General features: G+C 33.5%; 13 protein-coding genes and 1 long non-coding RNA gene across 20 annotated transcripts; 6 read left to right on the plus strand and 8 right to left on the minus strand.

Annotated features, from left to right (window-relative positions):
- Positions 1-9545: 9545 nt before the first annotated feature.
- LOC116012122 lies at positions 9546-21025 on the plus strand. Its single transcript, XM_031251591.1, has 5 exons — positions 9546-9657; positions 10720-11870; positions 14988-15108; positions 19220-19276; positions 19374-21025. The coding sequence occupies exons 2-5, from the start codon at positions 10843-10845 to the stop codon at positions 20829-20831; spliced, it is 2664 nt and encodes an 887-aa protein (XP_031107451.1). The 5' UTR covers positions 9546-9657; positions 10720-10842; the 3' UTR covers positions 20832-21025.
- Positions 21026-21481: 456 nt separating this feature from the next.
- LOC116011759 lies at positions 21482-24799 on the minus strand. Its single transcript, XM_031251160.1, has 3 exons — positions 24242-24799; positions 23122-23306; positions 21482-22128 (listed from the first exon to the last, which is right to left on the minus strand). Exons 1-3 carry the CDS (start codon positions 24657-24659, stop codon positions 21679-21681), a joined length of 1053 nt encoding a protein of 350 aa, XP_031107020.1. The 5' UTR covers positions 24660-24799; the 3' UTR covers positions 21482-21678.
- Positions 24800-27189: 2390 nt separating this feature from the next.
- On the minus strand, positions 27190-31628 carry LOC116014080 (putative clathrin assembly protein At5g35200). Of its 4 annotated transcripts, none has more exons than XM_031254073.1 (17): positions 31370-31628; positions 31235-31278; positions 30992-31118; positions 30639-30708; positions 30463-30560; positions 30062-30203; positions 29875-29975; positions 29631-29714; positions 29385-29435; positions 29232-29297; positions 29075-29140; positions 28916-28996; positions 28746-28823; positions 28376-28540; positions 28120-28195; positions 27850-27965; positions 27190-27729 (listed from the first exon to the last, which is right to left on the minus strand). In XM_031254073.1, the coding sequence occupies exons 3-17, from the start codon at positions 31085-31087 to the stop codon at positions 27349-27351; spliced, it is 1671 nt and encodes a 556-aa protein (XP_031109933.1). In that variant the 5' UTR covers positions 31088-31118; positions 31235-31278; positions 31370-31628; the 3' UTR covers positions 27190-27348. The 4 variants fall into 4 exon arrangements, with proteins under 4 accessions (XP_031109933.1, XP_031109929.1, XP_031109931.1 ...); XM_031254069.1 differs by having other exon boundaries at positions 28376-28543; XM_031254071.1 differs by lacking the exon at positions 31235-31278 and having other exon boundaries at positions 28376-28543; positions 31370-31449; positions 31567-31623.
- A 2000-nt stretch (positions 31629-33628) lies between these two features.
- LOC116013035 (receptor-like protein 15) lies at positions 33629-36619 on the minus strand. The gene is made up of 3 exons (XM_031252696.1): positions 36234-36619; positions 36007-36153; positions 33629-35817 (listed from the first exon to the last, which is right to left on the minus strand). Exons 1-3 carry the CDS (start codon positions 36418-36420, stop codon positions 33629-33631), a joined length of 2523 nt encoding a protein of 840 aa, XP_031108556.1. The 5' UTR covers positions 36421-36619.
- Positions 36620-39494: 2875 nt separating this feature from the next.
- Positions 39495-41176, minus strand: LOC116014519 (receptor like protein 21-like). 2 transcript variants are annotated; one of them, XM_031254592.1, is made up of 2 exons: positions 40405-41176; positions 39495-40318 (listed from the first exon to the last, which is right to left on the minus strand). In XM_031254592.1, the coding sequence occupies exons 1-2, from the start codon at positions 41133-41135 to the stop codon at positions 40300-40302; spliced, it is 750 nt and encodes a 249-aa protein (XP_031110452.1). In that variant the 5' UTR covers positions 41136-41176; the 3' UTR covers positions 39495-40299. The 2 variants fall into 2 exon arrangements, with proteins under 2 accessions (XP_031110452.1, XP_031110451.1); XM_031254591.1 differs by having other exon boundaries at positions 39495-40333.
- Positions 41177-41430: 254 nt separating this feature from the next.
- On the minus strand, positions 41431-42958 carry LOC116013036 (receptor-like protein 9a). Its single transcript, XM_031252697.1, has 5 exons — positions 42616-42958; positions 42367-42516; positions 42123-42269; positions 41795-41998; positions 41431-41597 (listed from the first exon to the last, which is right to left on the minus strand). Exons 1-5 carry the CDS (start codon positions 42956-42958, stop codon positions 41431-41433), a joined length of 1011 nt encoding a protein of 336 aa, XP_031108557.1.
- A 2639-nt stretch (positions 42959-45597) lies between these two features.
- On the plus strand, positions 45598-48942 carry LOC116013037 (ATP-dependent DNA helicase PIF1-like). Its single transcript, XM_031252699.1, has 5 exons — positions 45598-46135; positions 46242-46375; positions 46452-46947; positions 47080-47754; positions 48725-48942. The coding sequence occupies exons 1-5, from the start codon at positions 45598-45600 to the stop codon at positions 48940-48942; spliced, it is 2061 nt and encodes a 686-aa protein (XP_031108559.1).
- A 10203-nt stretch (positions 48943-59145) lies between these two features.
- Positions 59146-60648, plus strand: LOC116011681 (cytochrome P450 CYP736A12-like). The gene has a single exon (XM_031251084.1). The coding sequence runs from the start codon at positions 59146-59148 to the stop codon at positions 60646-60648; it is 1503 nt and encodes a 500-aa protein (XP_031106944.1).
- Positions 60649-61219: 571 nt separating this feature from the next.
- On the plus strand, positions 61220-63991 carry LOC116012553. Its single transcript, XM_031252118.1, has 2 exons — positions 61220-61446; positions 61950-63991. The coding sequence occupies exon 2, from the start codon at positions 62087-62089 to the stop codon at positions 62972-62974; it is 888 nt and encodes a 295-aa protein (XP_031107978.1). The 5' UTR covers positions 61220-61446; positions 61950-62086; the 3' UTR covers positions 62975-63991.
- A 1329-nt stretch (positions 63992-65320) lies between these two features.
- LOC116011803 (heptahelical transmembrane protein ADIPOR1-like) lies at positions 65321-68393 on the minus strand. The gene is made up of 4 exons (XM_031251213.1): positions 67883-68393; positions 67703-67795; positions 66339-66396; positions 65321-66214 (listed from the first exon to the last, which is right to left on the minus strand). The coding sequence occupies exons 1-4, from the start codon at positions 68179-68181 to the stop codon at positions 65519-65521; spliced, it is 1146 nt and encodes a 381-aa protein (XP_031107073.1). The 5' UTR covers positions 68182-68393; the 3' UTR covers positions 65321-65518.
- Positions 68394-77852: 9459 nt separating this feature from the next.
- Positions 77853-86383, minus strand: LOC116011867 (probable sucrose-phosphate synthase). Its single transcript, XM_031251283.1, is given in 15 exon segments — positions 77853-78594; positions 78734-78861; positions 79109-79375; positions 79377-79444; positions 79447-80029; positions 80120-80182; positions 80290-80343; positions 80560-80736; positions 80856-80987; positions 81540-81653; positions 82590-83288; positions 83469-83532; positions 83878-84119; positions 86000-86089; positions 86201-86383. Coding segments are annotated over 15 exon segments (3144 nt in total). The 3' UTR covers positions 77853-78314.
- Positions 86384-101203: 14820 nt separating this feature from the next.
- Positions 101204-106355, minus strand: LOC116013997 (putative chloride channel-like protein CLC-g). Of its 2 annotated transcripts, XM_031253977.1 has the most exons (8): positions 106056-106355; positions 105108-105308; positions 104684-104861; positions 103811-104073; positions 103074-103343; positions 102253-102976; positions 101848-102117; positions 101204-101663 (listed from the first exon to the last, which is right to left on the minus strand). In XM_031253977.1, exons 1-8 carry the CDS (start codon positions 106220-106222, stop codon positions 101529-101531), a joined length of 2208 nt encoding a protein of 735 aa, XP_031109837.1. In that variant the 5' UTR covers positions 106223-106355; the 3' UTR covers positions 101204-101528. The 2 variants fall into 2 exon arrangements, with proteins under 2 accessions (XP_031109837.1, XP_031109836.1); XM_031253976.1 differs by having other exon boundaries at positions 101848-102976.
- A 17708-nt stretch (positions 106356-124063) lies between these two features.
- On the plus strand, positions 124064-126159 carry LOC116014259. 2 transcript variants are annotated; one of them, XR_004097373.1, is made up of 4 exons: positions 124064-124300; positions 125465-125587; positions 125694-125736; positions 126079-126159. It is a non-coding gene; the product is annotated as an uncharacterized LOC116014259 (long non-coding RNA). The 2 variants fall into 2 exon arrangements; XR_004097374.1 differs by lacking the exon at positions 124064-124300 and adding an exon at positions 125269-125371.
- A 905-nt stretch (positions 126160-127064) lies between these two features.
- Positions 127065-133365, plus strand: LOC116013945 (synaptotagmin-5-like). The gene is made up of 13 exons (XM_031253917.1): positions 127065-127387; positions 127500-127604; positions 127682-127732; positions 128065-128185; positions 128368-128489; positions 128869-128970; positions 129658-129732; positions 130424-130503; positions 131256-131406; positions 131497-131727; positions 131913-132206; positions 132390-132503; positions 132928-133365. Exons 1-13 carry the CDS (start codon positions 127283-127285, stop codon positions 133072-133074), a joined length of 1698 nt encoding a protein of 565 aa, XP_031109777.1. The 5' UTR covers positions 127065-127282; the 3' UTR covers positions 133075-133365.
- The last annotated feature ends 10814 nt before the right edge of the window (positions 133366-144179 follow it).

Here is a 144179-nt window from a genome sequence, read left to right on the forward strand (position 1 = left end):
AATTTTGAAGACATGCAATAATTTAAATATTTTCCTTTTTTGAAAACAATTATTGCCATCTATGAATTATGATGCACACAAATTTTTAAAAAGTATTTTTGTATTTCAGACACATATCACATACGAAATTCATTACATTGATCTACTCCGTAATAAATAAAAAGTTTTACTTAAGACTTGTTTATTCTTCTTTTGGTAAATAGAGTATATACAATGACATTTTTACCTTTTGTTCTTAAATTTGATTTTTTCTATCTTTAGTTTTTTTTTTTACTTAAAATAAACATTTCACTTTTAGTTCAAAATGCCCTTAAATGTGTTAAGAGTAAAGTTCAACAAAATTTTCATAAAATAAGGGCTTTTTAGGCATTTAAAACTAAAAATAGAAAATGTTTTAATAAATTAATACACAATTTAGTCCTCAACTATAGTGATTTTTCTCGATTTAGTCCTAAATGACCAGTGTGCTTAATTAGGTCATCAAATTCGATAATTTTATCCAATTGAGTCCTCGGCTGTTAGAATCAATGACTAAATCGAGAAAAATCACTATAGTCGAGGATTAAATTATATTGGATAAAATCACTATAGTCGAAGATTAACTTGGATAAAATTACTATAGTCGAGAATTAAATTGGGTATGAATAGAGGTGAAATTACCAAGCTATTTTAACAAATGACTCAATTGAGTAAAATCATCAAAGTCGAGAACCTAATTAAGCACAAAAAGTCATTTAGGACTAAATCGAGAAAAATCATTATAATCAATAACTAAATTGGGTATTAATGTTGAGAATTAAAAGTAGAATGAACAAATAAAAATCAACATTCAAAAATAAATATATTGTTAAAAATTAAATAAGTGTAAAAATTAGACTTCGAGCGATAATGTAATGCCCAAAATAGGTTACAATGTAAACCTATAGATTTTCCGTTGTAAAATTTGACTAAATCATTAAGACTATATAGCTTGAGTTGTTGCAATATAGGTTCAAGTAATAGTACAAGATTAAGCATCCATATCAATATATCATGGATTACTCAACGCAATATATAGAAGTTGGAAGATGATATATTTATTACGTCAGCATATAACAGGAGTTGATTACTGGCAAGACTTTCTATAGCAAGACTTCCGACACGTACAACATGACTTTTAAAGTTGTAGAAGTTTTAGGGCAACACGATTTATCCAAACAGCAAAGCTAGACCAACAGCAGAGGATTGCTAGCATGCAATAGAGGATTCTACAGTAGTAGAGAATCCTAATTAAGTAGCAAAGGTTTTAATAAATAGTACAACTTATTATGAGCAAAGAAGAATGATAAGTAGGCCAGGAGTGATGCATTTGGAAAATGAAACACTTTGCGAATCAAGTTTCTCTTAGCATAGTTAGGGAAGTTGTTTCTGACGATAAGAAATGACTTACCATTCCATTGAACTTTGTTGTAAACGCTTCTATTTATAATTAATTAATGAATTAACTTCTTTCTGCTAGTTTTGGATGTTGACACGTAGGTCAAGGAAGATACTTGCCCCTTGCCCAATCAAGTAAAGTTGCTTTGGAAAGATAGAGAAAATGCTAAATTTTATAAACTTGCACACAATGGCTGGATACAAGTCTACACTTGACAAATTAAAATATTGCAAGTTGCTAAGTTCGAGTTTGTCTCACTCCACCGGAAAAATATGAAATCTAAAATGGGAGTGATGTTGAAGAAGAAAGCATGAGATACATAAGAGATAATGTCAAGGGCATTCAAGCATTAATAGTATTCTTCAAGATCAAGATCTAGTCACTCAAAAACTCAAAAAGCTTCAAGTTGACACAATTTACTTAAAAGAGTCTTTCAGTTGGAGAAAAATCAACTCTAAGTTGATCTTTGTTGTGCGTACATCTTTACACATGGATGTTAGTTGAAAGAGTAAGAGTAGCAAACTCGTGAAATTTAATGTTGCGAAAACCTTATTAGTAAACTGTGCTAACTTTGTGATTAAAGCACAAATTTATTTTTCACTTGTAATTTGTGAGGTGAACAAGATTATATTACTAGTGAAATCCCTACTAGCGCTCCGAGCAATTATATATACTATACTATTTTTCTACCCCTTCAATACTCGATTTATGGTAAATGGATACTTCTGTTTGGGCAAAAAGTAAATCCCACTTTGATTAAAAATATAATAAATAAAAAAATTAACCACTTGCATCACATATGAGCCACACAATAGGTAGGAATTTAATGAGCTTCACTCTAGACCACAAAAAGTTTTTGTGCAAAAGACATAGCACATTAAATAGTTATCTTGTCCTATGTAAATATGGCCTAAAGTAAGAAATTGTGGAGGAAGATGAATGCATGAATGCAGTAAAGTCTAAGCCGGTGGCTCCAATGAATGAAATTGCATGGCTCCAATTCAACAATTGAGATTTACAGGGTCATGTCCCTGTGGCTGCAGTTGCTTCATTTTTACCATGTCAGATCGATCATAAGTGCATCCAACTGCAGCATCTACATACTATGCATATGCATGTTGAGAATAAGAGAATCTCTTATCATAGTACCCTTGGGAATATGCAATGCGACAATGCATGTCACATGGACTTGCAGCAAAAAAATGGAGGAAACAAAGATGTGAGAAAAAAGAAAATGTTTGCAAATGCCAAAAATAATAATTACTATGCAATTATAAATTTATACGAAATAGTGGTATCAATCCTTCAAAAAGGAACCAGAACTGTCACCTTATAAAAAAAATTTAAAAAGTCAATAATGCTTTTATTCACAATTGAAAGATTAGAATCATTATTTGATATAAATATAGGAACATAATATATTATTTCCTCTATAATCTAACAATAAATAATGTCCTAAATTGTGACAAATAATCATAACAAGATCTAAATTAATAAATCATATTCAAAAAGATTTCACTAACATCCTTCACCATCTAACATGGCAATAATACTCTTGTATTCATAGGTCACTGTGAATTCACTAATAGCAATAAGGCTCAAATATACCACCAAATTACATGTGAAACTGCAATTGTTATACCATGGACCAGGGTTTATATTGCATCGTGAACCCTGATACAAAAATTGTGTACCTTCAATTAACACATTTTGTACCTACAGTTAATAGTTTATGTAATGTAAACAAATAACTTGATAATTGCTGACACATAATATGATAGCTACATGTACATATGTTGTCAACTGCATGTACATAATGTGCTAACTACATATACAGAATCTGAATGTTATTTTTGAACTAGAGTCTACAATGCAAAGTAGACCCTAATCCATGGTATAATTTGCTGTAAAACAGGGCAAATTATGTTATGGACCCAGGTTCACCTTGTAAGGTGGACTCGATCTGGTCTATGTTAACAATTTTAGAACTCTATGTTCATAATTTTTGAACTCTATGTATGTTCACGTACAATTGTAAAACTCTATATTTACAATTTTAGATTTCAATATACAAAATTACATTACTTAATATTCACAACTTTTGAATTCTATATTCACAATTTTGTTATATAGATTCAAAAATTGTGTTATGCTGTTGAATATAGAGTTATGAAATTGTGAACATGGAGTTGTGAAATTGTGAACATAAGTTATGAAATTGTGAATATAGAGTTCTAAAATTGTGACCATAGAGCTCTAAAATTGTGAACATATAGTTCTCAAATTGTGAACATAGAGTTTTAAAATTGTAAATATGGACTCGAGTCCACCTTGCAAGGTGGACCCGGATCCATGACATTAAATGGAATAAATATAATCTTTACTTTTAAATCTAATTTATGTAAGATTTTTACATTTGATATCGAAACTAAATTTATATCCATATGCAATATAGCTAACAATATATCTGAAATGGGGTCGTTTACTTCATTTCTATATTTTTCCATTTCCAGTTTTCCATTTCTCCAGTTTTCCTTTTCCATTCCTCTAGTTTTTCATTTCTCCATTCCTCCAATTCTTCATTATTTCTCTAATTTTCTGATTTTATTAAATACAAGCATCCTATTTCTGGATTATTTATGCAATCACATTAACTCCTTCTAGCTGAATCTCATGTGATTCTTCATGCATGTCCGGTGGTGAGTGGAGATTAAACTTTGTACCAACCTTTAGGAAATATGGTGTAGGTGAAACACTCAAGTTGTGACCTTCCTTACTCAGAGCATTGAATATCATGCTTGCAATTAGGTGTGCAGAGCATTTGAGAATTATTTCCTGCAAGATGAATATATAATATATGATTAACGGGGCATACCCTTAGTTTCAATTAAATATGAGATGTCTGGTTAGAAGGTGGGTTCAAAAATTCATATCTTTCTTCCTTGAGACCAACTGCATACTTATTCCTTTGCTATCATTATTGTTATAGGTAGCACGAAGCTTACCATATAACTTAAATGACAACGCGAAGCTTGCCATGTATAATAAGCGACAACGCGGAGCTTGCCATGTAATATAAGTGATAACATGGAGCTTGGCATGTAATATAAGTCACAACATGAAGCTTGCCATGTTAATTATATTGAGTGATAGCGCTGAACTTGCCATGTAATATGGTTGGTAGCGCGGAGCTTATCATATGATATAGGTAGTAGCAACGTGAGATTTGCCATATTATGTGAAGTGTAGAACTTTCTACATTATTAGTTTCATTTGAATAAGTTGGCAGTTGGTCGCATTAAATAATTGATAGAAAGTAACAGAAAAGAAAATTAATAATAATATTAACATAACTTATCTTTTATTTTGTTGATTGTTTAAGCCCTTTCTTTGTCGTGGTATGGTTAAAAATTCCATCATAATATTTCAACAATTGATTCTTACTGTACTCCCATGCTTAGTTGTTCCTTACTTCACAATGATTCTAGCCAACTTTTGCTCCAAATATTATAGCTTAGCCCAACATTTAAATATATGATGTTATTTTGTAGCTATTTTGATCCATTTGACACCTGCTCACTAAATCCAATCTTGATTTTAATCTTACCAATAATGAGATGTCATACATTAACCAAATAAACATGCATATTGCACAATTAACACCCTATAATGCACTATACCCCTTTAGAAAATGCACAACATAATACACATAAAATATATAAACTTGAGTACAATGCACAACCAGACAACTGGTGATGATGCACAACATTAACGTAACTAACCTCATATATAAACACAAGACTCACCGAGTTTAACATATAACAATAGGTTATGCACAATTAACGTACCCATCTTTGATACACAACCAAATAACTAGAAATGCACAACATTAATCAACCTCATATACAAGCACAAGACTCATTAAGTAGAACATACAACAAAACAATATGCACAATTAACCCCAGTGCGATGCACAACCAAAACTGAAAATGCACAATATTAACCAACCTCATATACAAAGCACAAGGCTAATACCATTGCTCAGTAAATCTATGATGGATGCAATAAGAATGCACAATATTCATATCCCTATTGCACAATACACACACCGGATTGCATGACACTTACCACTAGCAAAAAACAACACTCCACAACCCGTAAAAAGAAAGAAAGAAAAAAACTATAATCCAAAACCGTAAAAAAATAAATAAATAATTGAATACATAACAATTGATGAATCTTTGTCTCTCGAATGCAACTCTAAATGGACTATGAAGAACTCAGAATAAATCCATATTGGACAAAATTATATTCAAATGATACACGGTAAAAATATACTTGTTAACAAACCTGATTCCATAGCCGAAGAAGAAAATGATGAAGACGAAACCCTAGGCAAATTCCTGCTCACATTCGACAGTGAAAAAAAAAGGCAAAGAACACCTACAAAACAACTAACAATAATCCTAAACTGTATAACAATACAATTACAAAGCTTGCAAAATTACTACCTACACCCTAGATAAATAATTAAGGAAATGGTAGAATTTAATTTCACTAAAATCACAATTATCATATGGGAAAAAAATGGACAGTTCATATTTGTCCACAATTCTCACAAAGAGATCGACTAGTTCCCACATAAATACATATATGTGTGTGTGATATAAAATTAAAGTCATTGAGGGTGAAGCTAGAGTCTAATGGAAAAAAAAAAAAAGTGTGTATAATTAGATGAAATGTTAACTTGTATATTGTGCTTTTTCTTTTGTACATCAATTTCTTTTTTCAATTTTGTCATTCTTTTTTCTTTTTCTCCTAAGTTGTTAGCATTGTTGGATAACACCATTAAAATATAAAAACTTGTGCATTGTGCATATTTTTTTTTTTTTTTTTTTTGTAAACTTAGACAATATTTTTAATTTTTAATTTTTAATTTTTAATTTTTAATTTTAATTATATAATTTCGCCTCTATTTTTGTTTATTATGCATTTTTTCACGCATTGCGCATACTTGTAATTAGTTGTTATCATAAAAACCAAAATTATTTTAGCACTTCGTACTAACACTTTTTTATTGCAATTGTTGGGATATAGTTATTTAAAAGTTGAACTGTATTTCACATGTGCTGTTTTTCTGATTTTTGTTACGAAACCACGATAATTAGATCGAGAACATGTGAATTCTGACGACAAATCAAAACTGCAGATTTTGTTTTAGTTTATTTTGACACCACTTTTTTTTATTAATCGAAACAAATTAATGAATTCAATAATTTCTATTTATATACTCCGTAATTTACAATTATAAATTTTTAGAGCAAATACCAATTTTGGTCCCACGACTACTACTATAATGATAATTTTGGTCCACATGTTTAATTTCTACCAATTTTGGTCCCACGACTATTGTTTTAGTACCAATTTTCATCCACGACTATTATTTTAGTGCTAAAATTCATTGCGCTGGTCACACATCCGTTTAAAATGTATAAAAATCTAAAATTGTTACGGGTATTTTCGTCATTTTAAACTTAATATCCCAATTTTAGTCTGAATAAATAGATTTAAGTTCTAAGATCGATCAAAATTCGCAGTTTTTCTCCTTATTTTACCTTAATTTGAGGAGGAGATTCTGAATTGTGATCAATCTTAGGGTTTAAATCTCTTTATTCATACTCAAATTAGGATATTGAGTTGAAAAGGACGAAAATACCTTTACAAATTTTAGATTTCAGCACATTTTAAACGGATGGGTGACCGACGCAATGAATTTTGGCATTAAAATAGTAGTCGTGAAGGAAAATTGGTACTACAACAATATTCGTGGAACCAAAATTGTCAAATTGGTAGAAATTAAACATGTGGACCAAAATTGTCATTTTGCTAATAGTCGTAGGACCAAAATTTGTATTTGCTTTAAATTTTTACAATCATGACTTTTATAGATTTTAAAAAAATGATAAATTTTAATAAATTTTTAGTAACTTCCATAAAATCTCTATTAAATTTTGTAAATTTTATATGAATCTATCAAATAGAGATTGTATTAAATTTTATAAGAATCTATAAAATAGAATTTTACAAATTTTAATAGAGATTTTATGAAAGTTACTAAAAATTTATTAAAATTTTATCATTTTATTTATTTTTTAAATCTATAAAAGTCATGATTGTAAAAATTTAAAGCAAATACAAATTTTAATGATGGTGTTGACTCTATTAAATTTTATAAATTTTTAGTAACTTTCATAAAATCACTAGTTATGCATAAAATAAAAACTTTGAAACAAAAAAATATTATAGTAATAATGTAATAATAAAACCATATTTTTTAATTGAATATGTGTTGTGAACCAGCAAAAGAACTGTTGTACGCAATAAAAATTATAGTCCTGAATATTGCGCTCAAAGTTGTACTTTTTTTTCCTTAGATAAGTTTTTTCCCATTGGATTTTTCTTAGTCTAAGGTTTTTTAAGGGGTAACCAGCGAAAATTACACCCCCTATACTTATCTCAGACTCGGGGGCCTCATTATGGACTTTTTAGGCATTCAGAGCATGTTCAAACTTGATATTCATTTTTTACTTTCTTGTGCCATCACTTCATGAGACACAAGAAAGTAGGGGACTAAATGATGGATAGTACACTAGGCTGATCGAACAGACCAATCAACCAAAAGGACTTGGATTACATGGACCGAGCCAAGAAAGAATGAGCAACTTGGACCTATTCATAGTTTAATAAGATTGGACTTATTATTCAATATACAACATACATGCTCTTTTTTCTTACTCTTGCCAACACTATTTCCTTAGTCTTCTCATCTTTCACTACACATTTAGATTCAGAAAACTCTATGCAGTATCCCTTATCACAAAATTGGATAGTAATTAACATATTAAATTTGAGTTAATACTCAATTTAGTCCTAAATGACTTTTTATGCTTAATTAGGTCACTGACTTTGATGATTTTACTAAATTGGGCTATGGACCGAGCAAGGCCAATACTTTTATTCTATGGCCTAACCTGATCAGATTCATATTTGAACCGGATTAGCCCAATCCAGTTTAAATAATAACCATACAAATGGTGGTGAACCAATCTGCACATTTAACATCACTCAAGGGGAGAGGCAGAGAAAGAATTGAGCATGTGATAAAAATTTATTAAATATCTTTCTTATTGAATAGAAATCTCTATCGACACTTTTTTACTAAATGAGTCAATTTTCTTTTGATCAGAATGAATATTTTTTGTGACTAGCCAAACACTAAAAAATTCAAATAATAACTTTCGAAAGATATTGTTTTGAATTTCCATATCCGCGTACCCTTAATACATCACTTTCATTCCTTTCTTTGCATACATTCTACCTAGCATGCAAATACCCAAGTCTAATAATAGTATCAATTACAATTACAAATACAATATATAGGGATTATTATAGTTTTAGAAAGAGTTGAATCAAAGTTGATTTTTTTTTTCTTTAATGAGATGAAACGTTGTGATTTATCAACGGATGTATAACATCTAAAAATTGACAATGCATTAAATATATTTTCTCAATTCAAACCTTACAACTTTCTAAACAACATGGATCTAATGGACTAAATATTTTGTTAGTTATTGAGATAAATATAAACTAATGGAGATTCTATATTATATTATAATAATTTATCTCATGTCCGATTAGATATTAAGTACTCCGTATTAGATAATTATATTACTTATATATGCAATACATGTGGGATGTGTTTTGAATGTTTGAATATGAAGACTTATCGATCTTGTGAAATTCATCGTTCGATCCACCCATATAAGTTAAGATTTGAAAAATGAAGACTCGTGAGTTGGCCCACGAAATTTTCAATTAAAATACAGAATGGATTCACGAAATTTTTGATCCATACAAATTAAGATTTAAAAATATAAACTTGTGAGTCGTCTAACAAAAATTTGGACCTAATATAAAACGGGCCCATGAAATTTTTAATAAGTTACGAATCGACCAGGACTGACACTAGTTAAACCCACATGTGTGTAAAAATTTGTAGCACATTACTCTACACTCCACAGGTACACAGTCGGCACTCTTAAGTTCCATTCCGGTTTGATACTCCCAGTCAGCGAATCACCGGGAGCCGCAGCGATCAGACGGCGGAAGCTTTTCTAAAGGATAAAAAGAAAAGAAACTAATTTATCACAAGCCCTAGACTCCCAAATCTCCCCAATGAGGTTTAATCTTCTTCCGTGTCTAAAATCTACATATATGCTCTGCATGCATTTGTGTATACCTGTGTAAAATCTGTGTCTCTGCCTTTCTGGTTGCCAACTTGCCATTCTTCGTCTTGGTAGTCTTTTTAAAAAATTGAAAAGGGTTCTGCTTTTTTTCCTTTCGGGTTGAATTTATTTGATTGTTTTTCGTTATTAGATTGAAAAACAAAATTGGTTTGATTTGTCGGTGAATGGGACTTAGATGATCGTGGTGATGTAATGATGACAGTCAATGATTTCAACTCAGGAGTGTGCTCGGAGGAATACTTGGGTTTTTGTTTACTTTGTTTATATATATGATTATGCTTGTGCAAAGGCTAGGGGGAGAATGGGCTTGAATTCTTGAACTTTGAAAAATGGTTGTGTTCCTCTGTTCCTAGCACCTTACCAGACACAACTTTTTTTTTTTTCTGAAATTGGGAGACAGAATATGATTTGGATAAGTTTTCTATATATTTCTTCCTCAATTTGATCAACATACCAATAGCAAGAGACTTGTATAAGTTATTATTATATGCTGAGTATTTAACATTATTTTAAATTGAACAACATAACTTACACTTGAAAGGTTAATAAAAAAAAAACAAAAAAAAAGCCATTGTTGGCATCAAATGTACAAACTGATGAAAAAGCTGATATTTTTCCAGGACCTGTACAATCAATAACAATAGTGGAAATTGTAGTTCTCACACCCTTGCTAAGGAAGTTTAAGCTGGATATGTAAAAGTGAAGGCTTTAGAACCATCTTCTTGTATATTTATTATTCTTTGCTCAGAATGCAAGTATGAGAACTTTCTAGAGAACTGCAAAGCTGACTGGTCTCTCTTCCTTTCTCAATCCCACAAGAGGCCCATATTTGAGGAAATTGTGTGCACTTATTTTCTTTCAGAAAACCATTTTGAGAAGAAAATATTTTTATTTAGTTAGCGTTGATGTCTTATGCTTAATGCATACTAGTTATGGGTGGTTTTGGTTAATAATATCATGCTAAGATTGTTTTGATCCTTCTATCTTTGCTTACAGATCTTGCGCCTCTTAGTAATTAAGCACTGCCTGAGGTTTCATTTTCAAGAAATTGTGTAACAAACAGTTTGTTGTAAACTTACCAAACTGAAAAGGGCCTCGGAATAACATAAGGGAGTTTATATGGATAAAAATACAGTCTCTCCTTCAGGAAGTGATACAAGTATTGCTTCTGGAACAATATTGGGTAAAAGGAAATTCACAACAACTGATCTACCAGAATATTCATGGCCTGAGGAGTCACACCTGAAAAACATAAGAAGAAATACTCATGAATTTGCTTCAATTCAAAGAAAGCGTGATGCATATGCTATGCGATATCAATTTCCAGCTGATAAGTTTCATCATAATGATACTACAAAACCTAGATTGACTGGTAATTCTGATTCCCAAAGATATGAAATTGAATATTCAAAGGACATGCCTCTAAGTAATGAGCTGCAGCTTTTAAAACATGAAGAGCAGTTCCGAAAGTTGGAAGTGCAGACTAGAGAGACACCTAAATTACCAAGTTGGATACTTGAGAAGGGAAATGTATGCGCACAATCTGAATCTAAGGGATCATTGTCAATTCCATCCTATACTTCCTATACAGAAAAGTCTCAGAGCGAACCTGTAGTACAAAATACTGCCCTAATAAAGACACTGTTGGCTACATTTTGTAATGATGATTTGTCTGTAACTCGGAGAGCCATGGGAACATTTCAGCAGAGTTCTTCTCAGCCTGACCGCTCCAATATTCTCTCTGATAGAAGAGCAAACATGGATGAAGTCAATGAGTTTGATACTTCTTGTCCTTTTGGACAAAGAGGGCAGGTTTTTCAGAAGATTGAGAGCAATAATGCTCCTAAATCCTGTGCTGAGCAAAAGGACATCCGGACCGAAGGGCAGTCCAATGTGGGGGATTCAGAAGGGTTCAATAAGGAGAACAAAAAAAATTCCTTGGTCGAGGAATTTGCTTCTAGATATGACCAAAATTCTGATAAAAGTTTCAAACATGAAAAGCAGAAGTTGAATCATGGCTCCCATAGATTTGAAGAAAAGAGTATGTCAAAATTACATAAATCATCTGTGGCTGCAGGAAAGATATGGGTTGGATCTCTTCAGCTAAATTCTTCCATTGCTGTGCCTGCAGTTGCCTTCTTTAAAAGGTTTATTTTTCATTTACTAATTTTCTCTTGGTATATGTATGCATTGCCCATGTTTCTTTTCATATTTATAATTCTAGGTAGTCTGCATGCAACCTGCAAATTAATCGTGTGTTTGCCCATCATATTGTTATGTCTGTAAATTTTGATATGCTGATGCAGATAAGATTTTGTCAAATGTTAAGAGTCTGATGAAGCAAGCTTTGTGGAAAATTCATGATTTCAATTGTCTTTAGTTAATTTTATGTTGCCTGTCTGGTTTGTGATCTAGATTGAAGCAGACTTCTATAAACAATTTTCTGCAGCTGTATTGGATCATTTTTATTTGTGGCAAATTAGCTCTAAAAGTTTATAAATTCTGACCTTATTTTTACTTACCCTTCAAGATTTTATTCATTGCACCTAAAAGGAATTCACTTTAGCCTTAATACCAACCATCAGCAAAGCTGAAATGGATCCTTATCATTTATGCTAACAAAATGGAAAAATTATATTGCTTCCTTAGTTTGCATGTTATGCAGTAACACATTCTGCCACAAGGCAATGGAAATCTCGTTCAGAAAAAAATCGTCAAGAGAACTACAAAATAAATAAATAAATAAATAAATAAAATAAAAACGATTTGGTCTTCCAAAAGAAGAGATAGATTTTAGCATCTTGCTGAACCTGAACCTAATCAAAGGATCCAATGAAGATTAGGTAGTGTGATCCATAGCAGGGTAGCAATGAAATCAATAGATTCACGTGCTGTTGCTGCTGTTGTTGTTGTTATTATTATTATTATTATTATTAAAATTATTATTATTTTTCTTTATTGGATCATGAATGCTCTATTAATTTGTTGATTTTCTCTGGGGTTATTTTTCTCTGTGACATTTTCATACCTCCAATTCATTGGGTGGTCTCTACCAATTCATTGGTTTGTTAAAGACTACTATCCTTAGTCTAGCATGAACCTTCCCTTGAATAGTATATCTTTCAAACTAGAACAAGACTTTGAATGACCTTCAAAGCCAAATGAACACCCATGCATGGTTATCAAGGCGTCTCCTAGACGGCGCCTAGGTGTCCGGTCGGTGGAGACCGGACGCCTAATGAGGTCGCCTCGCCCAGCGAGCTCAAGTGTCGTGCTACACCCTTCCACCACCGCCTGACCTTTCTTTTTTCTTTTTGTTTCTGATTTCACTCTTCTTTATTTCAAAGTAGAGAAGAGGGGTTTGCCTTATTCATTACTTAGAATACTCCAGATTATACACCATATATATAGGCCTAAAGAACATTGGAAAGATGCACAATAAATACTAGACTTCTCACTGCTCTAGGAAAAACTAAGCTGAATCAGTTGCAGGCTATAATGTAGAATATGCGCGGGATGCGATCCTTAATAGTTCATGTTGGCGGAAGCCAATGTCCCGGGATCCCGGGGACTCATTCTGACTGAAACAAGGGGCGGGTCATTTTTTCGTATAAAGTTCCTCACCGGCTGGCCAATCATCACGGGAAAGAAGAAGATGAGGATCTACTCTCACTACCATTACTCTCGTCAAGGCAACTTAGAGTAAATAGCGCTGCAAAAGGCTGCCCAAGACAAGATATTTTCAACACATATATATATATATATATATATATATATATTAGACTTCTCACTACTCTAGGAAAAACTATTCATCTCCTCAAGGAAACTTAGAGTAAATAGGGATGCAAAAAGGCTGCCCAAGACAAGATATTTTCTATATATATACTCATCTCCTAGGCGGTCGCCTAGTCGACTAGGCGGTCGGTGGCATCTCGCCTAGAAAGTCCGTCTTGATAACCATGCACCTATGTGTAAGGATCAAAGTAACTTCAACCCTGAATGTCTAATAAATTTTAAGGGTTTCTCTAGTAAATTCTAACTAAGAATAAAAGTAAACAAGAAATAACCCCAACAAAGGTACTAATCTCTTCATTATGGTTCGAGGTGAAGAAAAGGCCTTAAAACTAATACATGATGGGTTGCATAACCTCCCTTTGTAATATCCAAACACATATAGGGCCTAAAAAATTAGCCCAAAATGAACTAAACTAATGTTGAACAATTAAAATAACTCCTTGGGCTTAAACAAGAAGCAAAGCTCGTTCCAAAATTGGGTTTAAAAAAAAAAGAATGTTAGCCAAATTAGGCTAACCTAGATCACATAAGAGGAATCCAATGGTGCCAATAATGAGGTGGTTAGACCATTGAAAAGAATTAGCCAAAAACCCGACTAAAGTTCTGACTTGAAGTAGTGGCACGTGGAGAGGACTCAAGCGGCAAGACTTTTTGAGGTTAGGTTGTGATGAGGTTTCTTGTGCGGCAATAGTGTTGATCTTCTCAAGCAACCACCCAAAAGGTCAAAACAAGGGTAGACACTTGCAAATTATTTGCAACAAGGATTCTACCAAAAATTTGTGAGAAAGATTAAGATTTAGGGCTCTGATACTATATTGAAATTGAAGGGTTAAAGGTTTGGCAATGACAATTTACTTGAGCTAAAATCTCTCTCAAAGCATTATCTGTCCATGAGGAGAATCCTTCAACGGAATTTTAATTAATCCTTGATTTCTTTGTTTCTCTTAATAATAAACACCATTAACATGTTCTTAGGAGAGAATATTTGGCCATATAATTCCCTAAACCTAGGGCTACACCCTAGGGTTTCTATATTTCAACAGACTTTGCATGAAGTTTTTCTATTATTAAACTCAAAACAATGATCTATTTAGACTTTCTTCTTTCCAATTGGGAATTCTTTGCTCCGTCTTTTTCTCTCTCCTCTTGTGTGGATACCAAATATGATAAGGTGTTTTTTTTTTTTTTTTTTCATCTGTATTATGTAAACAAACAGTCAGACAACCTATCAGACCTTTTCAATTTCACCATTTTGACTGTGTTTAGCACTTAAACCTGATCTTGCATATTTATACTTATAGATGATGTTTGTGAAGTGCATTGGTTTTCCACAGTGCCTTCATTGCATTAACTAACCATCATGGCAATCTTTCTTGTAACATTTTTCTGATAATAATATATAGCCTAGTGTTAGTATATTCTTTTCTTGTTGAATTTTCTTGACCGTATGAATGGTGCATTTTCTGTAGTGGTGAGAAGTTGCTTGATGTCAACTGGTATGAACTTGTAGACGTTAAAGGGAAAGTAAGATTAGACGCCTTTGAAAAATATATCGAGGAACTTTCTCGCTCGCGCAATCGGGGATTAATGGTAAGACCAAATCTTCCCTTGTCCACTATTTCAAATCAAATATTTAATTTTTTAATAAATAAACATGACAAAAAATCACTTTGTTAGTAGTTCCTTCTCCATAAATGTCCATACACAGGCAAAACGAGTAATTCATGGGTTCGTTTTTTAGATTGTTTATGCCAAGTATTTAGCATTGCCTTTTCTTTTACATTTTCTCTAATGACCTTATCTAGGAAAATATAGTTGAACAATGTTTTACAAAGTTCTGTTTTTGTAGTATATATTCTCTTTCAGTTTCTAATTTGTAGCAGTTTTCAATGAGGCCTGAATATGTAGTATCTAATTTAACTTATTCAGGGAGCTGTTGTTGTGATGTTCAATATATAATCATTTAAAAAAAAAAAGAAAGATCTTGAGAGCATTTATAAAAGCAAACAAGAAGAGAAAAAGAGATGATTCGCTATAAGGATAGTAAAGAATTATTGCTATGATTGGATAAGAGATATCTCTGGGCATTAGCTTTTAAGAATAAAAAATCAGATCAGAATATTGGATCAACTTTGTAAAATTTCCAAAATAATCCTTTTTGTTTCCTTTATCTAATTGTTGGACATGCTAGTTTTGTTCACATCATACAAGTTCTCCAAATTATTTCAATAAGGTTTTCAAAAAAAAATTTATTTCAATAATATTTCCTGTTGAAGCGATGAAAAAAAAATTTTCTGTTATAGGACACACAGAATTAACATAATTAGAATGTTATTAGATGCAAGAAGTAAGCTGTGGTTTTTTCTATAAACATTAAAATCCTGAGTGGTTTAGAAAATTTAGTGTTTGCATCTCAAAGTACATTTTGCTTCTTACTTTATTTATGAACCTGTATAAATCTTTTTGACAGATTAAATTTTTAATCATATAAATGACTAAAGCAAATGTTTCTTTTTAATTGACATGAGCAAATGCTAAATAGACAGCACTAGTAGTTCTGCTTGAAAAGTGATCTTGTTAAACTTCAGTGCACATTTTAGTGAGGAACATTTCTAAGCTTATCTTAAATGCTCTGAATTAATTAAGCTTAGCAGCATTATTATTCTTGAAATTTGGAAGTTTTACTTTTCCTAGTTGAACCTAGGCTTGGTGGTTTTTGCTACAATTTGAGTTAGATTTTGTTGATTTTTTGTTAGCTTGTTTTAAGTTTCTTCTGTACTTTGTTGTTGAGGGAAAGTTTGGTTGGATTTGGATTTGAGGGGAGAGCTAAAATCTAAAGATTTAAGATCAATCAATTCTGTAAACGGAGCATAGCACACTTTTAGTACCTCAATTATGTCTTAATAGTTAGCCTCTAATTGTTTGATGTGCACATATTTGGTCTGTCTCTTATCAACAAAGTTGTCAATTTAGTCCCTTACTTAACGGAATCTATTAACTTCAAACAACAATTAGGAAAACCATATAATAATTTAGGGTTTTTGCTATTGTTGTTTGGAGTCAATAGATTCCATTTGGTAAGGGACTAAATTGCCAACTTTGGGTGATAATTGAGGACCAAATGTGTACATTTCAAACAACTAGCGGCTAAAATAGCTATTATGTTATTACAGTGGGACTAAAAATGCTATTCTCCCTTTTATAAATTTAAATCCTCCATTTATGTATTAAGAAGTTTTTAAATGAATGACTATAAAATCAATGTTTTATACTCATAATAATTAGAATGCAACTATCAAATCATAATACATATAGTAATTGGATATCAAACCAAAATTATTGATGCTGTGGAAACACTTACTATTAGATCAACCAAAGACTGACACAAAAAAGGTTTGTGGTAACTTTTCCAGCTTTCATTTGGCTAAGAATGCTTTTATACCTCCCAAGTGAGGAAGCAGAAAGTTGTAATGGAAATATTATGTTCACTACAAACTAATCAAAGCTTTCCCTTCTTGGGGGCAGGAAGAGAAAAAAGGCATAACCAAATTAAGGAATTAGAAATTAAGAACAGAGTACTAAAGAGTAACTAAAACAAATCCATTTTATAGGTATATTATTTGTCAATATCTGATGAGAAAGCAGTAACAGATAATGGCCATGTGTAAACTATGACTATAAAATTACTTATCAGAATGATGGTACCATGGATAAAAATGGGCAGTTGGCATTTAATTGAAAATTTCAACTTCATCACCAGTTTTCTCAAGTTATCTATATAAACATCCTCCGGTCTGTCGTGGATAATGAAAAGTTAAGCCTCTGCTCCCTGACAACTTAAAAATTTAGTCATGATGGAGCATCTAATTCAATATGGTACCTCGTCAGATTGTCAGAAAGAAATTCTCGCGCAGTCGTGCTTGAATTCTGTCTTAATATTAAATGTGTTTTTGGTCTATCTAAAACAATATGGTCCCGATTGCAACCAATTATGTTTGTTTCTTCTGAAGATGAACCGGTTGCAAGAAAATAAAATACGTTCCTTGGCTGAACTAAGCATCCAATAAATGAATGTCATATATTACATAACACAACAATCTTACATTGATCCATTCAATTATCAGACTGAATCTAATTAAGATGAAATCACATACTAGTATTAATTTCTTCCAAAGCTCCACTAAAGTTTGTAATGGCCAATAATTCATCTGACACTATTATGAACTTTAAAGATCTGCAATGCCACGTGTGAAGGTTCACAAACAGTGTATGGAGGCAGCTCTTTTGATTAAAGAAAGTAATTTAGCCTTAAAAAGCTGGAAACAGCAGGATTTTAATTTCATGATGTCCAGAAATAGAGTATTTGAGTCCAACAGTGTTAAACTTAATCAGATTTAATTTTAGCTAATAAGAAAGGGACAGCACACCTAATAATTCTAAACCAATTAACAGTTCTTATCCAAATGGCAAATATATAATTAACCATAGCTTTGTTATCTTGCGAAATAGACATAACACCTCTCTCCAATTCCTTCCATCTGCTGCTTTATAATGAGGGAAAATAAATAAATAAATAAAATAAAATCTCTCCAGAAACTACACTGTTTATCCAACTGTAACTCTGTAAGTAACATAAATTAGCAGCAAATGCTGAACAGTTAGGTAAACTATTTAGTGCTCCTGATGGTTATAAGTTTTTTTTTTTGCCTTGACGAGTGACATGCTTGCAGATAGTCTATTTGTGTATAAGAATCAACTGTATGATCACTATGATGTTAGCAATTACTTGAGAGCATATGGTGATGCAAGAAGTTTTCAACTCAGACTTCTTCCTCCCCCATTGTCTTTTTAATCTGGATTTTGGAATGTTAAGAATCCAGTTTTATTTTGAAGATACATTAAAACCTAGGATTAAATCTAATTTAAAAACTTCCATTAGCATGCTGTGTTAGCTTTAAGGGCCTAGGTTCATTGATAATAATTTTATATGCTTATTTAAAAACTTCCATTATCACTATCCTGTGTTAGCTTTAAGGGCCTAGGTTCATTGATAATAATTTTATATGCTTTGAAGAAGGGTTCAAATTTTGTATGACATTTTACACAATAAGAGTGCCTTGAAGTAATGGTTGAGTTGAAATGACACATTGAGTTATTTAGAGGTGCTCCACAGTAAATTCTTTTTTCTGTCCCCTCACTTGGCACATTCTTCTTCATCATTGGCTACTGGTCAGGCATAATAGCTGTTAAAAGAAACTAATTAATACTTGCTATAGAGTGAAAAAGGACTGATTTCTTAGCTTTCAATAATGATGTGAGTATTAGTTGCATTTTTGTTAATCTATCAAAGTTCTTTCGGGTTTTTTTATTGTGTGACCAGGCGTTGATAAACTGTTTTCAGAAAGCTGTAATTTTGAAAACTGCATGTTTTGAATCACTGGTATTACCAAATATGTGAAATTTCTTGATTCATTTCACCTTCATATATTGAATTTATTTTAATTGAAATTTCCTGATATGGTTTAATTCTATGTTCTGATGCCATGTTTTGGAACTGTATTCTTTATGACTGTTAAAATTAGCAGGAATGTAATCTGATCATTTCTATGCTCTGAAAAGTATATTGCTTCATATATATTGAGTTCCAAAAATGTCTTTACGTTATAGAATAAAGTTACTGATACTTTTCATTAACCTTCAGGTAATTTCTGTGAGTTGCAACAAGGGGTCTGAGACTGACATCAAGCATATGAAAGAGGTAATTTCTAAATAATAAAACCGGATAACTCTTAATCACTGATATTTAATATTCTATCAAGGCACTTATACTCATATTAGTCCCTGTTCCGTGTCAGGTTGCAAAAGGGTATGTAAAAGGCGAAAGAGTTGGCCTTGCACGCCTTTCACAAGGCTCTGATCTTTACCTCTGTCCTCGGACCGATACAATTATCACAATCCTTGCGAAACATGGTTTCTTTAAGGGGTTGGCAGCGATTCAAAGCACGTGTGAGCTATTTATTGGTTGTGTAGTGTGGCGAAAAAATCATTCGGTTGCTAAAAAGTCTGAGAGCAACACAAATAGTTCCCAGTCCGAGCAGTTACAGAAATCTCTGCCTGATTCTATTGATGTGCAAGCTGTGGGAAAAAGTTCCATATCATCGGTTGGCGATGCACAAGCACTGGCCTCAGCTAAATCTTCCTTGGTTGCTGAAAGTAATGACATCAAGGATAATCAAAATACGGGTGGTGTTGACAGTTCATCTTCTAACGCCATTTCCCTGCCAATGCTCTCGCTAGCAGAGCAACGAGGACCTGTTCCTTCCAAGTCGGAGTCACAGGTAACCCCGGGGAAATGTGGAAATGTGGAACTTCCCAAATACAGTCTTGCTTTGCCATCCAACACATCAAGCCAGAAGGCCCAGGTAACCATTTCCCTGCCAATGCTCTCGCTAGCAGAGAAACGAGGACCTGTTCCTTCCAAGTCGGAGTCACAGGTAACCCCGGGGCAAGCTTGTTACACTGAACTGGCTAGGGGAAATGTGGAACTTCCCAAATATAGTCTTGCTTTACCATCCAACACATCAAGCCAGAAGGCCCAGAAGAAGCCATTTAATGATGATGATCTTCCTGAGTTTTACTTTGGGAGTGCTGGTGGGGTTTCTAAAAGTTGTGATGGGAAATCCTCTGATGCACATTTGCTCAACAGAACTAGAACTGAAGATGGGTCTGGGAACTTAACCAGATATTTGGCACATTCTGTTCCGGTCTCCAAGCCAACAGCTTCGAATTCGACCCCCAATATAGACATGCCTCCAAATAGGGAAGCCAGTGTCCATGGCGCCCCACTCCCTCTTTCCCGACGAATGGAAGGAAGACATGCCCACCAGAGCCACACCATTCCACCACCTAAAATTGCCATCCCTAAGATTCCCTTTGCTGATTTAGGGAAGAAAATTTTCTTTGATGATGATGACGACATGCCTGAATGGCTTCCACCAGATCTAACGAAGCAATCATTTGCCAAACGAAGCGATATTACAACAACAAACCCAGGTTTCAAGAATTTGCCCTTCAACCACCATCCTCCAAGGCCATTGCCACCACCATCAAATCCTCCAATGTTCTCTTCCTTAGCAGTGCCCCCTCTGCTGCCGCGTCCACCTTTCAATTCGAATGTGCCTCCCCCGGTGCCCTCTCGTGATCGTCAGAGTTATATGACGGGATTTACCTTCAACCCTGTTCTACGGCCACCCTCCGGTCCACTGGCAGGAAGGAGCCCTCTGCAGCCTGCAGGTGGAGTTTGGAGGCCATAATATAGAAACTATACATCAAATAGGAAGGAAAATCAGGAAATGGTTTGAACCTGTAGATACCCATAGGAGAAAGTTGAATATAGGTCTCATGAGTGTGAAAGAATGTTTGAATTTTAATTGGCTATGGTTTAAGTTTAAAACTAGTTGAGTTTAAACAGTCCTCAAACCATAAGATTGATATACTTATTGCAGAAGATGTTGCAAATTTTCTTGTTTCTTATACCCAATTTTGTCGGACTGATTCTAAGCCCACAAACCTTGGTCTAGAGCTATTGTGAGTCCCACAATTAGTTCATTGATCAAATCTTAGTCACCTTTTTCCTGTCCATGATGGCCATCATTCTGATAAGTACTTTTATGCCAAAGCAGCTCACACTACTGTCTTTAGTCGTGATGCCGGACTGATTCTAAGCCCACAAACCTTGGCCCTAGTGCTACTGTAAAGCTAAATTGTGAGTCGCGCAATCAGTTCATTGGTCAAATTCTAGTCACCTTTTTCTTGTCCATGATACCATCATTTTGATGAGTACTTTTATGCCAAAGCAGCTCACACTACCGTCTTTAGTCGTAACGTCAAATCAAGCGACAAGTTATTATGCTACCCCAAACTTTTCTTTCTTGCATCAATTAAAAGCAATAAGCTACTAATATACTAAAATAATATATATTTATTAACACTAACAAATGAGAATCTGAAGGCTAAAATACAGCACTAAGATTCCTTATTTTCCTCCTATCTTGGATTTTGAGAAGGCATTTACATAAATGAGAAATAGTAAAGAATGATGAAAACCAAGGGAGGAGAGAAAAATACTCCTGCAACTAATGCAAGGGTGGGAGGGGATTTTTAAGAAGCCGCCATTGTGTCTGAATCAACATCATCAATTGTAAGCCATTCACAAGATCCCTCACTATCGGAACCTTTCTCGACAGAAGAAGCTTTCGACTTTCCACCTACATGAACCCATTCATGTGATTCACCAGATGAAAGAGCTTTCTTGCCGAGTGAGGCGCTGGATCTTCTACCTGGCAAATCATTATCATCATCCTCCACATCGCTAAACAAAACAGCACCCTCATTTTTGAACAGCAGTTTGGGTTTCTCGGCATTTGAAACCTCTATTTCTGCAGCTTTTGGAGCCTCAGTTGAAGTAATTGTCCGATTATTGTTCCCTTGCAAGCTACCGTCCTTGATGTTATCAAGGGAGCTATGCTGAGTGTTAGAGTGTTTGGAAACTTCTCCCCGGGCCTTCTTATTTTGCAATTGCTGCATAAGGGTATCCTTCACTTCGACAATCTGCAGCAAAGTTAAACTCCCCTAAATAAAATGACCAATCTCGTGGTCTATCCCAAACTTGGCAGAATGTTAGCTTTGCAAATCACAATATACAAGTTGCAAACAAAACCCAACAGGCAAGCAACAAAAGGATGAAAAGGGTGATGAAGAAGAGGCCTTCAATTTATAATTTCCCTTCGAATGTCAAGTAGCAATTACTGGAAAATAATAACTCCGAAATAAGATAAAGATACTATAGACAATAGCCAAAGAGAGAAGCAGCACAGAAAACAGAAAAGTAGAAAAGAATAGGACAACTCCTATACAAGCCTAGAAGGAGAACTATTGTTGTAAATAGTTTTAAGGCATCATTTAGAGAGGAGGACTAAAGAATATTATATACAACTCCCACAAAGTCAAGTTTGAAAGCAGGACAATGCCAAAGCTGAATAGAAAAGCACTTATGCCAAGCACAGTGATTAACAGTCTGTAACAAAATTAATTCCTCCCTTCTACGGATCTACTTCATTTGTTGACTCTCTATGTGCCTATTCAAAAGACTTTGAAACAAAGCAAAAACCTATGTTTCTCCAGTAGGCAATAAAAGTATTTGTGGACCAATAAATAATATGCTAATCAGCCTATAATACACAGGAATCAGCTAACAATCACTGTCGTGGGAATTTGGATGCCAATAGTTAAAATTGTTTGCATCAGAGCATTATAGAGAAGTCCAACTACAAAAATGTCATGCCTGCGTTTATCATAACAACATTAAGTGGGCAAAGAAAACATAAACTGATGTGATAGCCATAAACACGTAATCTCACTCCTTTGCTTGAGATTTCACAAATGGATTTTATTTCTTAAAAATGTTCATATTATCAAATATGACTTGCTTAACTGCAAGAAAAACTTGAAAATATTCCCCAACTTTCCACCCTTGCATTTAAGATTCCAAGGAGTTGTGCACAAAAGAAACAATTGTTTCACATGAAAGGGATAAAGACTTGCCTTGGGAGTCGATAGGAGCTCCAAATCATTCTCATCCAACCTAGGAAGCAATAAGATAAAATAGATCATCCAAAACTTATTATTTGGTAAATGGCCAGAAACCTTTTGCCTTAAGGATCCAAGACCGGGCACCAATTGCTCAATGTTCTCCACATGCTCTCTTTGATTGGCAGACATTTCAAAGTCTGCAAGAATATATTTGCTAGATCAGTTACAAATACAAGTATTAGCAATGGTTGCACACAAAATTAAACATCAAAGTTCAAGATGGGCACAATTTATTTAGTTCCCGTAAAATAACTTTTATAAGTTTTACATGACATACTAACAGTAAATACAGAAATTAGAAAATTAAGTATACTAATTGTTGTTCTGCCTTTTCTTTTGGGCATATAGAAGGCAAATGCAAATATGCATAATCAAAGGGAATAATCAAAGACAAAGACTTTGTAGTCTGGTGGCATAGAAATGTGAGTCTAGGTAGAGATCACATATTTAATCACCATTCCCCCCATTTTCCAAAACAAAAAAGAAGGAATAATGGCTATGTTTCACAAAAGCATTAATTAATGGTGCAAAGCAAATCATGTAAAGGGCATAAAAGTGCTTAAAACAGAATCTCCCGGACAACATTTGGAGCAAAAAATATCAATCTCATGGAATATGGATGCCCAACTACTCTCCCCAAAAGCAGAACCCCATATTTCTTATTACTCACTAATTACTTAATTAGAAAATGAAAAAGGAATTCTTTTGTTTCATTAACAAAGTAATGCCTACTTTGTAATAGATGCAGTAGCATTAATGAATGATATGCAAGACCACATAAGAACACAAATTGGTCTACTGTAATTAATTAATTACTAATCCGTAATTTAATAAATGCAAACATGGCTAAACACACACATATAAGACTGAAAGATCACTCATCTCAAATTCATGCACAACCAAAAACTCACTCTAGCTCATTATCCATAATCACAAGAAATATATACATATAACAAATGTACATGGACTCTTTGAAAAAAAAATAAAGAAAAAGGCGGATTCCTATACACAATTCCAGCAATTATATATAAGAAAATAAAAGCAAGAATTTGACCAAAAATAATGAACTTACCATTTGGTAAACTGATTGGAAAATCAGTCCAAAGCTGAGGTCTTTCAGAAAGAGTACTCACATAATCCACAACTTCCTCCGTAATTCCTATCATCTCCATCTCCATCTCCTCCTCTACAGGATCATCCTCTTTTGGCTTAAAAAATCGAGAAGACAACAGAGAAACGCTGGACTTAAACCTGTCTCCAATCTCAGCTAAATCATGCTTCATTCCGGCAATCGCCCTTGAGCTGACCTCCACCGTGCCGCCGCCGCCGCCGTTTTCATCGGTGGCGGCCGCGGCGGACGGAGAATTAGTTGGCGGTGGAGCAAGGAAGGCTGCCACAGAGCGGAAGAGAGTGGAGATGCTGTGATCAGAGTTCTGATCATCATTGTCTTCAGAATTGAAAGGGTTTGGAAGAAACAACCAAGATGACATTCTTAATTTTTGTTTTTTTCTGGATTTATATACGCGGTATATATTTAGCGCCGTATAATGCAGTGCTGAGATTTTGATGATTGAGTAGAGAATGTGTGTAAGGAAGATAGAGACTACGGAGAGTCCTATTGTAGCAGAACAACTGAACAAGAAGTGGACTAATACTTTAACTTCAACCCTGTTTTGTTTTTTCTAGATCCTCAAATTACTTTAAATATAAAAAGACCCGCACATATTATTTACAAAATTATATATATATATATATATATATATATATATATATATATATATATATATATATATATTTATTTATAATTTTATATAATAAAACAATTTTTTTAAAGAACATTCTTATTAGTTACTGTATATTTAAAAATATTCTTATTTGTTACTAACATATTTATGTGTCAAATTTTACTAGTTTATAAAAAATATAGGTTATTTTATACTCCCTCCGTCTCATTTTATGTGTCTGGTTCGGTTAATGAGCCTTGACTGAAGTTATTTTTAATTCATTTTTTCATTATATTAAATTTAGTACTAATATACAAAATTTATATAGTTAGAAACTACACTAAAAGTACTATTAAACACAAATAAATCAAATTTAAAATTAAGTAAAAAATGACAAAGAAAATAAGCAAAGAATAAAGAGTTCGTTTAACCAATGAATAGTAAGTAGGACAAATAAAATGGGACAGAGGGAGTATAAAATTAAATTATAAATGTTAAAAAAAATTTATTTGCAAGGTGGACCCAGATCCATATTCACAATTTTAGAACTCTATGTTCACAATTTTAGAATTCTATGTTCACAATTTTAGAATTTTATGTACACAATTTTATAACTCTATATTCACAATTACAAAACTTTATATTTACAATTTTATAACTCTATATTCACAATTTTATAACTCTATATTCAATAACACAATTTTTAAATCTATATAACAAAATTGTGAATATAGAGTTCAAAATTTGTGAATATTGAGTAATATAATTTGGTATATTAAGATCTAAAATTGTGAATATAGAATTCTAAAATTGTGAACATAAAGTTTTAAAATTGTGAACATAGAATTCTAAAATTGTGAACATGGACTCGGGTCCACCTTGCAGATGAACCCAAGTCCATAGCACAATATTGTACAAAATTAATATATATTTAATATTTGTCTTGTTTCAATCATCTCAATGAGATTTTTTTTTTTTTTTTTGAGAAATGAGATTTTTGAAAATGGTAGAATTTTTTTAATAATACAAATTTTAAACTTTATTGTGAAACAATAGAACAATAGAGAGAATATATGGAGAGAAGGGAGATGATCAGATCTTTTATTGACAATTTTAATATGTACATCATGTTGTATATTACAAATGAAATATATGATCTTATGTATCGAAAATAAATTTGATCCTTCATATATACAACATAAATGAAGAAGATGAAGATGTGGCAAAGGAAATGTCATATATACAACATAAAATATTGTACAAAATTAAATCTTTTAGGTTATATAGATCAAATCCTAGTCATTCACTAATTAGGGGAGAATATATATATATATATATGAGTGATGTTAATTAAAAAAATAGGGTGACTCACAAGAAAACATTCAATACATACTTATACATACTACGATAGTTTGTTTACACAAACAATATTATAGAAACATGATAGGATATGTACAAACATACCTGTAGAATTCCCGTTGATATTGTGTTGCAAAATAATTTAAATTGGTTATTCTTTAATACTAATGGACAATGGCTTAATTAATATATTGGTGTTTTGGGTAGACTAATGGTGTAGCTAGAATACTAATGGGCAATGACTTAATTAATATATAAAAGTATTTACTCCCTTGTGGTGCCGACTTTAGCACCCAAGGGGGCCCGGGGTGGAGGGCTAGAAGAGCTACCATAAGTGAACCTAACCAAAATCTTCCATCAACTCACTTCTTTGAAATCCCGAGCAAATCCCGATGTTCTATAAATAAGAGGAAGATTTTTCAATTTGTAATTCTTGCGCTGTGAGTTGGTCGGTGCATTAGCTCGTCGCCACCTTGTAAGCCTGATCAGCGTGTAATGTACATTATACAAAATAATGTACTTTTAGTACTCAAATATTGTATTTTTTTTGAGTACAATATATTTTTAATATACTAAAAGTACATTATTTGCGTATTGAATATACATTATTTAATAGTATACAAAATAATGCACTTTCAATACTTAAATAATGTACTTTCAAATAATATACTTTATGTACATAAATAATGTACTTTTTATATGTGGTACACACATTTGTGCAAACTATGGTCAATAGAATGAGTGCACTACATATTAGTTGGCTCGATTTTTTATGTTTAATAAAACATTTAATGTAACTTTTAATTGATATTTATAAATATATAAAATTCAATAACCAATACTAAATTAAACGTTACAAAATTTCATCAAATTTCGTTGTACTGATAAATCATATATAAAATGGGATGGAGTCCATGATGTATAATACTAAATAATCAAAGAATCAATAACTCTTTCTTCTAACCTAATATTTAGACAAATAATTTCATGACACCATCAAATATCTTATGCTAATGTTTGACTAACTACAGCTCTATGCTTTTCAAATTACAGTTTTACAGTAAACTAAAGAATGCTTAGTTCCCTCTACAATATCTCAAATCAGCCCCCTGTAATGATTATTGCAGGTTTGAACAGGCATGCCAGGACCACAAGAATTAATGGCTGAACCACACAGGTTACAGAAAGGGTTTGTAGCATGTTGCCGTTGAGGAGACGTCGTCGTCATCATCATCATCATCTGTTGTTGCTGCTGAAACGCGAAAGCGTGTTGTTGGTTGGCCACAGCAGCTGTCTGCACTGAAGGCGGGGTGCTGGCGACCATGCTCGAGGCGCAGAATGGATGTTCTGGTTGTGGCATCACGAGGGCGGCTTTTTGTGATGGTTCCCATGGATTATAATAGCTTAAGCTTTGGTTTCTCCTTGTGATTGCGTCGTCATACAGGCTATCGAGTGTAAGTTTGTCCAGTCCTCTGGCCTTTTTCGCCAAAGCAGGAAGTATCAATACTAAAGTATGAATGCTAATCTTCTATGCTAAAAGGAAACATTAACTAAAAATTTAAGAAATGAAGAAAGAAAATCCAGAAAATACTAATACCAGCTTGCTAGCAGCCGCGACACTCTCAATGGAGCTGGGAGCTTCTGCAAGTGCCAATTCCCAGCCTGTAGTTCCATTTGCAAGATTTCGACCATTGGGTGTTTGGTCAGCAGAATCTACACAAAACAGTGCCAATTTTGGAAACTGAAGTCCTAGTAGAAACTGAGCAGACTATAATATATTCAGCAGTATTTGGAAACTGAAGTCCATTTGTTAATTTTGATCATCTTATGAGATTCTGGTGCAGTTTAAGTCCTAATAGAAATTTACCGGGTGGAACAATCGCTAAAGCAGCAGCATTTTTCTCGTCCAATTTAGTAACAGCTGGAGCAGGATCTTTCTGAGACTGGGAAAAACAGAAGAAAAAAGAAAAAGGTTAAATGTATGAGAAGGCTTGAAATATTTAAGAGCATATAAAGGATGCCAGAAACAGTTATTTACGTGGGATAGAGCATACAGTAAGGATTTGTAGGAAACCAAAGAAAACACAAACACATATATGACTATATGAGACAGTAATTCATACCAACAGATTAGGTGGTTCTGCCACTAGAGATTTCGTTTTGATATCTTTTGCATTTGGTTCAGGCACAAGTTTTGGTGGAGGTAGGGGTGGGGATCTCACCTCTGTGACCTCCGGTTTCTTTTTGTAGTCTGTAGCCAAAATCACTTTGGATTTGTTATCAACGGCCTGCTTTGTTTTAGTTACGAAGTGGTAAGAGAAGTTTAAACAACACAATAAGTAAAGAATTTATATAGGATGTTAGTAAATGAAAGAGGAACAGGTTAGTCAAACAAATATTGTTAGCAAAGCTTCATTAGACTTTTTAAGTTTTAATGTTTGTGGATATAAACTCCCTTCAAATAAGAGCAGACTTTAAATGAGAGTTTCTTACTGAATCCTTGCGAAGTGTAGAAAGTCGAGGTGCTTCTTTCACACACTCCTCCATAGTTTGCAGAAATAATGTAGGCGGCTTTGATAATAAAGACAGAAGTGAGATGTGAGGAGAGAAAATTCATTAAAGTAACCAATATACCATAAATTTTCAGAAAAGAGTTATAGTACCCGTTCAATAGTGATGAATTTTTCTCCCCGACCCACATCAAGGTTTTTGCATATTTCATAAAACTCTGAGAGCTTCTCTGCCTAACAGCATAGAAATAAATGTTTATTATGAAGATTGTTTGAATGTGGAAGCTCAACTAAAGGAAAACATCAGAATACCTGCTGACCAGCCTTGCGATATATATCCAGAGCCCTAAGAGCATCTTGCCGTTTCATCTCAAAGAACTGTTAAGTGTCAGCTTTGGCATTACCATTGCTGTTTATTAAGAAAACCCAAAAAATATTCAGCCATGTATATAATAAAAACTGAGTGTACCTTGTCAACCAAAGTAGCTGTGCCATCACTTATAGCATTGTAGATTTTTATGCTTTCCAAAGCAACCTATTCCAGAAATATCAGATGATTAGATGCCCCCAAACAATGAAAGTTAATCACTACTAATAAACCAATAAGAAAAACCCCAGCTACCATAGATAGCGCTAATTGAATCACATGATTTTGCATAGCTGCCCCTTGCGGCTGCAAAGAAGTTGCATAGGAGTGTCATCAATAATCAGTCAGAGACATGAAAAAGCTAAGCTCATAGGAGTAAAGATGTTCAGTTTATGACGTTTTTAGGGGTCAAGTGTGTCGTTCAAATTCAAGAATGCGACCTTTCAAAGATAATTGGCAAGCCACATTAAAGTGATTAAACTGATGAAAACAGTAAATTACCTGACAACCAATAACACAATGTAGAAGCTGCTGCAGTGCTGGTAACTGCTCAAGCAACTCTAAAGTGTCCAACTCTTTGGATCTCTTCATTAAATGTAACGAAAAAGTATGCTTAGAGGAAGTAAATTGAATCTGACTTGAACCAAGAATATTAAACTTCACAAATCAGACTACAAAGTATACACCACAGTAAGTTTATTGCATACGTTTAACAAAATAATACTGATTCAACTTTTTTCCTCACCGTATGATAAGTCTCCACATCAGATTTCAATATTCGGAAGCATTCCAGCCTCTCTTCCAAATATAATGCATAACTACGAACCCAACCAGAGTAATCCCATGCTGAATAATGGAAAAGAACACAATTTAGCATAGAAGAGCCTACACTTACAGAACTTCTGATAATTAGCAAAATTAGTGAACCATACCATTAGGACTTGAGTCATCCTTAAAATGAGTCATGTTAAGCATGTAACTCCTGCTCTGTCCATAGTTAATAAGTTCCTCATGGAATGTCAGATCCTCCTCTCTCAAAGCACGATGAATAAGAATCAACGTTTTCAGTGCAACCTGTAGATAAAAGTCAGGCAGACAGAAGTTGGAACTTCCCAGGAGCAAATTATCAGTCACTGAGCAGATATCTAAACACTTTGTTTACTTTTCTGTTAACACTAAATACCCATACAGCATATTAGACCCGAGACCTAGAGTAGAAACAGGTCTTCATTGAAAAACTTCAGACAAAGCAAAACCTACATCACCACCCCTGCCCCCGGTCTCTTCAAAATATAATTTTCCCTAAAATGTTGATATTAGATAAGGATCATACCGCCCAGTTATGTGTCTTTGACAATCGTCTTTCAAGAGCATGTATGCAGTATGCAACATCATCTCGGTGTCTGGTAGCCAAAATGGCAGCAAAGACAGCTGAAAAATGCATTGCAAAAACTATATCAAGTTCAATCCAGGACACACACACACACAACATGCCCCTCATATGCACACCTTTAATCTGTTTCTCATTTGCTGGCTGTTCAACATGATTTGTTGCCTTAACAATCGCAATATCCAACTCCTGTTGACCATTCATTCATCCAAAAACAAAAAAAATGAATTAGAGAATGCATAAAACCACAAGACAATAAAGAAATTAAAACATTGTTTTCTCCCAAAAGGGTGAATCCCTAACACCAAGGGCCCTCACACCTCCGCTCGACAAAACATTTGGGAGGATGTAAATCAAGTTGACTTAGTAGACAGGGCCAAATGTAGCCAAATGTAAGTGTGCACAAGGAATCTACCCGGACTACTGAACCAGTTAGCTAAGCTCGGGCGGACAATTAAAACATTGTATTAACCTTGTAATGGCTGTTTATTTTAGCTACAGTGGCATCGGTGGTATCCTTAAGTGCTCCAAGTGTTTTTCTCAAGCTTTTCTTCGTCCCTCCTGGCATTCCTCTCTTTTCAAAATTATACCTTCCACAGCTACACCATCACAACAGCCCAAACTTCAGTATTCTGAAGCCATTTTACTATATATAAGCTTAAAACCGCAGTAACTGTCAAGATCAAACAATTGATGCTATAATTCTCAATCATACTTTCCAATAGAAACGAACTCTATTTGCGTCAATCGTCAAGAACCCTACCAGCACAAGATCAAGAAAAATGAAGAAATAACAAAAAAATAGGGGTAGGAATAAGTGAAACCAGAAGAGAGTCGTCTTAAAGCATACCTGGAGTTGATATCCAAGAACAAAATGAAGCGAGAAGAGATGAAGAAAGAACAAAAATAGGGGATCCGTAGGACTATTCGCTATAGAAGAAAAGCATACAACACAACAATGAATTCAGAATCCATCGGCATCATCTTCCCATTGATTTTCTTTTCTGTTGTACATTTTGTTTATTTTTGGAAATATACAGCTGTTACCTCTATGGCTCTTTGGGCTCTCTCCTGGTTTCCTTAAACGCCATTACTCTCTTTCTCTCTCTCCTTCTCTCTCTCCCTCTCAAAGCATTGAAGCAGCGTATTAAAATCACCATATCCTTGCATAAATTGCTCTTCAATGATAATATCATCGTGTTAAATCCATGCAGTGTATTTTACTTTGACTTGGCATACATTTTACATTCAAACTTTAACTTCTTTTTTTTTTTTTTTTTTTTAAAGAAAACGTAGCTATTCCATTAATTCATAACATAAAACGTTTACATCAACGATCAATGAAATGGTAAACCATTCCTTACAGTCAGACATAGAAACAACTTTTCTAACTATGCTATAGAAAATTTGAATCGCAGACTGTTTCATAACTAGGAAGTTATGTTCCTTCAAGGAGCTTAAAGTTTCATCAAAGATCTGGGTCTTCGTCATCATTCTTTTTTGCTCGCCTAGGATAAGATCAACACTTGCCGAAACCAAACTAAACGATTTATGCTAATGAAAATGAAAAGCCCGTGAAAGTAACGAGAGAAAAAATGCTCGTGAAAGTAAAGAGAGGAAAGCACAATAATAGAGAAAATAAAAAGTGGGTAAAGTCAAAGTAGGGTTGGGAGTTCAAGACTACCAACACAAACCCAATACTTACCTACTATTATTTTATTCAAAGGGAAAGAAAATGGAAGAAGAAGATCTGTGGCGGTGGTCGGAGGCGGACTGAACTGCGACGATGGTCGGAACGAAAGCAAACGTAGAAGGTGACCAAAACCGCCGGCTCAAAGCTCCATTAGAGCTCCGGCCGGAGGCCGACGGTGGAAGCCGAAGTTGAGCAGCGGTGGAGGCCGGCTCAAACTTAACTATTAAACAAAAAAAATTAAAATACATCCCCACTTGTTATCTTATAATACTAGAATCATGCTGCAGCGGCTCAATTATCATTTATGCATATTGTTTGGATGTTGCCTAAGTGGCTAAGGTAGCATTTGTCATTTACTTGTTTGGTATTAAAATTTTTATTTTTTCATAGAGTAAATCTTCTGTGAGCCGTATAATACATTTTATGAGTTCATAGAATGCTATTTGCATTGTAATGCTATTTTTCACTACAAAAATAGTCTTAATATTCACGACATGTATGTCATTAATATATTAGATTTATTTCTATATTTGATTATATTGTGGTCACTGGTCCCTCGTGCTTTTATTTCTTGTGACAAAGAGGTCCTTTTGTCACTGAAATTTTTAATTTGCTTCTTGTAACAATATTTTTGTCAATCAAAACATTGACTAATTAATTAGTGTCTTCAAAGATGAAATATAGTTGCGACAAAATATATTATAGTCACCCATATTTATATTTTTATGACAAAAGAGTTAGTGCCATTTTTTTTAAAATATTTGTAAAATAAATTATTCATTAATAAATGTCCAAAATATTCAATGTATTCTAAATGCCATATGCCATCCCGAAAATAAAGCCACCATTATAGTCACTACTATTCACAATTTTTGTGGGAAATAAATTAATTGTCATTATTTTGTAGATGGAATACTTGCAACGACTTAATTTTGTGATTGATAGTGATATATTGATAATTATGATGATTTAATATGTTGTTATTCGTAAGCTTTTTTCAGTCGGCACCTCAGCAGTTTGGCTACCAAAACATACTTGAAGTGCACCTGAGCCTCTGTAAGACTGTAACTACTTCTTCCTCTACTACCACAAAACCATCTTCCTCTTCTTCTTCTTTACCTTTTCAGAGGATTTCACTCAAGAAAACAAAAGCTTGTCACAAGAAAGAACTAGAATTTACTCAACTTGTATATTTTATCTTTGGGGTTAGTAATCCATTCTTATAAAAAGGGCATTCAATGTAACCTATTTCAATTCAGAAATCAAGAAAACAGTAAGACAAACTTTTTTACAATGGATGCCAGCCAAGTTGCCAACTAGTTGAAGAGTACAATGGAGATTAGTTGCAGCAAAATTCCAGTCAAACAGGCAAACACCAGATGACCAAGAATGTCTTATCTGTCCTACCATGCAGAATCAGCGCCTTCTAAAAGGCGAAACGCAAGTCCTAAATCTTGTCGTAAAGAATTCATAAAGCAGCATGGAATGATAAGGACTGCAGTATAGGTAAGCAACAACACTCAGAAATGCCACAATGTATGATCCAAGAAAGCTCCATTGAAACTCAACTATGAATGAATCATTTGTTCCTTCATCATATAGTTCAGGTAATTTGGTATTTTTCGTACCACAATCAGGTAGCGGCATTCCACAAAGAAATTCATTACCTTCATAGCTCTGCTTCTCAAATGTAGCAAACTGACCAACCATGGCTGGTGTCCTACCTGATAAGTTATTGTAAGCCACTGAGAAAACTGACAGAAAGTTCAAAGCTATCAGTTCAGATGGGATTTCACCAGTGAGCCTGTTGTAGGACAGATCCATGCTTTCTATTTCTTTCAACATGGATAGTGTTTTAGGAATAGATCCATCAAAATAATTGTGTGACAGGTTTAAAGAGTGAATGTCACTGAGATAACCAATACAGGGAGGGATTGGACCTATGAATTTATTATGAGATAGATCAATTCCAGATATGAAATATAAAATACTGTAAGAAAAATCTTCATACCTACTCTTAGTTAAAAATTGCACATTTTCCGAAACACTTATACTCACATGTGTTGCCATAGGATAATCCAACACACCAAACAGACCCACATATTCATATGCCACTATCCTTGGCATTGACCACCCAAATATGTTGGAAGAAAAGGTTCCGTCAATAGGAAGTGGCTTTTTCTCCCCAAAGGGCATGCTACACAAGCAAAGAGGTATCTTTCCAGAAAGATTGTTGAATGAAAGGTCTAGTATGCTGGTGTTTTTGAGCTGACACAATTCAGCAGGGATCGGGCTATGGAGACTATTTCCCTTTAACAGAAGAGTCCTTAAATTTGTGAGTGAGCTTAGCCAGCTAGGAATTCTGCCCGACAATTTGTTATATCTAACATCCAAAGATATAAGAGAAGATAATCTGGAAATAAAACTTGGCAGAGGTCCATCAAGTTCATTGTCTGCAAGATGTAAATATGCCAAGGATGAAAGGTTAACACCAGGTGGTATTTGATGAAGATAGTTCCCAGAAAGGTAAAGCAATTTTAACTGTTGTAATCCAGAGAAACTTAATGGGATTGATCCATGTAATGAATTCTCAGCCAAGACAAGGTACTCCAATGATGACAAGTTTCCAATCCAATCTGGAATTTTTCCTGAGATCAAATTACTCTTTAGAGACAGTATCTCTAGCTGAGAGCTGTTCATAATTCCATCTGAGAGTTTCCCTGAGAACAAGTTATTATCCATAAATAAATGATGAAGATTGGTGAGATTCCACTCTGATTTGAATAAATTCCCCTCAAAAGCATTATTTGAAAGCTTCAAAAATCTCAACGAGATGCACCCCATTATCAAATTTACTGGTAGCTCTCCAGAAAAATTGTTGTTGGATAGATCCAGATAGTACAAATTTCTCATATCACCCATTGATGGAGGAATTGTACCTTGAAATGCATTCTCAGATAATCGCAAATAGACCAGGTTAGAAAAAATAAAACCCATAAGAGGCGGAAGCTCTCCATAGATTTCATTCATGGACACATCGAACCAATACAGGTTTCCAAACCAATGGTCAGAATTCATAACAAATGAGCCCGTAAAGAAGTTTCCTCCGAGGGAAAGGAATTGTAGTCCAGAATTATTCTTGAGCAACCATGTAGGAATTCTCCCAGTTATACTGTTGTTACTGAGTTCTAAGAGTCTGAGGTTCCCTTGTGTCAAAATGAAACTGGGCATTACCCTACTTGGTTCATTGAGCTCACAATTTGATATACGGAGGAAGTTCAATTGAAAGAGCGGTGTCCAAGGTGGATTTTCTGTGTCTATATTCAACATTCTATTGTTGCAATGAAGCTCAAAGAATTGAAGCTTAGAGTTGTTAGCAACTGAACTGAATGAGAATGAACCTTCAAAGTGATTATCAGAAAGGGAAACATGTTCAAGGGATGAGAGACGGTAGAAAAGAGTTGTAGGAATGGTTCCAGTAAGTCTGTTTGAAGAAAGATCCAGGAACTTTAGGGATGTTAAATTGCTAAAACATAACGGAATACTTCCATCAAAGCTATTTGAGTAAAGATCCAACTCTTCAATGTTCCTCAAACCGCAAAATCCTGCACACAAAACATTACATAATGAAGTGGAAGACAATGAATCATCTTATTCCATACAATTTAGTAAGTCAACTGAAGGTAAAGAAAAATGGAAGAAACATATATAGATGTTATGCACCATATTTGGTTATACTCAATCTAAGAAATAATTCCATAAGTCCTACTCTTCAGAATTTAGATGTATAGTACCTTCCTCCGGTAAAGGGCCATTTAATTCATTGTTTGCCAATGACAAAGATTTCAAGGAGGTGAAGGTCCCAATGGATGGTGGTAGATTGCCCCTGATTTGATTATTCCTGAAGACTAATATTTGCAGACTGCGTAAAGTAGTTAACTCTGCAAAACACAGAAATAAAACTGAGTAGTTGGCAAGAAAAAATAAGTTCAAACAGTAGCAGTAAAGAAATCGAGCTTACTGTTAAAATCTGATAAATTTTTTAGATAATTGCTTGCAAGGTTAAGATAATTCAGGGACAGTAGTGCGCCCAAGGATGGAATTTCAGTGAGTTGGTTTTGAGCCAATGTCAACAGCTGTAGCTTCTTTAACTTTAGTTCTCCTTTCAAACCTGCATTGATTGTAAGATTATAAAGCTTGTACAGCATTTCCCAAGCCTGAATTGAAATATAGTGAGAGAGCTAAGTAGGATTCGCCTTGTATGGTATTATTCTCCAAACCTAGCCCCTGCAATTCCTGAAAGGGAAGAAACAAAGAGGCATCAAGGAAGAAGTCAAATTCTCCAAGCTTCAGCTCCCTTATATCATGGAGATGAAGCTTAGTGACTCGCCCTGTCAAGTTATCGCATTCAACCCTTTCCCACTTGCAGCAGTCTACCCCTTCATCGTCCCAGAAGGAGAGAGCAGATCCGTTCGGATAGTTGAATGCATCTTTGATTTTCAAAAGCGCAACTCTCTCTTCATCCAAGCAGCTAAAGCTTCCATAATCTTCAAGCCCTACCAGCAAGAAACCTAACAGCGTCCACAAATGGAAGAGGCAAGGATTCTTCATAGCTTAATTAAATGTAAAATGTGTGTACTACTCTACAATTTTGATTATAAAGCTAGTATATAACATAAGTTCATCAATCTGGCATTACCTTCTTAACTCAGAAACTCCAAACAAAGCCATACAGAGTAGACGGCGGCACTGACCTTTTCTCAAGCATCTTATGCGCAACATTTTAGTGCTTCATCCATAGACATGAGCGGCTGCATGCTTTACTACAATGATCCTAACACACAAAAAAACTAAGATCATTAGATTCCACCTGCTGAATCTTAGCGATACAATTTGACGAAGGATTCCAATACCGTCCTCCGTCTATTTGGACGTTTGCTTGCCGTGATTTCCGAGGATATATATGTAATTTCACAACCCTTTCCCGCGCTATTCCCTTCACCTGTTCGCTAAGTATAGTCAGAAATCAAAATTTCCAAAATTAGAAAACTCGTTTAGACGTTTGAAAATTGTTTTATGTTCTCTCTTCTCTTATGTTTAGAAAATTTTACTAACATTCATTTTTTAAAATTTATTTTTTTAGATTAAGATTATAAAATTAACACAAATTTAATTTCGATTGATTTTTAGACTTTATATTTAAAATATTTTTAAATATGTTTGGTTTAAATGGAATAAATATAATATTTACTTTTAAGTCTAATTTAATTTAAAATATTAAACAACGTCGGTCCGTGAATTGAACTAACGTTGTTTAATTTTTCTAAATAGTAGATGTCAATTCTTTTCAAGAACTGACGTCATTGTTATTAAATTTAATTTAAAATATTAAATGACGTCAGTTCATAATTCAACCCGACGTTTATTTAAACCCAAAAAAAAAAGAAACAATAGATGCCGGTTCTTTCAAAGAATTACAAATTGTTAATTTTTTTTATAGTTTATTTATGGAATAAGGGTCAAATTAGCCACGGAATGTAACGCGAAAATGCAATCAGGCCACCCAACCAAAAAAACGTGCAATTAAGTCACTGAACAGCGCAAATCCATCCGATTTTACCTTGTAGCCGATTTCAGATTGGTCTTTCCGGTTAAGTGCTGACCTGGCTTTCTAGGTGGCAATGCTTCATTTAATTCCTCCTACGTGACAATGTTTTATTTAATTCATTTATTTTCTTTAGTCCAATCATTCCAGTGTGTAAGCAAAACGACGAAGCCTGAGAAATTTCCCAAATCGATTTCGAAGAACTCCACCTTTCAATCAATATCCTATTTCTCCACAACCAATATTCCTTATCAAACCATTTTGTATTCAATTCTCTCCATTTTCACTGCAATCAAAAAAATCAAAAGTTGATTTAAAAAGAAACAGAGAATGGAAAAGAAGAAGGAAATGAAAACCAGTCCTACTTTTGCTTTGACTAAAGAAGAAGCAAATGAAAACCAGAATGGAAAAGAAGAATCAAAAAATCCCAAAATTGCCTTATCAATCCATATACTAGTTTCACACGCATCTTTCTTTCTTGACTCTACTCCTAGTCAACAAAAATACGAGATTTGTAAAATACGAGCTTCAATCGATACGAGAGTAACACTAACATGTTGAAACCACTTGGCAATGACATTGAGGCGAAGCATGCGGCGCTGCTGAGTCTTGACGAGGTACTGGAGAATCCCACGTTTCTTGTCGAAATCGGGGAGGTCAGAGGACCTGGACTTCTTCACCAGCTCCTTGAGCGAGACGTACGACTCCTCCGCCGCTTGGAGAAACGTCAGCGCCGCCGCCATTCTTTTGCCCTAATTCCGCGGCCATTCTTTCGCTCACACAAACCCAATTTTTCCTCACCGCTCGATCTAGCTACTCGGTCAAATCATAGAGGTTAGGGCTTTCAGATTCCGCAACGGAAGAAACAAGAAACTCACGAAAATGAAGGAATTAAAGGAAAATAAAAGAATTAGATGAAGAAATTAAGGAATTAAAGGAAAATGAAAGAACTAGATGAAGAAATTAAGGAATTAAAGGAAAGTGAAGGGAACTCAAAAAGGAAAATGAAGGAATTAGCTGAAGTGTATTGCAGTAGTATTAACTCGTGGTGCAGTGTATTGCAGTAGTATTAGCTGAAGTAATTAAGGAATTAAAGGAAAATAAAGGAATTAGATGAAACATTGCCACGTAAGATAGTCATGTCAGCTTTTAACCGGAAAGAGAGGTCTGAAACCGGCTAGCAGGTGAATCCGGATGGAATTGCGCTGTTCAATGACTTAATTGCACGGTTTTTTGGTTGGGTGGCCTGATTGCATTTTCGCGTTACGTTCAGTGGCCAATTTGGCCCTTATTCCTTTATTTATTTACAAAAAAATAATTTCATTTTGAAATTTTATGTCTTATTTTTAATATATGATTGTAATTTATATATTGATATAAAAGAATAATTGTGAAGAGAAAATAATATTTATTGATAAAAGATAAGTTTGTAGGAGTGAAAGATTAACAATACATTTTGTCTCTTCTCTTTCCTTGCATTTTGTTTCTCTCATTTGCCATCTGTTAATCCATTTCACCAGGGAAGCTAAATAGAGCAATTTACAATGGGTTAAAGGAATCAATCACAACAATTATAGGTTAATCAAGAACAATGAATAGATTTCTTATAAATTTACCACAATAATTGTCTATTTATCAAATTAAACGAACAGTAACAGCAACAACATGCGAAGGATAAGTCCCAACCTTAAAACTAACTCCAGCAGTGGTTTACTGGTGAGAATGAAACAAAATTTTAAAGCTGAAATTTGGGACAACAAACCACAATAAGAATTCAAAAACAAAGGGAGGCAAATCCAAGTTAATTGAAAACTTTAGATGCTTCATTCAATGTAACCCATCGCAATTCAAAAACCAAGAAAATAGTAAGATGAACTTTTAGAATGGCTGCCAAGTAGTTCAAGAGTGCATGGAGGGAGATTAGCTGCAGCAAAGTTCCAGTCAAATAGGCTAACACCAGATGTCCAAGAATATCTGTCTTAATATGCAGAATCAGCGCCTTCTAAAAGGTGAAACGCAAGTCCTGAATCTTGCTGCAATGAATTCATAAAGCAGCATGGAATGATAAGGACTGCAGTATAGGTAAGCAACAACACCCAGAAATGCCACAATGTATGATCCAAGAAAGCTCCATCGAAACGCAACTATGAATGAATCATTTGTTCCTTCATCATTTAGTTTGGGTAATTTGGTATTGTTCGTACCACAATCAGGAAGCGGTGTTCCACAAAGAAAATTGTTACCTTCATAGCTCTGCTTCTCAAATGTACCGAACTGGGCAACCCTGGCTGGTGTCCTACCTGATAAGTTATTGTGAGCCACTGAGAAAACCGATAGAAAGTTCAGAGCTATCAGTTCAGATGGAATTTCACCGGTGAGCCTGTTGTAGGACAAATCCATACTTTGTATTTCTTTCAACCTGGATAGTGTTGTTGGAATTGATCCATTGAAATAATTGTGTGACAGGTTCAAAGTGTGAATGTCACCAAGGTAACCAATTTCTGAAGGAATTGGACCTATGAATTTATTATGAGACAGATCAATTCCGGATATGAAATACAAAATACTTTTAGAAAAAATTTCGTACCTAGTCTTTGTTAAAAATGGCACAGTTTCTGAATAACTTGACCTCACAATTGGTGCTGTAGCAAATTCAAACAGTCCAAACAGACCCACATATTCATATGCCACTATGCTTGGCATCGACCACCGGAATACATACGATGAAAAGGCTCCATCAATGGGAAGTGGCCTTTTCTTCCCAAAGGGCATGCTGCAGAGGCAAAGAGGTATCTTTTCAGAAAGGTTGTTGAATGAAAGGTCTAGTATGGTGATGTTTTTGAGCTGGCACAGTTCAGCAGGGATTGGGCTTTCGAGACTATTTCCCTTTAAGAGAAGAGTCCTTAAATCTGTGACTGAGCTTATCCAGCTAGGAATTCTTCCTGACAATTTGTTATGCCTAACATCCAAAGATACAAGAGAAGATAATCTGGAAATAAAACTGGGCAGAGGTCCATCAAGTTCATTGTCTGCAAGATGCAAATATGTCAGGGATGGAAGGTAAACACCAGGTGGTATTTGACGAAGATTGTTCCCCGAAAGGTAAAGCAATTTCAACTGTTGTAATCTGGAGAAACTTAATGGGATTGAACCTTCTAATGAATTATCAGCCAAGCGAAGGTACCCCAACGATGAAAAGTTTCCCATCCACTCTGGAATATTTCCTGAGATCAAATTATTGCTTAGGAACAGTAGCTCTAGATGAGAGCTGTTAAGAATTCCATCTGAGAGTTCCCCTCTGAACAAGTTATTTTCCATAATTAAATATTGAAGATTGGTGAGGTTCCACTCTGATCTGAATAAATTCCCCTCCAAAGCATTACTTGAAACATCCATAAAGGTCAAGGACATGCATCCCGTGATCAAATGTACAGGTAGCTCTCCAGAAAATTTGTTGTTGAATAGATTCATATAATACAAATTTCTCATATCACCCATAGATGGAGGAATTGTACCTTTAAACGCATTGTTAGATAAGTCCAAATAGAGCAGGTTAGAAAGAATAGAACCTATAAGAGGTGGAACCTCTCCATAGATTATATTCTTGGAGACATCAAGCCAAGACAGGTTTCCAAACCAATGGCCAGAGTGCAAAACAAGTGAACCCGTAAAGAAGTTTCCTCGAAGGGAAAGGAATTGTAGTCCAGAATTGTTCTTCAGCAACCACGTAGGAATGCTCCCCATTATCCTGTTGTAACTGAGGTCTACAACTCTTAGATCCTGTTGAATCAAAATAAAGCTGGGCATCACCCAACTCGGTTCATTGAGCACACAATCTGAGATACGAAGTAATTTCAATTGAAAGAGTGGTTTCCAAGGTGGATTTTCTGTGTCTATCTTTAACGAGCTGTTGCGACAATCAAGTTCAAAGTATTCAAGCTTAGAGTTGTTAGCAAATGAACTGAATGAGAAAAGACCTTCAAAGCGATTATAAGAAAGGGAAACAAGTTCAAGGGATGTGAGGCTAGAGAAAAGAGTTGAAGGGATGGTTCCACTAAGTGCATTTGAAGAAAGATCCAGGAACTTTAGGAATGTTAAATTGCTAAAACATAACGGAATACTTCCCTCAAAGCCATTTGAGCTAAGATCTAACTCTTCAATGTTCCTCAAACTGCAAAATCCTGCAAGCACAAGCATTAAGTAATGCGATTGATGGCAATGAATACAATTTAGCAAGTGAACTGAAGGTAAAGAAATGGAATTTGATTGGAATTTGATTACATAAATCCTACTATTCTGACGCACCATCCTCGGGCAAAGATCCATTTAATTTGTTGTTTGAAAATGACAAGGACTTGAGGGAGTTAAAGTCTCCAATGGATGGGGGTAAGTTGCCCCTGATTTGATTATTCATGAAGGTTAATGTTTGCAGACCATGTAAAGTAGTTAACTCTACAAAAACACAGAAAGAAAAATGAGTGAGATACATACGAAGTAGTTGGCAGGAAGAAAATAAGTTAAACACTAGCAGTAAAGAAATTGAGCTTACTTCTAAAACCAGATAAATTTTCCAAATAATTGAATGCAAGATTAAGATACTTGAGGTTTAATAGTGTTCCCAAGGATGGAATTTCAGTGAGTCGGTTATGAGCCAAATTCAACTGCTGTAGCTTCTTTAACCTTAGTTCTCCCTTCAAACCTGCATGAAAGCATGTTCTCGATCCTTAAATCATAATAGAAGTAGAATTATAAAGCTTGTACAACATTCCCATAAGAGTGAAATATTGTGAGGATTCACCTTGTATGGTATTATTCTCCAAAGTCAGCGTCTGCAACTCCTGAAAAGGAAGAAATAAAGAGGCATCAATTTCACCAGGCTTTTGCTCTCTTGTTCCTTGGAGATATAGCTCTGTGACTCGCTCTGTCAAGTTATTGCATACAACCCTTTCCCACTTGCAGCAGTCCACCTCTTCATCACCCCATAAAGAGATAGCAGACCCATCCGGGCTATTGAATGAATCTTTGATTTTCAAAAGAGCAATTCTCTCTTCATCCAAGCAGCTAAAGCTTCCATATGCTTGAAGTCCTATCAGCAATAAGCACAACAGTAATGGCAGATGCATTTCACAAGGATTCTCCATTGCCCAAATACTATACAAGTAGTATAGTACTTCCCTAATAATTTCCTACTTTTGAGATTGAGCAAAATTCTCTTTGGTATGTATAATGTATTGAGCATAATATCAGTGTAGCATGCATTACTTTCTGTGTTCTCAAACTCATACAAGCTCATTCTTTTATCTTCTCAACTACAAAGTGGAGGGCAGCCTGCAGAAAATAAAACTATACAGTATACTCTGTAGATGATATAGTTTTCTAGATGACATTTGGCTCCCTGGGGCACCAACTTGGGTATATATTCCAACCAAAAAAAATGTTAGATATATATGTCCAAGCTAATAGTCAACAATATTATTATTATTTTTTAATTATAATATGTTGGCTTATTTTATTATATTGCGGAGTAGGTCAATAGGAAGCTTTTATTAATTTTTCTCCCTCAAATCTAGGTACCACAGTGGTGAAATGTTTCCAATTCATTCTGGAACTTTTTCCAAAATTAAAATTATTATTGTCTACAGAACTATTAAGAAGTGTATCTGAGAGTTCCCTAGAAAACAAGTTAATCATCATCAATAAAACAGGGAGATTAATGAGGTTCCACTCTGATCTAAATAACTTTCCCTCCAAAGAATACTTGAAACATCCAAAAAAGTCAAGGGCATGCACCTCGTGATCAAATTTACTGGTAGCTCTCCAGAAAAGTTGTTTGATAGATCCAAATAATACAAATTTCTGATATCACCCACAGATTGGGGAATTGTACCTTGAAATTCATGGTGAGATAAGCTAAAACATGCATAACGGAATACTTCCTTCAAAGCTATTCGAGTGAAGATCTAACTCTTCAATGTTCCTCAAACTGCCAAATCAGCACGCACAAACATAAGTAATGCAATTGAAGACAATGAATCATCTTACTCAGTACAATTTAGTAAGTGAATTGAAGGTAAAAGAGCCATAAAGAGATAGAAGACCCGTCCGGGCTGGGCTGTTGAATGCATCTTTGATTTTCAAAAGCGCAACTCTGATCTCTCTTCATCCTACCACCAAGAAACCTCCACAAATGCAAGAGGCAAGGATTCTGCATAGCTTAATTAAATCTAAAATGTGTGTACTACTCTACAATTTTGATTATAAAGCTAGTATATAACATAAGTTCATCAATCTGGCATTACCTTCTTAACTCAGAAACTCCAAACAAAGCCATACAAAGTAGACGACGACACTGTCGTTTTCTTAAACATCTTATGCTAAACATTTTACGAACACACATAAAAAGCAAAATCATTAGCGGATACAATTTGACTTGAGGATTTTAAAATTTAAATCCACGGCTTTCAATTATTTCTAGAATCAATGTGGATTTTGTTCAAAACCCAGTCTTTAATCAACATTTATTGTTTTCACAAAAAAAATCAACATTTATTGTGTCACTACTCAGTATAGCTATAATACATAAATTATCCGAAAAGAACTCTCCGATAGTCTGATGGATGATAAGGATCCACCAATAGGAAATAGGAAATGTATCGTAACTTCTTCTTCTTCTTCTTCTTTTTAAAAAAAAGAAGGAAATGAAATGTGAGGGAAACGTACAAATATAGAAAAATATATATATGGGTATATTGGCAAATATTATTTTCTTAATATGTATAAATTTGTTTTGAAGTAATAGAACAATAGAGAGGATATGAGTAGAGGTGTGCAAACTTTGGTAAAAGTTTTGTTAATCAACCAAACCGAAGAATCTTGTTAACTAAAATACTTCGGTTTAATTAATTGCCGATAATTTGATCGGACGAACTGAAATTGAAAAAAAAATTGAATAGTTATGATACTAAATTAATAATTTTGAAATTTGTGTACTAAAATTAGCATCACCCCAATAGTCAAAAATTAATTCTAATTTTAAATGTGTACATCATCTATCATCTATCTATCCTTCTATCAAATAAAGCCATACGATTTCGGCCAATCAAATGGCTCCATTTTCCCGCCCATTCTAAACGACGACGTTTTGGTTTTGACTCTAGGATTTGGTGTAGTCTTCCCGCTCATGTTTACGTACGGTTTTGGCGGAATCAATTACCATATCAATTACCATCAATTACAATCAATATCAATTAGTATTTAAGTTAGACTTAATTACTACCATCTTTTGGCATTCCCAATTTATGGGAAGTTGTTATAAATAAATTACAGTTCTTATATATCAAGGCAATCCATCAGACTCAAGCTACTTAAATACCATATTGATATTACATACATCACATAAATCACATAAATTACATAAACCCTAATTATATCATTAGGATTTCGAATTTCAAAATGCAGGCATGCGTATTAAGCCCCATGTCGTTTCGTTTATCGGTGTCTTGATAGGTTGCAACTTATGCTCATTCTTCAGGCTCCAAAATCTTCTATAAAATGGATTTGCTTCCTTCTTCCTGCTACGAATCTCTTTTGCTGGCCGTTTTCCATACCTTACAAAACAAAATGTCAATGCTCTATGTCTTCAAGATGTACTACGATTGTAGGTATATCTCACCGTGTGAGGCTGCTTGGAGGATTTTTTCTTTTGACATACAGTTTCGGAATCCTTCTGTGGAACGCTTAAGTTTCCATTTACCAAATGAGCAATCTATTATATTTGATGATGGTGATAATGTTGATAGTGTTGTTAATCGTCCGACAGTGTCTCAGAGTATGTTCATTGGCATGGTTTGCAGCTAATTTAAAGTTTGAGGAAGCTAGGGAGTTAACCTACGCTGAAATGCCCAGGAAATTTGTTTGGAAGAAAGACAAAAGAGAATGGCATCCTAGACAAAGAAATTTTGCAATTGGAAGGATTTTCTATGTTCCACCAAAATGCGGTGAATTATTTTATTTGAGATGTTTACTAAATTTGGTGCGAGGTCCTACAAGTTTTGAAGAAATAAAATGTGTTGATGGAAAGCAATATATGTCATTTAGAGATGCATGTTACGCTAGAGGATTAATTGAGGATGACAAAGAATATGTGGACGCTATTCTAGAGGCATCACTATGGGCAACTGCTTATTTGCTAAGGAAACTTTTTGTCACACTGTTGACATCAAGTTCAATGTCAAAGCCAAAAATTGTGTGGGAAGCTGTTTGGATACATCTAGCAGAAGATGCGGAATACCAAGCTAGAAGAACTTTAGGATTCCCAGGTACATATATATATATATACACACACACGTTAGTATTACTTTTATGCATTACAAAATTAAGTTGAAATGTAATACTTAATTCCATTACATATTTTATTTTCCACAGATGTAGTTCTTACAGATACACAAAAGAAAAACTATGCTCTGACAGAGATTGACAAATTATTGAGTTCTTGCAACAAGTCATTACAAGATTATCCACCAATGCCTATACCTGATGGACCAAGTAACAGTTTATTGGTGAATCCTCTGATATATGAAGAACTATCATATGATCGGCAAGTGTTAACTGATTCTAAAGTTAACTGATGAGCAGTTACTGATATACAATAAAGTTATGTCTGATGTGGATACCAATAAAGGTGGGCTATTCTTTGTCTATGGATATGGTGGTACGGGGAAAACATTTTTGTGGAAGACACTATCAGCTGCTTTACGGTCAAGGAGAGAGATTGTCCTAAATGTTGCATCCAGTGGTATAGCTTCACTATTGCTACCAGGTGGTAGGACTGCTCACTCAAGGTTTGCAATACCTATTTCTATAAATGAAGACTCAACATGCAACATCAAGCAAGGTTGTCCATTAGCTGAACTCATTGTTAGAGCAAAGCTAATTATTTGGGATGAAGCCCCTATGATGCACAAACATTGTTTTGAAGCATTAGATAAAACAATGAGAGACATACTCAGATTCTCTGATTCTTTAAGCTCTAACAAGACTTTTGGTGGAAAAACAGTTGTTTTAGGTGGTGATTTCAGGCAGATACTTCCAGTTATTCCCAAAGGAACAAGACAGGATATTGTTCAAGCAAGTATCCATTCTTCATATCTGTGGAATAATTGTGAAGTCTTGTGACTTACAAAGAATCTAAGATTGCGCAGTATTACAACTGAAGGAGAAATAGTGAAATTAGATACATTTGCCAAATGGATTGCGGACTTAGGTGATGGAAAGCTTGGTGGTAATACTGACGATGATTGCAATATCAATATTCCTTCACAGTTCCTATTGCAAAACAAAGGAGATCCTATCAAACAAATTGTTGAGGAAACATTTCCTTCATTTGGTACTGGTGTTATAGATCCTGAACAGTTAAAGAGTAGAGCTATTTTGGCACCAACATTAGATGTTGTGGATCAAGTCAATGAATACATGAACAATTTAAATCAAGCTTCATCAAAGACTTATCTAAGTTGTGATTCTGTTTGCAAAGCGGATACAAATGACAATATGTTGGCCGAAGTGCACACTACTGAATTTTTAAACAGTTTAAAGTGTTCTGGTGTACCAAACCATTCCTTATCATTAAAGGTTGGATCTCCAATAATGTTGTTGAGGAATATCGACCATTCGATTGGTCTTTGTAATGGAACACGATTGATTGTCACCAAGTTAGGTAACCATGTGATTGAAGCCAAGATATTATGTGGCATACATTATGGGACAAATGTATTGATACCCCGGCTATCGTTGACTCCGTCAGATCCAATACTTCCGTTCAAATTTCAAAGGAAGCAGTTCCCGGTGTTGTTGTCCTATGCAATGACAATAAACAAAAGCCAAGGACAAACATTGTCAGTAGTAGGTTTACTCTTAAAGAAACCAGTATTCAACCATGGTCAGTTGTATGTTGCAGTTTCCCGTGTTAGTAATCCGGATGGACTCAAAGTCCTAATTTCTGATGAAACCAAGGGGTTAGTCAACTATACACAAAATGTGGTTTACAATGAAATTTTCAATAATTTGTAATTGTATTTTCCATTCAATATATAATGAAGCCATAATCTTTTTTCAGGGAGTACTCTAATATCTTCTTTTCCATATTTTTCGAATTTATTAGCCAATTATTATCGTTTAAAATCAACAACTACTAAAGGTCGTGCATCGCATGGGTGCAATACTAGTAACTATAATATAGCAACAACTTTTGGTAAATAAAAAAATTTTGTTTTCCCGCCCAATCAAAACTACGTAGTTTTGAGAAATCTGTAAAATTATTGGTATCAAAACTACGTAGTTTTGAGAAATCTGTAAAATTATTGGTACAAACCAGATTTAGTTTTGAGAAATCTGTAAAATTATTGGTACAAACCAGATTAGCAAGTATGAATGCATTTATTGTGTTCACTTTTTTCTGCAACAAACAAAGCATGCTTACAAACAATAACTATAATATAGCAACAACTTTTGGTAAATAAAAAAATTTCGTTTTCCCGCCCAGTCAAAACTACGTAGTTTTGAGAAATCTGTAAAATTATTGGTATCAAAACTACGTAGTTTTGAGAAATCTGTAAAATTATTGGTACAAACCAGATTTAGTTTTGAGAAATCTGTAAAATTATTGGTACAAACCAGATTAGCAAGTATGAATGCATTTATTGTGTTCACTTTTTTCTGCAACAAACAAAGCATGGTTACAAATTCCAATACTTTATTTTTTGAAATGCAAATAACCTTTACAATCTACAAGACTATCATTAATTAGTTACAAATGAATTTAAAATTCAAAATCAGAATTTACATTTAAATCAACAGTATAAATAGATCTCATATCACAACCAATACTACAAAATTCATTTTTGAATTAGGTGCTGAGATAGCAAAACCAGAGAGGAAAGCCAAATTAGAAGCCCCAAGCCGTAGACGGGGAACCCAGCCACCGCTGTCGAAAATCCATCGCCGAAACACCATTGCCATCATCAACGAGCAAGGCTTCTACTGCCACCACCAAGAATCTGGAGAAGGAAGCTTGCTCACGTCGCTGCTTCTTACTGTCGGCAGAGAATGTAGGCAGCAGCCACATTAGGTAGCACACAAAGTTTGGCAAGCTACAATATTTAAATGGAGTTAGGAATGTTAGGCACCTACAAAGTTTGAACAAAACTATTTATTGTTTGGTCCCTACATTTTAGGCTAACTACAAAATGACCCCAAATCTACAACTATAAATAGGGAGGTCATTTTGCCATTCTAGCCATCCCAAATCATTCTATTCTTCCCTCATATACTAGAGATATTAGAGAGTTTGTTGAGTGTATTTCTCCTTCCTAGCAAGAGAGAATTATCCTTGTTTTCTCCTTGTTAGTTAGAGAGTGGTTGTAACTCCTATTTTCTCATAGTGAAATTCTTCTACCATTGTCGTGGTTTTTACCCTAATTTGTTTAGGGGTTTTCCACGTAAAATCTGTGCCTCATTTATTTTTCTTTCTCAAATTATTGTTGCAATCTGATCTATCCCACTTCCGCGGGCGCAACAATTGGTATCAGAGCCTTCAGATATATTGTTCAGAATTTGTTTCAAGAACAATATGACAGCGAAATTTGAGATTGAAAAATTCAATGGGAAAAATTTCTCATTGTGGAAATTGAAGGTGAAGGCTATCCTGAGGAAAGACAACTCTCTAGCAGCTATCAGTGAAAGGCCGGTGGATTTTACTGATGACAAAAAATGGAGCGAGATGAACGAGGATGCTATGGCGGATCTATACCTATCAATAGCAGATGGAGTATTGTCAAGCATCGAGGAGAAGAAGACGGCCAAGGAGATTTGGGATCACCTCAACCGGTTGTACGAGACCAAGTCACTGCACAACAAAATTTTCCTTAAGAGGAAATTATATACTCTTCGTATGTCAGAATCAACTTCAGTGACGGAACACTTAAATACGCTGAATACTCTATTTTCCCAGCTTACATCTCTAAGCTGTAAAATAGAGCCACAGGAGCGTGCGGAATTTCTACTTCAGAGTCTACCTGATTCGTATGATCTGCTCATCATCAACTTAACAAACAACATCCTTACAGACTATCTAGTCTTCGATGATGTTGCAGCTGCGGTTCTTGAAGAAGAAAGTCGGCGCAAGAACAAGGAGGACAGACAAGTCAATCTGCAACAGGCAGAGGCGTTAACGGTGATGAGAGGAAGGTCAACAGAACGTGGCCAAAGCAGTGGTCATGGTAGATCAAAATCAAGTAAGAAGAATTTAAAGTGTTACAACTGTGGAAAGAAGGGTCACTTGAAGAAAGATTGTTGGAATTTACCTCAGAATTCCAATCCTCAAGGAAATGTTGCAAGTACCTCGGATGATGGAAGTGCTCTCTGTTGCGAAGCATCAATAGCCAGGGAAGGCAGAAAAAGGTTCGCGGATATATGGCTTATAGACTCGGGAGCCACATATCACATGACCTCAAGGAGAGAATGGTTCCATCATTATGAACCAATCTCAGGAGGATCTGTGTACAGCTGCGACGATCATGCCTTGGAGATTATCGGCATTGGAACCATCAAGCTGAAGATGTACGATGGAACAGTCCAAACTGTTCAGGATGTGCGGCACGTGAAGGGCCTGAAGAAAAATCTATTATCCTATGGAATATTGGATAATAGTGCAACCAAGATTGAAACACAGAAAGGAGTTATGAAGATTTTCCAAGGAGCGCTTGTGGTGATGAAAGGGGAGAAGATAGCTGCAAATTTATACATGCTGAAGGGAGAGACTTTGCAAGAAGCAGAGGCATCGGTTGCCGCATGTAGTCCAGACTCTACGCTGCTATGGCATCAGAAACTTGGGCACATGTCAGAACAAGGAATGAAGATTCTTGTGGAGCAAAAGCTACTTCCGGGGTTAACAAAGGTATCACTTCCTTTGTGTGAGCATTGTATAACAAGTAAGCAGCATCGTCTTAAATTCAGCACATCAAATTCTAGAGGCAAGGTTGTTCTAGAATTGGTTCACTCTGATGTGTGGCAAGCACCGGTTCCATCCCTAGGAGGGGCAAAGTATTTTGTCTCATTCATCGACGATTACTCTAGGAGATGCTGGGTGTACCCTATCAAGAGAAAGTCAGATGTGTTTGCGACTTTCAAAGCCTTCAAAGCACGGGTGGAACTTGATTCCGGGAAGAAGATCAAGTGTTTCAGGACAGATAATGGAGGGGAATATACAAGTGAGGAATTTGATGACTTCTGCAAGAAGGAAGGCATCAAAAGGCAGTTCACGGTGGCATACACTCCTCAACAAAATGGAGTGGCAGAGCGGATGAACAGAACCTTGCTGGAAAGGACAAGAGCAATGTTGAGGGCTGCGGGCTTAGAAAAATCATTCTGGGCAGAAGCAGTCAATACCGCCTGTTATTTGGTGAATCGAGCTCCATCAACTGCAATCGAGTTGAAGACACCAATGGAGATGTGGACTGGTAAGCTTGTTGATTATTCAAACCTCCATTATTTGGAAGCATTGTGTATGCAATGTACAATGCCCAGGAAATTACAAAGTTGGATCCGAAGTCCAGGAAATGTAGATTCTTGGGGTATGCTGATGGAGTAAAGGGGTATCGCTTGTGGGATCCCACTGCCCACAAAGTTCTCATCAGCAGGGATGTTATCTTTGTAGAGGACAGGCTACAAAGAGGAGAAGTTGATGATAGCACGGAAAAAGAAAAGCCAGAAACTACTCAGATACAGGTAGAGGAGGAATTTGAACAAGATTCTTCTGAAGCAGAACCGGCGCACGAGGAACCAGAACCAGAACGCTCTGGAACTCCAACAACTCGTCAATAAGACCGTGAAAGAAGACGTCCCACTTGGCACTCAGATTATGTTATGGAAGGGAATGTTGCATACTGCCTTCTAACAGAGGATGGTGAGCCATCAACCTTTCAGGAAGCGATAAACAGCTCAGATGTTTCTCAATGGACGGCAGCAATGCAGGAAGAAATAGAAGCTCTCCATAAAAATAATACATGGGAACTTGTGCCACTACCACAAGGAAGGAAGCCAATTGGTAACAAATGGGTCTTCAAAATCAAAAGGAATGGTGACGATCAAGTGGAGCGGTATCGTGCAAGACTGGTGGTGAAGGGATATGCTCAGAAAGAAGGTATTGATTTCAATGAAATATTTTCACCTGTGGTTCGACTAACAACAGTTCGTGTAGTTTTGGCGATGTGTGCTACATTCAACTTACATCTAGAGCAGCTAGATGTGAAAACAACTTTTCTTCATGGAGATCTTGAAGAAGAGATATATATGCTCCAGCCTGAAGGATTTGAAGACAAAGAGAATCAGAACTTGGTTTGCAGGTTGAACAAATCTCTGTACGGTTTAAAGCAGGCGCCAAGGTGTTGGTATAAGAGATTTGATTCCTTCATCATGTGCCTTGGATACAACAGACTGAATGCAGACCCTTGTGCATATTTCAAGAGGTTTGGAAAAGATAACTTTGTTATATTGCTGTTGTATGTAGATGACATGTTGGTCGCAGGCCCCAACAAAGATCACATTGATGAATTGAAGGCACAACTGGCTAGGGAATTCGAAATGAAGGACTTGGGACCAGCAAACAAGATTCTAGGGATGCAAATTCNTTTATTATCAACGGGTATGTGGATTCTGACTATGCAGGGGATTTGGATAAAAGTAAATCTACGACAGGATATGTGTTCAAAGTTGCTGGTAGAGCTGTAAGCTGGGTTTCAAAACTGCAAGCAGTTGTGGCTACGTCAACAACAGAAGCAGAATACGTAGCAGCTACACAAGCCAGTAAAGAAGCAATTTGGTTGAAAATGCTATTGGAGGAGCTCGGGCACAAACAAGAGTTTGTCTCTTTGTTTTGTGACAGTCAGAGTGCCTTGCATCTAGCAAGGAATCCTGCATTTCATTCAAGGACGAAACACATACGAGTGCAGTACCATTTCATCCGAGAGAAGGTGGAAGAAGGGACAGTAGATTTGCAGAAAATCCATACCACGGACAACGTAGCAGATTTCCTAACAAAGGTAATCAATGTTGATAAGTTTACTTGGTGTCGATCTTCCTGTGGCCTAATAGAGACGTAAGCGACATGGAAAGTGCAAGGTAGAAAGAATGGTGTGAAGATATGATTGTTACAATCTAATCTTCAAGTGGGAGATTGTCGGCAGAGAATGTAGGCAGCAGCCACATTAGGTAGCACACAAAGTTTGGCAAGCTACAATATTTAAATGGAGTTAGGAATGTTAGGCACCTACAAAGTTTGAACAAAACTATTTATTGTTTGGTCCCTACATTTTAGGCTAACTACAAATTGACCCCTATTCCTCAACTATAAATAGGGAGGTCATTTGTCATTCTTGTCATCCCAAATCATTCTATTCTTCCCTCATATACTAGAGATATTAGAGAGTTTGTTGAGTGTATTTCTCCTTCCTAGCAAGAGAGAATTATCCTTGTTTTCTCCTTGTTAGTTAGAGAGTGGTTGTAACTCCTATTTTCTCATAGTGAAATTCTTCTACCATTGTCGTGGTTTTTACCCTAATTTGTTTAGGGGTTTTCCACGTAAAATCTGTGCCTCATTTATTTTTCTTTCTCAAATTATTGTTGCAATCTGATCTATCCCACTTCGGCGGGCGCAACACTTACCGTTGCCACTGCCACTACCCACGCCTGGACGGAGAAGGGAGGGAGCTACGTTGCAGCTGCTGCCGGAAGAATTGAAGTCGCACGGTGGAGGTTTAGAGGAAGGCCAGCGCCGCCAAGACTTCCCGCTGCCGTCGAATGCCGCTGCTATAGGCTTTGCTGATGTCGCTGCCATTGCCGCCGCGAAGAACAGGGGACGCCCAATGATGGAGGATCACTGCCATAAACTATGGTAAGTACATATGAACAGGTTTTAGGTTGTGTATTTTTTGGACGTGGGGAGGAAAAAAGATACGGTGTCCATTTCATTGTTACGATACCAAGCCGGAGACAGAGGAAGTTGGTGGGTGAAGATGTGTGAGGCCGAACGCAACAGAGAAGAAGGAAGCACTGCATTCTAATTCTAATGGCAGGTAACGTTTTCTTCTTTTTCTTGATATTATTATAATTTTTTTTTAGAAGAAGAAGAAGAAGAAGAGAGGAAAGAAGAAATAAAAGAAAAGGTAGAAAGAAGAAAGAAGAATTGAGCGCTGGAAGAAGAAGGAAAAGGAAAAGAAAAAAAAAAAAAGAAATGGGTGTTCATAAAAATGATGGTGGTAACATGGAGCGACGAAACTATGGTGACGAACTAGGCGATGGGGTCGACGGAGAATGTGGCGGAGGCCCAGATGAGAGCTCTCCGACGGGGTAGCGGGTGGAGGCAACCAAATTTGGGTGAAACATGGACAGATTTAAATTTTGTTTTATTATGGTTTTAAATTAAAGTATTTACAAAATTGTAAATAAAAAAATTGAAGTTTTTAGTGTATTACTCAATGAATTTTTTAGTGTACTATGGCATAAAAAATGAATTATTTTGTTATGGTGTTGTTTCCAGTATAATTGGCCGGTTTTGCTTTGTTTCCGTCCTCTATGGCCGGTGGTCTGGTGAAACTGATGATGATGGTGTGAATGGATTTGGGTTTGGGTGTGAAAGGTGATGCTAATTTTGGTTTAGGCTACTGGTGGCTTCACAACTTTGAATTATCTGAAATTTACATGCATTAATGAGCTTTGAAACTTTACATGCAATAAGTGTATAGAAAGATGCAATGAGATAATTTAAAAAATTTACTTCAGATGGAAGCAATGGTTATAAATATCAATATATTTAATTAATTTTATAAACGTAATTTAAAATAAAAAAGTATACATTTAAATATTGAAACTACATAATGCTTAAGACTTAAATGTAAAAAATTAAATTAAATTTGTAATAAATAGAGATATTAAATAATTATAAGCATATACGGTGTAGAGTAAATAGTATTAAATAGAAAGATGTTTATTATGTGCAAATACTATTTAAATCTATTTTAGTTATATTCACATTTGTACTTTAATTAAATTATTATCATATTGTATTCAAAAAAAAAATTATTATCATATTTGCTAACATACCTATAATTATTTCAATGAAATATTTGATACGTAAATCAAATTTTAAACTTTAATATAATTACATTCAATATTTGTACCATAATCAAAGTATTATTTAGATTTTGTTAAGTATCACAAGATACACAAATATAATACATTTAACTATCATTCTATCAATACTTTGTTTATTTGGGTTTGAATTAATTTATTTAAATTTAAATATGTATTCCATAATGAATTTAATAATTTCAATACAACACTTAAAGTATTTACTTTTCTTTAAAAAAAAATAAAAAAAAAAAGAGAAGCTTTTTGCCTTATCTTAATTTTTTATGCATTTCTTTCCAGTTTCGTAATATTTTTTAATGTGTTCATAAATATTTAAAATTTTTCTTAAATACATACATATACTTATACACTATATTAATCATACTTATATTTTGTATACTAAAAATCTCATTTTTTATAATTTATAAATAATACTATAGAAATTTAACTTTTATTATTATAATATTTTACTATAACAAATAACTTAAATATATTTAATCTCATTTTTTATAATTTATAAATAATACTATAGAAATTTAACTTTTATTATTATAATATTTTACTATAACAAATAACTTATATATTTTTCACAAATTTGTCCGTGCATCGCACGGGTGCAACACTAGTGTTATCAATTGCAAATCAAATATATGATCCTATATATAAGAAATAAACTCAACCTTTCATATCTACAACATAAATGAAGAAGATAAACCAAACACACAAAAGGCGATTTTTTTAGAATATATCTAAACACTGGAAATAAAACTATTTTTTGGAAAATGACTCATCTTCCAGAAAACATTTTCAAAAGTATCTTCCTGCTTTTCAAACGCACCATAATTTTAAATGACCTAAATTTTTTTGAAAACTTTTGAATAATTAAGAAATTGCAAGAATTTTTTTTGAAATGAGTTTTGGTGATAAAATGTTTCAAAAACGGAGAAACACTATTCTTATGAAATTTTCGTACAATATAATATTAAATATCATCTTTCTATATGGTACTATGCTTCTTACATAAACATTAAGCCCGTGCGAAATTAATTAATTAAAGTGCGAATAGTGATTCTATGTTCTTTGTACTTTGTATTTTATTATTATTATGTGAAAAATTCTTGAAAATTGTATATTCTTCTACTATGAGTAATAATTCTTTTCATTATTACAAATATATATATATATGATCATCTTTAGGCCTTCCTCAATAATTAAATTTGGGTATGGTTTTTGAGGAGTTTTTGTAAGTGTGATTAGGAAAAAGAAAATAGGGTGGGGGAAAATAAAAGGAAAAAAACAAAACAAAAAAAAATTGAAAAAAAAAACAAAACAAAAAAAACAGTAATTACTAATTACGCACCAGGATTGCACGCGCCAGCCTAGGTGAGAAATATGCGCCTTACACGTGCGTGAGGTGCAGTAGCCTTCCCCGGTGGGGCCCACCCCAACCTGCAAAAAACTTGAATTTGCAGAAAAAAGAACTCCATAAAAAATCACATCTCCCAATTGATAAAAACTCATTTACTGTTCCAAAATTTGTTTAAAACCAATCAATGGGAAAAGCCTTATAATTTATCCTCATTTTCGTTGAAATAATTCATATTCATCTCATTTTTTAAATGTTATTCAATTGAGATTATTGCACAAATAAATCAATTCAAAATAAATTAATACACAATTCATCATTTGAAAATAAATTAACAAACCGGTGGCTTTCTTAATTTCTCATCATTCTTCTCCCAAAGTAGTTGAGTTGCAAAGTCTTAAGTGAAGCGTCGCCGCGAGATGGCATTGGTCGTGGGCATGGTAGTCCTGCCCGCAACTGCAGTCTGCAGACGACGCGGAATATAATGGTGCATCATCCAACCTCTTCTTCTAGATTAGTCAATCGCCCAACACCAACCTATGTTTAATTTGCCCGTTTCCTTGGTCCAAACTTGCAATTGCGGTCCATGGTCAATTCTTCGGCAAATTATTACGTGGACCATGGTCCGTTGGGTTGTGTGGATCATTAAAAATTACATTCTTAATATATAAAATTACATTATTTGTGTACCGAATATACATTATACAATATAATTAATGTACTTTTAGTACTCAAATAATGCACATTTTCTAAATACAAAGGACATTTTTAATATATATTAAAAATACATTATTTGTATACTGAATGTATGGTAATAATGTATATTATTTGATAGTATAAAAATAATATATACTTTATGTACACAAATAATGTACTTTTTATTTATGGTCTACACAATAATGATCACAATTCTCTATATATATACAACTAGAAAAATGCATAGACATATAAGGATCGATATTGTGCAAATCATATTTTTTGTAAAATTTACAAACGTGTAATGAGCAATACTATAAAGTGTATCCAGTTATAATAAATGTGCTACTCTCAAATTATGATTTTAAAAGTACAATGATGCAAAACTACAAGTGTACCTAATAATATATAAAAGTGAAACTGCACCATTTAACATCGATAGTTTTGAAGAATTAAACTTTACGTTTTAAAAATATTTATCAAAATGATACCATAGTCTTTCCCTTACTTTACAATCATCTTAAATTAACAATTAGCATTCGTCAGGACTGTTCCATTAAAAAAAAGGAATATTATCTAATAGCTTAGTTCAATTTAGACCATTTTTTAAAATAGTTATTATATAAGTATAAATATAATATAAAAAAGTAATAAAAACCTTTTGTCAAAATATAATATATAAAAATTCAAAGAAAAAAATACAATTCAAAATTTAACTTAAAAATAACATTCTTCATGTATATATATATATTGAAAATTCTTCATGTATATTTAGATGCAAAATTTCAATATCAATTTCTTATAAAATTTTATTTTCAATTGCAATTAAAATCAATATGTGTATTCTAGAAACATAATTATAAGTGCAAAATTACTAAATTATATATTATATATAAAATAATTTTTTTAAAAAAAAATGAATCCACAACAATTGATTGAGACCTTGTGCTGTCGCTTTCTGCACATGGTCAAGACATACCTTGACACTACTCTATCTATATATTTTGAAATAGATATATAGAGATCATAATACTCTCAATTAGAAACAAAACACTCCAAACAAAATTATTCCCAGTCATAACATTTGATTCCCTTATTTTAAAGGTTAAGAGTTGCCCTCTTAACCATTTGACTATAAGTTATTGCATTAGTAGTCTAAATTCAAGTTGGAAGAAGGTGAAGTCTTCAGTCTAAATTCCACGCGCTCTCTCTCTTTTGGGAGAAGTAAATTAAAGTGTAATTATATAAGGGTGTTTATTGAGTAATTAATGTACGGTTTCCCTCTCTCTCTTTGTATATATACCACTTGAGTATGTGCATTGTGTAATAGCTCACAAATTATATATGCAAAAGGTAAATCGCATTAAGAATTGAGAATCATAATTCACCCGCTTTGCCACCCTTTTCGAGGCAAAATAGTACGTAGTATTGTATTATCCTTGGGGATAAGAGGAGAAATTTCTCACCCTAGACTTACAAGAATTGTGAAGGAGTTAAATTATGGTGATTCACCAATATTATGTTCTTGGATGCAATATTTGTTATTCGAGAACCAACTAAGCTACTATGAGGGCTAAAATAGTACCGAGTATTATTTTTCTTTTTATAGTATGTAGTAGCAAAAATAAATAAATAAATAAAAGTCTTTATTAAATAAGTGTGTTTTCATATTTGGCGGGCAGCTTAAACATTCTTCGCTGAACAGACCCAGAGGTTCCATATTGAACCTGCAATAGTATTTAATTAGCCAACAGACCTGTATAAATACATGACTTTGTACACCGTTGTGGTCATCTTCTCATCTTTTTATCATTCACTATCCTTTGCATTTGCAGCGTTTTCTCCTCGTATTGCAAAAACAGCCCAACAATCCAGCACTTGCCAACCTTCAACTGTACAAATTTTATCTGACTCTAATTTCAATGATCAAGTGCTTACCATTATTTCAAAAGTTATAGAGGCAAAATTTTATTTCTTTATACTGTTATATTTTTGTGAGGTTGAGGCCTTTCAGCCCTCTGCCCAACAATCTCTTAGCTATCTGGGTTTAGATTTAGTCCTTCACGGTCTCCCCCCAACACATATATGGCTTGGATTTGGACAGCTCTACTAGTGTTCATCACAGCCATTTTTTCACTTGCAAAAATGGCAATGAAGAAGAATAAGAAGAAGAAAAGACTTCCTCCTGGTCCAAAGGGATTACCCATTGTTGGACATCTCCATCTGCTGGGCAAGAATCCCCACCAAGACATGTACCAATTCGCCAAAAAACACGGCCCCATCATCCGCCTCCGCTTCGGCTCCGCCACCATCATCCTCGTCTCCTCCGCCGACGCCGCCAAGCTCTTCCTCAAGACCCACGACCACATCTTCGCCAGCCGCCCACGCTACGAGGCCGCCAAGTACATCCTCTACGACGAAAAAGACCTCATCGCCGCCAAATACGGCCCCTACTGGCGCCAAATGCGCAAGCTTTGCACCCTCCAACTCCTCAGCCCTCCCAAGATCAACTCCTTCCGCCCCGCCCGAGAACAAGAAGTCAAACTCGGAGTCCTCTCTCTCAAGCAAAAGGCCCATAACCGCCAACTCGTCGATCTCAGCGCCTTCGTCTCCACCATGAACGGCAACATGAGCTGTATAATGGTGTTCGGGAAGAAATACACGGAAGAGGAGTTCGCCGAGACGGGGTTTCGTGGCGTGATGAGGGAGACCACTCAGCTCTCCGCGGCTCCAAATCTTAAAGACTATTTTGATTTTCCTCTCCTCGGCGGTTTCGATCTCCAAGGTTTGACCCGTCGCATGAAAGCCGTGTCTAGGATTTACGACGATTTCTTCGAGAGGGTTATAAACGAACACATTGAAAATAAAGACAAGAAACAAACGAAAGACATCGTTGATACCTTAATTGGGATAATGGAATCTGGGCAAGCTGAGTTCGAGTTCGATCGGCGACATGTGAAAACCTTGATGTTGGATATGCTCGTGGCGTCCATGGACACTTCAGCAACAGCAATAGAGTGGATACTCTCAGAAATCATCAGACACCCAATGGTGATGAAAAAGCTGCAAAAAGAATTGGAGGAAGTAGTGGGCAAAGATAGAATGGTGCAAGAATCTGACCTCAAAAGTTTACACTACTTAGAAGTGGTGATCAAAGAAGCCTTCAGGCTTCATCCAGTTGCGCCATTGCTGCTCCCTCACGAAGCCATGGAAGATTCAATGGTAAGCGGCTTTCACATCCCCAAAGGCTCGAGAATCCTGGTGAACACCTGGGCCATCGGGAGAGACCCCGAGTTCTGGCCCGAGCCTGAGAAGTTTATTCCAGAAAGGTTCGTTGGAAGCGACATAGATGTTAAGGGGCATGATTTTGAGTTATTGCCGTTTGGGTCTGGGAGGAGAAGTTGTCCTGGTATTCAACTCGGGCTCGTCATTGTTCGTCTGATAGTGGCTCAACTGGTTCATTGCTTTGATTGGGAGCTTCCTGATGGCATGTTGCCCGGGGATTTGGACATGACTGAACAGTTTGGAACTGCAACAGCTAGGGCTAATTCTTTAAAGGCTATTCCAAAATACCGACTCATCGATTGATTGGCCCGTCTCAATTTTAATCTAGTTAGGGCAATTTGTTTGTGTGTGATTAGGATGAGCATTGCATGCACGACCATATATTGGTTGAAAGTTGATACTACATACTGATATATTGCTTTAGTTTGAAGTCATAGAACAAAAATGTTGGAAATTGTAAGGCTGATTATATTATTCATTGTATTGTGGATTTAATTTGAGAGAATTGAAAAAGCTACTGTACTGTACGTCTTCCTTTCTGCAAATTCAATACCAACAGAAATCTTTTGACTCATCCTACTTGACCCTGATTATTCGTTGTATTGGCAATGATATATTTGTAATTAACATATTATGTGCATGTAAATATAGGCACAATTAACTCATGACCTCCATCTCAGAATAATCACTTCATGCAGTTTGACCACAAGATCTTTAGCTAAGATAAATAATATGTTATTTACATAGGCATAACTTTTGGACTAAGATTCATAATGCAATGTCATCCATGAATGATATAACAATTGGTTTTGTACAGAGGAGTGGGCCACTGAAAATGTTTAAACTAAACGACGTCGTTCTCCGGATGTAACTTTTTTTTTTTTTTTTTTTTTAAATTTTAAAAAATTACCTGTAATTTAATACAGTAAAAAGCCAAGCTGTTCAGCATTTTTGCACGCCTAGTACAGTACTGCCTACAGCCTCGCCTCCTCCTCTCCCGACTCCCGAGCCCGAAGTTCCGCCGCCGGCGACCAGGCTCCAGCCGAAGTCGACGCCGATACTTCCAACGGAATAGCCGTCCACACAGCACGGGTCACTGAGGTCAGAATTCAAAATTTCATATTCTAAGAAATTGCAAATTTTGATTGTTATTATTATTATTTTAAAATTTTTGTTTACAAGTTAGAAAATTTTATTTTTAATTATTTTTTTTGATGTTAGAAATTTTTATTGTTAAACTTTTTTTTTTAAATTTTATTTACAATTTAGAAATTTTTTACCGTTAATTATTTTTTTTTAGAAAAATGCATTTTACCGTTAATTATGATAAAAAATCTTATTGTTAATTTATTATTTTATTTACAATTTAAAAAATTTGATTGTAATTTTTTTTAATCATTTGATTGTTGATATACGAAAATTTGATTATTAATTTGATATTTGGTGTTAGATAATTTGATTAATTGAATGTTAAAACTTAATGATTGAAGTTGTGAAGAACCTATATAAACATGAGCAATGCATAGATTGTTAAAAAATATCTTTGATACCAAATTATTTATAAGGGAATGTTGCTAACATGATAACTGTTTTTTGTGGTTCAGTTATTTTAATCTACTTTTGAGGCATCTAGTCAGGGTTGTCCAGAAGTGTGTGTCAACTTTGGAGTGTAAAAGCTTGTTGAGATTTTATGATTTAGGAGCAACATATGCAAGTTTAGATAACAAAACAATCAGAGCAAATGAAGGCAGATCACTGTGTTCTGTTGACTGCATCAATTAAATGTATACGATTTCTTCTACAACAAGGTATACCTTTGCGTGAATATGGTGAAAGCTCTGAATCAAATGATGAAGGAAACTTTGTTCAGCTCTTAAAGGTACTTGCCGATGTTAATGAAGATGTTTCAAAAGCAATGATGCGAAATGCACATGAAAATCACCAGCTGACTTCTCCACTTATTCAAAAAGATGCTGTTAGTGCAATTTTAAATGAGACAACTGATCTTATCATCAAAGATCTTGGAGATGAATTGTTTGGAATACTAGTTGATGAGTCAATAGATGATATATCATGGGAAAAGCATATGATTATATTTATCCGTTACGTGGATGCTCGCGGGCATATTGTTGAGCGTCTTCTTGGAGTTATTCATGTTCGTGATACTACATCTCTGTCATTTAAGGTAGCCATTGAAGATCTTCTAACAAGACATGGATTAAGTATCTCAAGAATTCGAAGCCAAAGTTATAATGGAGCTAGTGGATTGCGATGTGCATTCAACAGTCTTAAAACTTTGATTCTAAATGAAAATTCAAGTGCTTTCTACATTCATAATTTTGCTCATCAATTACAACTAGCACTAGTGGCTGCTGCAAAGGAAAATTTGGATGTTGGACTATTTTTCTTATATGCTTCACAGTTGTGCAATGTTGTGTGCGCTTTTTATGAGCCTATGGATAAATTACGTGGCAAACAACTAGAGATGTTAATTGAATCGGTTTCTTTGGAGACAATTGAAACAGGAACTAGTTTTTATCAAGAATCAACTTTAAAACGTCTTGGAGATGCATGTTGGGTCTCTCCTTATGGTGCACTTGTGAGCATTGTTAATTATTCTCTGTGGTGATTGATGTTCTTGAAGAGGTAAGCGAAGATAGACGTGCAAGGCTTAGAGGGGAAGCATTCAAAACATTGGAAAATATTGATTTTGATTTTGTGTTCATTTTGCATTTAATGAAGAATGTGTTAGGGACTACCAATGAATTGTCACAAACATTGCAAAAGAAAGAGCAAAACATATTAAGTGCCATGAGACTTGTTGATGTCTCAAAACAAAGATTGCAACAAATGCGAGATGATGGATGAGAAGCTCTTTTAGAAGAAGTTTTGTTGTTTTGCAATAGACATGACATTCTCGTCCCTAATATGGATAATGCTTATGTGGCTTCAGGAAGATCACGTCGTAAACTTGAAGAGAAGACTACCCTTCACAAATATTGTGTTGAAAGATTTTATGTGGTCTTAGATTTACAACTCCAAGAGCTAAACAATTGTTTCAATGAGAAAAATACAGAATTGCTTCTGTGTGTATCTTGTTCTGATCCAAGGAATTCATTTGCTGGGTTCAATAGGGAGAAATTAGTTCGACTTGCAAAATTTTATCCAAATGACTTTAATGAGATTGAACTTGAAATGTTGGATAACCAACTTCAGACTTACATTATTGATGTGAGTTCTGATCCTGATTTCTCTAAGTTGATTGGTATTGACGAGCTAGCTCAGAAAATGGTGGAGACACGAAGACATTCAATTTACACGTTGGTGTATTTGCTTCTAAAGTTGGTTTTGATCTTACCAGTTGCGAATGCTAGTATTGAAAGAGCATTTTCTGCTATGAAGATTATCAAGACTTCGTTACACAACTGGATGAGTGATGATTTGTTAGTTGACTGCTTAGTGCCATATTTTGAAAAAGATGTTTTTGACCGTGTGCTGAATGAGAAGATCTTACAACAATTTCAAAATATCAGAGAATGCAGAGGAGTACTGTTGGTTGTAATGACTACTGAGCATTGTATTTTGATCTATAATTTGTTTTGTATTTGAACTATTTTAATTAATGACCATGTCCTTTGCTTTTTGAGTTTTTGATCCTTGAACAAAATCTTGGACACCTCTGTTTCAGTTGAAAGTACTTATTATATCAAACTGTAAGTTTAATGAACCAACTAGGATGATCCCCAGCTTCCTTTTGAATCAATGTGATCTGAGATATGTAGACCTCAGTCACAACGGCATGGCAGGGAGTGATCCAACATGGTTACTCATGAACAACTCTAGACTAGAATTCAGTACTGCTGCACACAACTTCCTCACAGGTTCATTCCTTATTCATTCTTACTCAAGATTTAACCTGTCTTGGTTGGACATCTTTTATTAATATCTATGCTGAGCTTCCAGTTTTTATAGGTCATGTTTTTCCTTGCATGATCTATTTGAACTTATCTGGAAATGCATTTCAAGGTAGAAGTCCTCCTTTGGGTGTGTTAAGAGTCCCTCTTTGAAAAAATAAGAGAGAATATATGTGTTTATAAGGCCATGGGTTAGACCAGCCAATTGGTTGGATTCAATCTTTTAGTGTGATTTGGCCGCTAGACTAGCTAATTAATTGTGATATGAGAAGTTTTACGGGGGTTATGAGCTTTCATGTGGCTGTTGAAGTAAAATTCTTCATTTCGTATTCATACTTTGAACCTGTCACACAACCATTTTACTGGATCAATGGATGTTATATTTCGTTGTCGTTTCTGTGGCATTCATACTTTGAACCTGTCACACAACCATTTTACCAGATCAATTCCAAAAACATTTTCTAGCTTGAAAGAAATAGAGTTTGGACCTGTCCTACAACAAGCTCACTGACTAAATCTCATCTGAATTGATAGCGCCGAACCTCCCATTGGTTTTCTCACTGGCTTACAATAGCTGATCAGGTACGACACCAGCCAGGGTAGGTGAGTTTGCAACAGTTGAGCAGAGCTATGAAGGTAATGATTTTCTTTGTGGAACTCCATTTAGAGTTGCGTTTCAGCGGAGCTTTATTGGATCGTACATTGTGGCATTTTTTGGGTGTTGTTGCTTTTCTATACTACGATCCTTATTATCGATTGCTGCTTTCTGAATTCATTGGTGCAAGATTCAGGATTAGTTTAATTTCACAGTAGGACAGGTGAGACATCTGCTGTTTGGCATGTTTGACTAAACTTTTACTGCAATTAGTCTCCATGTACTGTTGAATTCAACGATAATCATTCTAAAAGCTTATCTTATCACTTCCATGGTTTCTGAATTGTGATTGGTTACATTGAATAAAGCATCCAAACTTTTAAATTGACTTGAAAATGTCTCCTTTCTTTGTTCAAACTTATGCAGTGGAATATCACACCATAAGATTTTTGTTGACTTGTTGAGATGAGAATGTAAATACATGTGTTTATATAGTATCATTTCTGAGTGTATACAGATATGAAATATTACAACAAATCAATAATCTGAATTTTCCTTTTTCCTTGTTTACTAAAACAAATGTATACATACATGTAATACCCACATCAGCAACTGGACTAACTATTAGCCAGACTGGTTTTGCTCATCTTACTTTCTTCTGTTGTCATCTAATTCTTTCACAGCCCAACCTGTCGCGATATTCCAAGAAGATCTGGGCTGCACCGTAGTGAGCCAAGGCGCCAAGGATGACAAACACATGGAAGATCTGGTGACTATGGCCAGCCAGATCGAAGAACCCCGGCATCCACCTCTCGGGAACTCTGGTAATGTAAAACATAGTCCCGGTGATGTAGAACAGCCCCATGGCTCCCTCGTATGCAAGCGTGACGTTCCTCTGAGGCTCGTCCCAGTTGACGACGAGGGCATGGACAGCCGGGATGAGGCCTGAGAATCCCATCGCCATGAACAGGCAGGCGCGGAAGGACCTGTATTTGCCGGTGGAGAAGGCGGGGGTGAGGAGGGTGATGATGGTGCAGATGCCCATGACAGTGATTCCAGTTAGGTACACGATTTGCCAGTGTGGGGAGCACTGGAAAATGTAGTAAATTGGTGGGAAGAATGAGGTGATTATCATGACAGCAATTCCTACATAGTCCATTTGGAGGAGTAGGAGGGTGAGGTGGTGGGAGTGGCAAGAGAAGAGGTGGCATATGCTGCTGCTTAAAAGACAGAACATTGATCCTCCTAGGAACACATAGAATGGCCATGTTGTTCCTGTTGTAATCATCTCTCCTGCTGCTGTTGTTATGTCCATTTGTAAACTCTGCCCTTGTTTTAGGTCTATCATTCTCTTTGCCCCCTGCAACATTACCATTCTTTCTCAATATTTTACAATATTTTCTTACAAATTATGGATTGAAGATCTATGTTGAGTCCAACAAAATGGTCAACCCTAAAATTTTTTTTTTTTTTAATTACCCTACCTGAAAAAAATCCTTAGAATTTTGAGATATATTTGTCTCTCCACTTGTTGGGAAATTCCTGCAAATAATGACCATAAACAAGTCAAACATTAGTCGGGACTTTACGTGATATTATAAGTTTAGATTCAACATCAAACTGTACACTTTTGTTCATAAAGAGTCTATTCAAGTTCAAACCCTCTATATTCGTGGCAGGGATTAAACTATCACTTACTACTGGAAGCAAGTATTAAGTGAAACTTTTTATTAAATTACTATTTTTCACTTTTAAATTATATTTAATAGAGTGAAATAAGGCTATGTAAAACACTAAAACTCATGATCTAGCTGTCAGTGTGGTGGCAGGAAATGGACTTGAATAAATATGGCAGACAGGAATATGTGAAAAAACGTGAAGAAATTTATGGGATGTTGTTGGGGGTTTGATGACCTAATTTTTAGTGTATATATAATCACCCTATTAGTGTTAATGTACCTCTGATTATGTATAGTGTATAACTTTATAAATCACATAACATTATAAGTCACGACATTGTAAATTTTTTAATACATTAATGATATAATGTTTAGGTAGTCTATCACTATTATATATCCAAAACTTCAAGAATTTGAAGATGTAACATTAGTTTTTGACTACAGTATGAACAATTAATGCAAGTGGTCAACTTGCACGAGAATTGATTGATTTTATAAATATTAATTTTTTAAGTATGATATGAAAAATATCATGATCTATTAATAATGTTGAGATTGTACACGGGTTAGTATTTGTTTAATAATATCATAGAAAAATTTTACAATGTCAGTGATTTAAAAAGTTAGATTTTTTACTTTACAATTTGTATTTTTTCTTTATTTATGTACCTCTAACAAAGCATAAGGTACAATTTTATAACAAATACAAAATTATAATTTTTTTTAACATATTAGTGTTAATGTAAATGATTTGATTAGCATTGTCACGGTGCCACCCTAACTTAATTGTAACTTCTAATCTTAACTTAAAATTAGAGATTAATATTACTTTGATTTGTTTTTTAAAAAAAAAATATTACTTTGATTTACGAAAAGCCTACTGCCTAGCTGAGTATTACTTGAGTATGAGGTTTTGGACTATTACTAAAAACTTCATCATTTATAAGAGACAAGGAGAGGAAATGAAAAGTTGAAAACTGGGGTTTCTAAATTTGTTATAAAAATTTCAATTTAGTAAAAAATAATTATAAAAAACTTCATGTTTTTCTTTTTCCCTTTGAATATTCTTTTCAGCTTCAGTGAATATGGATTGTAGTGTCAAGAATTTCCAAGTTATGAATGGAAAATTTAAAAACAAAAATTTAATTACTTTGTAATAACAAAATTACCATGTAAACAGCGTCATGAAATCTGCTAGCTGAGGTACATGCACTACATTCGCAAAGGTCAGTATCGAGAAGAGAACAAATCCAATTAAATGTCTGCAAAAAAAATATTAATATATAATCAAATTTCACTAAAAACAAAATAACTTCAAAAAAAAAAAATGATCATATATATGATCTTACGTCCAAACGTTTAGCGTTTCATTATGCCATCGGAAAATGCTGAAAAGAGCTTGTTTCAAAGGCCATTCAGCTCTATAATAATTCAAAATAAACTCATTATCCTTCATATACTCCGGCAATTCTTCAAATGAAACCAAACCGTATCTTTTCCCCTTCTTTCCTCCGCCGCCCTTCTTCTTCCCGCCGCCGCCGCAGCAACCCTTTTTGCCCGCCGCCGCCACCTTCACACCACCGTCGCCCGGCGAGGAGGAGGACGTGAGATCACAACCTTTATTATGACCCTTTTCTTGGCTCACCATCTTAATTCCTCGATCAATCTCCCAAACAAAACCTTAATTAAGAAATTGATCTGATATATATGTCTCAATCTTTATATGATCGAATGAATTATGAGAATCGAAAAAAAGAAGAAAATGAAATGAAGGCAATGAAAATATAGGGGAGAGAAGAGGAATTTGGTTGGGAGTGTTGTCCGAGTATTAAGTGTAGGATGGGGGTGGTGTGTTACAACTACTAGAAAAGACAGCATTTATAGACACTCCTTTTGGGCTTGACTTCTTCTCTTTCTTTATTGTTATTGTTAGTGCATTTCGTGTGTTAGGTCATCAGTAACATCTTTCCCCTTCCCATGCTGCCTTCATGACCCTTCTTTTATTTTTATTTTTATTTTTTATTTTATGGATAAATTTCACTTTCATATTTTAAAATAATCAAAACGTGTAAATTCCATTGTAACATTAGTCAGCAAATAACATTGTTTTCTCTCTATTATATCTGTTGCCACTTTCGTTCCTTAATTGTTTGCAAAGTAACTTTTTCTGTCTCTTAGTTCTATTATGGTTAGGTTAAAAAAAAAAGTCATTTCACATATACTTAAGCGGCAAAAATACTACTTTGTGAACAATTGATCGAGGGGTAATAAATGATGACGTTATAATTGAGTAATAAAAGTGTTACTTTTCAATAATTTTTCTTTTAAAAAAAGTGTTGTTTTTTTTAATCTATAATTAGGATTATATTGTAAATTCATTATTACTATTTTAGAGATTAAAAGTGATTCTCTCATTATTATTTATTTATTTTTATTTTGTAAGACTCGGTCATTATTTGACATCTAGTTAGGTACGTATAGTACATACATATTCTTCACTATTATTTTGAATTATTTTACTTTGAAGTCTAAAAGTAGTATTTCATCTCTTGTAATATAAGATGACACGTAAGAATATGTGACGTGAATTATTTAATTTCACAAGTGTTGTGTTGTAAAGGGGAATATATGTTGTGATCACTAGGAAATTAAATGGGAACAAAGCTTTTCAAGATTCATGAGAGAATTAATTAAAACTAACATCAAACCAATTATTCAATTAACATGCATGTGAGGAAAATGTTTTTGACATTGCACATCTTCTATATGAACTCATCACATCAATCTTGTGCAAGTAAAATATGAGTTGTTTTTTTTTTTAAAAAAAAATAAATTTTATTTTTATTTATAGTACTACTAAATCTATTATACATAGTAGATTTGTAGTATTTGTTCAATAAACAACTCTCACGGAGAGTCAAACTTAGAACCCCGTGATTACCAAGTCAACTACTGTTCGACTAAATCGGATGTGGTTGCCTCCTCAATAGTAGTGTATGCATTGCATGAGACCGTTTCATGTAAAATGTGTAATACTTTTCTATGAAAATATAATATATTTTTTTTATATATAAATTCATACAAAAAAGTACTACATTTTCGTTAAAAAATTATTGTGCATCTCACATGAGACAGTTTCACATATCAGCAACTCATTTGTAAATAATGAGACCTAGCTATATATGTGTTGATTTGATCATACTCCTAAAATCACAAAAACTATTAGTGTCAACTAATTCAATTAACACTTGATTAGCTTAATTATTAATTAATTGTAAATTGCAAATTAGATTACTACAAGTTGGGTGATCACCATGTTATTCTTTCTTTAAAGTAAGAATCTTGCACCTATTTCAATTCACTATGAGTGCAAGATAGGGCTAAATTAAAAGTAGTTGCAAATTTTTCCTAACCGACTTTTGGTTGGGAAGCTAAGCTAATTTTTAGGTAATGTATTTCACCATACTCAATAAATTCAAGATCAGAATAGAATTATATATATATTGAAGAATTATTATTTTATACATATAATGTTTTATATATTGACCAAGGCAACCAGGTAACCTCCTCCAATATATTGGTATAGTAGTAGGGACATGTGATTTGCAGTTTCTTGTCAACTTAAAAACTTGTTATGTCACGCAACAAGATTTGACAACCCTATTCTTCTCCAATCTACGTATAGTGATGCCAGCAATATAATGTTGTGAATTCAAACAGATTATTATGAATTAAAAGATTTTATATTTCTCTGTCACTTTTTGACAATAAATGTATAGTATGTTATGTTATACGAAAACTTTTAATTTGTGAATTGAAGATAGCATTTTTTTTTTTTCATTTTGGAAATATTTCGTGAACATTTAGAATTTGGCGGAACCAGTAATTTGGTAACTGGTTTCCGCCAGAGTTTTGGTTTCTGGCCGAACCCAGTGATCATATTATTGATTTTTAGCGGAAACCAGTGAAGTTTTTTATTTTTTTATTTTAAATATTGCTCGATTTTTATTTTTATTTTTTTGTAAATATTGAGCCAAAAATCTGATTTAAAAAAATAATAATAAACAACATTGTTTATGCGGGGTATTTTTGTTGTGCATTACTATTATTGAGAATATATATTATTAATTATTTTTTGATTATATTTAAAATTGTTATTTTATTATTATTATAAATATTGTTATATTATAAATAAAATAATTAAAATTTTTAATTATATAATTCTGCTCATTTTTCAGAAAATGAATCAAACACACCAATACAGTTTTCCAGAATGCAACCAAATAATGAAAATGAAAAATATTTTCTAAAAAATGAATTATTTTTTAGAAAACATTTTCTATAAGTCATTTTCCTTATTTTCAAACACGTTCTTACTAAAATATAAGGACAAAAGGAACATGGTCAATTTTATAAATATTATAAACTTAAAAGTTTCTTTCAAAAAAAAAACTTAAAAGTTTGCAATAATTATTAAATTGACCTCGTGTTTTGGTAAAAAAAGAAAAAAAAAACTGTCAATTTTATAAAATTGACTCGTCCATTTTCTCATTATTTTTCAGTAACCCTTATTAATAGTTGATTTACCTAAATAGATGGCCACCGGATAATATCAATTTTTACTTTTTACCTTGGAGCTTGTTCTCACTTGAACCCTCCATATATATATGCGTGTGTGTGTTTGTCTTTTGATATTTATAAGTTTTATTAACAGCTAATTTTATTAAATACTTCTAATTCTAATCATCTTATTTATCAACTTTCAACTAAATCTACTAGCTTTTGAGTTAAATTTGACTAACTAAACCACCGTTCAAAGAGCCAAGCCGCACAAGAAATTATAGTTAGTGTTAATTATAATTAATTTATTCAAAACGGCAAATTAAACTCTTCAAAATCTTGAAATTTAGAAGAAACAATCTCCTTCAACTCGTTGAAGAGAAACCTCCTTTCTCATTGAAAAAAAGTCAGAGAATATATATATCATTAATGCTTTATTTATTTGTTTATAAGTAAGGCAGTAAAGAAATTAAAATATGGTGAAAAATAAAAGAAAGTCTAGCATGATATGAATACAATGTTTATCATGTCATATCATACTATTATATTAATACAAAAATTTTGGTATCACGTATCATAACGCACACCATGCTTTGTACGAAATATATATAATTTCTTAAACAAAGTAAACTTGTTATATTTTGCAAGTGAAATTGGATAAAGACAGTTCAAAAGAAGCAAGCAAATATATTTTTAGAAAGGTGAAACGTACGTATGTAGTTACCCCGCATGCATATGTTTTGTTCGTTGGTTACCCACCAATGTGAATGTGCGATCTCAAGCGTACACGACTACATGTCGACATATATATATATGCAATAAATTAAACCAAAATGGAATAATTGTTTTCTTGGCAAACAAAATACAAAATTCAGACTCCAAAAATCTTTGATGAAAATTACTTACTTTTTCAAGATAATTGCGTGGATAAAGTTTAAGAATAGTGATTGACTATTTGATTACTTGTTTTATGATTTTGCGCAATAAATAAACGATTAATTGCGGGCAAGATTGGTCATTAAAATAGATAATAATAGTTAATTTAGGTCCTTAATTACACGTGTAAATTACCAAAAAAAAATCAAAACAAAATTGAAACTTAATTTTAAGCAACATTTACTGTAATTGGATGATGTATTTCATTTTTACTACAAGTCTAAATTGATAATTAGATTGCATATTTATGCTTTATACTTAACAACGGCTACACCCTTATAGCCTTGTAAAGAAGATAAATAACAAGATGTATCTCAATGAGTTAGGAACCTAAAATTTGCTACAGTGACATTCATAAGGGTCCAACTCCAAATTGTATTATCAATCGAGATCAAACCCTGGCCTCATCCTGCTTTTGCTAATCCTAATAAGACTTATCTCACTTTAACAGGGCGTTTGGTTGGAGGGAAGGAATTAAGTGAGAAAGGAATTGCAATTCCATGGGAAAAGAATAACGTGGGAATAAAGTGGAAGTTTAAATTCCAGTATTTGGTTGGAAGGAATAAAATTACTAGGAATTTCAATTCCAATGTTTGGTATACATGGAAATTCAAAGGGAATAAGTAGTATAAAGTCTAAAATGCCCATTATTATTATTATTATTATTATTATTAAATGACAAGTATACAAAAAATATACTCCGTAACATATTAAATTCAAATACCACTCATATACCGTATCACTTGAACTAGACATATTGTAAAAAATATTTGAGAGTTTTGAGAAAACATACTTGATTAATGTTGACCTAGAATGATTATTGCTTGCTTAGGAACGTCTTTCTTGTTGATAGTTGTCGAAGATAATACACGGTATTAGCTAAAAGAGAAGGTCAGACATCAATTTTAGGTTAAAAAAGAGATGGGTAATTTTGTCTCAGGAGTATCCTTTTTTATTCCTAAAATCCATGGAATTAAAATCCCAAGGGGGGGCATGGGATTCTAGTTCCATGAAAATGAGGGAATTGCAATTCCGCGGAGTTGCAATTCCCTCCAACCAAACGAAGGAATTTAGTTACCTTCGAAATTAGGTGGGAATTAAGTGGGAATGGAATTAAAATTCCCTCCAACCAAACGCCCTGTAACATTTACACTATTGTCTATCGAGCTATTGTCATAGGAACCATGCATAAGTATAATAGGCAACTAATTATGCACTAAGATAACAATTGTGATCCCTCGAATTACGGGTATAACTAGTTTTCTTTTAAATTTTATACACATTATAATTAACGATGTAAAAAATTAAAGTAAATATGACATGAAAATCTACAACATACCAGGCACGCATATGTGTAATTGTTTAGCAAAGTTTGTAATCACTTGAGATCCTTAAAGCAAGGACAACATTGATTTACTTCTATAATTAAAAGTTCATCGTTTATATTAATGATTAAAACTAAAATTAACTCAAAAAAAAAAAAAAAGTCTCTATTGAGAAGGAACTTTTGCCAAAGACCTTGTGGTCTAGTGGTACCCGGTGTCCCGGAAAACACTCTCACATGAATGATGAGAGTGGGTTCAAGCCTCAGTGGAGAGTGGAGACAACTTTTGACTCTTTGTGTTTCAATAGGTTGAGAAAGAACAGCGTCAGTAGTACTCAAAAAAAAAAAAAAGGAACTTTCCGTGTCCACAAGGATTTGATTCAGAAACCGTCCGATCAATTCAAATTTGTTCGAATTTTTTGGCCGAGTCAACTCACTTGCATGTTGGGCACATGTGCATGCATATGTATTTATTATGTATATGCATGGTTTGACTAATTCTTTTTATCTACTATAGTGTTTTTTGAATTTAAATTTTAGTTAATCTGTTACGGTGAACTCTCTTAACACCCTTGACAGTATTAATGAGATTAATATTGAAAAATTAATTTATTTTGTATTCAAAAAAAAATATTGAAAAAGTAATAGAGAGATTTGATACTGAATTTAGATAATTGTATTATTAGTAATGTTCAATACAAATTTAGAGTGTGTCTGCTCTCAATTATAGTAGCTAATATGTGCATACACTAGACTTAGTAACGGATAGGAGTGGAGCTAGAAAAATCGAGTTAGGGGAGAGGATCGGAGAAGTGGAGGCGAAGGTATAGAGATTAGAGAATTTACAATGACAGTCGACATCAATACCAATTACCATATCATTATACATACATGATTATGCAGATTATTATTGATAATGATTTCTAATTATACTTAGCTTCGTCCAATAATATATGAAATACATAATTATAAGAGTATGATTGACTCGTGTCGATTATTACTTTTATATAATATCACTATTAATATTTAAAAATTAAAAAAAGTGTGAAAATCCAGGGAAATAATGAGATTCAACCATAAAGTAGTTATGAGCAGATACTACATTGTAACAGAGTCAGTAGTACTAAAAAAAATGAGAGCACAGCTTATCATCTTAATTACTTAGCTCACATTTTGATTACATGTGTCTGTATATTTTATTTATATCTAAACGTATACTATATATATACACACACAAAAGAGCTACTATATATGGGAATGGGGGACAACTTCCCCCGCTACCTCACTATAGATTTGTTCCTAGTAATAGCGAATACAATAAAGTGTAATGACTTTTGTACTACTAAGTACTTGGATTAACTCTTGTTTACTATCTGTTACTGTTAATTGTCTTGTCTTGACTCTTTGACCGATAAAATTTTGAGTCAAGCTTGAGATCATGTAATTACTAATTACCTCATAAGTCCTACTACACTCCTATCGATCATTTTTGTTTTTTTATAGCTAGGTTTATGGCGCCGGCCTAGAGTCTTCCTGTTTATTATCTTAGTTTGTATCGAAAATGAGTATTCAATTGGGTGTCAAAGATTTCGTCTACTTAATTTGACATTTGGATGAGGTTTCTTACAATGCAACTTGGTTCAGGAGCCGTCCATTGACTCCATTCAAATCTGCTGGAATTGAATTTCTAGCTAAGTCAACTCACTTGGATACTTGCATCTATGTATTTATATGCGCGGTTCCATGTATCTTACTTTTTCAACATAAATCGTTATCATTTTAAAAATCTTGTATTAATTATTTTCAATGTGAAACAACCATTTTCTCTAACCACTTATATATAATTTAGGCATTAATTGTTTCTTATTCACCTATTAACTTACTAGTTGAAACATGTAAATATATTATACGGAGTATTAATTATCTCATCACTTATAAAATCTAAATTTATTCAAACCCATTAAAATCGTTAATAAACTTCATTTAAAATCGCATTGCGACTACAAATCAAATATTTTTTTTAAAAAAAAGTCATGTTAGCAGTTACCGGTGGGTTTCCAATTCATATCTAACGAGGGATGGGCAACCTACATTATGGGGGCTACTGCAATTATTAGGATCATTGACCCCATAACCATAAGCTCTATTCCCATCTTTTCTGCCAGTTCACCATTCCAAGTTGACCTTCTGGGTTTAATTAATATATAGTACTAATGGGAACGTGCAATTACTGGGAGAAAATAATTACTGTAGATTGCTAGCTAGTACAAATTGAACAACATTGGCCAGCTGCATTTCTCTTTAGTTTTAACAGAAAAAGTGAGTGTTAAACTGTTAATTTATCAAGTTGTGTCATGCATATGAGACAGAACAGTACAAAACGTCAATTCTAACACCAAGTTATACCAGCGCTGCTGGCTTTTGACTTGGTTCAACTCAGGCAAATTTTATTGTGGATCATGATCCGTGTAGTAGCATGCATCATGATATGAGCTTTGTTTTAGTTTCATTTTTCACACATACTAATTTTATTATAGTAATGCTGAAGTATCATTATTTTAATTACACTTCATGTCTCTGTTATTCAGTTTCATTTTATACACACAATATATATGTTTGTTATACAACATTAAAGTATCATTGTAATTCCAAAACACGTTCATTTGACAATATACATATTTGTATGAGCTCTGCTATTCAATTTCATTTTATACATACAATAGATTCATTTTAGCAATACTAAAGTATTATATTTTTAGTTTTCAAAAAAGTATTATATTTTTATAATTATGCATACTGCATGCTCATTTGACAATATTTATATTCACTCTACTATTTAGTTTTATTTTATACATATAATAGGTTCACTACAACAACACCAAAGTATTATTTTAATTCTACTGCAAATTCATTTAACAATGATGTACATATTTCTGACATATTACCACGGTTCACGTAGTTGTGTGGACTATGATCCACCGAATAATATTTGGTTTAACCCTAAGTATGGGAATCTAAGTGATGAGTTGGTTGAAAAATGAAAACTAACATGTTAGTTGGGTGTTTGTATCACATCATGATAGCTCATGCAGTGCCCATATTTGACTCTTGTGCTAAGTTGGGTGTTGTGTTTCAATAACAAGTAGTGCCAATTCAAGTCAGCTGGTGGCAGCTGCTTAGCTTGCTGGAACATTTAATGCATTATTATTATTATTATTAAGTGTTTGGGCATTTTATTTGAGTTGTTACTATAAGTGCCCACGCTGGCTCGTTCCCGATGCATCACATCATCCTACTGTGTTCAGTACTTAATAATCCTACGCGTACGAGCCAACCTATGTATACCTTGAATAATTCAAATCTAACATTCATTTATTTTGTTTATATATTTTTATAGAGTTTATTATCAAAATAGTCCCTTGACTATTGCGAAATTACCAATTTGGTCCTCAATAATTTTTCGTGACCAATTAAGTCCCTCGACTTTAAAAAATTTAACCAATTTGGTCCTCCGTTTATTTTTCTGTTAAATATACGTTAAATCGGGACCAAATTGATAATTAATTTGCTATAGTCCAGGGACCAAATTGGTAATTAATTTTCACTAAAATAGTCCCTTGACTATAGCAAAATTACTAACTTGGTCCTGATTTAGCGGATGTTTAACGACAAAATAAACGGAGGATCAAATTGGTTAAAATTTTCAAAGTTGAGGGACTTAATTGGACATAAAAAATTGTCGAGGACCAAATTGGTAATTTCGCAATAGTCGAGGGACCATTTCGGTAAAAAACTCTATTTTTATATTTGAGAAATTGAAAATGAAATTAACTCTAGTTGTTGATAATAAAAAAAAATGACTAGAAAATATGTTGCTGAAAAAATAAAAATATATAAAAGAATAAACAAAATCTACTGACTTAAAGATAAAAGATATTGTTCATTTAAAAGGGGTTTACATCATTTCGTTCACGTACACCTTATGATTTTGGCTTATATGTAACTTGATCTTCAAAGGACTTCGGTTCTGTATTCCAGATAATATCCTAGTGAGATTTTGACAAAGTTCCCGTAAGCAAATTTTACAATTGATCAAATTTTATTTCTGATTATTAAAAATAACTTGTAAAGATTATAAATGAGATATTTTAAAACAAAAAGCACTACACCTTTAGTGGTCAATATATAAATGTAATCAAATTTAAACATGTATGTTAAAGCTATTTTTTTTTTAAATGCAGTAATAAGATCACAACTGAAATTATTCTTCTACAAGTATATTTTCTGAGTAATGAATTTGAAAGAGCAGAAGAATCTCCCTTTCCGAGAACCGTAAGTGGAATCAAGTTAGTTCTCCCTAAACAAATAAGATCACAACCACCGTAAGGACCTAATTCTCGCTTTGACAGTTTGACTATATAATATACAACTCCTCGTATAAGAATAAGCAAACAATGAAAAAAAAAAAAAAAAAAAAAAATAGTAGGTGCACTCTAATCAATTGAATATCCTTATAGATACATCCAAAATATTATTAAGGCATGAAACTGCATGCAGCATGCATTTCCAGTATCAGAATTTGTTTACAAAATTTTTTAATACTGCACTTGATTCCCCTTACATTATAAGAACCACAGGGGCACCATATATATATATATATATAAAGATAAAGATAAATGTTGAAATATCTCAGGTTTTCATATTTGTAACTTATTCACTTTCTTCTGAATTATCAAACTGTATCATGCCTCCAACATAGATACCAAATTGAACTGTACAGGCATTGCAAAGAAGGCATCAAATGAGAGCAAGTATTAAGGTGTGCGTTTGAAAAGAGCAACAAAGTTTTGAATCTTACTTGAGTAACATCTCCAGAAGACTATAACTAATAACTTGGGTCTTGTTCATAACATCTCTCACACTGCACCGAGCTCTGGTCCGGACAGAATATCCCGTGGATTCTATCCTTTGAGAACACCTAGCTTCTCCAGTGAAGCGTGGAGCTCTGAGCTGCTGCATTCTTCGGTTGTCTGTATAACATTGGGGCTGTTGTAAGGGACAACGTCTGTAAGTGGATAATTCCTATTCGAAAGAAGTTGACTGCTAGAAACACTGCACACTCCTTTCAGTATTACAGCTTTCCTTAGACCTCCAAGCAATCCTTCATAGTCAGTGTCCCCGCTTTCTCCTACAAAGACCACCAACTTTGACAAGTCCATACCCCACCGCAGATACAAGTACCTGAACACAATTTCACTAGTTAGTTGAGCGCGTAAATATGAAATATTATTCAGGGTGATCAAGGAGTGCCCAGTAAAGAAACAGCAGTAACACGACTGTTTCCAGGAACCAAGGGAACTAAAAGGGGCATATGCTATACCTGAGTGCTTGGGAACGAGAGGACAACACTGGAATTACATTGATCCTGCTGCCATTTTGACAATAAACGACATGACAACGGAGAGCCTGGATTCTCATCAACTTCCTAAGATCCTTAACAGAGGGGTCCTGAGAAGTCAAACAAATATCATCCCTTGTTATAGCATCAAACAAAATAAACCAGGTGGTCTATAAACACCATCATAATCTACTCATCACTGAAACTAAGGAAGACAGTTTACACCCTATAACAGTTAATGAAGAAAATGAGAGCAACTGGTCTGAGCGAACATTTTCAGGTAAGCATTCAGGAAAGCTAACAAACCCCATGGACAATCACCATATCCAAAATATGAAAGACAGGATGTTCACTTACTCCTCCAGACTTTTGAACTTTAAAAGTATAGCAGTAGTCAGCTGAATTCTTTTCATCTTCAACAACAATGTGCTCTTCTTTTTCTCCCTTCTTATCAGAAATGGAAGCTGCCCAACGCACTAAAGTCTTTCTCAACCCTTCACCACCCCAGCGGTATTCAATGTGGGAATGGTAGTACAAGTCAACTACAAAAGGATTATCTTCAGAATGGGAAGACGAATAATAAAGATCACCACCACTATTGCAAATGAAGGCATCAAAATCAGTAGGATTCATGCCCTCTGAAATCAGAAAAGAACGCACTTCTGATATATTGAATGAAGTGGCCAATATGAACCCTATGGAGCCTTCCATCCTTTCCGCCTCCACAGCTGCAAATATCTTTCTCACATTTTCAAATAGACCTGTACTGGAATCACAGTCCACTGCTATAACAAATATCTGCTTCCTTCTCCTCAATGCTGGGAACTTACCAGCACTAGAACTCTGGTCTATTTTATCAATTGAAGTTTTGTGAGTGCCCTTCACACCCTTGGACCAAGCCAAGACAGCATTCTCTAACTTATTCTTTCGATCATCAGGGTCTAACAAATTATCAGAATCCTCATTTTTATCACCATCCAATGAAAATTTTAAATTCAAAGATATATCCTGTATATCCCTCAAGGAATCACTAGGTGACTCCGACTCTGAGTTTTCATCATCATCAGCATTTCTCAGCCAACATGGCTGCCTTGGCTTGCAACCTGCTATTCGAGAAAGATAAGTTTTACAATGCTCTGGCCATGAGAAAAGATGGATGTTTTTCAATCCATTTGCCCTGCATTTAGCCCACAGGTGCTTGTCTGCAACCAGTTTCAAAAGAGCATCAGCTATAGCATGCTGATCATGGGGATCAACAAGGAGACCATTGTCAAGAACCTGCAAAAGAAATAAACACACTCAAAAATCTAATCTGTAGAATATTTGTTTAACAGTATACATTCTCAGGACAGACAAACAGAAGTTTACCCTATGTATATCAACAGGCCCACCATTTTTAGTGGCAACAATAGGGAGACCATGGGCTGCAGCCTGTCCAAAAGGAAAAATGAGTAATTTTATAATGAAATTTCAACAATTAAAGTTTGATATTGCATGATTTATTTATTAAAAAAAAAAAAAAAAAAAAAAAAACCAACCTCAATCAAAGTCAGTCCAAAAGGCTCTATAAAAGCTGGATTGATGAAAACACCCTGCCAAAAGCACAGAGGAAATAAATGACTAGACAGAACATATAAAGTGCAATGTAAATATATCCAAAATAAATAAATAATTGTAATAACCACAGTTACCATAGAGCTCTAGAGCTTTTGGTCAACTGAATCTTAAAGAGCCATAAAAATATGACCATGGATGTGGGTGTTTGGAAAATGTTTAATTTAAAGAGATGAATAAAAGAGATGGAAAACCTTTGTCTTTGCAGCAAGGCGATAGATATCAGGAACCTCAGACTGCTTGTGATGTTTAGGATAAGCCACTTGACCATACAGGTCATACTTATCTATCATCTTCAGTATAGAAAGAAGAACTGATGCATTGGTGCTCGACATTTCATCAATGTTGTCACGGTTACCCATTATTAGAGTCTGCAAAACATAGAGAAAACAGGAATGACGGACTAGCCAGCTAGATCAGCAGTCAGGCAACAGAATGCATCAAAATTTGCCGCGAGAATTATTTGGTAAAGTTCAAATTTCAAACTTACCAAATTAGCAAGCTCCCTCAATGGACGACATTCACCAAATGCCTTCACTAAAGTAGTGAGATTCTTTTTAGGATCAGGCCTGGCAAGGGCAAGAATCATAGGCTTCCTTGGATTTGAAAAAAAGCGCATTATCTGTAGAAGGCCAGCATTGAATGTTAGCAAGGATGTTAGACCAACCTCATCAGTGTGCATTTTTTGTTGGTTTTTTCAGGTCCATGTAGGAGAGAGGGAGGAAGAGAGAAGAGGAAAAAGGAGGGAAAAAAAACGATAAAACAAATGTTGACAAAAAAGTTTAAAATAATAATAATAATAATTAAATAACATTTACTGCACCGCCCAGCTGAGCGCAGCAGTTTCCCACACGCGACAGTTGCTCTGTTGCTTTCTCTCCTTTCCCCATTCAGTGGACCCCACAAAATTTTTGATTTTGCAGGAATAGAAATTAAGAAAGGGGAATGGAGGGTTGCAGTCAGTGGTGAACTAAGTCCCATTTTAGGTATTAGGCCTGAGTTCAAAATCCATCTCCCATCAGAAGTACCCCCAAGAAAAGAAAAGAAAAGAAAAGAAAAGAAAAAAAAAAAAAAAAAAAAAAAAAAAGAAGTAAAATCAGATGCATTCGCCGAAATCAAACGTTATAGGAAAACAATATCAATACATTGGATAAATAACAAAGTCAATTAAAACCTCTGTCCAAATATGTGGGTCAGGGGCTTTTCCATCTTCAGATCCCTCTGTTTCAAAATCCATATCACCTTCATGCGGAACAATATGATGAAACTCCATCCCAGGTGGAATTACCTACAGGCAGATGTTGAGTATGTCATATGAAGCAATTCAGCAATCACATGCAACAGACTCAAAAAGAGACCTTAAAGTGGCTGGGCCATCTTTCTCAGTTACTCTGTGTGTAAAGGATATTAAATTGAGCACTAGGGGAATCAGCACAAAGTAGAAATGTTCATGAAAGAGAAAAAACTTAATCCATGGCAGGTAATAGTTAATGTTTCATCCCTCAAATGTTTGTGGATAATGCTAGATGCAAACAAATTTTTGTGAACAGATAGCCTCATTTGATTACACTAGGAGTTTGACTCACAAGTAACCAATGAATATCAAGAGTTGTAAAGCCACATCAGCATGTGTAAACTTGTGTATAAAACCTTGTAGGCAAATAGCATCTTCCAATGTTTATGGATAAGAAGAATCAGAATGAAACTGGTTTGTTTAATAAGGTCATTCCAGAATTATATGTTTTGAAGTCTGATACAGCTGAACTAAACCTGAACATGTTACTTGAAAAGAGAAAATAAAATCACTTTATCTGCTGCATAATAACTAGTAATTGCCTACTGGCTGAGCAAAACTTCCCCACTATTACTTTCAGTAGGAATATTGCAAAATAGCCGTCCAGAATACATGCTATTCCTCACTCCTCAGTAAATTCTAATTTAAATACATTAATCTTCATAGTACTTACTCTGAACAAAATATTTTCAAAAATAATTATTACCTCAAGTATTCAACTATACTCATTATTAAAAAATAATAAAAATTTAAAAAGGTTTCAAAGGATTTGACTGAAAGGTAGCAGTTTGTGGCAAGCACAGTTAGTCTCTCTATCCATATGCCACTACAGAATACGCTGGGTTCAAGGGACAGTATATTGGAAACACAAGCTTCCCATAAAAGCAACAGCTAAAGTTTTAATAAATGTGAGAGGAAACAAATACTTACAACCATGCGCGGCATGAACCTGCCATAGCAGCTGACATTACGTTTGATCCTAGCACGAAGCTTACGCTCTAGTATCGGATCAAACCCATCATACAAACGCCACTGCTCATCTATCTCCTGTCTTGTGCTAGTAATGACAATTTCCGAAGCATCAAGAGATAACTCCTCTGCCTCTATCCTACGCATTATTTTATAGGTTGAATTTATCTCATCCTTTGACAATCGACCTTGTCTCAACAGTTGTTCCAACTTATCTCGTCCAAGTGAGTGACCAGTGAAAAGCATTGGTACATTTAAAGCACCTGATAGAAGAGCAGCAGAGTCACCAGCATCTGCATAATGACCATGTATAGCAACAGGCCACACATCACGCCCACTACCAATTTGACCCCCTAGAACTTTTGAAACTTGAAGAATGTGGTTAAGAGCACCATCAACAAATTCAGGGATGTAAGGCCACAGGTCTTCTTTAGGAATATATTTATCTCTAGGTCCAAATGGTATACGAATTATATAAGCACCACTGCTCTCTCCCGTCTCAGTCATCAAACCTTCAGAATTTATCGGGGTCAACATTTCTGTGGGTTCACCATAACTCCAGTCAACTTCTGGTGACGAGACTTGTCTAGTAAGCAGGTCAACCCTATATACGCCGGGCATTGAACCTAGAGCTCTTGCAAGTTCTACAACATACTTCACCTGATATAATAATAAAAAAACAGGAAAGAAAGGTTACCCATTCTTTTCCTAGACAAAGGTTATAGTATTTCATGTTCCTTGCATGAACAAAGATTACATGATAGAAAGACTAAAAAGTAAAAATGTGTTAAATTATCATGATTAGTAGCAACAGTTTTGCAGACATGTAGAGAAATCTACCTGACCACCAGTATCTGAGTCACGCCCAAGCTCCATATTCTCACCCCGTATTAAGCCATGTAAGCTACAAATAACAATAGGATGAGTAACTGGAGAAAGGGAGTACGTTCCAAACAGGAGTAGGGGAATTTTTGCCAGTGTGTGTGCAGTTTTTTTTTTCCCTCTTCCTTCCTTTTTTTTTTTTTTTTTTTTTCTCATTTTGGAGGGGAAGGGGCAGTGATCAGTTTTGATAATTGTCACTTCATTCAAGCAATGTGTCAAAGCAATAGTGAAAAGATGGCAGATTTGTTATCAGATAAGCAAAATCATCAATATTCACTCTTCATATACCAATACCATATTAGAAAATTAGTAGCTTTTCAATGATTCCTCTTTGACACAAAATTAAGAAAAAAGGTTTATTCCTTACCTTATAAGTACAATATACAACTTCTTCCCCTTTTGTTGATTGGCCCAAGATTCCATTGTCTCAACAGAACTAATTCTAGGCAATCGGCCTTTAATGCTTTCACCATGGGCTGAAATATCACTGATTGCATCCCCTTTCTCACCTTCTGATAGGTCCTCTGACATATCAGCTACTGCCTCTCTGCGACCCCTCTCACGTTCTTGACGACGTTTAGCCAGCCTCTGAGCTTGCTCTCCCTCAAGCTGCATATAGGTATCAATATAAGTGATAATGTAAATTCCTGGGTAGGCACCAATTATATATATTCATTCTACAACTCCACAAAAAGAAAGTCATGTGGTACAGTCTGCTAATTTTGAAATCTATAATACTAAGAGCAGTACAGGTCAGGTGTGCCAGGACCATTAGCAATAAATAGAAACCCAAAAAACCTTCATGACAAAAACATTTCTATTTGACAGGAACTCATCAGTGACTATTTTTATTCGGAGGAAAAACAAAGCAAAAAATTATTATTTATCTAATTGGTGCCAAAGAAACTGCATGAAGTCATGATCTAATGATGGGAAAAATGAAGCATGCATATAAAATTAGAAAAAACTAAACTGCACCTTAGTTAAGCCTTGAGTAATTAACTTTCGTTTCTTAAATGCTCTTAATGAAAAGTTCTTTTAAAGATAAAGAACATAACAGTACTGATGTGCATTGCAGAATTATACAAAACACGGAACCTTTCATCTCTTAACTACTCTAATGCAAGTTACATCCAAAGCATTAGGCTGAGTAAATTTGTTTGGACATGCATGTGACAGAAAAAAACTCTTATCATAAATAGTGTGCTTCACTTAAAAATGAATAGCTTTCCTCTGATTACAGTATATGCAATGCCCTTTTTTCTGCGTCTGCACCTTTCAATTAGAGGAAGTAAAAGGCACAGCCTAATTTGTTCAGCCTTCAAAAAGCCAGACAGTTTGTGAGGCAGACATCGTTGTTTTCAGCTCTAATGTCAAGGAATCCAATTTTGTCTCAGCCAATAATTCATATCGCTTCCGATAAATTTAAAAAAAAAATGGTAAAAATTAACATTTCTGGTTTCTTTCCTTAGTCCCTTTCAAACTGTGTGTTGTGCCATATCTTCTCTGTTGACCACAGAGGAAAAGGCTGAAAAAATTCTTATAATTGTTGTTTGATAAGTACCAAGCCCTTTATACTAATCAACCAAATATAAGAATTGGGCCACATTTGGAGTACATTTATAAAAAATTACTTTAAGAGATCAACGTGTTCTATTGAGGTGTTTGACAAGCCAAATCGCATTAAGCATAAGGTCACTCAATTTTGATATTTTGATCTTCCATGTTTTTGTCCAAGGATAGTTTTGGGTCAAACATAATTTTTACTTTTGAGTCTTGGGCCAAACATGATTTTTGGTGTTGAGAACTACATTATTCTTCCTAAAGTAACCTCATCGAAATATAGAGAATATCCTTTAATGCAGATAAATTTGAGATTTCGCATATGATAACCACGTTTGGAAAGGGTGTCACCGGACACATAAAAGTAATGAATTATAATTGAAGACTCCCTATACCAGTACCAACTAGGCAACTACCAAGTTGCCATATTAGCACTAAGCAGAGCAGATGAAATGAGTGTGCAAAACTGAAAGTAACACTTGCCTATCTACCCATGCTAAGAAAATGACTTCTGTAACGTCTTTATATTTTTATAATTTATATAGTTCTTGATAAATTTTTACTTCATTATTTTTCCAATTTCTCATCACAACAATATTAGAATAGAAGCTACAATAGAAACCAAACCCAAAAAGAGAACAAAAAAACTAAACAAAACAAAACAAAACAAAACAAAAAAAACAAAACAAAAAGGGAGAGAAAAAAGAAAGAAGCTACTCTTATAATTTATAATTTATCAATCAAAGTAGCCTTCAGCTTTGATCTTATGAACTAATTTATGATTTGAACTTTAGAGTTAATTTTTCAGCTATATCTTATCAACACTTCAAGAAAACACCAATGCATATCCTTCTCCAATTAAAAAAACTACTGTAATTATGAACTTACATAAAAACTTTTTTCAGAAAAGGTGAAGAAAAGAATACCTGCTTTTTCTGGCGAGCCAAATTCCAAATCCGCCAGCACATGTTCTCCAACCTTGTATTCCGCTCTTGAGGGCTCCGTGTCGCTTGTGCCTATCATCCATTACATTCATACTTCAAAATCACAAACAAGTACATATCCAGACAATCACACATACACGCGCACACACACACACATAGAGAGAGAGAGAGAGAGTAACTTACTCGGACCCAAGAGCGGTGGAGATCGGTCTCATCGAAGCCGGTGATGACTTCCTCGACGAAGTAGCGGGTGGGGCTGAACCTGCCCCTCTCCCTCAGTAGCAGCGATGACTTCGCGTCGTCGATCCCCGGCCCGACATCCAATATCGCCTCCAAGTAACTGTTTATCCAATCATTTCCGGCCATTTCCACCACCACCTTACTCCTCCTTCAGATGTGGCTGTATATATATATATATAATCTAGTATATATTGATTGTAAATTTCAGTTTTACAGCAGAGGAATGGAGATGATGCGATAAGGCCACTGAAAACCAGAGAGAGAGAGAGAGGGAGGGGGAGAGAGATGTATATTCCAGCAAGCGAGAGAATATGATGCAAATATATAGGGAAATTAGATTACGGGAAGCGTGATTTCAGACAGCCGTAAAGATTGAAGATAATTATAAAAATGTCCCCAAACTATACAAATTTATTTAACTTAGTCCTAAGTTCTAATTCCAATTTCCATCTAATAAAATTTTAGAGTGTTTTTATGTACTTCTTTACATTTTGTTTTTTAAAATTAAGACGGGTATGTCAATCATTAATGGGGGTGTTAAGTGAAAAAGTTTATTTTCTTCATCTAGATCTGAAAGGCGTATAAAACGAATAAATATTATTGTTGTTAACAAATTACGGTTACCATGGTAACTGTAATTGAAGGAGATGAATGGACGAAGGAGCACAATTATTATCTTAATGGAGACGAAGCAATGCTCTTAGATACAAATGAAGTCATAATGGCTATCATGACAATAGTTAAATTCAAAAAAAAAAAAAAAAAAGAGTAATAGTACTCAAACTCTCAAGGTCCTTGAGGTCGTCAAAGAAAGCATGTGATGTTGCAAATACGTCGAAGTTTTGTCTTCAGTCTTAATATAAGGTCTTGGGTAACTGAATACAATGTCAAACGTTTCCGAGTTTAGATATGGTTTCAATGAGAGTCCAAAAGCCCTCCCCCCCCCCCCCCCCCCCCCCCNAAAAAAAAAATAATAAATGCACTTTATATAGAGAGTTGGAGGAGACACATGTTGAGGGTTCGGTATGTCATGATCTGTGTGTCCTTCATGCACTGGTCATGGCGGTTCAAATGGCCTTGCATAACTTGAGATTTCTAACAATTGTATTATTATGACATGACCGAGTGGTGTAATAGGGCTACGTTTGTCTTCTGATGCAGGAGGCCCGGTGTTCGGGATTGCCTTCCCGATCATATGAGGTCGGGGATTCGGTCTTGGGTACGAAGCATAAGGTGCAATTACAAATAATCTCAAAGGGACCATCTTTTGACTAGTCTTGGGTCGGGCCAAATTCAAGGCAGTCAATCGTGCTCGAGAAGTGATCCTCTCGGTCTCCTATGCAGATACCAAACACATGTATAATCATACAGATAAAAGATATTCCCTATCAGCACGAGAGTATAGAAAGTGCATTGTTTGTTACACATTGTATGATTTTTATTTGGCCAATCTCAACATAAACTAGGTAATATTGCAATGAAAGCACATGAATATAAATGAATGACAATTTGATTTTTACGTGGAAACCAAACTAGTAAAAACTACAAACGTTTTTCAACTAAATCAAACCAACTTTACTATTTTATTTTTGTATTTGTTTTATTCTTTTATAACTCCCCCCTTGAATGATAGATCATATATAATAAGATCTTGATAAGTCATTTTCTTTTTAGATCAATCTTAAAAAAAACTTTATTACGTGAAATTAGAAGTTGATGAATAAATAACTTAATAAATTTTGTACAATCAATAAAACATTTTTGGTAACCCAGTGGGGTAGCTCAAGTGGCAAGTGAGCTCTCTTTGTGGGGAGGAATTTCGGGAAAACCCGGGTTTAATTCCCCCTGTTAAACGGACGGAGAGAAAGACCCTGAAAATTTATCGAAAAAAAATAACACATTTTTGGAATTAATACAAACTCAAATTATTAAAAGTGATTTAAAATTTTGATAATTGTATTGTACCCTTTGCAACTCAAAGAATGACATTTTGCCACATGTTTTGATTTTATTAAGAAAAAAAAATCATGATCCAATTTTATTTTATTTTTATCAATTACAATGTACCACATTAATATGGGGTAAAATGTGATAGTAGAATATTCAAATAATAAAATAATAGTCAATAAAATGACCTTGTGGTCAAGCGGCGAACCTATTGGGGACTACATCGTTATAATCTACTGAGGAAATAATCAAATAATAAAATGATAGTCGATATTGCCTAACTTTAAACATGAAATTTATATGAATTTATAGAAAATTACAAAAGCATGCTGTGTTTAATTTCAATATTTCATTACTTGTAAAATCTAATTAAAAATCATTAAGTCTCTTCGTACAGATACTACATTAAGTTGAGAAAGTAGTTATGAACATATATTACATTTCAAAAACTATAAAACTCTATATTCTGAAAAATGAGTTATTTGCCTGGTGGAAAACATTTTCCTTTCCAATGTTTGATTGCATTTCAAAAAACTGTCTTGGTGTGTTTGGTTCATTTTTCAAAAAATAGCATAATTATTTTTTATTTTAAATATTTAAAATATACAACAACTACAATAATAATAATAATAATAATAATAATAATATTATTATTATTATTATTAAGACCCCACAACCGTCAACAACCAAAAGTACAAATCCCTAACCAAAAGTCCAAATCTCTCTCCCTCAGCAATGGCGATTGGCGAAGAAGATGGATGGTTGGGGGGCGAGGGTGGAAGCTTAGCGTGGAGATTGACGGCTGGCTGGACGGCGACGGTGGAATCCCGGCGTAGCGATCGATGGTGGCGTTGGGCGTGGCGACGATGATGACCTGAATGGTTTTGGGGTGTAACGGCGATTGCAGCAAGGTGGTGGAGCTAGGCGTGGCAAGGGTGACGGCCTGGCAAGTTGGCAAGGGGCAATGGCGACAACAAATAGTAGATTGGTTCTGGAAGGCTTGGTTAGGGAGAAGAAGTTGCTTTAGGAAAATGACTTCCAAACAAAATGGCAAGTTGTTTTCTAGAAAATATCCATATTTTCTATTGACCAGGCACACATTTTCTATTGACTTCCATTTTTTTTTTTCATTTCGTCAAACACTAGAAACCCGAAAAATGATTTCTAGAAATTATTTTTCTGAATTTCCAAACACGCCCTAAAAAAGAAAATAATGCCAAAAAGCAACTTAAAAATAACTTTTCTTTCCATAGTTAAATAATTGAAGTGAATTCCATGTTCTTGAAATGTCAAAATCAGCAATGCCAAAAATAAGCTCTTTTAGTAGGTACAAAGAAGCAAGAAGAAATTAGGAAAATGTCACATTTAATTATTAAAGAAAAATAAAAGGGTTGAAATCTAATTTAGCATAGTCCAGCCCTCCTTCCCTAATTTCCAGTTTCTAAATAACGGTAAGTGGAAAATGAAAAATATAAAATAAAATTAACGGTGTGAATTTCGTGAACGGTCGAAAGCGAAGGAGAGGCGTAATAAAAGCTAACGGCGCCGTTATATGGAACATGCAAATGCAAATGTTGGACAGTTGGCTGTTGGCGCCTGTTACTACCAGATTGTTCCACGTACCCAGATAGGTACCAAAAAATAATATTAAATTTTTGAGGGGCAAAATAGTAAATTTGTATAAAGTGTGTCCTATTACACACTCAACCTAATGCTAATTATTTGGGGGATGATTTGACTAAAGCACGACGAGGGGAAAGAATATAAAATGGATTATTCGTTATTGTGCCTTTTCAGGTTTACCAAACTTTGAGGACAAAAATACCCCCTTTCTTTTGGTACTTCTCCTCTATTTTTCTTTTCTTTTTGGTTAATTCATAATTATGGGGTTGGAAATTTGGAATACAATCAAACTTCTCTTAAAATTTATTGAGTAATTATTAATTATTTGATATCATTTACCATATTAGGTGTTCCACCAATCATTTCAGACGAGGAGTATCTTGTCTTATTAAATACAAAATCAACATATAAACAATTTGGTTGGAATAAGCGATTGTACACCCATGTTTTTTAAGAGAGGTTAAGAGTTTAATACCTCTCTCATATAAAAAAAATCAATATGAGCATTATTTTGTCTCTTAATTAGACTGGACCGGTGAGAACGATAATTAGTCTAAGTGTAGTACGAGTTTAAAGAACAAATTATTGTGACCATGGTCCAAAACAATGTCGCTGAATTTTATGTATTAGAAATATGAAACTTCTTAGATAAGATAATGTACATTATGTGTTAGAATAATGTACATTATGAGTTATAAAAATGTATATTGCAACGGGTTGAGTGAAAACAAAATTACGCGAAACGACATCGTTTTTAGACCGTGGTCCACACAGCTCTATTGAGCTTAACGGTATCTCTATAGCTGTGTGGACTGTAACTATTGAGCTTAACAGTATCTCTGCAGTTGTGTGGACCGTAACTATTGAGCTTGTATCTCTTATAGTCAGGACCTATACAAAAATGGAGTGAGGACTGAGGATTAGTCTAAGTGTGCCCCATTAGGATACTTTGTTGAGCTAACAAAAAAATACAATCAATATATCACATAAATATTATACGTATTGTTCGAAAAACATTTGCATATATTAGTGAAATTCAAACCATGATAATTTTGTGAAAAGTGTGGCCTATGACTACAAGCGTGCATGAATTTAATATATCCCTGCATAGTTTTTTTTTTTTTTTTTTTTTTTTTTTTTGCATATCCCTGCATAGTTAAGATAGAGGATTTATATATAGCAACAAAGAATAAAGAAAAAATTGTTTAATTTATACTTTTTTTAAGATGATGAAGGAAACTCGCAGCCACTAATAAATTAAAGGGCGTGTACTTGGTAAATATTGTTTTTTCTGTAATACGTAGTAACTCATAAATCTGTAGTAAAGATAAACTGTACTAAAAAATTCTTAATGGCGGAAACGCATATATTTGAGGCAAAATTGTTTATATTCTTGATGGGGGGAGGAGCGTGACATGTCGGATGAGTTTGGAAATTGAAAGTGCGTAGGTGAATTATTAAAGGTTTGCTATGATTGGCAAAACATGGAGAAATAATGTGTAACACAGAGAGAAGATATGCAGTTGTTAGTAATCCTACATGTGCACCTTATCTAGGGTTTCAAGAAAACCTTGATCACCTCTTTCAAAAGTGCGACAAGGTTTCTACAGTTTTGGACCTTCTCAGAATGGCTTCATCATAATCTAGTTGGTGGTGTTTGGAGCATCTATATATTACGCCAATTGGACTCTGATGTTTGCATGCTTATATGTTCACTCATATATGAGAAGCTAAGGGATTAGAAGAAAAGATTGAGTGGATTAAACATCACAGTAGAGAGATTGAGGAGACATTTGGCCGTTTGCTAGCTAGAGCATTGTGTCTATCAGTCATAGGGAGCCGGAAGAAACTTCAATAATTCCAATGGGAAAAGTGATATGTAGGTTGGATTGGTTGTTATAAAGCTCAAATTGCATGCTACTCCGGAACTTAGAAGGGGCCTGGTTGGCTAGCTAAGCTAGTGATTCTATATAGTATTGCTCAACATTTGTCAAGTAGTGTATTGGGAACATAATAAAATTGTTGACTAGTGATTCAATATAGTTTTTCCCAAAAGGTTGAATTCTCAATCTCAAAGGCGGCCCACATGTCTCGACAAAGCATTTGGGAGAATGTAAATCGTGGTAACTTAACTGAACACAGAGGCTATACCTTTACTTATTGTGCACAAGTAGTTCTACACTTTGAGAGGTTGCTCTCATACTCCCCCTGGTGAAACTCGATCTTGGGTCATTGTTCCCAAATTAAACTTCACCATTATGACCAATTGAGAGGTTGCTCTCATACTCCCCCTGGTGAAACTCGATCTTGGGTCATTGTTCCCAAATTAAACTTCACCATTATGACCAATTGAGCTGTCCATGCGAGCAGTGATTCAATATAGTATTCGCGAAGATTGCGGACGATGATGGATTCGATCTCATCCCTTTAGGGCATGTCATTTCTGTGTGGCGTCCCGGGGTCCCTCGGATACCAAATTGGTTTTGTCCTGTGATGGGTTTAGAATGCAGTATCTGTTCATAACTACTTTCTCAACCTATTGAAGCACAAGAGTCAGTATTGCCTCCACTGAGGCTCGAACCCACCACCTCCCGTAAAAAGGGAAGGGTTTGATGTCACTGAACCACAAGGTCCTTGACAAGTGGTTAGGTTTCCTCTAGTTTCATTTAAAAAAAAAAAGGAAAAAAGAAAAAAAAAATTGTTTAATCTAAAGAACGGATCGGAACTCTATATAAACAATAAAACAATAGAAAAATTACAGGAAATCCTATTGTTTGATCTGGTAGATTATATATAAACATATAATGTGCATAAATTCACTACAGAATATGTATAATATATTTATTAATAAGGTCTATTTGGAAATTAGAAAAAATGACTTTCAAAAGTCACTTTTTGAATTTTTCAATGAAGTCAAATGAAAAAGAATCATTCTAGTCAAAGGAAAATTGAGCAACCAATCACCCCGCCGTCGCAGTCACCATCACCACCACAACCCACCACCCCACTGCCACCACCTACCACCCACCCACCTCCACCCCACCACTATCACCACCCCACCGCTACCGCCATTATTGTATATTTTAAAAATTTAAAATTAAAAATAATTATGCTCATTTTCCAGAAAAAAAACCAAACACACCAATGCAGTTTTCTGGAATGCAACCAAACACTGAAAGGAAAATATTTTCTAAAAAATGACTCATTTTTTCATAAAACATTTTCCTGCTTTCCAAACACCCCTTAATTATTTTTTCAAAGTTAAGATCCCAAAAAAAGAAATAATTTGTAAGACTTTAATTTATTGATGTTTAATCATTTTGCATATTTATTTTGCTATCAATATTTGATTTGTACTAAGGGAGTTCCACAACTTAATTGGAACATGATGTCACGTTTAACTATCAAGTTGTGCCCAACCACCTTAATGTGCATTCAAGAAGCACTGCTTGATTGATTAACGTTACGCTTGGAAATGTGAAAAATGACTTTTAAAATTTTTTTGTTTTGGAGTTTGGGTACTTAAAAAAATAAAGTCAAATAAAAATATTTATTCCGGTTAATAAAAACAAATCAATTTGATGAAAAAAAATATCTTCCTATATTTTTAATTAGAAGGCATTTTCAACTCAAAAAAGTTCGAACCTATAACCTCCATGTGAAATGGTAACCGAGATGCCATCACATTACATGGTAGTTGGCATTCATATTATTATTTTATAACAAATAATTTTTTTTTTCAAGAAACATAGTAGGTATAGTGTTTCCAAAAAAAAAAAAAAAGATTTAGCTTTTAGCANTATATATATATATATATATATATATATATATATATATATATATATATATATATATATATATATAATTTTTTATATTAAAATTAGATTTTAATATCGATATCATAATAATTGAAATGGAATTGTTGGAGAATCATCATCACATGCAACTTGAGAGGAAAGAATTAAGCAATTACAGTAAGATAACATGAGGATTTTAGAGCAAAATCAGAGGATCATAGAGCGAATTCAAAGGTGGAATCAAATTTTGTTGTATTTAGTGCAAATTTGGAGTGGTTTCGACCAGCTAGATAACCTCAGTTTGAATGATGATACACAACCACCATCGCAATCTCAATAGATCAATCATGACTAGGTATTCCCAACCACTGCATATTATGTGAGTAAGATTTTTTACCACCGGTGCTTAGAAAATCCGACTAAAATAGTCTTCTCTGACTCTAGTTTTCCTACCATGGGTGGTCGAAAAACTACACACACTAACTTTTTCACCTATGACGAATTTTTTCGACCACGTTATTAAAGTAGTGGACGCTATATCCCACCACTTTATTTGGTGGTCGAAAATACCGATGAAGGTTTTTTAGATCCTCAAAGTGATCGGAACAGCGATTTTTATCGAATTTTGGCGATTTTTTACCACTTTTTGGTGGTCGTAAAAACGATGATTCCTAACCGTGAATGTAACTTTTAAAAATTTATTATATATAATAATATTTCTTAGCATAAAAAAGTCAAAATTTCATCTACTTATATTTATAAAATTTATGTGTTTCTTTATTTATTTCGATAATTTAATTTTATTAACTTTTTGTTGTTCATTGGTCATTATTCGAATTAGATACAGATAACATGTGACAGATAGAGTATATATACATTTTACATGAAAAAGTGTATACACAATGTTTTTTTTTTTTATTTTGAAAGGAAGTATACACAATGTTAAATATGAAAATGTGCTGGAAAATGATACATGTACTCCCATGGAGTAAAACTCTCGCCATGTGTCATGATTTGATTTATAGAAGATAAAAAAATAATAGAAGTTGTGGCCTATCAATTTTTCTAGATGAATCAGAATATGACACCTAAGTTGGAGTAAGAAATGGAGTATAAAATAAGAATATGTGTAGTATTACGGCTCTGTTTGGCAGAGCTTATTTAGGAGCTTATAACTTATTTTAAGTTATTAATAAGCTATAAGCTCTGTTTGGTAATGTTCTCAAAATAAGCTAGTAACTTAAAATAATAGCTTATTTTGAAACGCTACTTGGGGTAGCTTTTCAAAAATAAGCTAATAGCTTTTTAACTTTTTTTCATCTGTATCCTTATTATTTTAAATAAATAACATCCTTTACCCCTCTCAATTAAAACCCTTTTGACATTATCTTTTCATTATGTTTGGTAGTAATTTCAGTTTGACATTTGTGTTTGAACATTAATTTTTGTATAAACTAATCTTATGAATTATAAATATTTTTTTACTTTATATATTTTCAAATATATGTTCTTACTTTATATTTTATTTAAATATATTGATTTCGTTATTTTATATTTTAATATATAAAGTATAAACAAACCTATTTAAATTTAAAATTATTTAAATTGTATGAAAATGTCCTTTTTAGTCTTTTTACATTTATAAGCTTATCAAAAAACTAATTTTACGAAACACTTTTAAGCATAACAGCTCTTTTGGTTTCAGCTTCGAGCTTATAGCTTTTCAATTTTCAGCTACTTTTCAGCTTTCAGCTACCTTTTCAGCTAGTAAGACTGTTAATAAATGCCAATCTAGATATTATTGCCTTAACATTATTAGTTATCTGACTGAACTATCCTCTCTAGACCATCAGATAACCATTCATGTAACACCACATAAATGTGGTGTGCTATCCTCTCTACACCATTAGATAACCAATCAAGCAACATCATATAAATTTATCAATTACAGAGTATATTAATCATACAAAATTTTAATTTTAATCTTGTATGTTATAAAAATATGAAAAATCCAACTATATTATTATATTTTACATTTTAATATTCTTCACCTTTTTTAATTTTTTAGTACCATTTAAATTAATGATAACATAATTTATTCCATGCATTGGACGGATAAAATACTAATTCATGTAACACCAAAAGAGTTTTAATTTTTTTTTATGAGTTGGATGGGAAAGGAAGGCAAAGATAAATAAATAAATAAATAAATAATCAAGGTGGCCCACACGGGGCTTGTTTTTATTTTTATTTTTCTATTTAATTTTTTCTGACAAAATTTCATTTAGCATATAAATTTCTACGATTTCTTTTTCATCTCTTGATATTTGATCATGTCTGTTGAGCTATTGAATTAGTATGATTTAAATCTTTCTAAATGTTCTGACGAATTGAGGTGTACGAGTCATTGGATTGGAGATTCAATTTTTTAAGAGACGAAAGAGAAAGTGATTTAAAAAATTCCTAAAATACCTAATCAATTGTGTGATGCTTTAACATCAACGATTACTTGAATGTGGTTAGTCAACATCACCAATATAAAACAACTGATATTGAAGCGAGATTTAAATTTATGACTTGATAGCTCATTTAATATATTATATCATTTTGTGCCAAAAAGAATAAAATTTTCTCCGAGTCTAGAACAAATAAATAATTGGGATAATGAACAAATATACTGATAATGGCCCATTGCTCAAGAGTGTCAGCATTGGTGTAAAATGGTTCTACGTATTATACATGTATTGATAAAATAATATTTTTTCCTTACAAATAAATATTTACACAATTCGAAGTATAATAATATAATACAGTCAAAGGTGTATAACCAATGTTGTAAAAATCAGTCTAGGCGGGCACCTAGGCACAGACTAGGCACTAGGGGCTTCAAGGTCGAGGAGATTTGAGCCCTAGACGGCTTTTAGTTGGCTGAGTTGAGCGCCTAACTCAGTCGAGTCGGGTGCCTAACTCGACTAAGTCAGTGCCCAGCTCGATCGAGTGGTTTTTTTTGCCTGCTCGGCTACTCCTCTTCTATATTTCTTCAGTTATGTACTAAATTAACCATCTAAAATATGTAGTTGACTAGTTTAGAGATTATAATCGTCTAACAACGTATTCCTAGCTCTAAGTGGAAAAAGTGAAGACGATATACTCAACTGTTTAAGCGGTACCTAGACGAGTCTCTAGGCGCCACTGAGCGTTCAATTGACGCCTAGCATGTTATGCAACCTTCTATAGGCACAGGAGCTGGCCCAGGAGGAATCGTCACTTGTGAAAAAGAATTCTTCCTCACAAAGATAGCTCACTTGCCATATTTGAGCTACCACATTGGGTTATGCAACCTTCTATTTAACTACTCTTATAAATGACAAAAATAATACCTTTTGAAAGAATTTGTAATAGACATGTACTTTTGGTCGGTGCGGCCATGTGAACATCACGTTCGTGCAAGGTGACTCCTTTCCAGGTGTACATCATAATTTTTATTGGCATAACTAATGAGGCAAAAAAGGTTGTAAGTTAAACATTTTTTTTTCACTAAAAATATTTTGTGCCATGAATTTAATTAAGTATGTTAATGAAAATTGAATTCGTGACCATTTAAGTATGATTTTTTGGCCACTTAGTTACCTCTCTCAGAATATTTTTATCCTATTTTTAGTTTGAGATTATTTTTATGTTGATTTTGATTGGTCATTTTTGGCCACTTAGTTACCTCTCTCGGAGTATTTTATCCTATTTATAATATGCGATTATTTTTATGTTGATTTCTTTGATTGGTCATTTTCTTAGATTTATTTTTTGTTTGACATATTTGTTACATCTAATAATCTAATATAAAAACATTATGAATCAATCCATGTTATGCAATGATTTTTGTTTGTTTGTTTGTTTGTTATTTGTGTTATAATAAACAGGGAAGGATCTAGAATTTTTTTTGAGTGGAGGCGAAATTAAAACAATTTAAAACATGATAAAAAAAATATTTATGACAAACTATAAAACACTATTAATTAAATAAAATAATTTTAATACGAAATATCAAAATAGAATGCCCATGACAAATTATGAGATGGTATTTCTTTACGTTCTCAATTAAGTAGAAATATTACTCTGTACAAATTAACCTTCATTATAAATCTCAAAATTTTATATGAATCACAAACTAATACATATTATAATTTTAGCAAATGCTCAATTCATAATTCACAATTCGACTGTCAATCAATTATGAATAAACCTCACAAAGTCATTCACAATTCATAATTACAATTACACAATTAATCAATTATGAATAAATCTTAAAAATTAATGTTACAAATTTTTCAGATGGTATAAAGCTTGTGACTGACTGACTGTGTTTTATGATTTTGACATTGAAAAATGCATATCATTTATCAGTTATCACATTTGTGCTCTTATTCTTATTATCTCAAATTCTTGTAACCCACCATTCATCAATAATCATCTTGATAAAAAAAATAACATGAGAGATATAAAAGGAGAATTTGAATGCAGGCATTATTTATCAAGAAAAGTACAGAAGAAGGAATGAAGGATCAATAGAATATCATTAGAGGTGTAGCTATAATTCTTTGAAACGTATGGACACAATTGAGAGGGGCAAAAACAATATAATGACACATAACTGGGTTTTAATTTTAAATAAAAACAAAAAACACGTATCCTAAGTATAACACTAGGTAAAAAGTAAATAAAATATTATGCCAATAACTATGTATTGTGATAACAATATGTTACCATTCTAAATAAGTGATCATAAGATCGAACCCTAATGGTGAGTATATATCTGGACAAAATTACACTTACATTGATGACTAAATAAAAATGATAATGCACCATTATAACTACCATATTTTTTTAGAGAAAATTATTTTATTGAATACGAAATGATCTCGGGGCTGAAAAACCTCGAAAGTCATACAACTATACAAGAGTGTCAATTTAACATTATCTGGTAAAAGTTAATGGAAGAAATAATCGTAGGTGAATTGTAGAGCAATCTTTGTGACGCTAAAGCATCCGCGACTCTGTTGACTTCCCGATAAACATGAGTGATTGATGGAGACCAAGAGGCCAACCGTGAAAGGATCTTGTTCAGGGCACCTCGGATTTGCCATAGGATCAATGCTGGTGAGGTAATGTAGCGAACCAGTGCAAGGGAGTCAACTTCAATATGTGCTGGAATCATAGACATGATCTACCATATATAATGTATGTAGAGACAATAAATAATTAACTTTTTTTTTTTTTTTTACCATTTGTCTTTATAATAACTTTGTATATTATATATAACTCAAAAAAATTGTAATTATTATTTTCTTTTTTTTTTCAATATAAATAGAAATGTTACAATAATAATTAATTATTTCATTAATAATAATAATAATAATAATAATATCATCATCATCATTACTACTACTACTATTACTTTTACGAATCGTGTCTACAAAGACTAGTTATATATATATATATATATATATATATATATATATATATATATAGACACACACACACTTGACTCTGTAATATAATCTTTAATATCATAGTATTTTCTACACTATTTTGATTTAAAGAAAACAAAAACTCAATTTCCTTGACATAATTGTTTAATTACCTCTTCGTATCATTTTGCACTTTGCAGGTGCGTGCACCAAGAATAAACAAATAAATTGGATTTGCAAAACAAAAATACGTAGTATGACATTAATGTTATGTTACGTTAGTGTGTGATTATGATTTGCCTTGGCTCTTAGGATTAGTTATAAAGTTGTTTTGGACCAAAGAGCAATTTAGAAATGAATGATAGAGGGAACAACTCCATTTGTGGATGTCGAAGTACCCCCCAACACAACTCCATCTCAACCATTGATTTTTGTTTTTTTTTTTTTTTGGGTTATTTAAAAATTAAGATTAAGATGTCATATAAATATCTATGGTTTAAAATTAGAAGAGTTTGGATCTGATTAGCTAAAAGTCGGGTAAAATTGATTTGTATATGAGACAGACATAAAACATTTATACTATACAATTCAAACTTTTTAAGTAGAATTATATACACACGCACGAGTGTAACCTACATCCCTTTCGAATGTGAGACAAAAGTTACTAAAAAGTCTTCACAACTCCATTGTTCCAACTCAAATAGGTAAACTCCGATCTATTGTTTAACTTTCTTTTTTTTTTTTTAACATGAACTTAATTAAAAGAAAACATAGTTATCACACTTTGCCTTGTGTATACGAAACTATAAAGTCGAAAGCCACATGTTGGGATAATTTTGATCAACCTTAAATACTAGTCTGCCATTGTCTAGCTAGACTGAGGTTGGGGACAACGTTGACTATGAATGGGATGTAGATAGGGGCCAAATGGTGCTGAAAACAGTTGGAAAACAAATATCAAGAGATCGAAAATGAGGGTGTATACTATAAAAATAGGTTTTTAAAAAAAATAGAAAAAAAAAAAACAATGTTTGCTACTAATAAAATGGGGCAAGGGTCTAGAGGATGATCGGAGCCTAGAGATAAGCTCATTTTGGGGCATTCCATGATCCCACCATGATCATCATCATCATCTCATTCTAATTACATTACTCTATAATAAACCATTAAGAATTGCAATGTCCACTACTCTACACCCAGTTCGCTCCGAGAGGCACAGGAGGGAATCGTCACTTGTGAGAATCAAACCTGAAATTCTTCCTCACAAAGAGAGCTCACTTGCCACTTGAACTACCCCATTGGGTTACTATTCTACTCATCTATGTCCTTTATTGCTTTTATTACTTGACGATATTAATTGCTCAATATTTTACATATTGTTCCATCAAAGTTAATAGAACTCAAAACAAAGAAAAATATCATTCCTTGGAAATTAAAACACAAAATTTTTAAAATTTCAATATCTAACACACCATCCTTTTAAAATACTTCAATGTTTCTATACTGTACTCACTACATTTTAGAATTTCAAAAACATTATTCACCTGTTTTCCAAAAAAAAAAAAACATTATTCACCACTTATAAAGACTAATGTGATTTATAAGAATCTTACTAGTCAAAATAATACTTATATCACATTTTACCTATCTTCTTTACTCTTCATAGATCAAATAAACTCTTTCTTCTTTGTTAATTTTCTTTAGAATCTTATAATATGTAAATTTTATATATTAACACCTCTTACTTAACTTAATATTACAAAAATTGAATTGTAAATAATTTCTGTCAAATTTCATTAATCGAACCGAACATATAAAATAAAATAAAAGGAGTAATAAATTTTAACAAAACCACTATGCATATAGGGGAAGATAAAACTACAAGGACCAAAATTTTTCACAAAATAATTTCACCACCGTGGCAAATGAAACTCTTCTGTAATCAATGAATTGGTAAAAAATTTAAATCCTTGTAGCATGATCCTAGGATTAAACAGTAGTTGGTCTCCAGATTAGTCAAAATGTAATAACCAAATATTAGGTCTATAATTAAAGTACAAAGAGATATTAACAAACAAACAAACAAACAAAAAAAAAAAAAAAAGGGACCAAAATTGACACAATTCTTGAAAATTTGGGGACTCAAAGGGTAGCCCCAGAAAGCTAGAACCAAAATTCACATTAACACAACAGTTACCAGTCAAAACACTCTTCACCTAAGATTAAAGAAAGAGGAAAGGAATTGTTCTAACCTGTGCTTTATTGTCTGTATTAGGCACTCGTTTCCTACCTATAAGTTATGGCTGGCTCACTCCCACAAGCTTGAATATAGTAAGATTTTTCATTTTTTGGTTTCTGGATAATATCATAAACTTGTATAGCTAAAACCAACTCTCAAAGTTACAAAACTATGAAACAATCTCGTGTAACCTTCCTTTGTTAGAACAGCTTATTCCAGCGAGGCATCTGGAATCTCAACCTTTTCCACCTGCTTAGTGCCATGGATGGATGAAGATTCAGCACATGTTCTGGCATGAAGTCGTGCCTTGTCATGATACCCACTACTGGTACTCTCTGGAAATAAGCAAAACGATAGTGTAAACACATACTTGATGAAGACAAAAATGTTTCTCGCATAAAACATTAACAACATAGAAACGTGTAACAGCTCAGGGCCTCGGGGGTTCTCATTTCTAGGCACAGCAGCATGGGGATGATAAAGCAAGAGACTACAGTTTAGGCAGGGTAAAGTACTTACACCGGGAATCTTTGGAACCACCAGCAAGTGCCTTAAACCAAGTTGCCTGAAGAGTGTGCGAGCCTTTGATAAGGACATTGTCTCAAGAACAGTATATGGTGAAGCATTGGTAAAAGGATGCAGATCTATATACATTTCCATTTCTTCATTTGTCAATATAATGTCTTCAATTCTGTCTCCATGGCCCAAACCCTTCTTTGCAAAATCATCTGAAGAGAACTCATCAACAGCACACTCGCTAATAGACACAGGATCATGCATAAAGGCTTTCTGCTTTAACAATGTAATAAGATGGGCACGAAGGATCAAACCAAACAAAATTGGGGATTCAGATAGTGGAAGCTCATCCAGCACAGGAAACCCATTATGCCCTGTGGTTCTTAGGATATGAACTATATTACTGACCTTCTCAATGCCATGGAAAAATTGAAGTGGCCCTGTGACCACATCACTGACAGTAAGTTGCCTCATATATGGCTCTGCATGAGCTTCTAGAAATGGAAAACCCTTTGCTTGCACCAACAGGTCATAAATATTTCCATTAAATGAATCTGCCACTGTTTTAGATACAAGAAGAACTAGCATTATGAGCGGTAGTAATAATAGGTTATTGGTCAGTTCAAGGATAATTACACATAAAGAAACAGTTGTCCTCATAGATCCTCCAAGAAGAGAAGCAGAACCTAGAACTGCAAAGAGACCATGGTTTAGATTTGACCGCCCACTAACTATCATCCCAACAAATCTTCCATAAGCCGCACCTGTTACAATCACAGGTACAAAAAGACCAGTAGGAGCTACAACTCCGTAACTAAAGATACTGAGGAAGAAGCAGGTGACAAAGAAAATTAGCATTGATGAATGATGGAACTCAGAATCTGTGTCCTTGCTGAAAAGGTTTTTAATTGCATCATCATTTGTGTTGAAAAATAGGCTTGCAAGATCATTGTAGTGACCAGGAGGACATTGAAACTTTTTATAGTTGCCAGACCGGCCAATTGTGGGGCAAGGCTCTGATGTATCTGAAGGACAAGGACGGCATGTTGCAAGCCATGGCAATCCGAATAGAAGACAAGATGTGATAATGGACATGGAGCAAGCAAGAAGAATTCTGTAAGCAATTCCTTTCCTGGAAAGCACAAATAGAAAGGGAAATATATTTTTTAATCTACTTGTGCCTGTTTTGACTTTAAAAAGAATCAAAACACTGCAATGTGGGATCATACTCATTGATCAGGTTGTATGTGCGCTGAACCTTATTAAGTATAAGATTATACAGACTGCCCAATATGCCTCCTACAATTGCCAAAACAAGAACAGGAGGCACGTCCACAAGGTGATATGGAATATTTGCTGATGTGACATCAAACATTATGAGACCCCCCTTACCAAATAGTCCACATTGACCTCTCATGCATACATCAATCAGAGCCCGAAGCACGATTGCACAAACAGCTGTTGTAAAAAATGCTCGCCATAAAAGAGCACTTCTCCACCTATAGAATAAAATTCAAGAATGAGCAAGATAAAGTAAGAATATGTGAATAAGATAAACTAAAGCAGGCTAAAGACACCAACTTTACCATAGTTCTAACAGAAACAAATTTAGTAGCACTTACAAGTTTGTTTTCATTAACTCACTACAAAAAAAGACATCCAGTTACAGTTCAAGACATATTTACCCATACAATGAAAATGACTTGACATAAAGGAATCTGAAGGATTCCTTTTTAATAAATGATGATGTGGAAGAAAAGTTCAGAAGTTACTTCCAAGATGCAATCCCTAGCATAAAGAAAAGATCTAAAAGAAGTCAAAATCCAAATAAAAGATAATAACATGGAAAAAATAATACTACTGGATAGTTGGATATCAGATAAGCCAAAAATAAAATAAAATAAAATAAAATAAACAAACATGTCATGCCTACTAATTAAAAAAGCAGGCATAATAGAAGTAATACCAAGATGCCATTTCTTCAAGAGCAAACAACACACCACCAACCGGTGCACGAAAAGCAGCAGCAATTCCAGCAGCTGATCCACATGTTACAAGATCTCTCCTGTCTCTGTCATTTTTAAAAAATCGTAGCCATTTCCAAGTTAATCTGTATTTCTTTGACCCACCCTGACCCATTATAGCAGCAATGCAAGCACCTGTATGAACCATGGGACCCGCCTTTCCAATATTAAGAGATGATGATACAGCAGATATGCTACCAACAATCTAGACATTGAAGCAATGGCAAGTGAGATCTCTAAACTTGTTTATTTTGGGGAGCGGGGAGGAGAAAAGTGGGATTGCCAGATTCGTGAAAATACAGTGTGCCAATAAAACATAAAGGTTAAAGTAACTCACTTCTCATATATGCAACACTACAATTTATATTACTGAAATGTGAAACTTCATGTTACTCAAAGATATACAGCTGTGTTCAGATTAATCTGAAATCATACACTTATAAGAAGATATTCCCTCCACAATAAAGACAAGTGCAAAAGGTGCATCTTCAAATTAATCTGAAACCATATACAAGAAGATATTCTCTGCACAATAAAGACTAAAAGAGTGCAAAAGGAGCATCTTTTAATTACTAGCAAAAGCATTGAGGCAACTAAGAAGCTCTGCTGCTGGCCAAGTAACATACACAGAGTAAAGTCACAGCACCATACTCAACGCCGGATCAATCTTTTTGCCATTTTAGAAGTGAAATAGTCAAAAATAATCAAGAAGCACACACACACAAGTAAGGCATGCTCCACACACACACACACACACAAGAGTAAGGCATGAAGAACAACTATGAATTGAGTTAGAGCTCTCAAAACTTATTTACCTTGACAAACAGTGTTCTTAGAGAAAATATTGCTGGGGCATCAACACCATTTAAATATGCCTTAACTTCAGGTATACCCGAGCCAGCAGCTTCTGGTGCGATAAAAGCCGTAATTAAACTTGCAAATAGTGTCAAACCAAAGTTGGCAGATGTGAATACAAGAAAAGCTGCCAAGTACCTGTTTGCAAACACTATCCAGTTACTTTGCATAACTATGTGGAAGAAAATGTATATAGATTTAGTTGATTCTCAAACAATCATGGTTAATCAGCATTTGATATTATATATAAAAGGACTATTAGCCTTACTCAAAATACTCAGGAATCAGCATAATTTGCAGCCCAGGAACTCAGAACGTTAGGCAAATTAACAAAATGAAAATCCTTGATACATACAAACATAAAAAAGGATGATGAATAAGTACTTTCTAGCGAGCATCATGTTGGAAGTCACAACAAATTTCACGCCAGCAATGTTTTCAACAGCAAGATTGTTGCAGAAACCAACAAGACTGACAAGAAATCCAATGAGAAAACACAGGATCCATTTCATGCACACATACTGGAATATCTCAATCTTCCTTCCACTCCTCCAATCTTGCTTGAACAAGTCATTCTCTATTATCCTTGAGTGAACAAACAGTCAGAATTAGGTTCATTTAAATGCATATATGAGAAGATGCAGGAAAATAATAAGCAAAATCTTTTTGTCACACTTCTCAACAATCAAATAGGGGTTCTATTTCTCCACTATTCTATATTTATATCAGTAATGCTAATTCCTACTAGCATCCTTTCTATAGAAGAAATAGAGAAACATGTGATGATACTGCTGTTATGTCTTTAGCTTTTCTAATATCCCTCTTACTGCATCACCCAATTGGTTTTCCAACTCTGCATCCTATACAGAATCCTTGACCAGATACTATAAAGCAGAAGAATAGTGTAGCAAATATAGGTCCTGGCAATCGAAGAACTCAATGAGGCTCAATTCACTGGTTCGGAGTAACAAATGGAAACCAAATTTTTTGAAAACTCTCTATTGCCAAGCACAAGCCAATAGAAAGGAAAAATAATTGAAACAAATTAGTTCCTACTATTCTAGAAAGATCAAAATATCCAAGATAGGAAAGTTATTCTTTCAAATGCAACCCGATTTCTGTTTTCTTTTCCTAAAACATACGGTCTTTTTTTTTTTTTCCTACATGCAGTGTATTAGACAGACACCTCAGACTCAGATGCTGCTTTTGATTATTTTTATTTATTTTTAATGAGGACTTCTCACATAGATGATCACTCGTATCCATGTATCCATATGTAGGTATGTGCGTGCATATACTTGCATAAAATATCCAAATTGCGAAGAGACGTACTCGTAATCGAGGCTTTCAATCGGGCAGACGTTGGAGCCGACGATGGCGACTTGAGAAGTGCAGTTAGAAGCGGATCGCCGGAGGAGGTTGTTATTGTGGTTGAGCAGGGGCTGAGTGAGTGCCTCCATGTCTCCTTCCGCAGCCGGAGTTGGCGGTTCTGGCGGCATGGAGAGCGTGAAGGTGAAGTACGGAAATGGCAGTTACGGTGAGTCCTCGCCGGTCGCCGACAAGGATTGGGATTCCGGAGAAAGTAGAAATATTGTCCCAACTCTCAAAGACGAGACTGGAGAGTAAAAATTCCTCAAAATATAGGAAAGCGATTTCAATTCGTTATTTATAGCAAGGAGAAATCGTCCGTCCATGTCTAAACCTGAATTAGTCAATTTTTCATGCTCACAAGTACCGAGGGGTATACTGAGTAAACTGATTGTTACAAAAAAAGATTTTATGATTTTAATGTAAAAGGAAAATAGTGAAAGAACTTTACACAAAATATTAATTAAGCATATGTGAAATTAAACGCTATAACTTAGCTAAGAACCTTGTAATCCAGTAGCATCAAACCCTTCTCTTTATACGGGAGGTGGTGGGTTCGACCTCAGTGGACCTTCAATAGGTTAAGAAAGTAGTTATGAACAGATACTGCATTCTATTAACGCTCTAACTTATTAAATCAGTTAAATAAATATTATTTATCAAAAATCAATAAGTTATCGATAAAATTGCAATGATATGTTACAATTTACCGTTGTCGTCGAAAATAAAATCTTCGCCATTAACAAACAAATTAATAAAAAGAATTAAGAATATTATCTTCAAAAAAAAATTAATAATATTTTTCAGTTGCCCGGAGAATATGACCGGCGGTTGCTTTCGCTCGAGAAGGCAATTGGATTGGACTGATTGGTCGCCTTCTCCACTAGAGAAGGTGATTGGCCTGGTCGCATTTTTCATTTGAGAAGACAACCCGATAGTCGCCTCCTCCATTGAAGGCGGCTAGGTCCGGTCGCCTTCTTCTTTAGTGGCAATGACGACCATTCCCCGATCGTCAGAATCATTGCCAGAACCTTAATGACCGGTTATTCCAAGTGAATAATCCACTATTGAATATAAATGCTAAAAATGACAAGTTCAATTATTTTTTTAAAATTTATAAAATTAATTACTTCCCCGTGTAAAATTCAACGACCTATTCAACTATTTTTCTATTACTTTTAATTTATATCATTATTATTTTTTAAATATTTGATCAATTTAATAGTTTATCAATGTGAATAATTTATTTATTTCTCCAAATAAATTTATTTTGAACTTTGGCTTATCTTGTTGACACGCCACCTCTGATGTTCCAAAAAATTCAAACGATTGAACTCATCACAAATGAGCAGACAATACTTTATTTTTCATTTTTTATTTACAAATGGTGAATTAAAATAATGACATATAAAGTACTCAAATAAAAAATGAATATATTCAGGTGTGTTATTAATACAGGTAATAAAATGATTTAATTGCTCAAAATATTAAAACATAAAGTGAAAGTGGAGCTCTTTGTGCACAGTAAGTAAAGGTCTAGTATATGTGATCAGTTGAGTTAGCATAATTTATATTCTCTCGGATGCTTTGTCAGGACGGGGCATGGATGTCCCTGGGGTTGGGATTCAAACTTTTGGGAAGAATAAAGTAAAAGAATATATACTTTTGCAGTTTTGCCAATGGACACATTAATAAAATTCAAGTTTTGCAGGAATATACACTTGTGAATTATGGAGTAGTTTATTTTATTGCTATTTAATCTTTACTTCAACAGATTATTTATTCTAACTTACACCGAACGCAATCACCTACCTTGAATACCTTTTTCATTCCATTTGAAAATTCAGATAAATGACATCTAAAAGTTATATTTTGATTTTAAAAAAATATATATTTAGCCAACAAAGGAAAAAAATTACTCCGTATATCAACTAAAAAAAATACATATTTTGATTAAAGGGAAAGAAATTCATTTGAACAAAAATAATTTTTAATAAGTGGGCCGCTGCAATTTTTTTTTAATAGTTAGACTCTGATCTATTACAACCTATTAAAGTACAAAGAATTAATGCTTCTACTAGGATTCAAACCTATGACCCCATTGAGCTACAAGCTACTTGGCAGTTGGCATAGTTATTGTTAAGATTGTAATTAATTAACTATATACTACGTAAATTTTAATTTATAGCTTTAATTTAATAAAAATAAAATATTAATATAAATACAAGGACATGATGTTTAAACTCTTAAAAATAATAATTAATCTTTATTGAAGTAATAATAAATAATAAATCACAACCTACACAAGTTGGAACACACTATTACACTTCAGTGTTGGAGCAAAAATCACAACCTACATAAAATGCAAACTTTTAGATTACTAGAGAAAGTGTTACAACAATAATATATATATAGAGAGAAATTTCTAGAGATCAAATAAATCTTTTAAACACGTAATGGTTATATTTTTCTAAAGAATTATTTAGTATTAACACTATGTATAAAATAATAAAGTTATACGATACAATTGGGATACGAAAAAGACAATATTGTTTTAAATAATTTATTTATGGAAAAAATTTTAATGTGTTTTATTTTTTTGAATTTATCAATTTATACTTTCAAGTTTCAATGCTGTGGTACACTTCACAAAGCAAGAATTTGCATTATATTAGACTCCCATCATTTCTCTACCATCCTTTACACATGATATGCATCATCTATTTATAATGCATTAGGAGAAGGCACGTGGTTGAGTTATTTGATAGGATGTTAGAATTTGTTCCATAAAATACATAGTAAATTGTTATTTTGTGGTACAAATATATGTGAGGTTTACTTTTGATTTAAGTCGGATCAAAATGAATTTGTATTTTTTGTAATGAGACGAATAAATTGATGATATATTATACACTCAAAATAAGTAATAGATGAAAAAATTAATTCTTAAAATAGACATATTTAAAAAAACTTAAACTTCAGTAAAGTGCTAATTAAGATTAGCAGTGTAAAGCACTATTATGTAGCACTTCCAATTTGTGCCAATCAGGCAATGTTACGAAATGTTAAATTAAACTTAAGTAAAGCTTACGAAGAGTTGGGAATTAAAGCACTGTTCGGTGCTTTTAGTGCAAACTGCACTCTTCGGTGCATTAAGTACTGGGTTTTTGACTAAAATATCACTTTTGACCAAATAGGAGACAAAAATGTCACTTTTATGGGGATTGGACAAAAACAATAAATCTACGTTTGGGAAATGCGTTTGGGGATCCCAAACGCATTTCCCAAACGCGAGTTTGACCTTTTATATGACAACCATATTCGCGTATGGGAAATGCGTCTGGCGTATTTAATACGCCAGACGCATTTCGCATACGCGAATAATATTGTAGCAAACTCGCATTCGCAAGTGCGAATCTCGTATTATACGAGTAGACCATTTTTCGCATATTATCACTCGGAGTCCGGATCATTTTTCGCATATTCCCAAACGCAAATTATCACTCGAAGTCCGGATCATTTTTCGCATATTCTCAAACGCAAATTTTCACTCGGAGTCCGGATCATTTTTCGCATATTCCCAAACGCAAATTATCACTCGGACTCCGAATCATTTTTCACATATTCCCAAACGCAAATTATCACTCGGAGTCCGGATCTTTTTTTGCATATTCCCAAACGCAAATTATCACTCGGAGTCCGGATCATTTTTCGCATATAGTCTCCTATATAAACACCTATGTGTTGGACAGATTTTTGAGTTGTTGGATTTTGAACTAATCAAAATTTTTGTTGATTTTCTCATCTTCTCCCGACGAAAATCATTTCTTATTGAAAAATTCTGCCCACACTAACGATACAACGCTCCTAGAACCATCAGGGGGTAACAAATCGATTTTAAGGTGAGTGTGTGGTACTATGGTACACGACTTGAATTTCTTCTCCTTCTCATTCTTTTGTTTTCTTTGTGGGTTTATAGTATTTGAAATTTGAAAATCCTTTTTTTCATATTTATTTATTTTACTAGTTTTTCTTATGCGCCATGCGCAAAAAATAGGTGCCTAATATTAGTATTTTTTATTAAAATTTTAAATTTATTTAAATTTTAATATAGTAAATAATAATAATAATGTAAAATATTTTTATAAATTAGATATTTATATTTTAAAAAATAATTAACATATAACTCTAATATTTACTGTGTATATTATTATTATTATTATTATTATTATTATTATTATTATTATTATTATTATTATTATTATTATTATTATTGAAGAAGATAATAAAATATATGGTGGATGCATGTGCATAGTAATAATAGTGGAAAAGATAACGGAAGTTATAATGGTAGGGGTATATTTGTCCAAAATATTATGTAGTACAACTTTTAAGCATAATGTACAAAAAAAAAAAACTTAATAGAAAAAACAGACATAGATGAGGAGTATAACTTTCATTCAAATTTATTATGTTTTTAGATATAAATAAATTTTGGTTTCGTACCAATTGGAATTGGAAATAATTTTTCTAAAAAAATTAAATTCCATTTTTTTTCTTTGTGTGTGTGTGTATATATATATATTGTAAATTGACTTTTCATCACCTAAGGAAGTTAAGGTAGTTTAACTTCCATTGATAAGGTCACAATTAAGGGGTTGAGGTGGTTAAATCAAATTCAAATCATGAATAAGATATTTAAATTGTAATCCATAAGAACAACCACCAAAATTCGATTATATGAATATGATTTTCATCTAAAACCACCTGAAATATTATAAATATAAGTTAATTAAAATTTACAAAAATGAAATAAAATTAATCTCTCAATAATAGCATAGAGTGTGTTTAATAAAAAAAAATGATGTTGGAAAATGTTTTTTTTTAATGAGAAACAGATAATACAATATGTGAAAGAAAAATAAATAAATAAATTTGAGAATATTTTATCCAATTTAAATGTTCATATATCACTCTTTAACTACTGTCTGATCTCTTTGATAAAATGTACCAAGGATGTTGCTCTTGCTAGTTTGGGAAGGAAGTTTCTTAAATAGTTATATTATAGTGCATGTGGGAAGCTTCTTGATGCGTGGACAGAGATAGGAAAATATTATCACGGCCAGACAAAATAATATGGAAGTACCCTTGAATTGTTGCATCTCTGGGATGTGAATGATTGAATGAATTTTGGGTGTTTCGCAATTAATTGATAATTAATAGCGCTTATAATTGATTGTGTTAATTGTTTTAATCAATTAATAGTATTGGTTCTTAACTAATATAGTGCCTAAAGACCTTGTGGTCAAGTAATATCCGGTGTCCCGATTAACACTCCCACATAGATGATGGGAGTGGGTTTGAGCCTCTCGTTGTGCTTGAACACTTTAAATTGGTTTTAAAGATTCAAGGGAGAGTCTTCCTTACTTTTTTCTAATCAACAACACTACTATACATAGATATTTAATTAAAAGTCAAATATATTTTAATTTTTAATTATCAATCACTTATGAAACTTTTTCGATGAACTAAAGATTTCTTTCCACTACATCGTTTAAAGTACTGGACTCGGCATTTCTTAGTATTAAAAAAAAAAGATTTTTTTCCCACTAAATCTAACACATCTCCAGCTCATTATTTGGGTTGTGTTGTCTTATTTAAAAGTATATTACTTTAGTGTGCTTACTTTTAAACAGATTTGTAAACCTATTAGTTAGATTTTGGCTTTTAATTATGCTACTTTGAACTTTACTCGCCCGCATGTTGTTGAAGTTGAAATTGGTTTGCTAAAACCAAGGTTATATAGTGTATGTGTGTTTATTCGCATAGCTAGGTACTAAAATACCTTGGTGTGGTCTTGTGGAGATATGGTTTTTGGCAAAATATTGAATGTGAGCAGGTTCCCACAGATAGTACTAATTGTTGAAAATAGAGACATGATGATGCTCATTGAATGGCAAAGATTCCCATTTCCCAGGTTGTCAGTGAAAATGTTGGTTCAATTCGGAAATGACAAAAGGACCCCAATTCAGAAGGTGTAGTAGGTACTAGGTACAATCCTCGTGTATTTATGCTCAATAAGCATTTGTTTATGTTCATTTATTAAGGTAAATGAACATATTTTAGAGCTTGTTTAATAAATGAACATAGTCTGAACATTTGTAAGCTTGTTACTAAGAACAACATCTATTCGTTTATGTTTGGTTCACTAACAACTGTGAGGGCATTTGGTACTTTCTTATCATTTTTGGAAAAATATTTTTTCATATTTAATGAGAAATTACTTTGCAGAAAAAATTAATTAATATGTTTAGTGTTACATTGAAAATAATAAAATTAAATTACATAAAAAATTAATTAAGATGTTTGGTTCATTTAAACTTTTTAAGAAATTTTCTTTAAATCTCTAATAAATCCTTACTATATACAAATATTATTTAAAAAAAATACTTAATAATATAATAAATCCTTTGTAAATTAATAAATAGTACGTTTTTACAAAAGTGTTTAGTCACAAATTTCTTCGTTCCACGGAGGCAGAAAGAAGATGGTTGGACGAAGGCAATCTCCATCCAGCATGTCAATTTTTAAAATTTTAAATTTATTATATATATGTATTTCAAAAATCTTAGCCATCTAAACTAACATCCCATCAAAGGGTCACACTTGTGTGAGACTGTCTCACGGATTCTTATTCGTGAGACGGGTCGGATCGGGTCAAAATACTATGCAAATGTCATACTTATATGCTCAAATATAACACTAATCAAGAGTATAATTTTTGTTATTTATAAGGGAAAAAGTAATACATTTTTCATAATAAGTAAGGTTGACAAGTGCTCCCTACTTATAATGGCAAATATAATACTTTTGAGAAAAAATGTAATACTTTTAAATTGAAATGTAAAAGTATTGTATTTTTCCCTTAAAAGTATTACATTGTAACAAAAATTTTATTCCTGATTAGTATTGCATTTGAGCATATAAGTATGACATTTGTGCATATAAGTGTTACATTTGCATCTTGACCCGACCCGACCCGACCCGTCTCATGGTGAGACGATCTCACACAAGTGTTTGCCCACATCAAATCGTCAAATTAATGTTATTTTTTAAAAAATACACGTGAAATCTAACATAACATTAATTTCCTGCGAACTCAGCTTTTGCATGTTACTAATCTACTAAATGAGTCAATTGTCTTTTTTTTTTGTCCACTTTTAAAATTTGAAAGTTTTTTTTTTTTAATTACTTAAAGAGGCTCAATTGCACTAACTTAAGAACTAAACTTATCCCATAAATTTTTAACAATTTTTTTTTTTACTGCTGAATTTTTAACAAGCTAAGATTTGGTAGTTCTTAAGTAAATTTCCTAATGAAATCCTAACATGACTGACCAAAATTTACCACTAACTTAGAACTAAACTTATCCTACAACTAATTATGAGATTAAATTAATACCACAATCACAATTAAAAAATGAAAAACGTCAATTTTTATTTTTTTGGATATTATACAATTTTATTCAATATGCGCTGCCAAAACGCACAACATAGTGAAAATGACCATTATTTAAGTCTAAATGTGATGTGTAACTGGTATTGAGACCCTATATGGAGGTGGCATTCGTACTGCTTTCAATCATTCATCATAATTTACTTCCATGTTGAATGTTCTTCACCCAATCATATTTCAAAAAAAGTTTTCTTCTTTGCTTTGAAAAATACTACATTGTCTCCTATTTCTTATTTTCAATTTCTACTCCCAATCACAAATTTTTAATGTAAAAACTTATCTTGGAACCCACATGATAAAAATATCCATTCTTTATTTACCACATTATAGAGTAAAAGTGAGTAGAATTTTTTTGAGTACTACTGACTCTGTTACAATGTACTATCTGTTCATAGCTACTTTCTCAATCTACTGAAGCACAAAGAGTTAGTAGTTGACTCCACTGAGGCTCGAACCCACTCCCATCATTCATGTAGAATTTGAAAATACATGTACTTGTAGTAGAACTCATTTGCTCTTCGTGCAGCCAAAATTTTATTCTCTTCATTAAAGCCCACTTGTTAAACACTAGATCCAATAACATTTTATTCTCTTCTTTAAAGCCCACTTATTGAACACTAGATCTAATAAAATTAAATAAAGAATTTAATTTTACAAATGTACTATTGCCTTATAAAAGAATAAAATTTTTGTCACCTTTTTATTCTATTTTATTGGAGCATAAAAGGAGAAAGAAGTTGTAATGTATTTTTCATTGATTAATCAAATTATACCTAGTAAAAAAGTTTTTTTTTTTTTTTAAATTGTTGATAATTTCATCATTAATTGGAATATTTTCTAATAGTGACACCATGGTGTAATTAGTGATATTGAAACATTAATTATGTGATAATTTTTAATTAAAATTTATCATTGTAGAGGTGTCAAAGTAGATTGAGACTATTGAAGTGATCTTAACCCACTTTATGACGGAGTGGATTAGGGCAAAAAATCTTTGTGAGCCAAACACATTTTTGTTTTGTTTTGTTTTTTTTTTTTAAGATAAAGAGTTGTGGCACATTATTCTATTCATAATTTCATATGCATTTAAAACATTCATACTTTTTAAATCGGCCATTGTTCGTTCGACAAGTTTAAAGACTCAGAGACACAAAGACTCTTGTTACGATATAAATGACTCGAGTAAAATCTAAATAATCAAAACTTAAGGTTTCGGTTGATTTAAATAATCGAATCACAAACTCAATCAAACTCTATCTTTTTTGAGGCTTTATATATATATTGGGCAATGGATGAAGTTTTGGGCTGCAGAATTAAAATATTGTTTGGGCCAATTTTCATGTATATATGAATATAAATAGTTTTGGGCCACTGTTGTTGGTTTTGGGTTTATTAAATCAAAGGGATTTTGGGCCAATAAATAAATAAATATACAAACACACACATATTGTTGTTCACGGCAAATTATTGGTGCACTAATACATTTTTAATATACTAAAGTACATTATTTATATATTGAATGTACATTATATAAAATAATGTACTTTTAATACTCAAATAATGTATTTTCCTAAATACAATATACATTTTAATATACTAAAAATACATTATTTATATACTTAATATATATTATTTGATAATATGATCCACACAATAATGATTGGGTTAGTGGTACTATTAGTTATGACATCAAGAGACCATTTTATGCACTTTACCATATATACGATAAATAGAATATGTATTAAAGTTATCTACAACTCTACAGGTAATTAAATGCTTAGGGTATTTGTATTATTAATTCTATAGTAAGTACTTTTGATTATATTGTCATAATTTGATATAAAATGTTAGTAGAGTTAAATAGAATATACATTTGTAGTTAGGACCTCACAGTTGATTTATATAAGGTTTATAATGTTTGTAGTACTTATTACATTTGTATAGTAGTTAGGACTGTTTTATATATTCAGTTGAAAGAGTTTGATTGTATCTTTAAAGTATATATGATGTTAAGTCTAAGCAACATTTTATATTATGATATAACTATGAAATTGTGATATTTAATTGGTTGAAGTTGGCAATAACTTCAGACAAGAACCCTTGTCATTCTTCCAAGCATCATTATATATATATGAGATATTAAAAGAGTAGCACTAAATGTGACAATACTATAATAGTGGATGAATAAAAGTAAAATTTGCTCATATAGAGAGAATACTATTGAGCATCAATTTAGACTACACATCTTTCAATTTGGTATTAGAGTCCACAGTGTCCACCCATGTAAAATGTTATGGGTTTGAATCTCCACACTATGGTCTACATGTTGTGTGTGTCTGTCAAAAAGTAATCAAAAGGTTCAAATCTCCGCACTATGGTTCACGTGTTGTGTGTGGCCGTCAAAAAGTAACCAACAAGTGCAAATCTATACTCTATGGTTCACATGTTGTGGGTAAGCTATCAAAATGTAATTGACGAGTTTGAATATCTGTGCTACGATCCACGCGTTGCGTATGGACTATCAAAAATTAATCAGTCCGTACATGTAAGGAGGCGCCTTGTCATCATTTGTTGCGATAAACTTACTCATTGATTGTAATATAATATTGTTTTTATTACCATTGATTGTTGCGATAAACTTACTCATTGATTGTAATATTGTTATAATATTGGTGGCGATTCCAAATTTAGTCCCAGACTATTGTTTTTGTCATTTAACATCCCAGACTTTCATTTTTTGGACACTTTTGGTCATTCGGATGATTTTTTTTGATTAAATCCTATTTTTAGCAAGGGTATTATTGTCTCTTCATATTTTTTTTTTATTTTGCCAGTTTTCTATCGGTTCATGACTCTTTAAAAAAAATTAAAAAAAATAGTTAGTTGGTTCTCTTCATGATTTCACCATCCTCGTTTGTATTCCTCCTTCACCCACCTTCGTCGATGGTTTCACCTTCCTTTCACCACCGGCTTCACCTTTCTTCGCCTTCCTTTCACCACCGACTTCACCTTCCTTCGCTGTCGTCTTTGCTTGCCTTCGCCGTCGTCTTCACGAGTAGCACTGCCAAAACAAAAATCAAAGAGAGTTCTACCTTAACGCACAGGAGAATTTAATCGCTCCAAGCACTTGAAACAAACATCTGAAATGTATGTACCAACCAAAAATATCTACATACAAAGCTATTGTAATAACTAGTAAGAAAATATGAATGGTGTTCTAGAAGACTTACCCTGGCCATGTTAAATAATGAAGGAAATCTTGAAGATGCTTTTGATAAGGCATCATCATTCACCTCATTTCCAAGATCATCACCACAAAATAGGTGATGATCGTATGAAAAACACAATAATATAGTGAGATCACATAACATCTTTTCATAATCCAGATTGAAAACGGCGAAGGAAGGTGAAGCGGGCAGTGAAACCGGCGACAAAGGCTGTTGAAGGAGCAAGACAAACGAGGAAGTCGACGGCCAAGGCTTGATTTGCCCATTTGGGAATTTTAGGGAGGCTTGGATTAAAGTTTCAAGAAAAGAACCGGCTAACTAATTTTTTTTAATTAAAAAAATAAAGAGTGAACCGGTAGAAAATTGACAAAATAAAAAAAATATACGAAGAGACAATTATATCCTTGCTAAAAATAGGATCTTATAAAAAAAAAATCATTAGAAGGGCTAAAATTATCCAAAAAATGAAAGTCTGGGATGTTAAATGGCAAAAATAATAGTCTGGGACTAAATTTGGAATCACCATCAAAGACCAGGGACCTTCAGTGGAATTAACTCTTTAATTGTGTAATATAACATATTGTATAGTTATAGGTTAAAAAAGTCGAAGTCAAGAAAGCAATCAAACAAGTATCAAAATTATCACAGAATATTTGCAACACAAATTGAGTGGTGTCACTGGCGTAGATGGCTCAACATTTCTGGCCTTTGATGACCCACCATGGCCAACCTCCCAATCAATAGATTATCAGATATATTACAATAATTCACCTACCTTTAATCAAAGGCTACAATAATCTTGTCTTGCCAATGACAAAAAATGAACATGAAAAATGAATGATAATATCTTCTCTTTTTTTTTTTTTTTTTTTTTTTGAAAAAAAAAACTAAATCAAATAAATTATTACTCAGCAAATAAGTGATGAATACGTCAATGGCAAAAAATGAACATGAAAAATAAATGATATATCTTTTTTTTTTTTTTGAAAACTAGATCAAATAATTTATTACTCAGCAAATAAACAGAGAATACAGTGAAGAATAGTAAGGTACCTAACTAGCTGATGATGACCAGAAATTTGTCACCTTCTAGCATGAGTATGAGCTTACATATTAGATGATCTAGGGATATAACGGTAGGACCTGGCCAATTTTCCACAACCCGCATAGGAGAAGCCTTGCGTCGACAAATTCAGGAGTTAACACATACATTAAGGCAGTTTGTCTCGATTATAACTTGTTGTCAACCTTCATTCTTTGAGTCAAGATAATAGAGCTTCCCTGACAGTCAATGCTGATAATTTCCCATGTAACATATACCTCCATTAGTTGCTCCCAGGAAGTCTTCCGCGTCCGAGAGGAGAATTGCACCAAAGGAACCATGCCCACTGCTTGAGAGCCAGGGGTGAAGGCCGCGTCAAAAGCAGATGGTCTCTGGTTCATGCAGGTGGAAATCGACCAAGCTGGCACAATGCATGCGCACTCTAGGAAAATGTGATCTAATGTTTCCAGGGCTGAATTAAACGGAGATCATAGCAGGCATGGTCTAGATTGGTCCCAAAAATGAATGGTTCCGTAGCTCTTGAGCATCATTGTATCATTCTTTTCATTCGTAGGTTACCTGTCCATGCCACACTTTTTACTGAGGTGTTCTCAAGCCTTATGCTAAACCTCTACCAACACCTAAACTCAAAGTTCTGATCAAATACAATGTCACCCGAAAATCATAGACACAGACGAAAAAATACGCTGCATGCATAACTCACAACCATGGGTTACACAACCCACGACAACGAGTTGCACAACCCACAACAATGAGATCCCATGCAACTTGCCATTTGCAGCCTGCTATCTCCGAAATTCAAACCTACGGTAAACCACTACCAACATTCAAGCTCAAAGTTTTGATCAAATGCAGAGTAGTCGAAAAACCATAAATGCAGGCGAACAAATAAAATCGAAATACGTTACACAACCCTAACAACGGATTGCACAACTCACAGTAACGAGTTGCACAACCAATGCAACCGAATGCACAACAGTACCACCCAGAATGTACACACATACACTAACATCCAAATACATGCAATATTATACACTCAAAATAGGAAATAAACCTTCAATCATGCATGCAAGATACTTAATTGCGAGCAAAGATACTTGATTATATTGTGCATTCGTGCATAAGTGATTGTACAATATGAAAACTCAGAATTCTTTAACTATTTTCATATTTTGGGTTGTGTAACTTGTGATTGTACAACTCATATATTTACACAGGAGCATTTGTTATCACTAGTATTTGCACCCGTGCGATGCACGGCAATATTGTTTTAGTTATTTTTTGAGTTATGGTTAAAAATAGAAAATGTTCAAAAGTTAGATTGAAAAGGAAAAATATCTTATAACACTGAATAAAAATAAAATTACAAATTATTAAAAATTTCTTTGTACAACGTATTATAACGAATAAATTTACAAAATGTGTGCAAATGGTCGAACTTCAAATTGCTTACTCGTAGGTATTGTATTGTCCGCCGTGGATTGAGAATAACTTTTCTGTAGGTAAGTACTACGAACTGTAAATCAATAACAGTAGATTTAGTAGAATAGATGTAGTATAATAATTTTAATAAGTTAAAACTAAGTACAAAAATGTAATGGAGAAATTACCATTAATCAAATTCGGTTCAGGTGAATGCATTTCTTGTAATTGAACATTTGTTAGTATAGAAGGTTGAGTGACCGAATTTTTTGAATGACCAACAGTTGTTGTATTCACTTGCAAATTGGAGCCTAATAATATTTGGTGCCAAAATTTTAAAAAGAATGTACAACAAAAGGTTAATTGAACAAAATTCATATAAATATTGACATTTTATACAAACGTCAAAATGATAATTGAAATATTTAAACCAAAAAATTTACTATTAGTCAAATTCATCAAAGGTGACCGCAGTTGAAGTAATTAAACATTTTTGTTTCTAGAACAACGATTCACAACCTCTTGTGATTGAGCAGAAGACGTAGTTAGAATACCATCAAGGGATCTTACGCACCATACACATATATACATTAAAAGAATTAACATCAGAAGTAAAATTTGTATAGCAAATATAATCTTTACCATTAATGCAAATGGTATTTTGGGTAGAAACAAAACCACCAAATTGTTGAGGGTAATTCGTTGTGCTTTGATTGGTTAGCTCTTGGCAATTCCGTTTACATCTATAGATGGTATTAGCGGGTAAATTTTGGATCTACTGTCAAAAATAAACAATATTTATTTAAACAACTTATTTCTCAAATAAACAAAAAAAAAAAATGATTAAGGTTACATGTTTGGGTGTTGGCGTTTAAGACCAAGCCTCTCACACGTGTTACCGTATGTGCAATAATAACAACAGTTTGGCTATTAATAAAATCTATACTATATATAAAAATAATATCCTCCTCCAAAATTTTCCCGCCGAAACGTAGGGGCATTTTAGTAACATGATAAGTAATTAATAATAATAATAATAATAATAATAATAATAATAATAATATTGATATAACTTCCATGCATATTTGTGCCTTAATTGCACCTAATTGACAGAAAATGAAAAAGGAAACCTAATTGATTGAAAATGAAATTAACCTCCAAATAAAACAATTAACACGTACATTTTTATGTATTCATCAAATGAGATTAATGTTTTTTGTTGTAATTTACAAATTTTAAATATTTATTAATTAAGTAAACAATAATTTTATTGAGATAAATCTATATCTATATCTATCTATATCTATATCTATATATCTATATAAATATATATATATATATATATATATATATATATATATATATATATATATATATATATATATATATATAAAATATAATAATAATAATAATAGAAGTGTCTGATTGAGTTTTTCTGCCCAAACACAGAAACATTTTGTAATATCAAACATTTTGACATAAATGGTAATTTTGTAAAAATTATTCCAAAATTCCTATATCAAAATTTATTCTCCTCCTATCAAATTTATTTCCTTAAATTTAGTGACACAATTACCTAATCTTCCCTTAATTAATTTGGCTTATTAGGTGACAAAATTGTGTAGGGCCGAAATAGCCTCCCCAATCAAAGACTACCATTTGTTTTCTTCTTCCATCCACAACTCTGCCTCTCTCTCTTTAGGGCTATAAATACAAGAAGAAACTCAGCCAGTCACCACCACTAATTTTCATCTCTCTTAGTTCTGTTGTTTTTTGTTTATGAAAGCATCAATATTTACATAGGAAGAACCACCATTCTCCATAGATGTGTGACATATTTGTTACAACACTTTTGCTCTTCTCCTCATCTCCTTTATCTCTGCATTCTCCAAATCCATGAATCTCTTCAACAACCCACTGATTTCTCCCTTCTCCACCAAACCTCCATCCCCTCTATGCACCTTCGCATGCATGGATTGAGAAGGGGTTTTGTCTATGGCCCTGAAGTAAGGAATTGCAGGGCTGATTGTGTGGATGGGAAGAGAATTTAAGCATTGCTTTATAGCGTCAATGGCGCGAGCTTCAAGCTCATAAAGTGAAGTGAATAAAAGGTATTGTGCTTTGGGCACCATTATTGATAAGACCTTCAAAACATCATCAATCAATTCTTTGCCTTTGTCATGCACGGGAGTGGAAAGATATGACACTTGAATAGATGGGACCCCGGGAAGATAGTTAATTAACTCGCTCTGTATAGTATATGATTATCACGCACTAATAGTATTAATTAATCAAGTGTGGCCTTACTACGTCATTTGGGGAACATGTGGAATTGCAGTAATGATTTTTGAAACCCACAAAATTAAGCCAAAGATTAGATAATGCTTTATGATCAAACTCAGCTTCATACTAGGTTATAATTTTTTGGATCACAGGATCCCAAGGTCTTCCAAGAATTGTTCAAGAGTTTAGAATTGTCATTTCTTAAGTATGCTTTAAATAGGCTTAAGTAGTTAATAGTTGATTGATTTAGTGATAGATAGATGATAGCTAATTGTGTTAATTGTTTTTATCAGTTGATATAAATTGGTATGCATAAGAGGAGGTATTTGGTAAATTTAAATAAAAATTGAATAAATACAAGTACTATAATAACCAACAACTAAGAATTGATTAGATTTTTAAAATGTATTTGATTGATTTGGTAATATCCTAGAAATAATTCACAGATTATTACGTTCATACAAGTGTGCAAATTATTTCAATTCACATATTATTACACATATAAAATTATGCTAATGGTTACTTTTGAATAAAATCTTAATAATTATGGTAATTAAGAAATTAATTAACACATTATATTTTTATTAAACTGTTTTTTATACTTTTTGTTATATAGATTTTATCTAATCGATTAAGGAATTAATGGTACACATATTACGGAATAATTAAAGAAAATTAAACAAAAACATATTCGGACATAATTATAGAAAATTAAATATACACATATTCTGTCAATAATTAAACGAAATTAAACATACACATATTTGGACATAATTAAGGAAAATTAAATATACACATATTATGTCTATAATTAAACGAAATTAAACACACACATATTATTCATAATTACAAACATGTATTTAAATTTTCAAAAAAAAAAAACAAACATGTATTTAACACTTTAATCTTACTATGGTAATTAAACATAGAGATTCCTTTCATTTGATTATTGTATATTTTTTTACTTAAAATAATATCAATCTTACTATGGTAATTAAAACTTTTCCTAATATAATTTTTAAGTAATCAATTTCAACAATAATATATAAATCTTATAATTTCAAATAAATGTATACTTTCAAATATTAGAATTGATTATAATTTCATCACTAATTTTATTATTTAAATATATAAGATTGTCATTCAAATCACAAGGAAGACAATTTCAGTAAATGCTTTCATATGTAATGTCTATTAACAAAAGTCAAGTCTTTAATAATTTATAATTTTAAATGGTTTGTATTGAAATTTTAATTAAAAATTTTTCTTTTAACTAATTACCCATCTTAAATATCAATTCATATTTTAATTGCAAATATCTATATTCATAACTTTTTCATATCAAATCAACATAACTATTGTTTTCAAAAAAAAAAAAAAAAACATAACTATTAAATAACAAAACTATATAAATGAATAAATCTAATATCTTCTTTTCATATATGAAAATAATCTAAATATTTCAAATTGTTAGTCCGTGCATCGCACGGGTATCATACTCGTGTTAATAATTATATTATTATAATTGTAATTATAATTTAACATTATAATATAATAATAATAATAATAATAATAATAATAATAATAATAATAATAATAATAATAATAAGAAAAAAAATGATAAAGGGAAATGTTCTAGAATACCCTAATCTATCCTACAACATTTCCCCAATTTCCCTTTTTCGCTGTTCTTTGTCTGGCCTAGGATAGTGCAAGACTTAACCTCTTCGAACGGAGAGAGATCGACAGCGTATGAGATAATAATGGCAACATAACTAAAGTGAAATGGTTAGATCTTTTAGGACAGACAAAGAACAACGAAAAAGGGAAATTTCGAAATACTGTAGGAGAGATCTGGAGAGCATCCACATCTCTAGTTTTTCTGGGGTTATTTCAAAGCTATGAACTGATGCATAATTTTATGACAGATGTGGAGTGTGTTTTTTTCTGTTTTTTACTTCCTGCAAGAGCTTGCATATTTGTGGGGTCCACAATTTGGTAAAAGAAAATAAAAGCAGCATTGATAACTGCGTGTGGTGGACAGCATGCGCCCCAATTGGCGCACCAATTGGTGGACAGCATGTGCCCCAATTTTGCAATGCACACGCCAATTGGGGCGCATGCTGTCCACCACATGCAGCTATCAATGCTGCTTTTATTTTCTTTTACCAAATTGTGGACCCCACAAATATGCAAGCTCTTGCAGGAAGTAAAAAACAGAAAAAAACACACTCCACATCTGTCATAAAATTATGCATCAGTTCATAGCTCTGAAATAACCCCCAAAAAAAATGCTGCTTTTATTTTCTTTTACCAAATTGTGGACCCCACAAATATGCAAGCTCTTGCAAGAAGTAAAAAACAGAAAAAAAACACACTCCACATCTGTCATAAAATTATGCATCAGTTCATAGCTCTGAAATAACCCCAAAAAAACTAGAGATGTGGATGCTCTCCAGATCTCTCCTACAACATTTCGAAATTTCCCTTTTTCGCTGTTCTTTGTCTGCCCTAAAAGATCTAACCATTTCACTTTAGTTATGTTGCCATTATTATCTCAACGCTGTCGATCTCTCTCCGTTCGAAGAGGTTAAGTCTTGCACTATCCTAGGTTCTCTACAGTTGCCGATCCTATGTTCTCTACGTTCCATACGATGAGCAATTACAAACCGATCATATGTTGTGGACAGTAGAATCAGGTGATGTACTTCGTCAACTATTCTTTTAATTAATTTTTTTTTGTGGGTTTCTAATCGGGTTAAATTACCCTACAAATCGTGTATTTGGGGTAAAATTTGAGATTTCACAAATGATGGTTAATAATCCAGTTAAATGTTCAAACTAATGTGCCCTATCTGCAAAAAATCTATATTTTGAGTTACACTCACATCTGGGCAATGCATGTTGTTATCATGTTTGGCTAATACTTATGTTTTTTTTTCCAATCGGGACAAAATGTGCTATCAACTTATGTGTTGGATCTAGGGTTTGACATAATTGGTTTAGCTTTACAGGAAATCTAACTATCACCTGAGGTGATCTATCTATTTAATTTCATAGTTGTTTAATACATATCAGAATTGTTGTGCTGAGTTTACTTTTATCAGAAATAATTAATTTCCCTTTGTTTTTTTTTTATTTTAGGTAAAAATTAGTATTTACAACGCGGCAGCACTGTCTCTTACTACTGCAGGAGTTATAAATGCAAATTTAGGCAAGTCTGCTATATACAACTTTTTTTATTTTTTTTGAAAGAGCTACATACAACTTATTAAAAACTGTATTTAGAGAAATTGTAATAATGTACAAAATAATAAAAAAAATAGATTAACAATTACCGTGATTTAATAGTAGACTCCAATGTAATTACCTTTTTTTAAAAAAAAAATTCAAGACAGTAATCTATATAGTCTATATAGAAAATTACATAAATATTTTTCCTATCAATGAAACACAGTAGCAGTAGTAGATTGGTTCCCAACTACTTGTTCTTTATTTTTCTTGTACTCTGTATGGCCCTAACTGGTATAGATATGTTGAGCCTCTAAAACACCTGCACAATAGAATTAAATAGTTGTACACAACATATTCATAGTATTTATCAGTAAATTATATATACTGTATGTATTTAATTGTTGAAGTAATTACATAAACTATTAAATATTTTCCAGGTTATGGTCCCAGATACATAAGTACACAATTATATTTACTAAAACAGACCTAACCATAGAATCAGAATATGATAGCATGAATAGGTTTATCCAGACAAGGTAAGTGTATTGAAGCAATAAGATATATCAATTGATGTATACCTACTGAATGTCTTCAAAACTAATTTCATTACACTATTTCATATTTTGCAGATTACATGAACTGCAGATTTGATGGACTATTACACAATTAAGAACAGAATCCTAAGTATTCAAAAAAAAAAAAAAAGAACAAAATCCTAATATGAAATGCATTGCAAGGTTTTTCCAGTTTGGGTAAGTGTATTGTACAAAATCAGGTTATTGAATATGTCAGAATACAGTAAAACCAATATGGACTAATAGATTCATAAATTTTTTTCATATTTTGCAGTATTTGTAGATGAATAAAGAATAAAGAGTACATCAAGGAGTACATATGTGAGGTAAGTCAGTGTAAAACATATTTCTTAGGTTGTACATATGTGCATCAGTCCATTACAAATAAATCACTTCATCCCTTTTATGATTGCACTAGCGAAAAAAAAAAAAACAAATATGGGAAATGATAAATGATTAAAACAAAATATAAAAACAGAATATGGAAATTATAAGTGCATTACAATCTGCAAAAAAAAAAAAAAGTCTTTGAATCTGAAAAACATACCTCACAGTCATGATTAAGACATTCTTGACTTTTGTTTAAATCTTTGTTCCTTCCTTCATGAACAATATAAGTCCTTACTAACCGTAGTCTCGTAGTCTAATAGCCTTACGTGTGTGATTAGGGCATATGTTCTCTTCAATGACGCAAAGCTGAAACATTTGGATAGCAAAGGCTAAAAGATTTGGTCAGAGAAGAGAAAGAAGAAAAGATGAGAGATAAAGTTGCTGGGAAGTGGCCGGGTGGTATATATCTGGGTATATAAGGAGCCTTTAGATTTGTAAAGGCTTGCAGCATTAATGAATGAATCATTAAAATCACATTGGACATGTAAACATCCAAAATATGGGAAAGGTGATTGTATACCCTTCTGTAAAATATTTAATTCATATTTCATTATTGTAATTGTAATTGTAATATATATATTTTTTTGAAAGAAGTAATTGTAATATTTGAGAATTGAGATATTGTAATATTGTATAGATTGTATAGATAGATATATACATATATATATATATATATATATATATATATATATATATATATATATATATATATATATCTGTATACATAGATATGTATACGTATATATAGATATCTAGAGATGTATAGATAGTATAGATATTAAATACTGCTAAGTAATTAATATGGATCAATACCCAATGACTAAACATTTAATTTGAACCGTTCGTTTTTTGAATTTGTATTTAACGGTAATTGCAATCAATGATTTACTGCATTGAGCCGTGCAAAACGATGTCAGGCATAGTTTGAATCCATATACATAACAATGAATACGAATCAATAAATTAATATTTCAATCAGATGTTAGAGATTAAGCATAGCAAAACGACGTCACATCGTTTGGGCGGGAAAATGCTGCAATTTGATTGGCCATGGCGATATGGCTTTATTATATATATAAATATTGAACAGTAGTTTTGTATTAATACAGCACTTACCCGCTGGAGTAAATTAAAAAATTGGTGAAACCTAACAAATAACAGTTGTTGGCATGCTTTGTCCGATTGTGTGTTCCGAAAAGGATAATGTGATGACATGTAAGAACAGAATTGGTTCCAAGCGCCATGGCATACACCACCTTAACCATGTTGTCGGCAGATTGCAAGTTGCAACCATGCATCCTTTTCATCTTTTCGCTTCCTGTTCCTGGCAACACACTTCGCGCTTTTGTCCGCACACCAAAATCCACTCATTTCGCTAACCCCATAATCACTAATCAGTAATCGCCAGAAAGCACTTCACTTGGCTTCTTCACTCTTCCAAGGACTTCAATTCACTCCATAGAGTCCTTCACAGGACCAAAGATGGCGTTTTTGTTTGGAATAGTGATCGGAATCGCATTCGGCTTGGCTTTAATTATCGCGTTTGTGAAGTCGGAAAACTCCCGCTCCAAACGCCGTTGTGAACTGGTAACTGAATTCTACTACTCACTGTGTCTGTTCGTATTTTTTTTTTGGTATTTATTTATTTGTTTTGTTGGTGTCTACTGTGTTTGTGCTTGGATTTGAACTACCGGAAAAGGCTACTACTGTTGCGGCGTATGCAAGAATGAGCGTGGAAGATTCCAGAAAGATCTTCACCCCTGACCAGTACCCTTCTTGGGTTGTCTTCTCTAAGTACCAGAAGGTCCAATCTTTGGCTCTCCATACTGTGTATAACTATTTTAGAGAATTCAATTCCCATTTTCCTTTCTCAATTTTCAGTTGAAGTGGCTCAATAGTCATCTTGAAAAGATCTGGCCATACGTGAATGAGGTAACAATTCTTCGCTGTGCAGGGATTTTGTGCTTCATTTTTTCGTATTTTTATAGGGTGAGAGGTAAAACGGGTTGGGTCAAGATGGAAATGTAATACTTATGCTGGATGTAATATTAACTGGGATAAATTGACTGATTGTTACTTATGAGCAAAATTGTGATAATTTTGATTCACAATACATATGTGGAAAATTGTACTATCTATGAAAAACCCGACTTGTTTCATAGATGAGGATATGTGAGACAGTTTCGTAGGAGATTTTGCTATCTTTATGTTCGGTTGTTATGTGTTGTGTAACATTTTGGTGGTATTGATGTGGAGTGCATTAGGCGGCGTCAGAGTTGATTAAGATGAACGTCGAGCCTGTTCTGGAATCATATAGGCCGGTGATTTTGGCATCATTGAAATTTTCAAGGTTCACTCTTGGTACTGTTGCCCCACAGTGCATAGGTTGGAGTCTTTGGTTATTTACATGTTCCTTAAGTTGCTCATACTGAATGCCACTGAATTATATAATTTCTTGAGCTCATCATATTCTATCCCTCTACAGTTCACTCTTTTTATTTAATCATATTAAGGCAGAGTATTTGTGATGATGAAGTGAATTGAAAATTGACTATGCTTTTCTTTAGGAATTTCTATCATTGAAGATGGAAGTGAAGGGATTACCATCGAGTTACAGGTGCAGTGGGATGGAAATCCGAGTATAATACTTGATATTAAGACTTATCTGGGTGTTGCACTGCCTGTGCAGGTAACTAAGTTGTTGGTTAGTTGAATGCTGCTGAGCTTTTAATTAGTTATTACTTATGTCCCACTATCCAAAGTATCATGCTTACATTTTATGTGGCAATTTAAACAGAAACTAACAGTAGCGGCCTATTGGCCTTCTTGGTTTGAGTTAGTCAGCTATGGGAAACTTCGGTTGGTTTACCTCCTTGTGGTCCTTTGCCAACTAGGGTCACAAGGTAGGATTTACCCAATGCATACCCTCGGGTAGTAGTTGCGGGTTTCCCTTGTCACCCAAAAAAAAATATCATCTGATTCTTAGGGATTAAGAAAAAAACAGAAGAAAACTTTCTTTCTATTTCATAGAATTTCACTTCATGTCATCTGATTCTGCCCTTCTATAGGTGAAAAACATTGGCTTTACAGGGGTTTTCAGGCTGATCTTAGGGCCACTTGTAGATGAGCTTCCTTGCTTTGGAGCTGTATGTGTTTCTCTAAGGCACAAGGTGATATATAAGCTTCTACTCTCAAGTTTTCCTAGCAAAATTCTATTCCCATGTATTGAGATTTTTTGCAAGGTTGACAGTGTGATATTGCTGGTATTTTTGTCTTAGATAAGTGAAGGGAATTTGGTTAAAAGCTCTAAGAGAGTTCTATTAAAGATCAAACTAGGCTCTATACATTGGGTGATACTTCACTGAAATAATGATAGTAATAACAATAAAATAAAAATAATTGAAAGTAAATAAGCATACAAGAAGGCAACTACTATGTAGTGTGATGACACCTCTATTACCATTTCAAATGGGTGGTCACAGGATGATACTACCTTGGAGAGAATCATGAATGTTTCAAAAAAAAAAAAAAAGCTTACAAGAAGCTACAATGAGATGCTAACTATCCATATTTAAATTTCCTCTCGCTCATTTCTTTCCAAATTGCTGGTGCAAGTCATAAAGAAGCCACATTCCATATAGCTGAAGTAGACATCTAACACACCGGGGAGGTGGGGAGTCATAGAATCACATCTAGGAAGTGGCATTTGCATGCATTCACACCCAAGCAACCATGTCTCTAGCATTTCTATAAACCTGCTGAAACACATTCACACTCAGCCATTAACTCATAGAACCACATCTAAAAAATTGGCATTGGCATGACATCTGTGGCTTACAAGCATTTTTTACTTGCAGAAAAAGCTGGATTTTACACTCAAAGTAATTGGTGGTGATCTGACAGCAATACCTGGCATCTCTGATGCGATTGAGGTTCGGTGAAAATGCTGATTTAATTACATCAGTTTCTTTTAGAACTGAAAACAGGCAAACCAAGCCAAACATCTAGTGTTTATACTACTTAAAAATTGTATGGTCAATTGATCAGAGGCGATGAAGACTCCTTGTGTATAGAGTGTATAGACAGGAGTGGAAACTGAGGATTGATTGGGCGACTCGCGATTTACCTCCTCCAGCGCCCTTGGGCAAGGGTTCTGGGTACTTAAGATTAGTCTAGCGTAAGCTGAGAACCCTAATGTATCAAAAAAAAGCTGAAAAAATTGTATGGTCTAGGCACAATAAGTCTTGGGAAGTGTTGGTGGCATTTGAAGTGGAACAAAACAGGGGGAACACAAAGTTTCTTAAATAGTTTGGGATATTTTATTATTAGTTTCATGAGAGTTACTTTCCCCCTCTTCTTCCCTCTCTCTCCCTAATTGTAATTTTTACTTTTTTATTTTGGTAAACAAAAACTACAATTCTTGTCTTTTTGGGTTCTTTCTCGGTGAAAGATTCTTGCTCTTAGCTGTCAGCAGTGATCTTTAATCTCCACATAAAAACAAAACTCTAATTTTAAGCAATGTATGTATGTTCCTTCCTCCCTTGATCTGGTCTGTGTCAATGTGTTTGGTGTTTTGTTGGAGGATGTAGTCTTGGTTTAACAAAATGATATTCAATTCTCTAGGGCACAATACGAGATGCTATTGAAGATTCTCTCATGTGGCCTGTTCGGAAAGTTATTCCCATTTTACCTGGGGATTACAGGTATTACACTAAGTAAATTATATACCACCACTTCAATCTTGTACCTTAGTTTTCCTAGTTTTTGAGAGGTTTTCAACACATTCAGGCCATATTTTTCTTATAATGTTCTCTTTACATTTTGGTTAAACATTTGCATGACATGTAATTGAAATGGGTAATGACAGTCTCTAGGATATCTTGAAAAGTATATGTCAAAGGTATGTTATTCACACATTTTAAGCTGCATGAATCATTCGTAGTTTTCATAAAAATGAAAATAAAGCGGCGGATAAAAAAGAAAAGAGGATTATACACCCACTAAAAAGAAACAAAAGAATGTAAGTTAATCCTTAGTAATATGAGTGACTCTCCTGTGAGACCGTTTATCCGTGAGACAGGTCGGGTCAAGATGGAAATCTAATACTTATATTGAAAATCGTATAATACTAGTAAGGAATAAAGTGTTTGTAATTTATAAGGGAAAATATAGTATTTTTGAGGGAAAATATGGTATTTTTGAGGAAAAATGTTATACTTTTAAATCAAAATGTAAAATATTACATTTTTCTTCAAAAGTATTACATTTTCCCTTAAGTAACAAACAATTTATTCTTGATTAGTATTACATTTTTCCAGTATAAATATTATATTTTCATCTTGACTTGACCCATCTCACGGATTCTCAAGCAAGTTTTTGCCTAGTAATATTGTTGTGCATGATAATAATGTCAATTTCTAATTGAGATTCTGAGCTTCTTTTGTTTTTCTTTTAGTGACCTTGAACTGAAGCCAGTTGGATTGCTGGAGGTTAAACTTATTCAAGCAAAGGGGTTAACAAATAAGGACTTAATTGGGAAATCTGATCCTTATGCAACATTATATGTACGCCCCTTACGTGATAAAACACAAAAGAGCAAGACAATTGTAAGTTATTCATCTGTTTCCTTTCAAGAATTCTCTGCGATCCATTTGACCAAGTAAATATAAATGAGTATAATTCTTCTATCTTTTCAGAACAATGACTTGAACCCAGTTTGGAACGAGCATTTTCAGTTTGTTGTTGAAGATCCATTAACACAGCACTTGGTGGTAAAGATCTATGATGATGAAGGGCTTCAGTCAAGTGAGTTGATTGGATGTGCTCGTGTCAGTTTGAACGAGCTTGAGCCCTGCAAAGTTAAGAATGTATGGCTGGAGTTGGTGAAAGACTTGGAGGTTCAAAGAGACCAAAAATATCGGGGGCAGGTGAGAACTATATCCTTTTTTTGTTCATGGACTTTTGACATAGTGATTAACGCTTGATCCTAACAAACTTTATTTAAAAATTGAAATGATTTGGTTTTGGGATAGAAAAGACAGTCAAAATACAAATAGAGGGTGTTTTATGATCCATGTAGCTCTGTCAAATGCTTATTCTGGACTTTCATTAGGTGAACTTGGAGCTATTGTACTGCCCCAATGGCATGAAGAATGGGTTTTTGAACCCTTTTGTCAAGGACTACTCAATGACCGCATTAGAGAAAATTTTCGAAAGTGAGGCAGAAGCAAAAGAAGCTACAGAAAATGGAGCTGATACGGACAAAAGAAAGGAGGTCATTGTGCGAGGCGTACTTTCTGTTACTGTCATTTCTGCTGATGACCTTGCTCCCACAGATCTAATGGGAAAGGCCGACCCGTATGTTGTGCTTACTTTGAAGAAAGCCGGAATTAAGAACAAAACCAGGGTATGACACCTCTATTTGTATTTCAGCAATAGATTCGTTTCTTCTATTGATTTTCTTAAATTAATTAGAAAGGGGACAAGAAATAAAAAGAGATGAACATTTTAAATCCATTAATCAATATGTACTATAACTACATTTGTGTTATGTTAACATGCTCACTGCATATCCATTTTGTATTTCCAGGTTGTAACAGACAATCTGAATCCTGTCTGGAATCAGACTTTCGACTTTGTTGTTGAGGATGGATTGCATGATATGCTAATTATAGAAGTATGGGATCACGACACGTTTGGAAAGGTAAAAATACATTGTTTTTTCAAAAACGGTTATGCTTAAGAGCATGAGTTCATTATATAAATCTTTTATACTACTATGCCAAGTGCTAGAGAAAGCAATCTCTTTAAGTTATGTGTATTTAATCCTTTAGGAATGTTTGCTTACAATGTGGGTTGGATTCTACATTTCTACCTAGAGTCACATGCTTATACTTGCTATAGCTCGTAGTTTCCTTATAAACCGCCACATTTTCAAGAGCCAGGGTGCTAGACTTTGCCCTTCACTGGCCTTCGCCCAACAATTCCCCTCCCAGCATTGGCCAGCCTGGACCCTGATACCACTTGTTAGATCAAGACTTACCACTACTATGCTAGGCGCAACTTTATCAGCAAGACTTTTGCTAATTAACCCGTGTATTCTTCGACTTCTTTTTGGGTGCGTGCAGGATTATATGGGGCGGTGCATCTTAACTTTGACGAGGGTTTTGTTAGAAGGCGAATACAAAGAAACTTTCGTGCTAGATGGAACGAAATCAGGAAAAATCAACCTGCATCTCAGGTGGACACCACAGCCAATTTTCAGGGACACTTAGGTGTGAAATGGTGAATAGAATGCAGCCTCATGTGAAGTTGCCCTCTTTGGTCCCCTTTCAAGCTCTGCACAGAGGATGCTGTTATAATCTTAGTTGGGAGACTATAAATAACCTTTGGCTTGAAAGGTTGTGAAAGTAATATCTGTTGTACATATATATATTAACTGTTTAATTAAATCAAGAGATTCAGAGGCAGAGATTCTGATAATTTGCAGAAACTTAACTTGTTGTACAGAATAAGGGTGAAATCAATGACTTCAAATGCTCATTGAATTTAGCCAATTTACTCTAGATCTTACATACCATTATACCAACACATGAAAAACATTAAGTATTTCCATTATATTGTTATCAAATCAAAATCCTACATACCAACTCATACAAACCAAGTGACGATTTTTGTGAGACAAGTTTGACCAAAGAAATATGAGTAAGAATTGAACCCGTAACCTTCTACTACCAAAATAATGTTCTACTTACTCTACTAACCTTTTTCGTAAAAATAAAATGTCCTAGCGTACGTCCTTCAATATTGAATTATTAACTAACAATAGAGCCAAAGAAGAAAAAAAAAATTATACTCCTAAGATTAAAATATAGAAATAGAAAACTTATGCAACATTAAGAGACATGTGGCCAACCAAATGTCATCAAAGATGACCACCTAAGGCTTTGGACATTTTCTTTAATTTTATAAACAAATTAAATTGATCATGTAGCGTACGGTCATTTTCTTGCTCCCTAAGCCTTGGACTTCTTCTTTTCGTTACACACACAAATATATATATCAATTATTATTGCGTGGACTATGATCCAGGTGGATGGATCACATTCTAAAATCTCATAAAATACATTATCTTTACTCCCAAAATGCTCATTATCCTAATTCCTAACAGGCGCGCAAAACAAAGAACTCTTTTTTTAAACATCAAAACGATGCCATTTTAAACCGTGATCCACATAGCACACAATAATTTGCCATATATATATATATATATATACCTTCTTTGTTTTATTTTAAATGTTATGTTTATTATTCTTTTTTTATTTATTTTTTTAGTATTTTTAATTAATTTTAAATATGCTTTGTTAATAGTATTTTTAATGTAGTTTCTAAATATATAAATTTTATATACTAATACTAAGTCTAATATTATGACAAATTGAATTAAAAATAACTTCAATCAAATCTTATTAATATGAACTAGACACCTAAAATTAGGCAAAGGGAGTATGTAACTTATGCAGTGCCGTTAAGTTTCTATGATGAGCAATTTGTTTAGGTTTGTTGGGAACATTGGAATCAATGTTTAATTAACACGTACAGTTGAATGAGTTCTAAAATTATATTAGTGAAAACGCATTGGTTAAAATGTTGTACTATTTATCAAAATCTTAATTTTAATATTAGGAGTTTGAGTCTTTCTTCTCTGTACAAAATATGAATATATATTAATGTTGAGTGTTTATTTATTTATTTTGAACCACCCCTCATATTAATATTTAGAGTTTATTTATTTGTTTTCAATCCTTTTGACAAAAATGATTGTTGTGATTGTTAGTAATAATATAAATTCGTTTTATCGGCTTATTCATTTCTATAATGGTTATCTTACACATGATTAAAGAGAAAAAATTTATATGATAATACTTCATTCACTGAGTGTATAATATGAATATAAGTAATGGACTAATATAGTCCTTTTTCCCGAGTTGAAATGATACGGTGAGAGTGGATAAGTTTGGGAGAATGGATAGGTAAGTTGTAGTAAAAATATGCGATGATGGTAAAAGTTATAGTGGTGAGGTACTGGTACATACATTGTTGTTGATGCGGTGTAAATTGACAATAATGAAAATAGATAGTACTTGTGAGTTGTGACAAAATGTAGAATCGCACACTCTAGGCGTCTTTATATTTTGACTTGACATTTTGTGGAGGAGTAAATCATGATGACTCAATTGTTCAATCGATATTAGACTTTTGTTTACTACGCATAATTTTTTTTTATTATTTTAAGAGATTGTTCAACTGATATTAGACTTTTGTTTACAGCTGCATAAAAAGCTCACATTATTTTAAAAATTTACCCCACAATGTTATTGATGACATTCAATCCTTAGTCATGAATGCACTCCAAAACAGATAGTACTGAATAGAAGTAATGGATGCACGGATTACATAAATAAATATATTAATGTCGGCAGTAGGTAGCAGGGGGGGGGGGGGGGGGACAATGCTTCTTATTAGACCATGTATCATGGTATATTAAAACATATGGATACAAGTTTATTTTAGTATATTATAAATTTTTTTAATATATTTATTATATTTTGTTACATGTTTATTTTTAGTGTATTGCATTAATTTTGTACGCGTATTGCGAGACTAATTTAATGTCTAATATTTGTATTTACATAAATAATTTAAAGTATATCAATGCAATATTATATATAGTTGGCATTAAAATTAATGTTTGCACTTTTTTTTAAAATAATTATCTAAATATTTATTGTAATTAGTATGGTATTAGGTAGTATATGGCTATAATTACTATAAGTTTTGTTAATTCAATTTTGGATATGTTTGTCATTGTCTTCGTCTTTATTGCTTGTCCGCTTCTTTTTGTTGGTATAGTGTCTTATGTGCAATTTGGTTATTGGTGCTAGTGTGCAAAAGGAACATATTTAAATCTAAAATAGGTTAACAATATTATTGTTATTTTTAGGTGATTGTTGTTTCAGTTCCATAATTATATTGGATTTAAAAGTGTNGGGGGGGGGGGGGGGGGGGGGGGGGGGGGGGGGGGGGGGGTGGGACAATGCTTCTTATTAGACCATGTATCATGGTATATTAAAACATATGGATACAAGTTTATTTTAGTATATTATAAATTTTTTTAATATATTTATTATATTTTGTTACATGTTTATTTTTAGTGTATTGCATTAATTTTGTACGCGTATTGCGAGACTAATTTAATGTCTAATATTTGTATTTACATAAATAATTTAAAGTATATCAATGCAATATTATATATAGTTGGCATTAAAATTAATGTTTGCACTTTTTTTTAAAATAATTATCTAAATATTTATTGTAATTAGTATGGTATTAGGTAGTATATGGCTATAATTACTATAAGTTTTGTTAATTCAATTTTGGATATGTTTGTCATTGTCTTCGTCTTTATTGCTTGTCCGCTTCTTTTTGTTGGTATAGTGTCTTATGTGCAATTTGGTTATTGGTGCTAGTGTGCAAAAGGAACATATTTAAATCTAAAATAGGTTAACAATATTATTGTTATTTTTAGGTGATTGTTGTTTCAGTTCCATAATTATATTGGATTTAAAAGTGTTGACTTTGTTGTATGAGTTGCAAACATGCATGAATAGCGTCAGAAGAATGAGTATGCATTATTTACACAAATTGAATGTTGAAAATATACCAAAAGAAGTAATAGAGAAGGGTAAACTCATATCATTGGCGTATCTCTTTCACTTATATCAGAAAGAGCACTATTGAAATCTAGTTTGCATAAAGTTGCAATTATACTAAACTTTTTGCATTTGACATAACAGAGCGGATTGAACCAAAAAAAAATTGTTTTTATTAAGCATGAGCCACCACTTATCGTGATGGAATCGGTTGAAGAGGCAAGCAGTACAGACCAAATAAATGTCTTAGAATAAAAGATATTGACTAGTGAGGCTTAACCAATTGCTATCATTCTCTCGTCTCCTACGTTTGCTTCAATACTCCACAAGGTTGATGAAGTCAAAACAGATACTACCAATTAGATTCAGTTGGTGACTTCAGCATCAAAGAATCAATTTCAAGATTGAATGAGTTTAATAGTGACATCGATTCTAATGGAGTAAGTATTCTTGTTAAGTTTTGAAAAAAAAAAAAAGTATTCTTGTTCTACATATTGTTAGCTTTGTTCCTCCGTGGCAATCTGTATGTAGATTAAAGCCAAGTTGATGCACCAAAAGCTTCATAAAATTATAGAATTGTGAAAATTTGCTCTGTATTAATTATGTAGTTTTTTAGTTCTCATATAAGTACCACACATCGCTTAACACTAGTTCTTTAGACATTTCCAATTTTTTTAAAAGTTATTTCAAGAAAATCTTCACAAACTAAGATCTTTTTAAATATAAAATTGGTGTTATTTTTTTTGAAGATTATAAAATTGGTGTTATAATGAGGTTTAGTAAGAAGAGATTAGTGAATCACCTGTTTATAATTTTTAGATTTTAAATGCGCAATTAATTACCATGTACTCTCAATTCTCAAACTTTACTTAATATATATATTTAAAAATTGTAATTAATATATACGAAAATATTACAGTGGTTTTCTTTTGTAGTTTTTTTTTTTTTTTTTTTTGCAATAGCTTTTGTAGTACTTTCTAGTTCTAGTCTACAGATCAAATCAAATGAATGGACAAATTGAATGCGAGAAATTTTTGCCATAAATCTTTAACAGCCATAGGCCCCATAGCAAAGAATTCCATGACAAACTTAATTATTTAAATGAGACAATAGTTGTGGGCACTCGGTTGTGGTTAGTCTTGTTAAAAAGCTTGTCCCACAAACAAATTAAAGCACAATGAATAATATCAAATTATTCTTAATATAACTATGCAATTATATTTAATTGTATCAATAGCACTCAATCTTGTCAAATACTTATAGAGACTAGTATAGGGTGGTACTAAGTACAACTTGACAACGTTAAAATTCTAATTTTATACTAGTATAATATTATTAATTTTAATTAATGAATGTGATGATTTTATTGTTCAAATTATGTAAAATTATGGTAAAATTAGAAATGTAAAAATTAAATAGGGAGCAATCACATATCTTTTTCTATTAAATCAAATCAAATGTCATTCTATTATTTATGTACATGTACAAGGCTACAAGAACATGTGATTCAAATGCTCCATGACTATGGAGATTTGTGAGGTTAATGTTGTAGAGTTTATGGGCCTCAAGAGAGTTTTATTTTGATATAAATTCGTGTCACATCATCTCATAAATTCTTGTCTGTGAGATGAGTCGGATCGAAATGAAAATGTAATATTTATATTGAAAAATATAATATTAATCAGGAATAAAGTGTTTCTTATAAGTACAAATATATTCCTTTATTAGTATTACATTTTCATCTTGATTCGACCCATCTCACGAAATCCTCTTTCTTGTAACAATAATAAGCTCATAATTTTTGCATCGATAGAGGCAATCGGTAACTTGTCCCAATTAAAGATTAATTCAAATTGTTTAGAATTTTATTTTTTAATACAAAATAATAATGTAGTAAGTAAATGTATTATTAAAATAATGTCATTAACCGTATTTTTTTTTTTATATTTCTTCCCCCAAATATTTTTTTTAAATATAATTATAGGCTACAAAAGGTTCCTTATAAATTGAGGGAAAATTTGTGAATTGAACAGCCTAAAACTCGTGGAATTGCTTAAACGTTAAACAGTAGGAAATATAGCTTAGGTCCTCACGCCATCGTACGGACAAGCAAAGACTGAGAGCTTTCATAGTTTTGTCTCTTCCATGGAAGAAGGAGAAAGAGAAGAAGAAGAAGAATCCACCATGAAAGAAGAATCCCAACAAATCTTAAGAGTGTTGGAAGCTCTAAAACAAGCATCTCAGGAGCTTCAGGCGAACCCCATTGGGAACTCGGTCGACTCGGACTCACCATCTCCGGCCATCGAAGCTTTGCTGCAGCTCGGCGAAACCGAGTCGGACTCAATCCTCGCATCCGACCCGCGCCTCTCCGCGCTGTCTCGCCACCTCTCCGACCTCAAGTCGCTCGTGAACTCCCTTCACGAATCGAAGCGCGGCCGGTTCACGTCGTTCCTGACTCGCCGGGTCAGGTCAAACGCGATCTCCCGGGTCGCCGGTTCGATCGAGGCGGAAATCAAGGCGTGGATCGACCGCGAAGCCGTACGCGGCCTCACGTGCCATCTCCGCCGCCTCCGCGCCCTGGAAACGCCGCTCTCTTCGCGCGAGGCGGCGGCGGTGGAGGAAAAATTAACCAATTTCCACGACAAACTGGCGCAAGGGTTTGACCTCAACTTCCAGGACTTGCTCCTGAGGTCACGAATCTTCCCGGAGCTGGAGTTCGTCGTGTGCAGCGAAAACCTCCCGAAAGGTGTTCGAGAAAATGCCGCTTACGCGTTGAAGCAATTAGTCCTGTTCAACAAGGACGTATTCGTCGGCCAAGTCCTCACAGGGCAGAGCATCAAAGCCCTAGTTTCGATGCGCACAATGTGTTCGCTAGAAGTAATATCGCGGCTAATCCGCGCCATCAAAAGCCCTCTGGTCGACATCCTCGAGTCCGTCGGCGGGATCCCCAGCATAATCACCTCCTTAAACTCCGACGACCTGGGAATCAAGATCAATGCAATGGAGTGCGTGCTCGAAATCGGGTACTTCGGGCGCAAGGAGGCGGTGGAGGCGATGCTGAACGCGGGATTGATCAAAATGCTGGTGGAATTGCAGAGATCGGAACTGGGAGGCGACTGGAAGAAGAGCGAAAGCGGGTTCTTGGAAAAGCATCCATTTGCGAGCTGTGTAACGAGATTTTCAGTGCAGATGGAGGTGGGTGAAGGGCTGAGACCGAGTGAGAAGAGGGCTTTGAAGCAGGAGATATTGAAGAGAGTAAGAGAAGCCTCTGATTCTGATGCTGAAGCCGCCACCATTATCGCCGAGGTCTTGTGGGGTTCTTCTCCCTGAATATGGGAATTCAATTTCCATTTAATCTACACAAAATTATTATTATCCAAATTCTCTATTTAAAAAAATAATAAACTTGTAGAATTGGAATCTTTGGGGGTTTGTTTGCTTTTGGGTTTTGGAGTTTTGTTGAGTTGTTGTAACTATGGAGGTATATTAGATTGCGCTGTACAGAGATCTCTAAATAAAACATTATTACATTCAAATTTCTAAAATATGCTTCGTTTCATATGATACCTTGTTGGGCAATCCGTGTATTGTATTAGCTCGGTTAACAAATAGCGGATTATATTACTGGATTTGACCAGCGAATTATAACAACGATTTGTAAAAAGATGTTTGATAAAATTAGTTGTTTAAGTTAGCGGTTAACATATAAAATGATGGGTATACACATATTTCACAAAAAATTTAAAGTAAAATCTTTCTATTTCATTCCCGGCTCAAACTTTTGTAATTAATTAATTAAATATTTTATTGGTCAAATAAATAATAAAACTTATTTGGTAAGAACATGTAAAATGGAAATTAACTAATACGAGTATCTATTAATTGGTAATATTGTTTTTTATATTCACGTATTAACGTAATAACATAATACCGTGTAAAAAAGACTTATTAATTTATTACTATATATAAAAGTGAAATATCTTATTTCATTTTCCCCGACCAAACTTTTGTAGTAAATTAATTAAATATTTTATTGGTCAAATAATTTATAAAACTTATTTGATAAGAAAATATAAAATAGAAATTAACTAATATCTATTAATTGGTAATATTATTTTTTATATTCACGTATTAACGTAAAAACATAATACTGTGTAGAAAAGACTTATTAATATATACTATATATAAAAGTAAAACCCTCCTATTTCATTTTTCCCGCCCAAACTTTTGTAGTCAATTAATTAAATATTTTATTGGTCAAATAATTAATAAAGCTTATTTGGTAAGAAAATGTAAAATGGAAATTAACTAATATCTATTAATGAGTAATATTTTGTTTATATTCACGTATTAACGTAATTGCTTAATACCGTGTAGAAAATACATATTAATTATGTAATTATCTAATAACATAATAACATAATTGGTAACACTACAAAAAAAACGCGGAAATAACGACGGATTTTGCGACGGATTCATTCCGTTGCTAATTTAACGACGTAATAGCGACGGATTTATTTATTTTCAAAAAATTGGAAGTTAGCGACGGATTAGCGACGGTACGTTGCGACAGAATATATTTGTCGCCAAATCTGTTGCTAATTTTAGCGGCAAATTGCCGCGCATAAATTTGAGACGGCTTAGCGACGGATTTTTGGCGAGCTGATTAAATAATATTTTTTTCTACGGATTAGCGACGGCACACTATCTGTCGCTATCGTTCAAAGCATATAATTATTTTTTTTGACAATATAGCGACGAAATAGTGACTGATATTAATATCTATAGCTATCTAGCGACGGAAACGTATCCGTCGCTAGCGATGGATATTTGATATACAATATATAAAAACTGATAGCGACGGATTCAAATATTCGTCGTTAAAAGACCACTCCCGAATTATTTTAGAGTAGATATACATGGTACACATTTTGTTTACATTTTTTTTATTTCCGTATCTATGGTAGAAAATATGAATGGAAATCAAGAGTATTTGGATGCTTATTATATTTTCAGTCATTATTTAATACATAGATATTACAATTATTTCAGCAAATATGATTACCTAATACTCCGTAATTATTATGGTAATTAAGAAACTAATTAAATAGATATTAGTATAATTGAATAATTATTATTATGTTAATTAAGCTAATAATTACACAGATTATTATACAATTAAAGATGAGTTGTTGGATTTTTTATAATAAATACAACTAATTCATTCAGATATGGAAAAGGAAGAAAAAACTAAATGCGATATGGTGAAAATAAATATACTTAAGGTATAAAAGAACAATTACACATATATTTGTGTAATTGACTAATAATTATTATGGTAATTAAGCTAAACATTGGTCGTTGAATTTATTTTTATAATAATTAAAATTTAATTCTTTCTCATTTTTTCCATATGTATTTTAGTAATAATATAATTACATAAGTCATATTACATATCGATTTTTTTAAGATAATTATAGACAAACAAGTTATATATTATTCAATTAATTGAGTGATACTTTTGCATTAATCTTATAATCAAATAAATGGACACATTCAATATTAGATTTTATTTTATAATTTCATATTTAATTTTATTATCTAAATATATAATAAAAAGAATTTATTTGTGCATCGCATGGGTAATTGGACAATTATTTGCTATAATTCAATCAAGGAAAAATCAGAAAGCATAATAGATTCAACCAATTTCATCAATTGCACTATATAATTTTTGATGTTATAATTTATATAATTGTATATCGATCTAAATATTCTTAAAATATTATAACAAATCCATTTTGTGCAACGCACAGGTAAAAATACTAGTGATAAATTAAAGAAAAAAAAAACTATATCCTATCGGATCATATCGTGGTGAAGTTAAATAAAAAACGCAGATAATACCTTTTTTCCCGAGGATGACATGGGTGTCACTCAAGACATGTTCAACAACAAAGCTGTCTACGAACACGATAAAACCAAAACCTCTGCCCAAACCACTGATTCTGTCTCTAATGATGTCGTAGCTTTTGAGCTCTCCATACTTACTTTTTTGAAAACCATAGATAATTGCATTAATTCAAATCCGAAAGAAGGGCGTTACAAATGATAGGAGGAGGACTCGTGAACCACTCCGAGCAACCAGCAATAGAAACAGACTGTCTAGCTAACAGATGGGCAGCCTGATTCGCGGATCGCTTCACAAAGACTAAACAACACTAAGCAAACATACTCATTAAGTTTTTAATATAAGCTAAAATGATATGAAAGGAAGACTCCCCTTCATTTCAATAGAAGCTCTGGACCACTTGTTGGGAATCAGACTCAACAATAACAGAACCTTGAGTGTGTGAACTGAGCCAGGATAGTGAATCACAGATTGCTAATGCGTCTGCCTCTCTATAACTGAAAGTGTGTCTCCTGCTAGCTCCTCTAGCTGCCACGAACATCCCCTTATCATGTCTCAGTACGCATCCAACTCCCATGCAGCTACCAGACAAGTTGATGGTCGCGTCTAGGGGTGTTAGCGAACAGAGCTTTCGACAAACTACTCGTGTTCGTGTTCGGTAAGCATTTGTTTATGTTCGTTTATTAAGCTAAATGAGCATTAACAAATAAAATTTAGAGCTCGGTTAATAAATGAACAAAGTCTGAACAGTGGTAAGCTCGTTTGCTAAGAAATCATGAACAAGATCGTTTGTGTTTCTTTAGTAATGTTAGCGAACAAGCTCGTTTATGTTCGTTTAGTAATGTTCGCGAACAAGATCTTTAAGTGTTCGTTTAATAATGTCCGCGAACATGTTCACAAACATATATAGTTGTGTTGTTTGTTTGGTTATTGTTCGTGAACGTAAACTATGTCTTGTTCATGAACTTCGTTCATGAACATGTGCAGGTGTTTGGTAATGAAGTATTCATGAATCTCTTCATGAGTGTACACGAACACGCAAATTATGTCTTCCCGAATTAGTAAACTTGAAATGCTAATTCAAGATGAAATGAAACTAAATCAAGCTTTGTGTGAGGCCGAAAAAGTCAGACCTCCTATTTCTGATCTTCCATTATCAGAGCTACCAGCCATGAAACAACGCATGATCTCAAGTTTTGCAAGCAATGCAAGTTCATGCCCGGAACTGCTGCTTATTTTGATAGAGGTAGTGTCTTAGGCTCTTCACATTTTTTAGTCAAATGTTTGTCCTGGTGGTGCTGGTGCCCAAGGGACCTAATTTGAAGAATTAAGATTTTTTTTTTAATACTACTAACTCTATTAGAATGCACTATCTTTGAAGCACAAGAGTCAGAAGACTCAAACCCACCACCTCCCATATAAAGGGAAGGGTTTGATACCACTGGACCACAAGGTTCTTGGTATTTGAAGAATTAAGATATTTATGATATTTGGCATATCTATATGTTTTTTTCATATCATTTTCGTATTTTATTATGTTTTGAAAAATTTATATACAAATGATTGATTAAGAGATAATATGAATGCACATGTGCATGCTTGTTATCTTTTAATATACTTCATGTTAGAGTTTTGATATTTTAATAAATTATTTATGGCAATAACATATTGACATTTATTTTATTTTTTTGTTTTTGTCAAGCTTAATTTACTCTATATTACAAAGAAAAAAAAAAGAGAAAAAAAAAAACCTTTT

Source organism: Ipomoea triloba, chromosome 3 (genome assembly GCF_003576645.1).
Source record: "Ipomoea triloba cultivar NCNSP0323 chromosome 3, ASM357664v1".
In the NCBI taxonomy this organism is placed as follows: domain Eukaryota; kingdom Viridiplantae; phylum Streptophyta; class Magnoliopsida; order Solanales; family Convolvulaceae; genus Ipomoea; species Ipomoea triloba.

What these genes read in the sequence shown, in the direction of transcription:
- LOC116014080 (XM_031254070.1), bottom strand. Translation starts at nt 31,087, where the DNA reads ATGCCAGGAGGGACGAAGAAAAGCTTGAGAAAAACACTTGGAGCACTT. An exon ending in CAAAGACACATAACTGGGCG is followed by an intron (nt 30,204 to 30,462) that starts GTATGATCCTTA and finishes TTTTATCTACAG; the next exon opens with GTTGCACTGAAAACGTTGAT. An exon ending in TTCAATTAGCGCTATCTATG is followed by an intron (nt 29,298 to 29,384) that starts GTAGCTGGGGTT and finishes TTTCTGGAATAG; the next exon opens with GTTGCTTTGGAAAGCATAAA.
- LOC116011681 (XM_031251084.1), top strand. Translation starts at nt 59,146, where the DNA reads ATGGCTTGGATTTGGACAGCTCTACTAGTGTTCATCACAGCCATTTTT.
- LOC116013997 (XM_031253976.1), bottom strand. Translation starts at nt 106,222, where the DNA reads ATGCCGCCAGAACCGCCAACTCCGGCTGCGGAAGGAGACATGGAGGCA. An exon ending in ATTGAAAGCCTCGATTACGA is followed by an intron (nt 105,309 to 106,055) that starts GTACGTCTCTTC and finishes TGTTCACTCAAG; the next exon opens with GATAATAGAGAATGACTTGT. An exon ending in TAAGAACACTGTTTGTCAAG is followed by an intron (nt 104,074 to 104,683) that starts GTAAATAAGTTT and finishes TTCAATGTCTAG; the next exon opens with ATTGTTGGTAGCATATCTGC.
- LOC116011803 (XM_031251213.1), bottom strand. Translation starts at nt 68,181, where the DNA reads ATGGTGAGCCAAGAAAAGGGTCATAATAAAGGTTGTGATCTCACGTCC. An exon ending in GAAACGCTAAACGTTTGGAC is followed by an intron (nt 67,796 to 67,882) that starts GTAAGATCATAT and finishes TTTTTTTTGCAG; the next exon opens with ACATTTAATTGGATTTGTTC. An exon ending in ATTCTAAGGATTTTTTTCAG is followed by an intron (nt 66,215 to 66,338) that starts GTAGGGTAATTA and finishes GTAATGTTGCAG; the next exon opens with GGGGCAAAGAGAATGATAGA.
- LOC116013037 (XM_031252699.1), top strand. Translation starts at nt 45,598, where the DNA reads ATGGTGATAATGTTGATAGTGTTGTTAATCGTCCGACAGTGTCTCAGA. An exon ending in AAGAACTTTAGGATTCCCAG is followed by an intron (nt 46,136 to 46,241) that starts GTACATATATAT and finishes TATTTTCCACAG; the next exon opens with ATGTAGTTCTTACAGATACA. An exon ending in ACAGGATATTGTTCAAGCAA is followed by an intron (nt 46,948 to 47,079) that starts GTATCCATTCTT and finishes TTGCGGACTTAG; the next exon opens with GTGATGGAAAGCTTGGTGGT.
- LOC116014519 (XM_031254591.1), bottom strand. Translation starts at nt 41,135, where the DNA reads ATGGAAAATAACTTGTTCAGAGGGGAACTCTCAGATGGAATTCTTAAC. An exon ending in CCATTTTTAACAAAGACTAG is followed by an intron (nt 40,334 to 40,404) that starts GTACGAAATTTT and finishes ATAAATTCATAG; the next exon opens with GTCCAATTCCTTCAGAAATT.
- LOC116012553 (XM_031252118.1), top strand. Translation starts at nt 62,087, where the DNA reads ATGAAGGCAGATCACTGTGTTCTGTTGACTGCATCAATTAAATGTATA.
- LOC116013035 (XM_031252696.1), bottom strand. Translation starts at nt 36,420, where the DNA reads ATGCTGTACAAGCTTTATAATCTTACAATCAATGCAGGTTTGAAAGGA. An exon ending in AAATTTATCAGATTTTAACA is followed by an intron (nt 36,154 to 36,233) that starts GTAAGCTCGATT and finishes TGTGTTTTGCAG; the next exon opens with AGTTAACTACTTTACGCAGT. An exon ending in TGGCCCTTTACCGGAGGAAG is followed by an intron (nt 35,818 to 36,006) that starts GTACTATACATC and finishes TTTTGTGTGCAG; the next exon opens with GATTTTGCGGTTTGAGGAAC.
- LOC116011759 (XM_031251160.1), bottom strand. Translation starts at nt 24,659, where the DNA reads ATGTCATCTTGGTTGTTTCTTCCAAACCCTTTCAATTCTGAAGACAAT. An exon ending in TCCAATCAGTTTACCAAATG is followed by an intron (nt 23,307 to 24,241) that starts GTAAGTTCATTA and finishes ATATTCTTGCAG; the next exon opens with ACTTTGAAATGTCTGCCAAT. An exon ending in AGCTCCTATCGACTCCCAAG is followed by an intron (nt 22,129 to 23,121) that starts GCAAGTCTTTAT and finishes ACTTTGCTGCAG; the next exon opens with ATTGTCGAAGTGAAGGATAC.
- LOC116013945 (XM_031253917.1), top strand. Translation starts at nt 127,283, where the DNA reads ATGGCGTTTTTGTTTGGAATAGTGATCGGAATCGCATTCGGCTTGGCT. An exon ending in ACCAAAAATATCGGGGGCAG is followed by an intron (nt 131,728 to 131,912) that starts GTGAGAACTATA and finishes GACTTTCATTAG; the next exon opens with GTGAACTTGGAGCTATTGTA. An exon ending in ATCACGACACGTTTGGAAAG is followed by an intron (nt 132,504 to 132,927) that starts GTAAAAATACAT and finishes GGGTGCGTGCAG; the next exon opens with GATTATATGGGGCGGTGCAT.
- LOC116013036 (XM_031252697.1), bottom strand. Translation starts at nt 42,958, where the DNA reads ATGGAGAATCCTTGTGAAATGCATCTGCCATTACTGTTGTGCTTATTG. An exon ending in GGAGAATAATACCATACAAG is followed by an intron (nt 42,517 to 42,615) that starts GTGAATCCTCAC and finishes GCTTTCATGCAG; the next exon opens with GTTTGAAGGGAGAACTAAGG. An exon ending in AAATTTATCTGGTTTTAGAA is followed by an intron (nt 42,270 to 42,366) that starts GTAAGCTCAATT and finishes GTGTTTTTGTAG; the next exon opens with AGTTAACTACTTTACATGGT.
- LOC116012122 (XM_031251591.1), top strand. Translation starts at nt 10,843, where the DNA reads ATGGATAAAAATACAGTCTCTCCTTCAGGAAGTGATACAAGTATTGCT. An exon ending in CGCGCAATCGGGGATTAATG is followed by an intron (nt 15,109 to 19,219) that starts GTAAGACCAAAT and finishes ATTAACCTTCAG; the next exon opens with GTAATTTCTGTGAGTTGCAA. An exon ending in ACATCAAGCATATGAAAGAG is followed by an intron (nt 19,277 to 19,373) that starts GTAATTTCTAAA and finishes GTTCCGTGTCAG; the next exon opens with GTTGCAAAAGGGTATGTAAA.